The sequence below is a fragment of the Microtus pennsylvanicus genome, chromosome X (genome assembly GCF_037038515.1).
Source record: "Microtus pennsylvanicus isolate mMicPen1 chromosome X, mMicPen1.hap1, whole genome shotgun sequence".
NCBI lineage: Eukaryota > Metazoa > Chordata > Mammalia > Rodentia > Cricetidae > Microtus > Microtus pennsylvanicus.
This window is the reverse complement of record NC_134601.1, coordinates 28,424,839-28,569,017: the sequence shown is the minus strand read 5'-3', so window position 1 is coordinate 28,569,017 and position 144,179 is coordinate 28,424,839. Positions and strand designations below refer to the sequence as shown.

The 144,179-nt window shown below is 40.7% G+C and overlaps 4 protein-coding genes and 1 pseudogene across 20 annotated transcripts in view; 2 read left to right on the top strand and 3 right to left on the bottom strand.

Annotated features, from left to right (window-relative positions):
- Positions 1–29,523: 29,523 nt before the first annotated feature.
- Gprasp1 (G protein-coupled receptor associated sorting protein 1) lies at positions 29,524–102,037 on the bottom strand. 16 transcript variants are annotated; one of them, XM_075957755.1, is made up of 13 exons: positions 101,458–102,037; positions 99,954–100,028; positions 95,694–95,860; positions 37,436–37,591; positions 36,736–36,824; positions 36,114–36,219; positions 35,914–35,985; positions 35,686–35,753; positions 35,522–35,593; positions 35,286–35,357; positions 34,894–34,965; positions 34,502–34,579; positions 29,524–34,230 (listed from the first exon to the last, which is right to left on the bottom strand). In XM_075957755.1, the coding sequence occupies exon 13, from the start codon at positions 33,915–33,917 to the stop codon at positions 29,898–29,900; it is 4,020 nt and encodes a 1,339-aa protein (XP_075813870.1). In that variant the 5' UTR covers positions 33,918–34,230; positions 34,502–34,579; positions 34,894–34,965; positions 35,286–35,357; positions 35,522–35,593; positions 35,686–35,753; positions 35,914–35,985; positions 36,114–36,219; positions 36,736–36,824; positions 37,436–37,591; positions 95,694–95,860; positions 99,954–100,028; positions 101,458–102,037; the 3' UTR covers positions 29,524–29,897. The 16 variants fall into 16 exon arrangements, with proteins under 16 accessions (XP_075813870.1, XP_075813875.1, XP_075813874.1 ...); XM_075957760.1 differs by having other exon boundaries at positions 36,147–36,219; positions 101,458–101,740; XM_075957759.1 differs by lacking the exons at positions 36,736–36,824; positions 37,436–37,591 and having other exon boundaries at positions 101,458–101,757.
- Positions 50,167–51,803, bottom strand: LOC142841553 (ras-related protein Rab-18 pseudogene; annotated as a pseudogene).
- Armcx5 (armadillo repeat containing X-linked 5) lies at positions 97,185–101,520 on the bottom strand. The gene is made up of 3 exons (XM_075957770.1): positions 101,458–101,520; positions 99,954–100,028; positions 97,185–99,623 (listed from the first exon to the last, which is right to left on the bottom strand). Exon 3 carries the CDS (start codon positions 99,367–99,369, stop codon positions 97,681–97,683), a length of 1,689 nt encoding a protein of 562 aa, XP_075813885.1. The 5' UTR covers positions 99,370–99,623; positions 99,954–100,028; positions 101,458–101,520; the 3' UTR covers positions 97,185–97,680.
- Positions 102,038–113,813: 11,776 nt separating the features above from the next.
- Tmsb15a (thymosin beta 15A) lies at positions 113,814–114,918 on the top strand. Its single transcript, XM_075958497.1, has 2 exons — positions 113,814–113,913; positions 114,875–114,918. The coding sequence occupies exons 1-2, from the start codon at positions 113,814–113,816 to the stop codon at positions 114,916–114,918; spliced, it is 144 nt and encodes a 47-aa protein (XP_075814612.1).
- A 24,419-nt stretch (positions 114,919–139,337) lies between these two features.
- LOC142840858 (T-complex protein 11-like X-linked protein 2) overlaps positions 139,338–144,179 on the top strand; it is an 11,231-nt gene continuing 6,389 nt past the window's right edge. Inside the window, exons 1-3 of one of the 2 annotated variants that reach the window (XM_075957499.1) lie at positions 139,338–139,457; positions 140,169–140,359; positions 143,966–144,102. In XM_075957499.1, coding sequence (XP_075813614.1) covers positions 139,362–139,457; positions 140,169–140,359; positions 143,966–144,102 — 424 coding nt within the window. In that variant the 5' untranslated portion in view covers positions 139,338–139,361. Of the gene's footprint in view, positions 139,458–140,138; positions 140,360–143,965; positions 144,103–144,179 lie in introns of both variants that reach the window. The other variant, XM_075957498.1, reaches the window with a different exon arrangement.

Here is a 144,179-nt window from a genome sequence, read left to right as displayed (position 1 = left end):
AGAAGACCTAGGTCAGACTTATACGGGCTCCTTACTTGTCCATTCAGTCTTTATGTGTCCCTGTGGTGGTGGGGGGGATGTAGAAAACGCAACTTTCTGTCTTACACCCCCGACCCCGTGTTTACTGACAATGGAACCCTCAGAAGGTTGCGAGCCTTCTGCAACCCCTGCAGATGTAGTTACACCCAGGGGCCTGCAAAGGGCCACACAGTCTAGAGCCCATAACTTCTGCCTGGCTGTATTGGATGGCGACTACATACTTTTGTGGAACTCAAGCCCAACTACAGCATTACCTGTGGCTTTTGCTCCCCCAAATTGTGATGCTTTAATGAGGTGCACGAGTTTAATTGGGGTGATTCAGAAGTTCCTGGTGCCCTCAGAAGTCAGAAGAAGGTGAAGGATCCCATGAAACTAACATTACAGATTGCTGTGAAGCACCGTGTGGGTGTGCAGGACTGAACCCAGGTTCTTTACAAGAGCAACAAGTGCAACTGAGGAGGCACTTCTCCAGCCTCAGCTTGTTTGTTTGTTTGTCGGTTTTGGTTTTCTGCGACAGGGTTTCTCGGTATAGCCCTGGCTATCCTGGATCTCATCTATAGACCAGGCTGGCCTGGGACTCAGAGATCCGCAATCTGAGTGCTGGGATTGAAGGCATGCACCACCACCACAGCTTGCTCCTGTTGGCTTTACGTCACTCTCTAGCCTGTTTTTGGAGATGATAACTTACCACCTGGAACTTGCTGAGAATACACTTAGAATCTTTCTCTCTCCGTGTGTCTTTCATCCCACCCCTCACACGCACACTTGCACAGTAGTAAAGATGGGGTGGGGAGGAGCAGAAGAAAACTGCTGTTGTTAAGGTAATACCCATTCATGTTTTTCTTCATATTTTTATTTGCTCCTTAACAATTAAAAGTTTACCTTGTATTAATTTTGCAGCATAAATTATTTTTGAGAAATATTCCAATGTAATTTTACATGATTTACAAAGGTCTCTTAACTTACAGAAACACTTTGGAAATTTATTATAATAAATTTCTTTAAAAAATAACAAAACAAAATTCTTTACTGGGAGCTAAAGAGATTAAACGTTGGTTAAGTTTCCTTGCTGTTCAAACACAAAAGTTTGAGTTTAGATCCTCGAATCCTTGTAAAAAGTTGATTGTGGCCATGCAGGTTCCTGTAACCCCTGGACTATTGAATCTGAAGAGAGTGGAGACCCCAAAATCTCTGGGGCCTGCAGATGGCCAGCCTAGCTCCAGGTTCAGTGAAAGATGCTGTCTCAGCGGAATCAGGTGTAGAGTGATAGATCAGAGCACCCAGCCCCCTCTTCCGGTCTCTGTGCATGAAGGGTACACCACATGTATGCACACATGTATGCATAGAACACACATATGTGTATGCACAGAACCACACAGGTGTATGCACAGAACACGCACATATATGTGTATGCATAGAACACACATATGTGTATGCACAGAACACACACCCAAACACTCATATACAGACATAAAGAAGGAGAGGGAGATTGAGGATTTGCCTGGATGCTAATATTTTGCTTTGCTTTAAACTTTTTTTTCGGGGGTGGGGAGGTTCCTCTGTGTAGCTTTGGAGCCTGTCCTGAAACTTGGTCTGTGGACCAGGCTGGCCTCGAACTCACAGAGATCCGCCTACCTCTGCCTCCTAAATTCTGGGATTAAAGGCCTGTGCCGCCACCACCACTCAACTTAAAAAAAGTTTTGAGCCAGTATTTCACTATGTCACTTTGGCGGTACTGATACTCATCACGTAGAAGCTGGCCTCTAATTTCCCCAAATCCACTTACCTATTTCCTAAGTCCTGGAATCAATATAAACCACCATGCCTGGCTGGGTTTTGTTTGGTTGTTTTTGTTTTTAAGACAGTATCATGAAGTTCAGACTAGTCTCAAAATTACAATCCTCTGCCCTCACTCTGTGTGTCCTCATGCCATAACTCAAGAATGTTACCACAAACTTGTCTCATTTTATTTATACTGCTTTGGTCTGCTGAAACTAATTTCCATTATTAGTGAAAACTGTTTATTAAATTCTCTGAACAGTGATATTTGGGATTCACCTGTCTCTGTCCCCTGCAACACTGTGGTTATCAACATGTACCAAATCTGATTCTTAATTGGGTGCTGGGTATTAAAATTAAGGTCATCATTCTAAGGCAAAAAAAATCAATAAAAATATACCCAATAATGTTGCTTACATAGTAAGAAAAAAATATAACTGAGTATAGTAACCCATGGAGCCTCTGGTTTATTTTAACTTAGACCAGTGTCCAATTAAGCACAAGTCCTTCCCAGTTCTTTCTTTTTTTTTGGTTAAAACTTATATTTATTTATTTATTTATTTATTTATTTATTTATTTTGGTTTTTCAAGACAGGATTTCTTTGTCTTCAGTCAAGTGATTAGTCATGCTATGCACTAAAATAAAATTTCAAACATAATTTTCTGGAAGATAACCGAGCTAAGAAATAAGAAAGGGATTCCTTTGAGTTAATTTTTGTAAAACAAGATTTTAGTAGGGCCAAGTATGATGCATGTTTAATAAAATGGTATTATTAGAAAGTTTTGATCACCCCTGGGGCAGTCCTCCCTGAATTAAGCTAGTAAAAACTAAATTTGTTCATAGTAAATTTGATTGAATAAATGTTGTGAGAAAATATTACTAGCCCAGTGACTACTCTCTCATCTCAATTCCCATACAGTAGAAAATATTTGTCTTTTTTTTTTGAGATAGGATTGGAACTCACTATGTAGACCAGGCTGACCTCTCCCAGAGATTCACCTGCCTCTGCCACTGTGTGCTGGGAATAAAGGACTGTAGCACTCTGTCTGGCTAAAATATTTGTCTTTTCAGATGGTAATGATTTCCAACTGTTATACAAGGAGGTGGATACTGTCATAAAGACTTTGTCCCTACTATCAAATACAGTCTAAATACCTACATTTATAAGCACAGAGGTCCTAAAATTGAACAAACTCTGACACCCAAGTACTACTCTTTGTGGCTGAGGGAATGCCATTTAGAAGCCCACTTCACAGTGGCTTTGTTTCCTGTGTTGCTGTCTGGAGCGGGATCCTGGGGGTTCCACCTTAGAAGGCCCAAGGGGACAAGCAACTCCGAGGAAATGGCAAAGGCCAGGAGTAGAGTTGAGGCAGGCACAGGGGAATAGGGAGCAATCTTTTAGGTTTAATTCTCATCCTTTTGTCTCTTAAACTGGGCACTGGACAGTGACAAGTTATTTGTAAATGGCACAATTCAGACAAATGACCCTGTCCTGCCCTGAAGTTATAAATGTGTGAATCCCAATTTTCCCAGCTTTGAGATCGGCGATGTTAACCTGGTAAAGGAGGGCCTTAGGATACCCTTGATGGAAAGGGTTTGAGACATGGAAGCTGGGGGTGGGGAGGAGTGGAGGGCTCTCTAGTCTAGGCCTTAGGATACCCTTGACTGAAAGGGTTTGAGAGGTGGAAGCTTCAGAGCTGGGGGTGGGGTGGGGTGGAGGGCTCTCTAGTCTACCCTGGTCACTAGATTGTGTCCTAGTCCTGCTAAGATAGAACCAGGCCCTGGCTGGAGAGCTCTGCCTTCTTATCTTTGGAACTAGGACTCTGCTGTATTTGGCATTCCTCATTCTACTAAAGGTTTTGAGTCTTGATCATAAATAGCGACTTTTCTTTTTCTTTTACACATTCTCTAAGGTTACAAGAAGGTATTATGAGACTTGTAATTGGCAATGACTAGGTTAATCCCTTCCCTGTCTTATTGCAGTGTATATACTGACTTTGGACATTCAATAGAAATTAGTACAGTGTTGTGTGCCTCTCTTTTAGTGTGTGATGCTCACCATCATTCCCAAATCCCCTAAAAGTAGCTGACTGGAAAGTGAAGATGCTCATAGTCTCATTTTACCTTTGCTGGGATTTTAAAAGTCAGGCTTTTATTTTCCCCTGGGTTTCTAGAGTATCTCAGTTTCCGGAGCATCTTCATCTGCTGTCATTTGCTGCCACCAGCAATGGACTTTGCAATCAGAGTACCCTAAGAAAACATGACTTTCTAAGGCTGGCTGTTTCCTTGTTGAAAATCACAGTGCAAAGTATTCATTGATAATTTTATGGATTTTTAACTGATCATAGTTCTAGTAGGTAACCTTTTGTTGTTGTTGTTCTTTATTTCAGTAAACACGTGTGACAAACTAGACATATTGGAAGTGGAACGATCTGACAGATCAAAACTGAAGAAAATTATTACTGAAGAAAAAAATACATTTCCATTGAAGGAAAGTAAGTCATGGAGGGTTCTAGTTGAGAGGAACAGTGGTGAAAGTTGGCATAGTCACTTAACAAACCTATGCTCTATCAAAGTTGCAAAAACCTAAGTAGTAGTAAGAATTATGATAATTAATGCAGCAATTAAAATATCAAGTAATTATCTTTTTATTTAGATAATGTACATGCTTTGTATGCATGCTATGTTGCAGTAAATATGGAATCATAGATTCCTTTCTTCTTACAAAATTACTAAAATTATATTAAAGCTAATTTTGGAATATTGGATATGGCATTATATAAATCTCGATTTTGCCCAAGTTTTATTCTAGTGTAAATATTAGATATTTTTCAAGACGCAACAGTTTGAATCTATGCTTTCACCCACAAAAACTGTGCAACCTGTAGTTTTAATCTTCTAGAAATAGCTATAAAATAAGTTTAGAGTTTGTGTGTGTCCCAGCTTCACAGATTCAAAGAATCAGTTTGCTCTTCAGAATAACAACCACCTGGAAAACTCAAAGTGAACTTTTAAAATCTGAGTAGTGTAGTGTGAGCAGTGGGCTGTGTTCCCACCCAGCTCCTGCACAGCTAGCTTTATACCCGAAATAGCAACACGCAAATTGTATTCTTTTATACAATTTTATACTTTCATACAATGGACTGCCTGGTCCATTATCTGTAGCCTTTTACTGGCTAACTCTCACATCTTGACTAACCCATTTCTAATAATCTGCTTAACACCAGGAGGTGGTGGCTTACCGGGAAAGACTCAGCATGTCTGACCTGGCGGCTGGCTCCATGGCGGCTGCCTCACTGCCTTCTTCCTCCCAGCATTCTGTTCAGTCTACTCCACCTATCTAAATTCTGCCCTATCAGAAAGCCAAAGCAGTTTCTTTATTAACCAATGAGAGTAACACAAAGACAGATGACCCTCCTCCATCACCATTTAACTTCTGTGCCTATAGCCACAGTGAACATGGATGTGCAAATTCAGCGGAATGCCCCCAAAATGAATGGGTCACCCTGGGTACCTTACCAGCATAAGCACAAAGGAAAACTCACTGAGAGGAAGTCAATCCAGTCTGGCAGAGAGGGTGCACAGTTAGGGTGTTTTCCAGCAAGTGGCCCTGGACCCTGTGCAGGAAAAACAGACCCTTTTGGTGGGAAACTTCCATCTGTTAGGAAAAATCATAAAACAAGCCTTTTCACCCAGGCAAAAAAGCTCCAATTACACCAGATTACAGCAAATCAAAGATGCTCATGTTTAATGAATGCAATGCTTCGGGGGTTGTTGGGAACATGGTGGTGGAGGGGGCAAGTAGGTCCGGAAGGAGGGAGAGAACATCCAAAACCTGGGACCATATGTTAACTAGCCTGTGAGAGTGGTCCTGACCCTTCCTGGAGGGTCAGCACCTGGCAGGCTTCCCTGAGGTGGAGTCTGAACCAAGGCAACTCCCAGGGGAAGGGGCTTAGGATGGATGCCAGGGACTGGGGTGCTGCTTCCAATCTTCCCAGACTCATTGGATATAGGGGTGCTAGAGGGCTGGGGTCTCACTTTTGACCAAATATCCCACAACAGCCATCTGTAATTTGTTCATCAATGAGGAAGTTTAAAAACAAAGGGAATGCCTGTTCCTGATTACTGCTTAACTGGGTACTGATTAGCACTTAACTATCAGGTATAGGCAAGAGGCCATCAGCAATTGTCATGAATCTCTAGAAACACATACGTTTACAAAATAAAAGCCTAAAACCAAGATTGTTTAGCAATGTTCTTCAAAAGTATTCCTCATTTTATTTTTTTAGCAAACTCCTTCTCTTGTTGGATGGCTAGGGAAAGAAAAATAGAAAAAAAATCTTTAAAAGGGATTTTCCTCTTTTTTTTCTTTCTTTCTTTTTTTGGTTTTCATAAAATTAAGTTCGGTTTCTTCTACAAGATAACTTTACTAAGTCACTGAAGCCTGATAAACATGCCTTTGAATGCAAAAGCCCTAAACACTCATCCTCATAGTGGAGGTGTGTATGTGTTAGAACACCTGAAGACTTTACAATAATATATATATTCTCTCTATATAAAGTTTATATTTAAATGATAGATTTAAAATATTATTAAAATATTGTTATTGTCCACAGAGTGTTCTAGGAATGAGGAATAAGCTGGAATTTCCTTTGGTTTTATCCTTAGACAACTAGGAAGTTTCATCTTTTCAGATGATATTTTGAATTCTTCAGTTCTCAATTAAAGCTGACAAGAAAAAAAAAACACTACTCTGATGGAGGAGGGTCATCTGTCTATGTGTTACTTTCATTGGTTAATAAAGAAACTGCCTTAGCCCTTTGATAGGACAAAAAATTAGGTAGGTGGAGTAAACAGAACAGAATGCTGGGAAGAAGGGAAGTGAGGCAGTCGCCATGATTCTACGACCGGAGACAGATGTAGGCTAGAATCTTTCCCAGTAAGCCACCACCTTGTGGTGCTACAATCATTAATAGAATTGGGTTATTCAAGATGTGAGAGTTAGCCAATAAAAGGATAGAACTAATGGGCCAGGCAGTGTTTAAAAGAATACAGTTTCTGTGTAATTATTTTGGGTAAAGCTAGCCGGTGGCCAGGAGCCGAGAAGCTGGTCGTAGCCCACCGCTCCTCATCACTACAAAATGGAATCACACTAGATTAGATGTTCATCAATATTTAGATGAATAATCAAACTGGGATATATATGTGTGTGTATGTATGTATACATATATACATAAATATGTATATATACATATATACATAAATATATTTATGTATATATACATATATATACATAAATATATATATATGGGGGGATTGGTGCAGAGAAAGAGAGAGAGAGAGAGAAAGAGAGAGAGAGAAAGAGAGAGAGAGAGAATTTTAGAGAGATTTTATTCACTTGTAATGTAAGTATGTAATTTGCAGGACAGTGGATGTAACTGAAAAATATACTAAGATAACCCAGGCCTTGAAAGAGAAAAACTATATGCCCTCTCTCATAGGTAGATCTTAGTTTTGAATTAGTTCATTTAAATTAGAGCATCTCTAAAGGCCAGGATGCTGGAGAAAGGCCATTATTTGCGGAGAGAGAAGAGGCCTTAAATGAAGTGTGTGGGAGAACACTGAGGATCCATCATTTAAAGTGAGGTTTAAAGGGGTTAAAAGAGAGGGTAAGAGATGGCTAGACAATACTATAGTTGCATTATAAAGCCATGTAGAGCTGGGCAGTGGTGGCGCACAACTTTAATCCTAGTGATGGGGAGGCAGAGGCAGGCAGATCTCTGTGAGTTTGAGGTCAGCCTGGTCTAAAAAGCGAGTTTCAGAACAGTCAGGGCTGTTACAAAGAAACCCTCTCTCAAAAACCAAAACCAAAGAAACAAAAAAACCAAACCATGCAAATTGCTCTTGTTCCCATCCCCAACCACTCTCAGTCATGATTAGGTTTGGAGAGAGCAGAGGGAGAAAAGTACTGAGAGACTACTAGAAAAGAGGGGGCATTTCACAGTCTAGTAATAACAATAACCTGCCACAAGAGAATCTCCCTGGAATCTACAAGGAAGACCCCAGCTTAAACTCCTAGCAAAAGTAGATATGTAGCCTGAACTGGCCATCTCATGTGACTAGACTGGTGCCTGGACTAGGTGTCATCAGTGAGGCTGCATCCAGCAACTAAAGGAAACAGACACAGACTCACAGCCAAATATTAGGCAGATTCGAGGAATGCTACTAAAGAGGAGGAGAAATTGTAAGAGCCAGAGGGGTCAAGGACACCTTAAGAAAACTCACAGAATCAACAAACCTGGACTCAAGGGTCTCAGAGGGACTGAACTGAAAACCAAGGAGCCTGCATGCGGCTGACCTAGACACTCTGCATATATGTGACAGTTGTATAGTTTGGTCCTCTTGTGGGACTTCTAACAGTGGAAGCAGGGACTGTCTCTGACTCTTTTATAGGTTCCTGGAACCCTACTCTTCATACTGTGTAGCCTTGCCCCCCAGCCTTAATACAAGGGGAGGTGCTTAGTCTTACTGTAACACGATATGCCATGTTTTGTTGATACACCTGAGAGACCTGCCCTTTCCTAAACAGAAAGGAAGGAGGAGGGGATTATTGGGGGGTGGAAACAGAGGGCGGACAGGGGGGACTTGGAGGAGAGGAGGGAGGAAAAACTGTGTCCAGAATGTAAAATAAATAAATACATAAAATTGTTTTTTAAAAAGCCACATAGAGTATGTTGTTTCTTTATTTTCATTGAATTCCAGGAAGACTTTAATTTCTTTCTTTATTTCTTCCTTAATCCAGGTATGGGTCAGTAGTTGACTGTTCAGTTTCCATGAATGTGCAGGCTTTCTGGTGGTAGCATTGTTGTTGAATTCTAACTTTCATCCATGGTGATCTCATAAGACACAGGTGGTTACTAATTTATGGGACACTATGAAATCAGTCCTAAGAGGAAAGTTCATAGCACTAAGTGCCCACTTAAAGAAAACAGAGAAAGCACACATTGGAGACCTAACAGCCCACCTGAAAGCTCTAGAAAAAAAAGAAGCAGACTCACCTAGGAGGAGTAGAAGACTGGAAATAATCAAACTGAGGGCTGAAATCAACAAAATAGAAACACAGAAAACAATCCAAAGAATCAATGAAACAAAAAGCTGGTTCCTGGAGAAAATCAACAAGATTGATAAACCCCTATCCAAACTAATCAAACGGCAAAGAAAGAATATGCAAATTAATAAGATCAGAAATGAAAAGGGGGACATAACCACAGACACAGAGGAAATTCAAAGAATCATTAGATCTTACTACAAAATCCTGTATGCCACAAAACTGGAAAATGTAAAAGAAATGGACACTTTTTAAGATAAATACCATATACCAAAGTTAAACCAGGACCAGGTGAACAATCTAAATAGACCTGTTAGTCGCGAAGAATTAGAAGCTGTCATCAAAAACCTCCCTACCTAGCCGGGCGATGGTGGCACACGCCTTTAATCCCAGCACTCGGGAGGCAGAGGCAGGCGGATCTCTGTGAGTTCGAGTCCAGCCTGGTCTACAGAGCTAGTTCCAGGACAGGCTCCAAAGCCACAGAGAAACCCTGTCTCAAAAAAACAAACAAAAAAAAAAAAAAAAAAACAAAACAAAAAAAAAAACCTCCCTACCAAAAAAAGCCCAGGACCAGATGGTTTCAATGCGGAATTCTACCAGAACTTCCAAGAAGAGCTTATACCTATACTCCTTAATGTATTTCACAATATAGAAACAGAAGAGTCATTGCCAAATTCCTTTTATGAAGCTACAGTCACTCTGATACCAAAACCACACAAAGACTCAACCAAGAAGGAGAATTACAGACCAATCTCACTCATGAACATCGATGCAAAAAATCCTAAACAAAATACTGGCAAACCGTATCCAAGAACACATTAGCAAAATTATCCATTATGATCAAGTAGGCTTCATCCCAGAGATGCAGGGCTGGTTCAACATACGAAAATCTATCAATGTAATCCATCATATAAATAAACTGAAAGAAAAAAACCATATGATCATTTCATTAGATGCTGAAAAAGCATTTGACAAAATTCAACACCCCTTTAAGATAAAAGTATTGGAGAGATTAGGGATACAAGGGTCATACCTAAATATAATAAAAGCTATATACAGCAAGCCGAAAGCTAACATCAAATTAAATGGAGAGAAATTCAAAGCCATCCCACTAAACTCAGGAACACGACAAGGCTGTCCACTCTCGCCATAACTCTTCAATATAGTGCTTGAAGTTCTAGCAATAGCAATAAGACAGCATAATGGGATCAAGCGGATTCGAATTGGAAAGGAAGAAGTAAAACTTTCATTATTTGCAGATGATATGATAGTGTACATAAGCGACCCCCAAAACTCCACCAAAGAACTTTTACAGTTGATAAACACCTTTAGTAATGTGGCAGGATACAAGATCAACTCCAAAAAATCAGTCACCCTCTTATACACATAGGATATGAAAGCAGAGAGGGAAATCAGAGAAGCTTCACCTTTCATGATAGCCACAAACAGCATAAAATATCTTGGGGTAACTCTAACCAAGGAAGTGAAAGATTTATTTGACAAGAACTTTAAGGCATTGAAGAAAGAAATTGGGGAGGATACCAGAAAATGGAAGGACCTCCCCTGCTCTTGGATTGGGAGGATCAATAAAGTAAAAATGGCAATTCTACCAAAGGCAATTTATAGATTCAATGCAATCCCCATCAAGGTCCCATCAAAATTCTTCACAGATCTTGAGAGGACAATAATCTACTTTATATGGAAAAACAAAAATCCCAGGATAGCCAAAACAATCCTATACAATAAAGGATCTTCTGGAGGCATTACCATCCCTGACTTCAAACTTTATTACAGAGCTACAGTGATGAAAACAGTGTGGTACTGGCATAAAAACAGAGAAGTCGACCAATGGAATCGTATAGAAGACCGAATTTTAACCCACAAACCTATGATCACCTCATTTTCGATAAAGGAGCTAAAAGTATACAATGGAAGAAAGAAAGCATCTTCAACAAATGGTGCTGGCATAACTGGATGTCAACCTGTAGAAGAATGAAAATAGACCCATATCTATCACCATGCACAAAACTCAAGTACAAATGGATTAAAGACCTCAATATCAGTCAGAACACACTGAACCTGATAGAAGAGAAAGTGGGAAATACCCTACAACAGATCGGCACAGGAGATCGCTTCCTATGTATAACCCCAGCAGCACAGACATTAAGGGCAACAATGAATAAATGGGACCTACTAAAACTGAGAAGCTTCTGTAAAGCAAAGGACACTGTCACTAAGACAAAAACACAACCTACTGACTGGGAGAAGATCTTCACCAACCCCGCAACAGACAAAGGACTGATCTCCAAAATATATAGAAAACTCAGGAAACTAGACTTTAAAATGCTAATTAACCCAATTAAAAAATGGGGCACTGAACTGGGCAGAGAATTCTCAACAGAAGAAGTTTAAATGGCCAAAACACACTTAAGGTCATGTTCAACCTCCTTAGCGATCAGGGAAATGTAAATCAAAACAACTTTGAGATATCATCTTACACCTGTCAGAATGGCTAAAATAAATAACTCCAATGATAGCCTTTGCTGAAGAGGCTGTGGAGGAAGGGGTACCCTCATCCACTGCTGGTGGGAATGCAATCTTGTGCAACCACTTTGGAAATCAGTGTTTTGGTTTCTCAGGAAATTCGGGATCAACCTACCCCTAGACCCAGCAATACCACTCCTGGGAATATACCCAAGAGATGCCCTATCATATGACAAGAGCATTTGTTCAACTATGTTCATAGCAGTATTATTTGTAGTAGCTAGAACCTGGAAACAACCTAGATGCCCTTCAATGGAAGAATGGATGAAGAAAGTATGGAATATATACACATTAGAGTACTACGCTGAGGTAAAAAACAATGACTTCTTGAATTTTGCATGCAAATGGATGGAAATAGAAAACACTATACTGAGTGAGGTAACCCAGACCCAAAAGATGAACATGGGATGTACTCACTCATAATTGGTTTCTAGCCATAAATAAGGGTCACAGAGCCTACAATTGGTGAACCTAAAGAAGCTAAGAAGGTGAACCCAAAGAAAAACATATAGTTATCCTCTTGGCTATGGGAAGTAGACAAAATTGCCAGGGAGAAAATTGGGATCTTGGGGGTGGGGTGGGATGGGGGTAAGGGGAGATGGGGAGAGAAAAGGGAGAAGGGGAGGATGGGGGAACTTGGGGGAAAAGGAGGATTGGGATAAAGGAAGGCTGCATAGGGGAGCACGGAAGCACAATTCTTAGTTAAGGGAGCCATCTTAGGGTTGGCAAGAGATTTGAACCTAGAGTGGCTCCAAGGAGCCCAAGCCGAGGTCCCCAGTTAATTCCTTGGGCAGCTGGGGATAGGGAACCTGAAATGACCCTATCCCATAGCAATACTGACGAATATCTTGCATATCATCATAGAACCTTCATCTGGTGATGGATGGAGATAGAGACAGAGACCCACACTGGAGCACTGGACTGAGCTCCCAAGGTCCCAACGAGGAGCAGAAGGAGGGAGAACATGAGCAAAGAAGTCGGGACCACGAGGGGTGCACCCACGCACTGAGACAGTGGAGCTGATCTATTGGGAGCTCACCAAGGCCAGCTGGACTATGACTGAAAAAGCATTGGATAAAACCGGACTCTCTGAACATGGCGAACAATGAGGGCTGATGAGAAGCCAAGGACAACGGCACGGGGTTTTGATCCTACTTAATGTGCTGGCTTTGTGGGAGCCTAGCCAGTTTGGATGTTCACCTTCCTAGACATGGACGGAGGGGGGAGGACCTTGGACTTTCCACAGGGCAGGGAACCCTGACTGCTCTTTGGACTAGAGTGGGAGGGGGAGAGGAGGAGGGGGAGGGGGAGAAGGGTAGGAGGAGGGGGAGAAGGGTGGGAGGAGGGGGAGGGAAATGGGAGGCTGGGAGGAGGCAGAAACTTGTTTTTTTTTCCTTTTCTCAAAAAAAGCCACATAGAAAACTACTATTTTATAAGCTAATTAAAAATCAAGTTTTTGAAAGTATTTGAACAAAGATATTCTGCATATATACAAATTATGCTATTTCTAGAAGTCATGAGCTATTAAACGAAAGCTCCAGGAGCTGGAAAATGGATTAGAAATCTCTTGTAGAAGACCTCAGTTCACTTCCCAGCAGCTGCCTGAGGAAGCTCGCAAATGCCTGCACTTCCAGCTCCAGAGGAATCTGATGCCTCTGTCCTCAACAGGTATCTGCACTCACACACACACACACACACACACACACACACACACACACACACACACATCTTAGTGCCAGATATCAGGTACCTCACTATGAGTTGCTGATCTAAAAAGCCCCATTGGTTTCCCGAAAAATACACCCAATTGCTATTGTTCTCAATTATGCACCAGAATTAGAAATTAAGGTCCTACTGCTAAAGACATTCAATACTTTGATATTTTGGTTCCAGACCTCAAGGAATCAAGCTGGCAGAGAGCTGAAAGCTTCCGACATGCTAGCCACCTTTCCTAATGACAAAGGGAGTGATTCATTCTACTGGAGAAAGAAAAGTCATCGATGGTTTTATGCAGCTGTGAGCCCTGTAATCTACATTATTGGCATGTTAGGAAATATTCACCTGATGTTGCAATAGCAGAATGACAGTTACTTGGGGGGCATGAACTACCTTGGTTGTATTTGAAGCCTGTTTCACAGGAAGGAATCCATGCCTGGTAGTATAATACTGGCCAATACTCCGTGGTTAGGAAAGTCATGTGTGCAAGGTGGAAATTTCTGCTGCTGTCTTGCTGAATAAACATGATCAAGCTGATTTCTAAATATATATGGATTGTATTTGGTTTGGTTTGGATTGGCCTGGAACTTGATATGTAGACTAGGCCCGGCAGCCAACTCACAGACCTGTGCCCGCCTCTGCCTCCAGACTGCTGGAATTAAAGGCATAAACCAACCACATCTGCCCTACATATTTCTATTTCTATCCATACAATAGTGCTCCTCTGATCCTTCTGTTCAGTAGGGCAGTGGTGGTGCACACCTTTAGTCCAAATACTCAGGAGGCAGAGACAGGCAGATCTCTGAGAGTTCAAGGCTAGCCTGGTCTATAGAGCGAGTTCCAATACAGCCAGAGATACACAGAGAGAGACCCTGTCACTAACAAACAAACTAACATAAATAGATAGATAAATAAATAAAGGAAGGAAGGAATGAAGGAAGCTTTTTTTTGCAGTGGATGATAATGAAGAGATGTGTAGATGTGTAACTGGTCAAAGAACTGCTTGTTGATTGCTCATCTCCAAATGGAACATCTCCAGTTCCGTTCCAAGTTTCAGGGATCATTGCAAAACCTGGTGTAGAAAGAAAATAAAGGCTGGGTGTAGGATACATGCTGTGAAACGCTGTCTATCTTCTGGAAGTGATACGGCTGTTCTACCTATGGACCCACAGTAGAAAATAGAAGTTGGGTGTAGGATAAATATGGAAAACGCTCTCTATCTTCTGGAAGTGATAGGGCTGTTCTACCTATGAATCCACGGTAGCTGTATTTTCAAACTGAAGAAAAAATGGCAAAGATGAGACCAATAAACATTTCATGATGAGTAGTTAGAGGCATATGTAGTGCCAAGGCATCTGAGAAATTCATGGTGGTGACTAGTTTCTGGGGGATGAGGAGCCATTATTTTTTATATTATAGCCATTGCTAACTTGTCCGTAGTATGGTTCACAGCCTCCCAACTATGCTCATGCAAGCAATATTAATTATATTTACTAGGTCACAAACAAAGAAACAACAACCCCCCCAAATAACAATAATAAAATACTTGAAAGTAGAATTGAGAACTTGCTGAAAAGAAAATGTTAAGCACAAGTGAGGGGTGACTAAAGAAGGCAATAGGGGGTAAAAATTCAAATTATATATTTGTATGGATTTGTCAAAGAATAAAAAAAGTTCATTGAACTTACATGAAAACAGACATCAAGACCATTGAAATAGAATAGATAATACAGGCATAAACACTCTTAGACACACAAAAACCTATTTTTTGACTGTTAAAAAAACTGTTAAACAACCTTATCCATCAGAGAAATGCAACTCAAAAGAACTCTGAGATTCTGTCTTATACCTGTAAGAATGGCCAAGATCAAAAACACTGATGACAGCTTATGCTGGAGAGGATTTTGTGTAAAGGGAACACTCCTGCATTGCTGGTGGGAGTGCAAGCTGGTATAGCTCCTTTGGATATCAGTATGGCAATATCTCAGAAAATTAGGAAACAACCTTCCGCAATACCCAACAATTCCATTTTGGGGTATATACTACCCAAAGGATGTTCAATCATACCACAATGACATGTTGTCAACTATGTTCACAGCAGCATTGTTTGTAATAGCCAGAACCTGGAAACAACCTAAATGTCCCTCAACCAAAGAATGGATGAGGAAAATGTGGTACATTTACACAACGGATTACTACACAGCAGAAAAAAATAACGACATCTTGAAATTTACAGGCAAATGGATGGAGCTAGAAAACATCATTTTGAGTCAGGTAACCTAGACCCAGAAAGACAGTTATCACATGCCCTAACTCATACGTGGTTTTTAAACATAAAGCAAGAAAAACCAGCCTACAATTCACAATCCCAGAGAACCTAGAAAACAATGAGGACCATAAGAGGGATATACATGGATCTAATCTACATGGGAAGTAGTAAAAGACAAGATCTCCTGAGTAAATTGGGAGCATGGGGACATTGGGAGAGGATGAAGGGGTGAGGAGAGGCAGGGAGGGGAGGAGAGAAAAATGTAGAGCTCTATAAAATCAATAAAAAAAGAAAAAAGTAGTAATTTCAAATGATCTACCACTTGAAAGACAAAAAGTATAGGTATTCTGGATGAGGCCATCTATTACTTCAAGACAAATATGAAATTCAAAATGAAGCTTATAGGAAACATATTTATATTACTCTTTGCATTTATAAATGTTAAGAGCAGCTCCAAAAGTGAAATTCCAAAATTGAAGCTGGAAAAGACATGTACATACCAAGAACTACCAATTTTCCCATTCTGAGAGAGCCTGGTTTTGTACTTAATGCAATTTACACCAAACCTACAAACAAAAAAATGAAGTGATGCAAGGCCTACACACACCAGTTTGGCCAAAAGACTGTACTGAGAATTTGTAAAAAGGTTTTTGACACTTAAAATACTAAACCCAGCAAATGTTAGACTTGCTTAGTGAAGAGATAGTCTGGTCCTTTGTCTTTATTTTATAAAGTTTTATACGGAATGAAGATGGACACTTAAAAGAAGTCCCACACTAGCTCAGGACTGAGAATAATAGGTTATTTATTTAGGGGTAGACTCACAAATCACAATGCTCTGCTGGAATGGGGAACAGGAACCAAATCCTGGAGCAGGAAGAGGACAGACGCATGCTTTACGTTGGCATAAATAGTATAAGAGACCATTCCCAAATGGGCTGGTATCTTAAAGGCTATTGGCTGAAGGAGTGAAATGTGCTCCTACAACAATGGAATAGAGAAATAATGCTGAAAAGCTCTTGATCAAGAATTCTGGTAAGGGTGAGGGTTATGACTAATGCAACTCACAAGAATTATCAAAATCTATAACTTAAATGGGTGCAAACTTGTGCTTATATTATTTATAAATAAATTGATTGTCATAGATAGAATTCCTGTTTACAGTTGAACACCCATGGAAGGACAGTAATTCAATAATTCAATAATCAAAGATGGGGTTAAAGAAATGTGGGCTAAAGAGGAAAAAAAACAGAAAAAAAAAACACGGAAACCCTGAACTCCTGTTTGGTTTTATCTATTCTCTCAGAAAAATCCTACAATTTTTTTTAAAAAGCTCTGTCTCTTTAAGAAAAAAAAATGAATGTTGAAGTCAAGAGATCATTAAACAAACCATTTAAGAGCACAAAGTAATTTTACAATGTTGCAGATTATTTGGAGAAAAGAAAAATGTTGATAATGTGAACTTTAAAAGCACCCCTTCTCTCTCTCTCTCTCTCTCTCCCTCCCTCCCTCCCTCCCTCCCTCCCTCCCTCCCTCTCTCTCTCTCTCTCTCTCTCTCTCTCTCTCTCTCTCTCTCTCTCTCTGTATGTGTGTGTGTGTGTGTGTACACATGACATGATGTGTGAAGAACAGAGTATGACTTACATAAGTTTGTTATCCCTTTCTACCATGAGGGTTCCAGGAATCCAACACAGGTCCTCAGCTTAGGGCAAGTGCCTTTATCCTTTATCGTTGGAATCATCTCTCCAGTGCCGGTGTGAAATGTGTAAGCAAAAGGAAGACCTGAGATTCTAGAAACAGGAAAAGTGAACTAGTATGGAAGTGTGTCACCTTATTAAAGTGAATATTTGTGATCACTTTTAGAAAAGAGTATGCATGCTTCTGGGGGTCCATATGGATCCACCAATAATAAGCTGTGATTCATAGATTTCACATTTAGATAAGACAGGTGTATCGGATGTACAGCTCAATGATGATATAATTTAGAGTGCCTTTAAAGAAACACGATGAGATAGAACTGGCCAAGAAAATTAATTATGATATTGCTTCCATGGTTACATCTTTTGATTGGCCAATGGAGTGAAATCAACCTGAAGAAGGGTACCCCTGGTACATAGTACAGCAAGGTTAAATGCACGAGAGTCATGGTCCATGGTATTTGATCTACATAGTCTCTAATGTGTTGTATTTATGAAGATTTGCTTACAATAGTTTTCACTTAATTTTATATTTTCTTCCTAATTTACAATATAATGATATTGGAATTTGTAATAGGTAAATATACAAATATAATATGTATTGTTTCATAATAGGCTAATGAGAATCAAAAGATATTCAGTCCCTTTATTATCATAATAATATTTTAATACTACTTAGAATTGCCTTATTTCTTTCTTTGTAACATTAGAAAAATGCTTCAAGTTCAGAATATAATCTTTGGATGTCTCTAATGCAGCAAGAGGACATGAAGTTCACATAATGAACATTAGTATACAGTATTACGTAGAGTTTTTCATGAGAATGTTTTAATACAAACTACCACCATTATAACTTAAAAGTAAAATATTCTTGGAAATGTAAGTTAATTTATGAAGAACTAATTTTAATATGAATAGAAATACAAATTGTCTAACGCAATACAAAACATAAATACAAAACAACAGAAAGCCATATAACAATATAAAAACCTGCAGGAGGATAATCTTTCTTATGTAAGGAGCTCTTCAGCCAGTTCGTCATGTCTTGAACTTGAAAAGTGAAATCCTGACCTCACTCATCCTTTTGTGAACCCCCCCTACTTTTCTGATATTCTTAAATCAATCTTGTCTGTTCACTGGACTTAGAAATAGTGAAGTCAAGCTTTTCTATAACTGTTGGAAGACATTGGGAAGGAAAGAAAGAAAAATAACCAACTGAGACATGGAAACACTAGTTCCAAATATTGGATTTGGTTTTCTTGTTCTATTCTGCCTATAGCATGAGGTTACTATTGTAGCATGAGGTTGCTGCTGTAACATGAGGTTACTGTTGGTACCATGTCCTTGTGTCCTTGGTTCTAGTTGTACAGTAATTTTCATATATACACTTCTGTAATAAAGCAGTTCTCATATATACACTTCTGTAACGATAAGAGGGCATATATAAGGGGCAACTGATCTACGCCAGGGCTCTTATAAAATCCTCACCATATGCCCCAGTAATTCAAATCATAGGCATATATTTCTGTGAAGATAAAGAACATAAGGCACCTAAGACCTTTAGCTCCAACAAGTAATTTTTTATACATAAAATCAGAGTTGCATTAGTTTAATTTACTTCTATTACACATCCAATGTCCACCTTTGTTGATCTTTACAGAGCAAAATGATGCACTGGCGATTTGCAACCAATATATTGAACTGAGTAGAGCAAATGACTTCAATATCTGTGTTGAATTGTCTTCTACAAATTGTATGCTCGATACATTCTTGAAATTATAATGGACATATCATTATATTGTAAAATTTCTGCTTACTCCATCTCTGGTAATATTAACTACATAATTACTTAAAGCTATAAACAAAATACTTAGAAACATCTTTTTCTGACCAGATTTTCTAAGAAATTAAACTAATTTTTATTCCCTTTGGCAATGGTGTGGATAACATTTCCCAAATCATTTTGATATGTCTGGTATAACTTAAAAACAAAACAAAAAATATGAAAATGAAATATGGAAAGTAATGCTTTGCTTTATATCTTAGATGGGTATATTTTTATCAGCAACTCTTGTTTCTGTCTATTGTTTGATAACTAAGGTATAAATCAACAGAAATAAAATATTAATAAATAATTATTCTTATGAACTTTGTGTTTAGTGATATAACAGCCAGTGAAAATTAGCAAATAAGAACAGCAATGCATTTATACCATAATGATAAATTTTAATTATCCTGAATTTTCGGAGAAACCCTATCTCGAAAAATCAAAAAAAAAATTATCCTGAATTTTTTAAAACAAAAAGTTTATCTTGCAACTTTTTTGTTATTTTTGTATATTTAGTATCACTCATATTGAATTAAGAATATCACTTTAGGTAAATTGTGACATTTTCCCTTTTTATTGAAAATAGATTCTTCTCTCATTCAATATATCCTGATTACAGCTCCCCCTCCCTCTATTCCTCCCAGTTTACACCCACCTCCTCTCCTATCTGGTTCCTCTCTCTGTCTCTCATTAGAAAAAAAAACAGACTTCTAAGAAATAACAACAAAACACATCAAAATAAAATATAATAAGATAAAACAAAAACCATCATATCAAAGTTGGACATGGCAAACCAGAACTCAAGAGAAGGCCCAAGAAACATAGATTCACCTGGATTTGATGAGCTCCCATTAGATCAGGTACACTGTCTCAGTGGGTGGACCAACCCCTCGTGGTCCTGACTTCCTTGCTCATCTTCTCCCTCCTTCTGCTCTTCAACTGGACCTTGGGGGCTAAGGCCGTTGCTCTGATGAGGGTCTTTGTCTCTATCTCCATCCGTCGCTGGACGAAGATTCTATGGTGATATTCGAGATAATCATCAGTGTGATACTGGGGCAAGGCCAGTTCAGGCACCCTCTCCTCTGCTGCCCAAGGACCTAGCTGGGGACATCCCCATGGACACCTGGGATCCCCTCTAGAGCCAAGTCTCTTGCCAATCCTAAAATGGCTCCCTTAATGTAGATATCTTCTTCCCTGCTCCTATATCTGTCCTTCCTCCATCTCCATCCTCCCTAATGGGAGCTCACCAAATCCAGCTGGACCAGGACTGAATGAGCATGCAATCAAACCGGAGTCCCTGTAAATGGGGGCTGACTGAGAAACCATTGATAAAGGCACTGGGACTTGTTTCTACTGCATGTCCTGGCTTTTTGGGACCCTAGTCTATTTGTCTATTTGGATGCAAAGCTTCCTAGGACTGGATGTTGGGGGGGGGGTGGACTTCCCACAGGGCAGGGCTCCCTGCCCTCTCTTAAGGAGGGAGGGGGAGGGAGGAGGGGGAGTGGGGGAGGAAGTGTAAATTTTTTGAATGGAAAACTAAATAATAAAGGAAAAAAAGAAACATAGATTCACTTGTTTGCACTCACGAATCCCATAAAAACACTAAACTAGAAGCCATAACAAATCCACAAAGGACCCAATATAGACCCATGCAGGCCCTGTGCCTGCTGCTTTAGTCTCTGTGACAATTTCATACAGTATATTTTGATTGTATTCTTTGCCCTCCTCTAACTTCATCCAGATCCTCCTCTACCTCCCTACCCACCTAACTGTGTTTTCTCTCTCTTACACACAATACACACACCAATCAGACAAACGAGCAAAAGCATGGACTTGGATTTGTATTGGTCAACTACTGCAGAGCATGGCACCTGCCCTGGAGAGTGGTTGATATATGCAGAGACACACAACTGAAGAAAATGGATTTTCTCTCCCCCAGAAGCTATCAGTTGAGAAAAGCTTCTTGACTGGGGTGGAATTTTGTGTTCACTGGCCCTCCTCCATGCTGGGACTTGGCCTGAGTCCACCTTGTGCAAGTCTTGGCCATGGTGTCACGCCTCTGTGATTTCCAGTTGTGTCTGGAAAATGTTTTCTTTGAAGCCATGTACCACCTCTGTTGTTACAATCTTTCTGTGTTCTCTTCCACATTTAACTCTGAGCCTGGCTGGCATGAGTGTGATGCCATTAGGGCTGAGTACTCCAAAGTCTCTTACTCCCTGTACACTATCCAGTTGTGGGTCTCTGGATAATATTCATTATCATATACTGAAAAAAGAAGCTTCTCTGATGAGGGCTAAGCAATGTACTGATGATCTGTGGGTATAGGAATATGTCATTAGGAGTTGTTTTATTGCTACATTCATTTAGTAGAATAATAGTGGTAACTTTTCTGCTAGGGTCCATGACCTATCTAGGCTCAGGTTCTTGGCTGCTTCAGTGATGGCAGATATGGGTTCCATCTCATGAAGTAGGGCTTAAATCTAATCAAGAGTGGTTGGTTACTCCCTCAAAATTCATACCACTGTTGTACCAGTGGGCATACCTTGCAGAAAGACCATTTTTGTAGACTGCAGGGTTTATAGTTGGGTGAGACTGATAATGACTTTTCTCTTTTAATAGCACCTTCTGTAACCATAAACAGTAGCCAGTAGAGATAAAGCTTCCAGCTGAGTACCAGCTAGATTTCTCCATGCCTATGGCATAAGTATGTGTGTGGTACCTTCAAAATAAGGTCTTACCACCAAGTTGTAGAGGGTAACCAATAGCATTGGCAATTGCCTATAATGTTTTGTGGGGGTCTATGGGGCCTCTTTGGCCAATGAATCAAAAATGTATAACCCATTTCTGGTAATGGAACTTATACTTGGTAGCATACGATAGATATATAATAGGGATATTAATATATTCTATTTTCCCTTCCTCTCCCTCCTGGTCATTCGCTTGCTACCAAACGTGGTTATCCTAAATCAAGCACACCTACCTAAAGCTTAAATGCTAACACCCACACATAAAAGAAAACATACACTGTTTGTCTTTAGGGTCTAGGTTACCTTGACCTCACTCAGGATGATTATTTCTAGCTTCATCCATTGACTTGAAAATTTCACAACTTCATTTTTCTTAACAGTTGAGTAATATTTCATTCTGTAAATGGACCACTTTTTCATTATCCATTCATCAGTTGATGGACATCTAGGTTGTTGCCACTTTCTGTGAAATAGAGCAGCAATGAATATGAATGAGCAAATATCTAGGTAGTAAAATGCTGAATCCTTTAGGCATATATACACAAGAGTAACATAACTGGATCTTGTGGTAAATCTATTTTAAGCTTTTTGAGAAACTTCCACACTGTTTTCTGTAGTGACTGTACTCCCACCAGCAAAGAATGAGCATTCCCCTTACCCCACATCCTTGCCAACAGGGGTTGTCTTTTGTTTTACTGATCTTTGCTATTTTAATGGGTCTAAGGTGAAATCTCAAAGTGGTTTTAATATGCGTTTCCCTGATGGCTAAAAATAGCAAGTACTTTCTAAAGTGTTTATAAGGGCCAGTTGCTTGAGCCTATATGCAACATTTTCAATTCAAACTGCCACATTCCAGTACCTGGTCCCCACAGGCTCATGGCCATATTATAGTGCAAAAGCATTTAGTCAAATTTCTATTAAAGTCCCTATAGTCTCAACACTGTTTACATATCCAAAGTCCTACTGAGATTAAAAGTAACCTAACTCTGACTACCTCTAAAACCATTTACACATTTCCAGCATGTGTTGACACAGGGTATACATTTTAATTCTAAAGGGGAGAAATGAGACATAAAGAGGAAATACTGGACCAAATTAAGACAGAAACCCAACACGGAAAACACCAGATCCCCATAGCTCCATATCTGGTGTCAAAGGTCTTGCAGCCTGCAGCATACATCTCTCTTTTGGGTTGCTTCCATTCCTTATATGAGGCTCTCCTTAGCGGATGCCTCATAGCTCTGTCATCCCCCGTGGCTTAGAATCCCAATTTCAACTGAAGTCTTTTCACTTTTTTCAGTTTCATATAGCAGCATCTCACTGTCTCCTGACCCCTTAAAGCAGGCCTTCTTCTCCCAGTGACTCTAGCATTTCCACAGGTTTCCTGACATCAGGAAAGTTTTTAGATCCTGGGCAGAAGTCAGCCAGATTCTTTGCCAAAATTTCACATAAATGGTTTAAGTCCTGTTGCTAATGGAGACCTTGTTCCCCTATGAAGCCTCTTGAACCAGGCCTCATGCAGCCTACAGACTGATTTGCAGCATTTGGAGACATCAGTAACATTATTTGAGCTCCAATAGCCTTGGCTAATCCTACTGCTGTAGTTATTCTGCCTGTACCATGCATAGTCTATCTCTCTCCACTGTGCCTGTACCATGCATAGTCTATCTCTCTCCACTGGGCATGCAGCTTTCTTCAGTTGACTATTCCACTATTCTTAGGTCTCCACCATCCCAAGTTCACCACTTCCACATTCAAGTTTTTCTTAACAGCCCTTTACACTTTGTTTACAGTGTTCAACTGCTTTTCTAGTCTGAAGTTCCAAAGTCTCCCCCCCAAAAAAACAACACAATTAAATTATTTACATCAATACCCTACTTTATGGTACCAACAACTTCTAGATTAGTTTTTGTGACTATTACAAAATACCAGGACCAAAAGCAACTTATGGAAAAAAGAGCTTATTGGATTAGTGGTACCAGAGGGAGAGTTCATAATGTTGGGGAAGGCATGGCAGCAGCTAGCCAGAGCATAAAGCTAAGACATCACACCTTCAACTACAAGCAATAAATACAGTGAACTGATTGGTGTGAGAGTATAAATTCTCAAAGCCTGTCCCCAGTGCTGTCCTTTGTCCAGCAAAGCTCCAAGTTCCAAACAGTCCACGACCTCCCCAACCAGGGCCACCAACTGGGAATCAAGTGTTCAAATAAATATCTTAGCCTGTAGAGGATATGTTTCACTTAAACCACTAACCATCTGTCCAGCCCCTCTATTTCTTTTTCAGTTTTGATTGTATTTCTACTAATTTGTCAGTTCTTCAAAGCCTATCTACTCTTTTGGAGCATAACTCTTCATAGTAGGGTTGAAAAAACCCTTTCTCTATGTTGTTGGTTGCAATGTTTTGTGAGAACAAAAGTTATGTTAACTTTTAATTACCATGCCTGAGAAAACCATAAAATAAATATATCTGTATAAGCCTCTGGCCCAAGGACATATACTTTCTGAATTGTTGGAGGTTATTTATGTAAGGTAACAAGCCTCATGTTTTTGCTCCCCTAAGCAAATTTGTTTGACCCTACTGCACAGGAAGTGCTTGATCATGTGTGTGTGTAAGATACATAGGCAGGAAGTACATCAGGATATATGCTTGCCCCTGATTGGATGTAGACATGAAGTACATCAGACACATGCTTGCCTCTGATTGGACCTGGAAGGAAATACTTATCCTTGTGGGTTTGCCTTTATAAGCCTTGGCAAAATGTATCTCATTGCCATTTTCTGGGAACCCTGGAATGGACCTGGCCAGGGCCCATGATCCTGGACAGTACTTAATTAAAACTAACTTTAAATTAGGCTAAAAAAATATGATAATGGTTCTTAATTCTTACATGATGGAATTAACATTTTCTTAATTTCTTCTTTTAGTTACTTGAATCTTTGTTCTATTTGACAGTTTTGTTGATGTTTTCTAAAAGTCTTCTTTCCTTTGTCTTCTATTAGTTTTTTCGTTATCTGTGATATAATTTATTATTTTTCTATGGGGTTTAAGTTTTTCTAATTTCTTTAGATATAAAGTTAAGTTGTTGATTAGTGATTTTTCTTTTCTGGCATAAGAATTTACAGGTTAAAAATGGTTTTGCTCCATCCCATAACCTTTGGTGTATTTTTATTGTTTTGATTCTTGTAAGGCATTCTTTAATTAACTATGAGATTTCTTTGCTTTTTGTTGTTTTGAGAGTGTGTTAATTTTAGTATGTTAGTGAAATTTTCAGTTTCTGTCTGTTTGCAGTTTCATTATAGTATAATCAGAAAAGATACTTTGTATGATTTCAATTTTCTTGAATTGGTAGACTTTATTCCTAGTATATGCTGAAAACGTATTGTACTACTGTTGAGGTTCATGTGACATGCATGCCTGTCATGTTTAGTGTTTTATATCATGCTCCAATTCCTTTACTTTTCTGCATTTTATACCTTTATTCATGAGTTGAAAGTTTGCTGCCAAAGTGTACCAGTGCTATTATGCAATGAAAAAAATTGTACCACATAAGAGCTGTTAATAGAACATATTTAATGTTTGTTAATTTTGATTTAATTCTATTATTATACATAATGTCCTTCTTTATTTCATTGCTCATGAGTTAATGCTTGTCTGATGTTAGTACAAACATTATGTTCTATATCATCACTATCCTTTCACTTTTAATCTTTGTTTTCCTTGATTGAATTTTCTTGTATATGAACCATTATTAGACTCCATTTAAAAAATCTGTCTAGCCAATCTATGTGCTTTGATGAATAGTTTAGTCTACTTTATTAAGAATAGAAAAAGATAGTTTCCTTTTTCTTACTGTTCTCTGCATTTTCTTCACAGACTTTAGTGTTCCTTCTTGTTTCCTTTCAGATGTGTCCTTGCTAATTAATACTGAAATTAACAGTGTATCATTGCAACGAAAACTTAACTTCATTTTCATCTAAAAGTGCTACTTCTCCACAGCTCCCTTCCCTTTGTTTTTTTATATTACCTGTTGCACAGTCACTAAACAGATATATTCTCTGTTACTTAAATTGCAGTTCCAAAGTCACACTAACACAGATAACTGTATCTGTCTATGAACTTTACTGGAGACTTTTTACAAAGTTTGCACTACAGAAAATTTCATTTTTATGTATCTTGGAGTTGCTGCCTATGGTCCTTTCATTTCTTGTGAGAAGATTCAGTGGAAATAAACTGTTGTAGATTTGTCTGGGAAAATCCATTTTCTCCTTCATCTTTCCAAAGACTGGTGCTTGTTTGTTTGAGACAGGGTGTCTCTATGTAGCTCTGACTGTCCTGGAACTCACTCTGTAGATGAGGTTGACCTTGAATGCACAGAGATCTGCCTGCCCCTGCCTTCCAAGCAGTGCTGAGATTAAAGATCTGAGCCACAGACACCTGGCCCCAAAGACTGTTTTGATAGGCAAATTTCTTAATTGCTAAATTTTTCCTTCAGCCACTTGAATATTTCCTGACCAACATAGTTCCTGTTGAGAAGTCCACTCATAATCTTATGGAAGCGCTATGATATATGTATGACCAGTCATTTGTCTTTTGTGGTTTTCCATTCTTTGTCTTTGAGTTTAGACAAAAGTTTCCTGTTGCTTTCATTTGATTTATATAGTTGAAGTTTTGGATTATTGAATTTACATGCCAATTTCTTACCTAGGATTTAGAAACTTTTTATTCATTATTTTATTAAGCAAATGATTAGTCTCCCTTCTTTTTCTTTGTTAGACATTGATAGTGCATTTATCTATTTCCTTTCTTTGTCAGAAATTGATAGTGCATATATCTATTTCCTTTCTTTTCGCCTCTCTGACATTATGATTTCCAATGACCTGTCTTCAAGTTTGTAGATTTCTCTCTTCTGCCTGCTTAAGCTTCCTACTGAATTCCTCTTGAGAACTTTCAGTTCATGAATAGTATTTATTGGCTCCATAATTTCGTCTCAGTTCTTTACTACAGTTTTTATTTCTTTGCTGATATTCACATTTTTCATCCATTCATCACTTTCCTGATTAAATTCACATTGCATTCATGTTTATTTGCCAGATAATCAGATATTTGATGGTTGCTTTTGTAGTTTTTTAAATTTTGTTTTTTTTATATTTTTATATTTTACATAACAATCTCAGTTTCCCTTCTCTCTTCTCTTCCTGATCCACCATTCTCCCCACCCCATCCCCATCTGCTCCTTAGACAGGGTAAGGCCTCCCTTGGGAAGTCAACTAATTTTGTCCCATTACCTCCTTGAAGCAGGATCAAGGCCCTCCCTACCCCCATGCCTAGGCTGACAAGGTATCTCTTCATAGAGAATGGGCTCCACAAAGTCAGTTCATGCATTAGAGTTAGAACCTGCTCCCACTGCCAGTGGCCCTACACACTGCCCAAGCCACACCATTGTCACCTGTATTCAAGGGGCCTAGTTTGGTCCTATGCAGGTTCCCCATTTGTCAGTCTGGAGTCAGTGATCTCCCATTAGTATCTTATTTCTTTAAATAAAGCTTTCCTGAAGATCAGAGGGTGGAGTTAACCAATAGCTAACCATAGAGGTCTGGAGGTCTGTACTGACAGACAGGAAGTAATATGGCTAGGCAGAGAGAGGAGGTGATAAGGCAAGAGCAAACAGGAACTCAGTCTCTTTTTGGCTGGGAAGTGGAGAGGTAAGATGGCCCGTGGTTTGGTTCCTTCGTCTCTCTGATTTCTCAGCATTTCCCCCTATATCTGACTCTGAACTTTTATTATTAAGACCTATTAGAACTTGTGCTACACATTGGTGCCCAATGTGGGGGCTTATTGTTGCTGCACAGAACAGCAATAAAAGCTGGACTGGATTTCAAGGCAGCTACCTAGTTTGGCAGCAGCCCAAGAGGGGGGTTCAGGGAACGTCCAACAGGAGAGAAGAAAGGAAAATGTAGCCCTTAGGGTGGTGACTCTAGTCAGGTTAGCTCCAGCCTATGCCAGTGGCTGTAAAACCACAGAAAAATGGTTTTTCCATGAATATGTATCCCAAACGTTTTATGTCTTTTCCCTTTGATTTGGGCTATGTTACTTGGATTTGGACATTCATTTGAAATTTAAAAAAGCAATCAACGCTCTGTCTTTGTGTCCTAACTATGTGCAAATAAAGAGGCTTTACCTATCAACCTGAGTAGATGTTCCAGGACCATCTCTGTTCTTTGGCTCCCTCTAGTGTCTACCTGTAGTACTGTATCTCTCGGATGCAGTGGTAGTTTTCAGCAGCTCCGGGATTTTGTCTCCTGCCTGTCTACTCATAAAGTCAGAGAGCTTCAAGTCAGGTGAAGGAGAAAATAGTCCCTTAGGCAGCTTCCATTAAGCATACTATCTACTCCTTTGTTCCCACCCTGTTCTGAAAGCAGAGCCTTTTATTACGTTTCTTCTTAGTGAAACTATGGTATGCGGTGGAGTGTATATATGGCATGAAAAACACCATACATTGCCCAAAACCCTTTATTGGCATTCTTTTCTTGCCTTTATAAGCACCTGGGTGCTCTATTCTCACCTCTTCTTTTGCATTTAACAGAACTTAATGCAGTCTTTATGACAGAGAAAGGTCTCCCTTACAGAGACTGCTCCTTCCAAGACTGGCTAAACTTTGTTCGGTTAGATAGAATAATCCCGACTCTTGTTATGTAGTAACTTCACCTCCTTATTCACCTGTAGTCGGTAATCCTCCTTCCTATTCAACTGTAACAAACACACCAAGCTTCTGGGGTGCTGGAGCTACTCCATCAGAGCAAGCATGAGGCGCCTGATTCCAGGTTTTTCCTGTACTCACGTTTGTCCTTTCTTCACATCCTCGCCACTCCAGTCAAGTCCCCGGAGACTTGCAGACACAGCAAGCACATCAGCTTTGGTTTGAACAGCAGCAGTTCCTGCAGAGATTCATAACTGATTATAGTGCTGAGAATGTCACTCACTGTCTGTCCCTAAAAATGGGACATCTCTAACACCCCATCCAAAGCTTAGAAAATCCCATATAAAAGGGGACAAGAAGAATGTAAGAGCTGGAGGAGGGGGTGTTGTGAAATGCTATCTTCTGGGCAGGATAGAACTATAGCACTCTGGAACTCTCAGAAGCTGTGGTCACTTGCACAAGATTGGGCCTTCAACATTTTATTCTAAAGGGGTATTCCTGTTAAGGCCTTGCCCTTCCCTGAAGATTTAGGAAATTAATGGTTGCTTGTGGGGAAGAACAAGCCCCCAGCTCTGTATGGGGTTATATAGGCAGTTAATAGTCACTGGGGCCACGAGAAGCATTCTTATCCATGTTGTAACCACGGCAAAGTTGCCCAAGCTCCCATAAGTAACCTTAATTAAACTCACTGGCTCATCAGAAAATAAAAACTAGTCCGGCTAAGCTATCCTTTGAAATGAGAGATTAAATTCTGAACATAGTATTTTGAACAGCAAAGGCCTACTTGCTCTTCAAAATTTACCTCATTTTCAATATACTTTTTCAACTCATACTCCTCCCACCTAATCCAGGAAATTGGATATGTATAGAAACTTTTCCCTACCCCATGCTTTTCTCCTCATCATAAGCTGTATTAGAGCATAACTTAAAGTGAGTCCTCTCCAAAGTAAGCTCCGAGGTGCAGTCCATTCCAACCTTTGAGAGTTAATGCTAAGAAAAAGCTTCTGTAACAAACACATTACTCAAACATTGTCTGTGTGCATGCGCATGTTCGTCTGTGCATCTGTACCTTACAGTGAAGGCGAAAATTCTGCTAGCTTTAACATAGAACTTTATTGAAGCACAAGACTCAAATAGATATACACAAGAACAACAATTAGAAGGGCATCTTATTTACAATGGCTCAGTCCACTTTAAACTCACATATTGAACATCACAATCAAGAAACAAGTATCATCAACAAGTGTGTTTTCAGTTGTATATTCATTTGGCATCAGAAAAGTGATACAGTTACACAGAGTTGGGTAAATTTATCACCACCATTAAAGAGGTACACTGAAACACAGAATCAGCTGTGAAGCAAAAGCATTATTTTGGGAGCATTTGACTCAGGAACACAAGGAACACTCAGGAACATAAGCAAATGGTTAAGCATATTAATTTCTCTTGCTCTGCTTCAGGGTGATTTTTAATTGTCAGGTTTGCGCTTCAGGGTCCTAGCATAAATTTCAATCTCTTGGAATGCAGAAATAAGTGGGTCAAGATTCACCACCACATCATCATCATCATCATCATCGAATAGTTCTTCTTTTTCTATATTTTTGCTAATATTGTCAAATATTGCAAGAACCAGTTGAATGTTCTCACTTGAGTCCTCCTTACTAAAGAGGGTCATAAATTCTGACATGGACTCAGTAGACAGTAAGCGTTTTGTCATGAGAATGCTTTCAGACAAATTCAGGAGCAGTTTCAGAACCTGAAGCCTTGTTTTGGTATCACCTGCATTCAGTAAGTAGAAAAACCCAGACAAATAATTGGCAACCACTTTGTGATAGTCAGAAGTAGCAGTGAGGTGTGTAATCATTGTCAGCCCAGACAACTGGTCAGAGGAATTTAACTCATAATCAAAGGTATCCTCACAAACATGACACACGTATGTCTGAATCATGTTTAAATCTGGATATGGTGGAGCCATGCTAACCATATTTTCCAAAAACTTTGTCCTGACACGAGTAGAAGGATAGTTAAGTAAGGCTTCAATCAGTGAGATAACGCCCGAGTTTCTAATGAAATCACGAGTAAACTGAGAAGCGCTTCTCATACCCATTGCAATCTTAGAGATTTCATGGATAAAAGGGTCTCGGTTTCTGTCCATTAATAAAAGAAGTTCCTCAAACTCCTCAGAGCCAATTCTAAGATCACACTGTATGCAGCTACAAGACCAGCTCTCAGACTGCACACTCTCCTTGACCTTAAGGTGCTCACGAATCTCCTGGACTGATCGGTAATTGGGATCATACCGAAATGGGAACTCAGATACAGGCTCATCTGGAGATTCCTCCTCTCCTTCTGTCTTAGGTTTTCCCCCAAACATTTCAGCAAAGAGAGATGCTGCTTCTTTGGGGAATCTGAAGGGGCTTATGGATGGGAAGCCAGCCTTTCCCCATGGACCAGGCTTAAACTGAACAGTGACCTCGTCCCAGCTCTGGGGTCTGCGGGAAGGATCAGGTTCCTTCTCAGCTGAAGACTTAGGCTCGCAAATGACCTTGAACACAGGGGTAGGATTTGATTCAAAACTAGTTTCATCCCCTTCCCAGAACCAGGATCCCACCATGGTTTCAGCTTCTGTATTAAATCCACAGTTATCTCCACTGTCAACCTTGTTAATCACCTCATCATTTGGCCCTTGTTCATTTTCTGGATTGGACCCACTGATCGCAGTTTCAGATTCTCCAGTGCCCTTGTCCCTAGACCAGAAACGGGACCCAACAATCATTTTGTCCTCACCCTCTGGCTCGGACACACGGTTTACACCTGCTCTTGTATTGCCATTTCTTGCAGCCCACATCAGAGACTCAAAAATTGCCTCCTCTTCAGTTTCTGACCCAGTTTCGACTGTCTGCGACCCAGCCCCTATTTTGGCTTGAGCCCAGAACCATGACCCAGTAATTTTCTCCTCCTTAATTCCAGGAGTGGACTCAAAAGCACCCCTCCTCTTTGCATCTAGACTGGCCTCTTCCTTGCCCCAGAACCAGGATCCAATTGTTTCTTCTTCCTCTTCAGATGCTACCTTGCTCTCTTCATTAATCTCAGGAGCTGGCTGAAATTTGTCCTCATCCACAGCCCAAAACCAAGAGCCAATGATGTCTTGCTCTTCAGCTTCTGGCTTGGCTTCCTCTCTGGTAGTAGCCTCTACAATGGTTTCTTCATTTTCCTTCCAGAACCAAGAATTGAATGTGTTGTCCTCTACAGTTGGTAGCTTGATCTGTTCTCCAGTCTCATCATCTATATTTCCCTCTTCTGCAGCCCATAACCAGGACCCTGCAACGGCCTCCGTCTTTGGATAATTATTGGACCAGAGCCATGAATCAACAGTGTCCTCTTGCTCTCTCAGAGTAGACTTCAAGCTTTCTCTATTGGTAGGACACAAACTGGGCTCTTTTGCCCAGAAGCAAGACCTTTTATTACTGTCCTTAGCTTCTGCCACAGGCTTGTATCTGCTATCAGCTGCGTACTTCATATTGGCTTGTTCTCTGGCCCCAAACCAAGGTGATATAATGGGCTCTTCCTCATCCTCCAGGCTAGACTTACTATTAACTTCAGCCTCCACAGTATTGTCTACTTTAGCCCAGAACCAGGGCCCAATGATGGGCTCCTCCTCAGCTCCTGCCATGATGTCAGAACAAGGTTCAGTCCCTAAATCCACATGTCCCTGCTTTTCAGACCAAAACCAAGGCACAAAGATTGTCCCTTTTGTAGATGCTGGCCTGGCCTGTTCTTCAACCTTAGCCTCTGTATTGACTTCTCCAGCCCAGAACCAGGAATCGGTACCTTCTTTTTCCTCAGGCTTTGGCATCTTCTCACAACTGACTCCAACAGATCTCAAGCTGTTCTCACCAACGCCCCAGAACCAAGATCCAAAAATGGACTCATCGTCAGCCTGTAAGTTGACATCTTCATCATCAGCCCAGAACCAGGACCCAACAATGTTATCCTCCTCATTAGCTACTGGCATAGGCTTAGAGGTACCCTTAGGTCCATTTTCCATACTGCTCTTCTTCTCAGAACCTAGAGAGAAACTATTAACTTGTTCCTCCTTATCCCTTGGTCTGGATTTAAGACAGGTCTCAGAGTCCACACTGGCTTCTTCTTCACTCCAGAACCAATCTCCAACAAAGGGCTCCTCCTCTACATACAGGCTGGCCTTAGTGCTCACCCTCTCTACCTTCCTGGACTCCTGGGTATCCCAGAACCAAGCCCCAATGAGGACTTCCTCCTCTGGTCTGGCTTCTTGTTTGGGATTTGCTTTGGCCTTGGTTTTCACTTCTTCCTTTGGCACTGTTCTGGTTTTGGGCTCCTTCTTTGTCTTAGACTTTGAAAAGGCACTAGCCTTCTCTTCAGGCATGAACCAGGACTCTTTTTTATTTGTATCTAGAGATCCAGACAGGACATCACTGCAAGCTTCTCGCTTGGCCTGGTGCCTGGCCCTCATATTGACCCCTTTCCTGGCTCTGGGTTTGGATCGAGATTTGGCCTCTTCTCCAGACCATAGCAAAGATTTTGCATGATTTTCACATTCAGATCCAGAGGTGGATTCAACACGAATTTCTTTCTTAGGCCTAAACCAGGACCTATTGTTGGGCTCTTCTTTGGGCCTAGACCAGACTTTAGGCTTTTCTTTGCCCCAGAACCAGGGAGTCTTAGCAGACTCATCCTCAGAATCAGAGCTAGAAATATTATAGAGCTCTTGTTTGTTTTTGTGTCTAGGCATAGTATTTGCCTCTTGTTTGGCCATGTGCCTGAACCTGTTATTATTGGCCTTCATGTTTTTCCTAGGACGAAATCTTGCACTAGTTTCATCTCTGTTCCAGTAGGAGGAAATTCCTGAAGGTTTATCTGCCCATCTGAATTCAGAATTCTCATAAGCCTCTCCTTTGGGGATAGGCCTGGTACGGTACAAGGATCCCATACTGGTTCCCTCTTCTGAGCCATAGGAAGGCTGGAATCCTGCTTGAGGATGAGCCTTTTTGGGAAAACTCTCAGTGTCCATATTACCAAGTTCTCTATCTACAGACAGGCACTTAGCTTGAGCAACAGCCCCAGAATCAGTACTGACCAGTGGAGAATCTGCACTACTGATCTGACTTTGCTTGCCCATCCTTGACATGGGCTCTGCCCGAAACTTACTTGGGGCCCATACTTGAGCATCATTCTTCGACCGTGAAATAGGGATTGCCTTGGGTTTGCATTTAGCATATGCCCCGCCTGGTGAACTGACTTCACTCCTAGGTCTTGCTCCAGGAGTATTCTTAGGCTTCACTTTAGGCCGTGCTCCAGGCATTATCTGTGTTCTAACTTTGGGTCTGACCACCATAGGGACTTCATTCTCTACCCCTGCAACACTGTTATTGTTGGCATTGGCATTCTCATCCCCAGGCTTCCTTTCAGCCTTTGCCTGGGCACCAGACTCAATCTCTGCCCTAGTCATGGTATATGTTCGGTAAAGCTCTGATGTATACCGATCAACAACAGTAACCCTTCACTAGAGATCTGTTACAGGATTGATCTTCACAACACTCTTTGGTAACTTAGGCTACGAGATTGGAAAGTACCAGACTGGAACGACAATCCAGCACTCAAGGAGGCTCCTACCCAAGCAGTCTCAGTCAATAACACAGATACAGTGCAGAAGAGGCGAAACCAAGCCGGAGGAAGATGGACAGGTCCTAGGTGGGCGCAGACCTGTTGACTGCACTGGTCAGCAGCAAGCACAGAATCGCCAAGCAGCCACTGTAGGTGATCTAGGAAGAGAAAAAAGAGCAAGTCAGTCCTATACAGTTCGCTTGCCTCCTGGAGAAACTTACACAGAGACACTGGTGAATGATGGTGAGAGGAACAGCTCAGCTAGGAGAAAACCTCTATGTTCCTCTTGCCTGCTGGAACACAGGTGCAGGGTTGAGGAGACAGTGCACACGCTAGAAATGAAGACAGAGGGGAGCCCCAATCTCTCAGTAGCCAGTCTTGTCGATCTCTACTGCCCTCATCTAAACGTGAACCCTCTCCCATACCCACCTTCACCGATGTGGTGCAATTCCCTCCTCTCTTCTATGTCCAGGTGGTGTTAAGATCAACAGCTGACGGCAAGGAGTCCTACAAATGCAAAAAGAAAATGGAGGCTCGGTGCCTGCTACGTGGGCACACATCTCTGAGCCCAATCCAACAACAAAACCATGCATGCTTTCTGCCTAAAGTTCCTGTTCCCTGGTCCCAGCTCTTATGTCTTGTCCTGTGGATTATAGTCTAATTCACATCTACCTCAACATTCCTAGTAGCTCTGAAAGGAAATAAAGGATGCTGTGGCAGTGAGCAAATTTACGGTCCAGCAAAGATATCATGCATCCTCTTAGGCTACAGCAGTCTGTATCTGCCTCCTGGATCCTCCACTGCCCCCCCTTCTCACCAGCCTCCAGAGATCCGAGACAGTCTCCTCGATGACTGTTTTCTTTCTAACAGAGCTGACAAGACTTAAAGCAGGTCTGTGGACAAAGAGGAAAATGTAAGACAATCAGGAGATGATGGGAGAAGCTGTGGGCACCCTCTTGGGTTACAGCAGTCTGCATCTGCCTCCTGGGTCCTCCACTGCCCCCCCTTCTCACCAGCCTCCAGAGATCCGAGACAGTCTCCTCGATGACTGTTTTCTTTCTAACAGAGCTGACAAGACTTAAAGCAGGTCTGTGGACAAAGAGGAAAATGTAAGACAATCAGGAGATGATGGGAGAAGCTGTGGGCACCCTCTTGGGTTACAGCAGTCTGCATCTGCCTCCTGGGTCCTCCACTGCCCCCCCTTCTCACCAACCTCCAGAGATCCGAGACAGTCTCCTCGATGACTGTTTTCTTTCTAACAGAGCTGACAAGACTTAAAGCAGGTCTGTGGACAAAGAGGAAAATGTAAGACAATCAGGAGATGATGGGAGAAGCTGTGGGCAGATTTAGGGGACAGGAAAGACATCATGCACCCTCTTGGGTTACAGCAGTCTGCATCTGCCTCCTTTTTAGTTCCTGGGTCCTCCACTGCCCCCCCTTCTCACCAACCTCCAGAGATCTGAGACAGTCTCCTCGATGACTGTTTTCTTTCTAACAGAGCTGACCAGACTTTAAGCAGGTCTGTGGACAAAGAGAAAAAGGTAAGGCAATCAGGAGATGATGGTAGCAGCTGTGGGCAAATTTAGGGGACAGGAAAGACATCAAGATCTTACAGAGATCTTGAGACGCTCTCTTCAATGCTTTTCTCTTTCTTGCAGAGCTGACCAGACTTTAAGCAGGCCTGTGGACAAAGAGGAAAATGTAAGACAATCGGGAGATGATGGTAGCAGCTGTGGGCAAATTTGGGGGACAGGAAAGGCATCATGCTCCCTCTTAGGTTACAGCATTCTGCATCTGCCTCCTCAGTACCTAGGTCTCTCACTGCCCAGATTTTTACCAACCTCCAGAGATCTTGAGACGCTCTCTTCAATGCTTTTCTCTTCCTTGCAGAGCTGACCAGACTTTAAGCAGGCCTGTGGACAAAGAGGAAAATGTAAGACAATCAGGAGATGATGGTAGCAACTGTGGGCAGATTTAGGGGACAGGAAAGACATCATGCACCCTCTTGGGTTACAGCATTCTGCATCTGCCTCCTCAGTACCTGGGTCCTCTACTGCCTACGATTCTCACCAACCTCCAGAGATCTTGAGACAGTCTTCTCGATCCTTATTTTCTTTCTCGCAGAACTGATCAGACTTAAAGCAGGCCTGTGGACAAAGAGATGAAAACGCTAGGCAATCGGGAAATGATGGCAGCAGTTGATCTTCTTGAGAAGAACACTACAAAGGAGAAGACTGTGTGTCTTTCATCATTTAGGGTCCTACTGCTGGAACATTCTAGTTTGATTTTGCCTGGCTGCAGGGTTCCTGAGGGTAACACCCACTTCCTGATGTCATAATCATTAGTCCTGCCATTCTCAAGATTCACCACTAGGTGGCCACATTTCCTTTTCTTGCGCAGCAAAAAATGGGGGAAGGGCGCAGCACATTCTAGAAAGCAGGTTCTGAAGTGGTCCTTGGATTTATGACTCCGTCATCATCCCCAAACCATCTTTTCAGACCCCAAATTTGAAAGGGAGGGGAAGGGCATTGGGGAAAGTACCTGAAAGGCTGTGAGAAATGAGATTAGGAGACACTAATGGATATCCCACCTGTCTGATCTGTCACCCCCACCATTTTCGCATCTCCACTCACAGTCTGGTGCCCACTCCCATTGCCACACACCTCCAGAAATCCACGCCATTTTCTTGTTCCTCTTTCCTCAAGCCTTTGGTCTACAGATGCTCACTGTGGCCTGTCAGAACACGCCAGACCTACCGCGCAGACAGGAGACTTTGCCATCAAGCAGGAGCCTGTGAGAAGGGATGGCACCCAGGGCGCAGGGTACAAGGGTCCCTCTCCGGAAACAGATGAGCGCCCTGGTAGCCTAGGCAACTCACCACCCCCACCAGCTGAGCTGGCCCCAGAGATGGACACCCGCCCCGCACCCACACCCGCGGGCTCCCGCCCCCACATCCGCGGCCTCCCGACCCCCCCCCCCAACTCCCGCAGCAATTTCCCCAGAACCGGTGGGCTATGGGGCGATCCCCTACCCCAATATCGCACCGTTATTTTTCCCGCACCTGCCTATTCCTTAATCTTTGCAGGGTCCAGACACCGTGGAGGGCGGGGCACGAGCGCTGGGAAGCCAACTGCTAGGCTGTCTACCCCGCCAGCCTCCAGACCCTCACAGCCAGCCTTCCAGCCGCCCCCTAGGCCCGCAGCCCGAGCGGGATTCCCGCTTCCTCCTCCCGCCTAGGATCTCCGGGAGCCGCGCACCACTCCGAGGAGCCCCCGCGACCCGCTCGCCCCCACTGCACTGTCAGGGCCGGGCGGTGGTCCGCAGAGCGCGGCCGCCCCGAGCCCTCGACACACCCCCACTTGCCTGGCCAGGCGCACGGCCCAGGTCTGCGGGCTTCCCCGCGTCCCCCGTCTGCTTGTCTGCTCTCGGCTGTGCTCCGTCCTCCGCAGCTCTTCTCTCTCTGGGCTCTCGGCGCTTTGCGCGAGTGGAATGGCAGAGACGCGTCCCGCCCCCACGCCTCTGCAGCAAACGGGCAGGGGCTGTTGCGCAGGATGCGGCAGGCACAGCTCGCCTCGAGGGTGTCGGGAAGGGGGCGGAGGGATATGGCGCACGGGCTCAACGCCCCCGCCTGGGCCCACCGTAGTTCCGACTCCGAGAGGGCGGGGCTGCACGCAGCCCAGCTCCCCTGGGGAGGGGGTGGGTCGCACAGTGAGCTCCTGCAGCCCCCTGCTCACCCTAACCAGAGACCACCACCACTTTTCTGGTGCCACTCCAGGGTGGGGGATGCCTGAGAGCTAGGGTCTATGAGGGCTTTGGGGAGGGGGGGACTACATGAAGGAGGGTGTCTGGAGTTGGGGAGCAGGAGGCAGCGGAGGGATACTGAGTGGGCCCCTAGGTACATCAGCACTTCAAAACGAGGCTGGACATTGCCTGCCCCCCCCGCTTCCCCCCTCCACCCACTCATATGACGCCAGTGGAAGTGGGGGGGGGGACTCAGTACTGCAGCCTGAGAGGGGACAGGTGACCTAGCAACAGACAGCCAGTAGGTTGTTCCTGTTGGTTCTCCCATGTTTTTTCTCACTGGTTCATGCAGCCATGAAGAGGAGGGGGGCTCTTCTGTCTCTAAGGGATCTGAAGTGGTGGCTTCTGTTACATCTCCCCCTCCTCAACTACCCCATTCTAAAGGGAAGACCACACTATGCCTGGCCTCCTAAATCGACCACCGGTTTGCACCAACAGATAATTCTTTCTGTCGCAGTGTGTGTGTGTGGTGTATTTGTGTGTGTGGTGGTGTGGGGGTGTGTGGTGTGTGTGTGGGGGGTGTGCTGGGGAGGGGGTGGCGCATGCGCCTGTTAAAGTGTGCTTTTCATTCTACCTTTGTGGGGAAAACGCAGTTGCATCAAGCACACACTGAAGCTGTTGGACTTGTCCATTTAGAAATTCATTTAAGCAGCTACCCAGTGTTTCACAGAGCAACAACCCGAAGTCCATACCCAGGATATGTAAACATGTTATTTGGCCAAGGAGAATTGAGGTTCAGGTAGAACTAAGGTTGTTAACAGTGGAATTTAGCAAAAAATTATGCAAGATCATTCTAGCTAATGTAACTGCAAGGGTACTTAGGAATGAACGGCAAAGGCCTAAGAGTTTATGTCTCAGGAAAGCAGCGCTGGTAAAGCAAAACAAAACCATTGTTGCCTTTGAAGAGGAAAAGAAGCCAGAACCTATGGAATGCAGGTTGTCCGCAGAAGCTATAAAAGATATTCTTCTATAGACATCCCTGAAAGAAAGGAGCTGTTTGATTTAGTATAGTAAGGCCCTTTCTGCATCCAAGGTTATATAATATTGTCTGTCTCATATTAAGCCACTAAATTTATAGTGATTGTGATAGCAGGAACAAAATATATACGCCATCCTTATTCATAATGTCCAACACCCCCCTCCCCTTAACTGTCTTTACTGCACATCAATGTCCTGGAAGAATTCACATTGTGTCTGACTTTTCACGGGCATTAACACCAATCCTGTTTCACAAATATAACTAAAATAACCCCAGTACAAAATTGGCTCACATAGGTGGAGGTTTATTGTTCTTTCTTGTTGCTGTGGTGCTCCTGAGGATTGAACTCAAGTTCTTGAGCATGCTAGACAAGCAATCTGCCAGTGAGTTCTATCCATAGCACTGCTTAAACATTGTACTGGGAAATGGGTCTCAGCAAGTTGCCCAGGCTGACCTTAGGTTTACCATGCAGCCCAAGCTGTCCTCAGACTTACAATTCTGTTTCAGATGTCAGAGGGGATTATATGTGTGAGCAACCATGCCCCTAACCCCAAGTACCAGTATCTTTTTACCCATTTACTTACTGATAGGATTGGTTCTAGCAATAGTTGAAAAATCTGTTTGATAATCTCCTGTCAATTCATTTACAAACTAAAGCCATTGAATGGCTAACAATTATTGATCTTAAAAGGGCCCTATGGAAAGCCTTTTATGTATTGATCTATTGATTCAATATCATCTTGAACTAAGATGCTGACCTATATTATGAGTGCTAGACATGATTTACTTCCTTCAAAAATGCATTCAAGTCCAACGTCCAACAATGACTATTGTTCTACCATCCAGCATCTTTATTTTCTGTGCAACCTGGACTTGTCTCTGATATATAAAATTCAGAAACAAGTTACAAGCATTAACCCTGGGACAAAGAGGCAGCTGTGCTCCCTTCCAGCACCTCACTCACTTTTCTCTTCCTCGTCTCCTTTGCCTCTCGTATTTGCTCATGAACTTGCACAGTGGCATATTTACTGCCATTATGGCTCACAGTATCTCCTCTTGTGCCTCTCAAGGAACTGCTTCTAAAGACTGAGGTCAACTTGCTGCTCTACTGACCTCCATGTCCCTCAGTTAAGCCTTCTTTAACAAACTCTCTTTTAGATTAGATTGGGCCAAGTTCTGTGTGTTCTTAAAATGGATTTTTCTTTACCTGGACTCCAGAAGCTTCATGCTACAGTTAGAATTATGGATATTCCCCAAAAGTCTGTGTATCCCTTTTCATTTATCTTGATAGGTGGGCACTGAGAAGTTTTGTTCTGCTGTGTGTGTGTGTGCCATGATCTTGCTTCAGTCACTGGATCATGGACTAAACCCCCCCCCCCTCAAAAAATGTGAGCCAAAATCCCTTTTCTCTTTATAAGTTGATTACCATAGGTACTTTCTTATACTGATGAACAGCTAATCTATTGTACGCAGGAAATTGAATCTCTCCAGTCAAGACAAAGTAAATAAAATTGGGTGAAATACCCCCCAAATATGTACTTCTAATGTGGGAAAGAGATGCTCTGGGCAGTATCTTGGACTGTTTCTACTACTTGAGATGGTACATTTACAGAATTGGGAGAGGCCACATCTAAGAATATTTCCAGGTTATATCAAATCAGGTTATATACATACCTATAACCCCAGAACTTGGGGAAGAGGGCAGAGTCAGTAGAATCACCACAAGTTCAATGTTCAAGACCAGTTTGACCAGCCAAGGTTACATAGTACGATTTTCTATCTCAAAATAACAGAAAGACAGAGAAGGAGAATAAGAAAAATGGTGTGAATTGGGAAAACAGAGCTAGGAACAATGTCCTTAGGCCATGGTTTATCTTCAGGAAGTACAGCTGCTCTAACGGCAACACTGTAATTAGGAATTTTCTTTGTCCTGTGTTCAGCACATGTCCTCCACTATACATTTGTCATAACAAAGGCATGTTTCTAAGTGATCTCAGAAGCAATTATTTCCAAATAAACTCTAAAGCACATCACTGTGTTACTGACATAAGGACAAAGTGAGTCCTACACAAAGGAAAACATCCTATTATCCAACATGGCTTAAAGTTTTGGCTATTACTTAGTTTTGACACCATCTAGATTCTGTATAGGGTGTTGTTTGGGGAAATGCAAGGGAACAGATGGAGACACTTAAGCGCCTGGCAATATAAAGCTAAGAATGGCAGCAGCAGCTGCAAGAACCATGGCAAAAATCACTGAAATTCTGAACATGGGAAATACTCCTTGAAACGTTTACAATTATAGGAGCTGAGGAGGGGAGTTAACCAGCTTTGTGTGGACAAGAAATTGTAAATGCACACATTTAAAGAAAGTAATATAAATGAATGGAATGCCAAACTTTGCGTCTCAAAATATAAAGTGTGAGAAATCAGTCCATATTCCTGTTTTGTTTTTGTGTTTTTTTTCGGGGGGGGGGAGGGGTGGGTGTTTCTTATTACCTAACCTCATCATGACCTCATCATGACCTCCATTAGTCCAGAAAAATGGGGAAAGGCAGAAAAATAGAAGTAATTCTCTTTCTTAAATCCTTGGTTAGGAAATGCTCACACCATTTCCACCCACATTCCTAGTACTACCCTTCCCAACTTCATGTCACATATATCATATTTCCCTCTTTTCAGTTCTCCCTAAGCCTTTCATTTTTCTCATGTTCACCCTTCTAGTTTCTTGTCCTCCACACATACTCTCTCCAAACGTATATACGTACAAAGAAAGAAACTGAAATCTGGAATCCACACAGTAGCAAAAATATTCAGTATTTGTCTTGAAATAATCCAATTTTAAAAGACAACGTGTAGGCCAGCAAAGTATCAGGAAGTAGGACACCTGCTCGCCCTTAGGCTGCAGGACTTAGGTTCAATACTTGCAAGCCACCTGGTGGAGGGAGATCACCAATTATGACAAGCTGGGCTCTAATCTTCACTGAAAAAGAATGGCCCCTACAGGCGCAGGTGTTTGAATGCTTAGGGAGTGGCACTGTTTGAAAGGATTAGGAAGTGTATCCGTGTTGAAGGAAGTACGTCACTGGGTGAGCTTTGAGGTTTCGGAAAGCCAAACCAGGCCCAGTGGCTCTCTTCCTGCTGCTGGTGGATCTGGATCTAGAACTCTCTCCTACTTTCCAGCATCTTGTCTGCCCATGTGTCACCATGCTCTCTGCCATGATGATAATGGAGTAAACCTAATAAACTGTAAGTTAACTGCAATCAAAGATTTTCCTTTACAAAAGTTGCCATGCTCATGGTGTCTCTTCACAGCAAGAACACCAAGACATTCACATATCTGTCATAGAAGGGTTCTTTCTCTCTCTCTCTCTCTCTCTCTTTCTCTCTCTCTCTCTCTCTCTCTCTCTCTCTCTCTCTCTCTCACACACACACACACACACACACACACACACGCACATATGCACGCATACACACACAAAGACAATATGCTATTTGAATCCAATTATATGACATATTGAAATGGTAAAACTATGGAGACAGAAACAAGTTAGTGCTTCAGGTTGGAGGTGTTGGAAGTCAGTAGAGTGCTTGCTAGCCTGCAAGCATGCAAGACATCCTCAGTTCAAGTCCTAACACTTCAAGAGACTAGTTTTCCAGGCATGGTAATGCATGTCTGTAATACCAGCAGGAGCAGAAGGATCACTCCAAATTCTAGACCAGCTTGGCCTACAAAGCAATTTCCATGCTAGCCATGTCTAGGTAGTTAGGACTTGTCTCAAAACAATGTACAAATTAAGTGGTTTCCAGGGTTGAGTTAGAGAAAGATGACAGAAGTATTTTAGATAGAGCAGTGAAATATTTTGCATGATATTATGATGGCAGACACATGTCACTATATTATATATCTGAGTCCCAATATAAATTCATGAGTAAGTCCCGAGATAAAGAGTAGAGTTTGTGTGATGATGCTGTGTCAACATAGATTCATCAGTTGTAACAAATGCACCACCTGCAGAACTGTTGTTGGCAGTTGTGGAAGAATATGCACAGAGATACAAGGTATATGGATATTTCCATTCTCTCCATTAACTTCCAATATGAATATAAAACTTGTCTTAAAAATAATTTTGAAATAGCCTCCTCTCTATCAAAATAGTCCCATCAGTATTGAAACATGTTATGCTGTCTCCCATTTTGAAAATAAAACTCCCCTATGCCCATACCATTCCATAGCTAGTGTCCCATTCCTCCTCTTTTGCTACAAATAAGCTAGCATAGGTGTCTGTACTGAACGTCCTGATGAGATCTTTTTTCTTTTGAAACCACTCCACTCCTTAATCTCCAACATCCAATGACATTTCACTACTTCACTATAGTTTCTTTCATCTCGACTGCCAATGGTCTTTATGTTGGGAAAGTGAAAAGGTTTCTGGACCTATCATCATAGAGGTCATATAATTTATCATCTGAATCATGACTCTAATGAGAGTAAAAAGTGTATTGTCAATCAAGTCTTGCGAAACCAACATAAACTAGGATTGTCCTGAGAAACTAAAGTTATTTGGCCTCTTTACTAATCACTTGTGTTGAGTGTCATTGACATTGCATCTTTGAAACACATTCATTTAATTTCCAAGAGAGCTAAGGTTTCTCATACATTTCTATCTTATTGGCTACTGCTCACCACACCAGCTTCTTAGCTTTCTTTGGCTTTGCTAGTTCATTCACATCTTATGTATTGCAACACTGAAATGTCCCAAAGTTCGTTATTTCAATGTCTTCCCTTAGTGCTCAACATCATTTATATTCCTTAGTCATCACATCCATTCTTATAACTTTAAACATTCTGTCTTTACTTTGGTGCTTCCTAAATTTATATACCTAGTTTGGATCTCCCTCAAAAATCTGAGAAGCATATGTCCAATTGCTCACTTTCAATCTACATGTAGATAGCTAAAAGGCACCTCAAACTCAGTAAGTTCTGAACTGAGCCCCTGGTCTCCTCTGAAGATCTGTTCCTGCCAATCTTCACCCATATCACTAAGGGTTCTTTATTCAGAGCCACTCAGCATCTGAATTACTGATTTCCCTTTCTACTTTATGTTCAATCCACTTACGAAAGCCATTTGCTTTACCTCCAAAACACATATAAAAAGTGCCTACTACCACCATTATCCACAACCAACTCCTCATCCAAAACCACTATCATCAATGTGTGGGGCACTGTTGTTTTATAATTTACAAGTAAGTCTCTGAATTTCCATTCATGTTTCCCTAAAGTACATTTTTTTTTCACACAGTAGCAAGGATCATTCATTAAAAAATGTATGTCAGATTACAGTGATCCATTTGTCAAAACCTTCTAATGGTTTTCAACAAGCCTCAGAACAAAATCCCAACTCCTTTTCACAGTGAGTCTCTACCTCACATGGGTTGTCTCTCATCTCACACACTAAAATAAGCTCTGTTCACTGTTTCTTTGCTGTATTCATTTTTTTCTATAGTGCTGGGGACTGAATCCAAAGTTTTATACATGGTAAGTAGTCAGCTCTACCATTCGCCAGCCACACCAGTAAATACAATTCTCTATTTTAGCCACACCAATTATGTTCCTGTTTTTAAAAGCAACCCAAGAAATCCATTTGTTCCTTCTCAGGCTTAGATTACTCTACCACACAGAGTCCTGTCTCACTCCTTCATTTCATCTCATGCATTCTACTTATAGAGAACTTCTCTGACTATCTCATCTAAAATAATATTCCTACATTCTAACACTCACTAGCCTCATACACTATGATTTATTCCTATCAGTTATCACCATCTATTCAGTTTTCTCTCATATATTACATCCCGGCTGCAGCCTCCTCTCCGCCCACTCCTCTCAGTTCTCCCTTCAGATCTACTGCTCTTCGATTTCCCTTCAGACAAGAGCAGGCTCTCCAGGGATACATCGAAGGTGTCCCTGCATGGAGGTCCAGAGATGCCATCACATGAAGCTGTAAAGGTGAGGACTGGATTTCACTGGCGGCCACAGGATGTTGGGGATGAGATGCCAGAGTCATGGATACTAGTCAAGGAGAGCTGCTAACAGGGCGTGGAACCAGGTCTAGAGAGAGAAGTGTGTTGCACTAACAAAGATGATGGAGTTGAAGATCTGAAGACTGTTTTGACATCGGACATGGAGACACAGAGTGGAGTTTGTCCTGCTGAGTTTTGGTCTTACATTGGTGTGGTATTTTCTCACTATTCCCCCCTTTCTTCCCTTTTGGAATGGTAATGTATATTGTGTGTCATTGTACGTTGAAAGCATGTGATCCGCTTGTTCATTTTGATTTTATAGGAAGTTACAGCTAAGAGATTGCCATGAGTATCAGAGAGTTTGAACTTTGGACTTTTAAATAGTATTGAGACTGTTACAGACTATGGGGACTTTTGAAGTTGGACTGAATAGATATTTGCATTATGATATGGTGATGTAGGTGGGTCTTCTATCTATCTGTTGCTTTCACTGGTTAATTAATAAATAAAACTGCTTAGCTTGATATGTCAGAACATAGGTAAGCGGGGAAGACAGAACAGAATGCTGGGAATAAGGCAATGAGGCAGACGCCATAACTCTCCTCTCTAAGATGGACACAGGTTAGAATCTTCCTAGTAAGCCACCACCTTGTGGTGTTACACACCTTAATAGAAATGGGTTAATCAAGATGTGAGAGTTAGCCAGTAAGAGGCTACAGATAACGGGCCAGGCAGTGTTTAAATGAATACAATTTGTGTGTTGTTATTTGTAAAGCTAGCCGTGCAGGAGCCAGGCAGGAATGCAGCCCTCAGTTCCTTCTACAACTGGCGCTCCAACATGATGGACTAAATCCACTTAAAAACCCGAGAGGACTTTAAAAAAAGGGAGTGAGAGTTTAACACAGCTGTTTGCTAGGATGTGCCGTAGAGAGATTTCCTGTTTCAGCAATAGTGGCAGAAAAAAAGCCGAGTCGTTTTAAAACGTGGCTTCCTGGGACTGTGCCGCCAGTGCAAACTCTGGCTTTAAAGCATTTCAATGGCTTTTATGAGACTGGATGTGTGTATGACTGCTCGGGATCAGGAAGAAAGTACTCTGAGACCATGCCTGCGCTCCCCGCCTGGGCAGGCTGTGGGATCAGGCTTAGGCAGGCGGGAGAGCATGGCAGATTCCTGCCACCACAGAGAGAGATGTTTCCAGGCTGTGCAGTGCTCTGCCTGTCAGATTTGGCTGTAACTTGGATGAAAAGAGTTTCTGTGCCGCACGCTCAGTCTCAGAGTTAAACTGCTGAGTGAAGCTCCTACCTGGCAGCCCCAGAGCTAGTAGAAAATGGTATGTCCTCCATTTTGAAATTGGAGAGAGGTGGAGCCAACATCCAGAGCAGCCCTTGGCTCTGCAGCTCAGAGGTACAACTGATTCAGTCACAAGTGGCTCTGCCCACAGTACCTGTTTTTGACCTAGGAATGTCACAGCTTAGATTCTTAAGTGCTTAGTGATTTAAAACTGCAAAACAAAAATGCTCCTGGATAGTAAAAAAAAATTACAGATTCAAAATAGGACAGATTCAGACATAAAAGACCTCTAAGTGGATCACAGTGTTGGATAAGTGTACATAGGCTTGGGAGAGAGAAGAAAAAGAATATAGAGAATAAAGTTAATGTCTTTAAAAAAAGGGTAAAGTCTTTAAAGAGACAGAATAAAGACAGTTATAGACTAAAAGAAAAATAAGCTACCTAAAAATGGAAAATTCACAGAGAGTTTGGATTCTGTATATTGTATTTTTTTTTGAACTTTTTGACTGTGAAGGAGCTAAATACAGAGAGACATTTCATTAAATGGGCTGCTAAACTGAACCTGCATGTATGTTCTAAAGGTATCATGACTTCCAAATTTGGGTCTAAGGATATGATGCTTTGGAGAGGGTCTTCTTTTGTTTTCACAGAGGATAAGACCCTGTGGATTGCTTCTATCCCAATATGGTATGATAGACCACGCCCTCCTGAATGGTTGCTGTGAACACCTTCAAAAAACTACTTCACTCAACTGCCTACTGAGATAAACTTGGCACACAGGTTACACACTGAAAGATCTGATTAACAGAGCCCCCATTCAGCACGAAGCAGTTCGGAGAAAAATAACTACGTCCATATTCCCAAATATGGTTTATAAATGTTCTTTTACATTTAAAGGGGGAAATGATATAGATATGAATAATTTACATTGGTATAAATTTTACTCTATTGATATAAGTTTAAGGTCAATTTTGTTATATGTATATATGTTTCTGCTCTTGATTGAGGTATTGTGATTGTGTAGTTCATTTAAAAATGTAATGCATAATTAGGAAATATAAGTTGTTAATGGATAATCATCAATAATAAGCTTGTAGTCATGTTAGCTAGATTTTCTAGATATATAGAGATATATTTTAGTTAGATAGGCATTCTTCATATCATTCAAAGACTACAGAATATGGCATTTAATGTTTTAATAATTTAGGGCTTTTCATGACAATGAGACATGTCTGTTCCTGACAGCACCAATCTACTTCAAGAGGAAGATGGAGCCAGGCGGTGGTGGCGCACGCCTTTAATCCCAGCACTCAGGAGGCAGAGGCAGGCGGATCTCTGTGAGTTCGAGGCCAGCCTGATCTACAAGAGCTAGTTCCAGGACAGGAACCAAAAGCTACGCAGAAACCCTGTCTCGAAAAATCCAAAAAAAAAAAAAAAAAAGAGGAAGATGGAAATCGAAGAGGCTCCTTATGGAGTTGTTTAGCCATTTGGGCAAGAAACTGCCCTTGCCTGGACTGTTGGATAAACTGGACACAAAGAACCCACAGAAAGAGGACTGCTGAACTTGCCTAAAGGTGAGATGATCTTTCAGGGTTCCTGACTCATGAAAGAGTCTGTGAGACATTCTGCAGGACACAGAAAAAGATGACTGAACTGTCTTTGAATTTTCCTGCTTCATGGAAATGTATGCTGGAAACTATGGACCTGTAGGCTGAAGATGGATGCCCCAACTGTACAAAAGAACTTTGGGTGACTGTTAGGCACTGAGTTGTCTCTATCATTTCTAGAGTTTTGGAAGTTGCTTACTTCTTGTTTGCTTAGGGAATATTATATCCTTCTGGAGTCTTTGATGAAGTTGAAGAATGGTTAGTTATAGTTTTCCTTAGTTACAATAAAAGATAAAATATAAATATTGTAACTGTAATTCTTGCTTGATAACTGTTTTGTTATATGTAATTTTACTATGTTAAAGTAAAAGCCTTTCGTTTTTGTTTAAACAGAAAAAGGGGAAATGATGTAGGTGGGTCTTCTGTCTATGTGTTGCTTTCATTGGTTAATTAATAAAGAAACTGCTTGGCCTGATAGGTCAGAACATAGGTGGGTGGAGTAGACAGAACAGAATGCTGGGAAGAAGGAAAGTGAGTCAGATGCCATAGCTCTCCTCTCTGAGATGGATACAGGTTAGAATCTTCCTGGTAAGCCACCATCTCGTGGTGCTACACACATTAATAGAAATGGGTTAATCAGGATGTGAGAGTTAGCCAGTAAGAGGCTAGAGCTAATGGGCCAAGCAGTGTTTAAATGAATACAATTTGTGTGTTGTTATTTTGGGGCATAAGCTAGCCAGGTGGCTGGGAGTCGGGTGGCAGGAACACAGTCTGCAGCTCCTTCTACAATATGGCTACAAGCTTATGGGAGCCAGGAATGGAATGTCGTAGTTTGAATAGGAATGGCCTCTGTAGGCTTATATGATTGAATGCTTGGTCATTAGGGAGTGCAGCTACATAAGAGGGAATAGGAGTTGGAGGGAGTGTGGAGTGGGCGTGGCCTTGTTATTAAAGTTTGTCATTGGTAAGGGTGGGCTTTGGAGTTTGATTGCCAGGTCCAGTGGCAATCACTCCTCCTGAAGTCTGTGGATCCGGATGGAGAAGTCTCATCTCTCCAGCATGTCAGCATATATGCTGCCATGCTCCCTGCCATGAAGAAAATGGACTAAACCTGTGAAGCTGCAAGCAAGCCCTAATCAAATACTTTCTTTTATAAGAACTGCTGTGGTCATGCTGTCTCTTCACAGCAATAGAACACTGCCTAGACATATTAGGTACTTGTTGCAATAAAAGATCATCAGAACAGCATTTCCCACATCAGAATCTAGAGCAATATGCCTTTCTCTAACTATTGTCATTTAGTGTTTTTCTTTCCCATCTTCAATACACAGATATAGTCTTTTTAATATCAAGTAGCTGTTTCCAGAAGCCATAAGATATGTATAGTCGTAAATATTACACAAGCTACAGTTGAGGCACCTAGACAAACAAAAGATGTTGATTTTAAAAGTATTACAACACACTATTCATGCTCCTCTGAAACCCCAATGAGGAAGAAAGCCTTATTGGGATTCTGTTAGGTGACAACTAAACTTTCCCACCATGGATCATGAATCCAATGTGTGCATCTCAGGATTAAATTTCTGGTTAATTGAGCTAATCACTGAAGGAAAACAACACCAACCTGCCTTAGCCTACGTGCCTCAGATTGGCAAAAGACTCCTATGGGGCAGTCTGGGTCCTCACGATCCAGCCCACCTGAAGCACCCACAGGCCTGCCCAGGAGGGGCCATTATGATGAGCAAGCATGTGGCGGAGAAACGGGAGAGAAAGAGAGGCAGAATGGTTCATATGCTGTGGTAAGAGGCAGGTCTGAAGAAGCCAGGATTGTGAGAAATCGGCTGATGCTGATGCCCTGCTTGCCACTTGGGACCAGAGTGATGCCCGGGCCTGAGCTGCTGCCTACAGTCATATCTGGGTCTCTGACAGCCAAGGTCTATGCTGACATCCATGACCCATGTTGCCACACCAAGGCCACGGGGATGCCCCAGGGTCTGGGCCACCAACTGGATCATTTTGGGGTCATGATACTACTAGGGCCATCTTGATCTGAGTGGTCTGTGTTCCCACAGGATGACATGGGTTGATATACATGCCTCTGACTCCTGATCCCACTGAAGGCCATGCAAATACTTGGGGTCTGGGCCATTATCTGGTGCCATGCTGGTGTCCAAGGGTCACGCCAATCTGAGTGACCTACACTGCCACCTGAGGCCATGGTATCATCTGGGCCCAGACTGCCGCCATGGGCCATGTCTGAGCCCATGGTCCAGCAGCAGCCAGGGTCTGGGTTGACGTCTATAGTTACTGTTGCCATGTGCGGCTGTGTGATGCCTGGGGTCTGGACAGCCACCTGAGATCATGCTGGTGTCTGAGGGCCTTGCTGCCGCTGGGGCCTTACTGATATGGGTGGCCTGTGCTGCCACTGGAGCCATGGTGACATCCGGGCCAAAGGTCCCGGATATATGGGTCCATGTTCTTGCTGAAGGTGGGGTCTGTGATGATGTCCATGGCCCATGTTACCACAGGGGTTAATAAGAACCATTCCTGTTGAAATCTGAGAGGCCTGCTGAGCTGGTTCAGTCTCTCACAGGCCCTGCCCCTCCCTAGACCCTGCAGCAGGAGAGCTGCCTTCCCCCAACCCCAGAGCTGGCCCCTGGCACTACACTTGGGAGAGTTAGATGACCCCACCCTTCACCAAAGGCATGGATCTTGAAGAGGTGGCTCTGCCCCTCACCTGAGGGAGGCACTCTCAGTGGTGTGACTGACCAGATCAGCTACCAGCCAGACCCACATCCTGGGCCTTGGGTTGTTGGGTTGCCCCCCCCCCCCCCCCGCATCTACCCCATCTGTGACCTGCTGGAGCGCACAAAGGAACTGGTCCTGCAGGGCAATAACAACAGGATCTCCATGACTCGGGGCAAGAACAGGATATCCAAGAGGAGTTTGGTGAGGGTCCAGTGATGATGGTTTTCCAGGGACCTGGAACCAGACCAATGACTCATTGCAATGCACATTTTGTGGGTGGGGCTGACTGAAGAAAAGGGTGTACTGCGTGGCACGTCACAGCTCCCAATGCCACTAGGATGAAGGAAGAGGGGTTGGAAAGACAGAGGAGCAAGGTGAAGATTTTGTTGTTTTGTTTTTAATTTGGAGGGGTCCTGCTGCAGGGGTATAGGGGATGCATATGGAGGAACTGGGAGGTGAGTGGGATTGGGATGCATAATGTAAAATTCTCAAAGGATCAATAAAGAAGTATATTTTCAAAAATAAACAGATGGAAGACTTTGTATGCTTACCATAACACTTCATCTGAGAAAGCTATTGAATGGGTTTTCTCCAAAATACTCATTGCCATGACAAAAACAATTATGTGCCAACTTCAAGGCCTCTAATTAGCAGTTAAGAGTCTATACAAAGAGATGTCACTACCTGACTAAATGTTCGAGAGATGGAATTCCCAGAGTTTATTACACAAAAGAGTAATACCACAGGCCCCTCTTCCTTGTGCGTCAGCTTCATTTCTTTGTTCTGGGCCTCACCTTCCCACAGCCCAGGTGTCTAAGGGATCTATTCAACAAGTTCCTCAAAGACACATTGAAGAGTCACAAGTTTTTAGCCTCACCTCTATAAATAACATGGAATGCTTTTATGCAGATTTCAGGCCTTCATTTCTATCCAAGATTTTTTTTATTAATTTTATTCCCAACCTGCATGTTAACAATATCATTTTGTGTATCCAACTACCCACTTTAACGAAGGTGTCTTTTCTTGTGATGTCATATACTAATATAACACCTTGTGTACCACAATAATAGCCAGGAGTCAATGTTCTAAACCTCTAGTGGCTAGCAGTTTCCCATGTTGTAAATTTAGCCTTATTTCTATCTACTGAAATGGTCTTTCACTTCAAGGTCAACACCTATTGTTGCTACAGGTTCTGGATCAGAAGTATCATCTGTGAGGTTCAGTACCAGGCTGGATTTGCCCACCCAACTCTTGCCAATGGTGAGGGTCTTCAGAGTGATCAGTGTTCAATGTGCACTCATTCCTGTCTGACCCCAGCTAGGCTCCTGTGCTCAGCCCTTCATGAGGAGGAAGGTCCATGCCCGCACTGATGCTTTCTTTTTTAGATTTAAATTGGTTCAGAGCAATCTACTCACTTTTCTCTATTTGTATTTGTATGTATTTCAATTAAAATGGAAGGGACAAAAAGAGAGCATGATACTTTCACTAATTATACATCCAGTTTATTTTCAATTCACACTTGATGAAAATGTTGGGATTTAGTTTGGGGCTCCTTTTTTGTTTTTGTTTTTTTACTTTTTAGACAGTGTCTCCCTGTGGAATTAGTCTGGTTCAAAGTGATGGTCCTCATGCCTCAGTTTCACAAGTGCTGGGAATGCACTGTATATGAACAGGTCTGGCTTGTTTATTTCATAGACAAAAATCCTAATGTATTATCATATACAACATTTTACTTTGAGGTATGTATACGTTGTGGAATGGTTAAATTCAGTTATTCTTCAAAAACTTGTCTTTTTCTGATTAGAACCAGACATAGATCTCATTCTTTTTTAGCATTTTTCCAAGTATACAATATTATTATTAGCTATAGTTACCATGAGGAACAACTGATCCCTTGAACTTATTTTTCCTATCTAACCAAATATTTATAACTTTTGACCAAGTACTTGTAGCCATCCTTCAACTCCTTCTGTGAATTTAGCTCTTTTACATTCTACATAAGAGTGGGAGCATACATTATCCATCTTCCTTTGCCTGCCTGTTTCCTCCAGGTTCACACAAAACATCCTCCAGCCTCAGCCACATTGTCTCAAATGGAAGGATTCTTTCCTCACAAAATAGTGAAGAGAATTTCTCTGTTCATGAGTTGTTAGACTACATTTGTTTCTAAATCTGAACTTCACTGCACAGCGCTGCACTGAGTATTGAAGTGCAGATATCTTTGTAGCATCCTGCTTTCATTTCCTTTGGATATTGTTGTCTAGCAATTCCTCTGGGATTAAACTGCCCAACTTGAAGGAAAGCTCCTTAAGACATGGGAATTTTAAAGGAGGTGAAACAACTGGATGTTCTAAGGCGGGAATGGGAATCATCCTGTCCTTCAGCGAAGCTCCCAGAGCACAGGAAGAACACAATTTAGACGACCTGGGAAGTCCCTGATACTAAGCAGAGTCGCTAGTTCTCAGCCCCATTCCCAAGCATATACAAGCTGGAAGGACTACTGAGAGACACTCTCAGACCAGACAAGTCACTTAAAAGACACAGAGAAGTCGAGGTGCCTGGAAGAGGCAGACCAGCCATGGTGCTTGGAAGACTCAAAGAAGAGCCAGATTGCTTTGAAGAGGGTCAGAGTACCTGAGCTGCCTGGAAAGGACTCTCCCCAATTTGTGCTGCCAGCAGCTGTGTACTGGGCTCCAGATTTCTTAATTTTGTAAGCCGCTATGTTGGATGGGTTTTGGTGATACAGCTGTTTTCTGTAACCCCTCACCCACATTCTTGAAAGTAACCCCAATAAAATTAATTGGCTCACCAAGGTGGACTTTATATCCTTACTTTGATCTGTCGTCCGTTCCCATTTGTTCACATCTCCCCAGAAATCTGTCACACAACAGATACACCCACATGTGAGTTGTTGGATCGTATTTCATCTTTCAAGTGATCTGTTTCATTTTCTGTGTTATATTCACTTACTTCCTCAACAACCATGTAAACAAAAGCTTCCCTTTTCTTTATATCCTCAACAAGTCTAGTTATCTCTTCTCCCTCCTCCTTCCCCAACCCGTCTGCCATCTGTCTCTGTCTGCTCTCCGTCTCTCTCTCTCTCTCTCTCTCTCTCTCTCTCTCTCTCTCTCTCTCTCTGTGTGTGTGTGTGTGTGTGTGTCTGTGTGTGTGTGGACAGGCAGGCACTGGGCATGTATGTGGAACTGTGTGTGCGTGTGTCTGTGTGTGTGTGGACAGGCACGCACTGGGCATGTATGTGGAACTGTGTGTGCGTGTGTCTGTGTGTGTGTGGACAGGCACGCACTGGGCATGTATGTGGAACTGTGTGTGCGTGTGTCTGTGTGTGTGTGGACAGGCGCGCACTGGGCATGTATGTGGAACTGTGTGTGCGTGTGTCTGTGTGTGTGTGGACAGGCACGCACTGGGCATGTATGTGGAACTGTGTGTGCGTGTGTCTGTGTGTGTGTGTGGACAGGCGCGCACTGGGCATGTATGTGCAACTGTGTGTGCGTGTGTCTGTGTGTGTGTGGACAGGCACGCACTGGGCATGTATGTGGAACTGTGTGTGCGTGTGTCTGTGTGTGTGTGGACAGGCACGCACTGGGCATGTATGTGGAACTGTGTGTGCGTGTGTCTGTGTGTGTGTGGACAGGCACGCACTGGGCATGTATGTGGAAGTGTGTGCGTGTGTCTGTGTGTGTGTGGACAGGCACGCACTGGGCATGTATGTGGAACTGTGTGTGCGTGTGTCTGTGTGTGTGTGGACAGGCGCGCACTGGGCATGTATGTGGAAGTGTGTGCGTGTGTCTGTGTGTGTGTGGACAGGCGCGCACTGGGCATGTATGTGGAACTGTGTGTGCGTGTGTCTGTGTGTGTGTGTTCAGGCACGCACTGGGCATGTATGTGGAACTGTGTGTGTGTGTGTCTGTGTGTGTGTGGACAGGCGCGCACTGGGCATGTATGTGGAAGTGTGTGCGTGTGTCTGTGTGTGTGTGGACAGGCACGCACTGGGCATGTATGTGGAAGTGTGTGCGTGTGTCTGTGTGTGTGTGGACAGGCACGCACTGGGCATGTATGTGGAACTGTGTGTGCGTGTGTCTGTGTGTGTGTGGACAGGCACTCACTGGGCATGTATGTGGAACTGTGTGTGCGTGTGTCTGTGTGTGTGTGGACAGGCATGCACTGGGCATGTATGTGGAACTGTGTGTGCGTGTGTCTGTGTGTGTGTGGACAGGCACGCACTGGGCATGTATGTGGAACTGTGTGTGCGTGTGTCTGTGTGTGTGTGGACAGGCACGCACTGGGCATGTATGTGGAACTGTGTGTGCGTGTGTCTGTGTGTGTGTGGACAGGCGCGCACTGGGCATGTATGTGGAACTGTGTGTGCGTGTGTCTGTGTGTGTGTGTGGACAGGCACGCACTGGGCATGTATGTGGAACTGTGTGTGCGTGTGTCTGTGTGTGTGTGGACAGGCACGCACTGGGCATGTATGTGGAACTGTGTGTGCGTGTGTCTGTGTGTGTGTGGACAGGCACGCACTGGGCATGTATATGGAAGTCTGAGAACGACCGCCAACATGAGTTCTTCCCTTTATCTTTTTTAATTAATTTCTATTGAGCTCTACCCTTTTCTCTGCTCCCTTCTATCTTCTTTAAGACAGAAGCTCTTCTTCTTTACTACTGCATACACCAGGTTAGCTAGTTAGCCCGCTTCCTGATGCTGTTTTTCTTGCTGTAAAAGTTTTGGGACTACAGATACGCGCTACCATGTTTGCAATTACAAGGATTCTGGAGCTCTGGACCGTGGTCCTCACGCTAGCACAGCCAGCACTTTCCCCAGCCCCTCACAATGGAGAAAACGGTGAATATGCATAGTTCAGGGGATTCTTATGGTAGTAAATAATTCCTAAATGAACAAGTATGCATAGGAATAAAAATAGGAATTACGTGGATTTTGGTTTGGAAAGTACAATTATTAAGCGAGTACAGTAAATTATATAAAATGTTAAAAAATAGAACCCACCATTTGCAACTTGTAATCTTCTATTCAGCCAAATGATATTTCTTGGGTAAATGTGAAATACTTTTTTCAGACAAAAATTGAAAGAATTTGATGCTGGTAAGACTTTCTTTTTAAAAAAAGTGTTAAAACAAATTCTTCAGAAAAAATGAAAGTTGTGTAAGTTAGAAATATAGATCTATATTATTAGAACATGAAGATGTTTAAGAATAGGCAACTTTAACATATCTTATTTTTAATAGTTGACTGGTAAATAACATTTGTCCAAACTAAAAATAAAAAACTACTGCATTCCATAATTATTGCTCATGAATATTTGATACGAATGAAGGCAGTGTATCAATGGATAGGCGGGACAGCTTAATCTTTTGTCATAAAGCATGTGAAATACCTATGAAGCAGCACAGTATCACTTGAAATGCAATGTAAAATACTTGATGGCATATATAACTAGTTCTAGAATAACCAAAAATCAAGGAAAGTATAAATTAATGAGCTAAAATGGTAAATGTAATAATTTTGTAAATGCTAAATTAAAAATAGACAAGGCAAAAAGAAAAAAAAACATGAAGGTAAGAACATGGAAACATCTAAAACCTAGTGACAAAGGAGCTAAGTATTAATCCAAACATCTCAACACTTATTGTAAATATTCTAAAGTTTTAATCATGCGTACTTGTGTGCATGTCTGTGTGCAGTGTGTGTACGAGTGCAAGTCCCTAGGAGGCTAGAAGGTTTTGGATCCCCTAGAGCTGGAGTGAGTGCAACAAACCAAACTCCAAGTCCTCTGAGCAGTACCTGGTCTTAACTACTAAGCTATTTCTTCAGACTCCAAAATTCACTGTAAATGTAAATTTTTTGAACACTCTAATTAAAAGATAGATACATTCAGCATGCATAAAAACAAATGAAGGTGGAACTATCTTTTTTATAGGACTCTACATTAGGGACTGGTGAGTAAAGAGGGCTTGTTCTGCAATCACGAGGACCAGAGTTGCGATCCCAGCAACCACATAATAAGCCTGATATCCCCACAAACACAAGGAATCCTAGCTCTGAGGGCTGTAAGGACATGAGTATTATTGGGGCTTGTCAGCCCAAGTCTAAGGGTGAGATTCCTACCTCAAAGGAAAAATCAGAGCATGATAAGAGTGCTCTCTTCTGATTATTGCATTTGCATGTGCATGCACACACATGTACACAGACAGCCCCTACAAAGAAACACATACATAAATAAAATAAAAATATCTTCAAAGTTTTCCTTCATACAGAAAGGCAATAATCTTTTCAATGTATGTCTGTGTTCTGTTAACAAGTATTTTATTGGGCATTTAAAAAATCTATGTTCTTCAGAGATATTGGCCTGTCTGGAGCTTTCTTTTTTGCTGTGTCTTTACTTGCTTTTGGTACTAGAGTGATAGTGGCTTCACAGAAGCTGGGGAGTGCTCCTCTGCTTCTATCATTTTGAATGGTTTAGGGAGGACTGGCTGTAGAGCTTTTTTGAATATCTGGTAGATAGAATTCTGATATGCATCCATCTGGCTCTGGAGTTCTTTTTGATGGAAGGCTTTTTATTATTGTTTCAATTTCCTTCTTTGTTATGGGTTTGTTTAGGTTGTTTATTTCTTCTTGGTTTAATTTTGGTAGCTTTCTGAATCTAGAAATTCATCCATTTTTTTTGGTGGGGGTTTCACAACTCAATGGAGTACAGGTTTTTAAAGCATTCCATTATCTGAGTTTATCTGTTGTCTGCTGTAAGGCTTCCCTGTTCATTTCTGATTCTGTTGATTCAGTCCCTCTTTTTTGGTTAGGTTAGCCAAGCATTTATCAGTCTTGTTTATCTTCTCAAAGAACCATCCCTCTTAGATTCATTGATTCTTTGTATTGTTTTCTTTTTTATATTTTATTAATGCATCATTTTCCTGTTTCCCTTTACTCCCCCCAAACCCTGCAATATGTCCTCTCTTGCCCTCTTTAAAATTCATGGCCTCTTTTTTTCATACACCTTTAATCCCAGCACTCAGGAGGCAGAGACAGGAGGATCTCTGTGAGTTTGAGGCCAGCTTGGGCTACAGAGTTCCAGGACAGGCTCCAAAGCCACAGAGAAACCCTGTCTCAAGAAACCAAAAAAAAGAAAATCCCTGTTGTTACATAAAACCATGATATGCATAAATACAGCCTGCTTAGTCTACATAATGATAACCAATTAGTGTGTTCTTCCTTGTGAAAAACTATTTCTCCCACTCTCAGTATCCTTTGCTATCTATAGTTCTTTGTGTAGGGTTGAGGCCTCTTGGGCTTTCCCCTGGTCATGTTAGCATGTGTATTGGTGTCCTTGTTCAGCTCATGTTTAGGCAATCATGCTGATGAGACTTTATGGCTGTAGCTTCTGACATTACTAGGAGACACAGTCTCACAGCAAACTCCCTGAGTCAGTCAGGACTACATAGTCATACCCTGTCTCAAAGAATAAAAACAGTATAGTTATATAGAATAGCACTTACAGTCAAGTTGATCTAACCGATATCTATAGAATATTTCTTCTATAAATACCAAGATATACATTATGCTCAAACCCCTAAAAAACACTATCAAAATGCACTATATTATGAGCCATAAACTATAAGTTAGCACACTTAAGAGAACAAACAACATTCATTTCAGAATACAATGTAATAAAATAAGAAATCAATAAAATGAATATAGCTTCTAAATAAATTAATAAAAGACAAATTAGGAAAAAATTGTTTAAAAATGTACTTTGAAACGAATGATAAAAATAAAACACCAAAATCCTTAAAATAAGGCACTGCTCAACAGTAAAATTATAGATTTGTGTGCATATATTAGGAAAGAAATGACTTATCATCACTAACCTAATACTCCATCTTAGAAAACTAGAAAAGAGCATAGTAAGAACAAATGAGAGAACTACAAATTAATAAAACACTGAGAAAAATAAGACATTAAAGCAGGAAGGTGATTTGATAGAAGGGAGAAAAATTTCAGTTAAAAAATTTTAATGAGCTACTAAATATTTGAAGGATAAACTATATATTTATATTAAATATTAATAATAGTCCTCCACAAAATTGTAAAAAGAGAAGTAGGTGGAGAATACTGCCTAACTTATTTCATAAGGCTAAAATTATTAGCCAGGTAAAAAACCCAGACAAGTTACCACAAGAAGAAAACAACTATCTCCTATGAACGCTAATGCAAAACTCATCAATAAAACACTAGCAGATAAAATTCATCAGTGGTGTAGGAAGTCCTTCTGTCTATGTGTTACTTTTATTGATTCATGAATAAAGAAATTGTCTTGGGCCTGCAGAGGGCAGAATGGAGGTAAATGGGGAAAACTAAACTGAATGCTGGGAGAAAGAAAGCGGAGTCAGGAGACACCATGTAGCCCAGCCAGGGTCAGACTCTGAACAGAACCTTGCAGGTAAGCCATAGCCACGTGGCAATTCACAGATTAATAGAAATGGGTTAAATTAAGATGTAAGAGCTAACCAATAAGAAGGTAGAACTAATAGGCCAAGCAGTGATTTAATTAATACAGTTTCTGTGTGGTTATTTTGGGGCTGAGCAGCTGGGAACAAACAAGCGGCCTCCTACAAGATATCAGCCTATTTAAAAAATGATGTTCCATGACCAAATGAATTTTATCCCACAAGTATAAGGTGATTAAAAACACAAAATCAATGTATCATGTCCTATTAAAAATGAATAAATACAAATACTTATCATTTTATGTAAAAATAGCAATCTATGAAAATAAAATATACAGCTAGGCAGTGGTGGTGCACACCTTTAATCCCAGCACTTGGGAGGAAGAAACAGGCAGATCTCTGACTCTGAGGCCAGCCTGGTCTACAGAGAGAGTTCCTCAACAGCCAGGGCTATACAGAGAAACCTTGTTTCAGGAAAAATATGTATAATATTTTTTATTTTGAGATTATAATATACTTACATTTCTCCCTTCCCTTTCCTTTTCTCTCTCCAAACACTCCCAAATACCACTCACTCCCTGCTCTCCTTCAAATTCATAGCCTCTTTTTTTACTAATTGTTACTACATGCATATATATGTATGCACATATATATTCCTAAATATAACTTGCTCAATCTTTATACTGTGGCCTAGTATGTATGTTTCAGGCCTGACAATTTGACACTGATGTGCTCTTCCCTGGGGTGGACTTCCTCCTCTCCTGCTTCCAGTTTTCCTCAGTTGCCTGTAGTTCATTTTCAACACACTTTCTAAAAGAGAAAGACAAACTAGGAACAAAAGGAAACCTCTTCAAAATTATAAAGGCCACAGATGAAATGTTTACAGCAAACTCATATAACATGATCAAAATCTGAAAGTTTTTCCCATAAACCAAGAATAAGACAAGAATGTTCACTTTCTCTACTTCTATTCAACATGTTTTTTCAAGTCATAACTACAGCAATTGAACAAGAAAAATAAGAGCCATATAAGGCAGAATGGAATAAATAAAACAATCTTTTTGTAAATGACCTAATTAAATGGAAAAAATAACCCCAAGATTAACAACAACAACAAAAAACAGTTAAAGTTAACAAACAGTATCAACACATTTTCAACATACAAAATCAATAAACAAAATGTGTTGTGGTGTTGGAAAGATGGCTCAGTGGATATAAGTACTAGCTACTCAAGCCGGGCAACTGGAGTCAAGCCCCAGTACCCACCTACAAAGTGTAAGAGTCCAGAAGTGGTAGCACGCATCTATGATCCTAACACCAGATGGGAAGTGAGAGAGAAGGGCCTGGAAGCTCACAGGCTAACTAACTTGGAGTATACAGGTCAGCAGCAAAAACAAAAGAGCCTGCTTCAACAAGGTGCATGGTGAGAACCAATTGTTGAAAAGTGTCCTCTGGCCTCCACATGCCTCGTGGCACATGCACACCTGTATTCACACATATCAAAGGAACACATATACACACACTAAATAAATAATAAGTAAACAAATAAACCTTTTAAAGTGTTTATAAAGGTTATAAACCACCTGCTAAAAATTTAAATTGCAACAGCATTGAAATATTAGATTCTTCACAAATATACTTAAAGAGGCCAAAGACTTAAACACTGAAAATACGCTGGAGAAAATTAGAGACATAAATTAATGGAGAGCCATTCCATGCTAAGTGATTAGAAGCTCATATTAAGATGTATTAAGATGTCAACAAACATTCTGTTACAAAAATATATGCAATTTCAAAACTCATATGCATAAAATAAAAAAGCAATATTGGAAAAGAACAAAAGGAAGACTAGCATTGTTAATTCAAAGCTAACTTTACAAGTACAGTAAGAGAAACAATATAGAAGTAGCATAAAAGAGATGTATCAACCAAAATCTAAAAAAAAAAAACAAACAAAACTCTTGAATACAGGTTCAAATGTTTGACAAAAGTATTGTGATAGCTAATAATCATTTTCTATTTGACCAGATTTGGACTCACAGGGGAAGTAGGTGAAGGACATTTCTGAATGACTCTATGAAACATTCCAGAGACAGTTAATTGAAGGGAAATTATTTTCTTTGGAAAAAATGCACAAACACTTTATCCTTTTTACAAAAGAGGTTTCATTGGAAACTTTGCATTATATATTCTTGATATGAATTAGTTGCCAGATTTATGATTTTCAATTAGTTTTCCTATTTTTGAGTTGCCTCTTTTGAATTCTGATGCAGTCTAATTTGTATATTTTCTTTGTTATTTCTATGTTTTTGGCATCGTATTCTAGGAAGCATCGACAAGCCCAATGCTGACTACTTTTCCTCTACATTTTATTTACTGGATTTTAGTTCTATGTCTTTGATTAATTTGTGTCATTAGCAGTATTTTTCATGTTAAGCATAAGTTAGACACCAAAACGTCCACTCATGGAGGAATAGATGAAATGTGCTACACACATACAATGTAATATTAGTCAGCCTTGAAAAGGAAAAGAAATTGTGATACATGTAACAAGGATGAATGCTGAAAATATAGTATGTGGACACAATACACAAAGGGACAGATATTGCAATACTTACATGAAGTACCTAGGAAATTCACAGAGACAGAAAATAGAATCGTGTTTTTCAGGAGCTAACAGCAAAGACTAATAGGGCTATTTTTATAATGGGTATAGAGATTCAGTTTAGAATGATTATTCTTAAAACAATTGTGATATTTGCATAGCAATGTTTACTTCATGTTACTGAAAGGCTGTAGTTAAAAGTGACTAAAGTGGCAGATTTTAAGTAGTGTGAATAATACATTTTTTAAAAAATGGAGGTATACAACAGAAAGGGAATGAATACTCCAAAGTCCCAAAGAGTCAAGCTAATAATAATACACCACATTCATCAAGCAGTAGTAAAGACGTACTACAGAACTACAAAGTTCAAGTAATATGAGAACCTGCGTGCAAAGACTAGGGAAGGAGGGGAGAAGTGCAGCCAATATATTGCTTAACAAAAGGCAAATGCTTAACAAGCAGTAAAATTCGGAGGAATTCTACATTAAGCAATTTCATCACTATACTGATCATAAAGTATACTTACTAAGATGGTAATTGTGCTGGCTGATTTTTTATAACAACTCAACACAAGCTAGAGTCATTTGGGGAAAGGGGATGACAATTGAAAAAATGCCCCCCCTCCCCGATTGGTCTGTGTTGATGCCGAAGGGCCCAGGTCACTGTGGGTGGTGCCATCCCTGGGCAGGTGGTCCTGGGTTCTGTAAGTTGGCAGGCTGAGCCAGCCATAAGGGGCAGGCCAGTAAGCAGCACTCCTTCATCGCTTCTGCATCAGCTTCTACCTCATGTTCCTATTCCTGTCCTGACTTCCCTCAGTGATGACCTACAAGCTGTAAGGTAAAATAAACCCTCTTCTTCCCGATTGCTTATGGTTATGGTGTTTTACCAGAGCAATAGAAACCCATACTAAGCTAGTAATGTAATCTTTCTTGACCATTATTGCATATGTAATCAGTCTTAAAATGAGACATGGTTATATTCATAATTAGACTGCATATGTATCTTTTAATATGTACCTCTGGTCTTTTTTCTATAAATATAAAAGGGCTCTGATACAGTAATTTTTTGTTTTGTTTTTAAATCCAGCATTTACAATATCTTTGCTTTGTTATTCCTGCATTCTTTCCCTAGATATTTTAAAAACCCATTCATAAATGTCTGTAAATGAATCTCCAGTACATATAAACTGAACTCATGACAAGTACAGCATACACAGGGAAGACTATTCTGTAAGTACTGAAACTAAGCTAGTGTTAATTCCAACTTAGTGTTATAAAGTTAAGATATTAACATTAATCTCTAGGCTAACTACCTAAAAAGCCCTAAAAACCTGGGGAAAACCCAAAGTGAAGCTGTGTGTGGTGGCATGTGCTTATAATTTCAGCACGTGGGAGGTAGATGTAGGAAGATCAGGAGTGCAGAGATAGTATCGTGAGTTCAAAGTCAGACAAGACTATATGAGACCCTGTCTCAAAAGACAAAAAATAAAAAAGAATGAGAGAGACACAAAGAGAGAATTGAAAGCAGCGTGCTAGACAAAGGAACAGTTTTGCATATTTGCTGTACTATTTTATATTCCTACTAGTAATGTCTAACTGTTCTGATTTCTCCACATCCTTTTCCCATTTTTTTAAAAAATAGAAATATGAATTGCTATGAAGTGGTTTGTGGTGTGGCTAACGGATGAAGTCTTGAGTCAGTGTGTATTGTTGACATGTCATGGACCCCAATGCCTCAGACCCACAGGAATGGCAAGGCCTTCCTGGAGTCAGGTTCAGGAGAATAGCAAGTGCTAACAAGCACTGATGTTTACAGTGTGTGCAGAAAGTATTAACCAAGCTTCCTCCTCCCAGGTAGGTGACTGTAACCTGAGACTGCTCCCCTACAGAGGGGCCCGTTGGAGATTAGTTAATATACCTTGTTCAGCTGGATATAATCAATGCATCTCCTTAGTCAGCTACATATACACACACTGAGTTTGCCAGCTGCTGGTGTGTCTCTATCACAATGCACAGCTCACCCTATCCCAGGTTTTCTGTATGTGTGTTTGTCTTCACTCCCAGTTGCTCAGTCAGGTCAATCCCAAAGCCATGAATGTTGTAGCTCTGCGGTGTAGATTTCATTTGCCTAAAGAATAATAATATTAAGCATCTTTTTGTGTATTGCTTTGGTTGTAAGCATATCTTCTTTAGAGAAATATCTATCAAAATCATTTACCCAGTTTTCAATTGTGTTAGTCACTGATAAGTCAACTGATAAGAGTTACTTAAGAAATCTTAGCTGAGAATACTGGTTATGCCTATAATACCAGCACTTGGGAGCTCAAGACAGGAAAATTACTACAAGTTTGAGGTTGGCAATATTTATATAGCAAGATCAGCTAGGCTGCACAGTGAAACCCTATCTAAAACAAACAAACAAACAAAAACCCAGTAGGAACAGCCAGATGATTCTGCTTGTGTAAAGGTAGCTGTCAACAGGACTAATGACCTGAGTTCAATCCCTGGGACCCACATGATGAAAGGAGAGAATAAATCCCACATACTACTCTCTAACCTCTAAATATACAGTGTCAAGAGCATTCCCATATGCACACAAACATGTACACAAAATAAATAGGTAAAAAGTAATAAAAAAGTAAAAATAAAAGTAAAAATTCTGGCTACTAACCAATATCCCATATATATGATGTATTGAATATTTTCTCTTTTTATATCAAGCAATACTTTTTATTCTTGAAAGTACTAAAGAAAAATGATAATTATACTAATTAATGATTATACTAATCACCAAGCCAAGTTACTCTTGTAACGGAACAAAGACTGCAGTTGCTCAGTGTATCCATCCTACTGGTTTATTGGACCCCTGGAAATCTAGGCTATTCTTCTAGATTTATCTTTTTAGATCAAGATGCTAGAATATAGTGATCCACCACACTTAATATGTTGCTTCAGTTACAATGAACTCTATCTGAACATACTATACTTATGACTGCCAAATGGGGCAGATATTTTGCAATATTATGATAAAGGGCATGACTCCATCTTTTGATATTTACCTACTGACAGCTGTTAAGATTGACTTCCTCTTTTAAAATAATATTTATATTTATTCTTTGAGCATGTCTTAAATGCAAATAATGTATTTTGATCTCAACTACTTTTATGCACTCTGTCTTACTTATGGCAAGCTGATAACTCTTTCCCATATGGGCACACTGAGAAGAAAATCAGGGTGCTCTCTCCATAGGCATCTAAGAAAAGTTCAAACCAAATGCAAAAACAAACAAAAAACAAAATTCAAACAAACAGACAAACAAAAAAACTAATCCTGGCCCAATCCCCCCACTTCTAAAAATTCCCAAAAAAATCACTGTTTTACTCTTTCAAGCCACTGTTAAGCTGCCTTGCATCTGAAGAAAAATTTCAGCCAAGGTCTATTCTATCTGATGGGATGACCAAAATAATTCCTAAAAGAAATATATTTTGTTTACATAATGGAGCTAGTTTGTGTAGAATAAAACTGTAATTCTAAATCTATGTCAGTAGATATGCAGGGAAGAAGAAAGGGAAAGTTGTAAAAGTTTTTGAAAAACAGTTTATCCTTAACATTTTGAATGTTTTAAGATAAATATGTGTGGGTGTGGGCGTATAAAACATTTAGTTTTATGCAGATATGTGAAAATTATTTTTGACATATCAGAGAATTACCCAGTGAAAAAGGCACAATCTTGGAGCCTTTCTGTCTTGCTTCTTTATCTCCTTGGGATTTATACACTAATGGATGATACATATACTCATTTTGATTTTTATGATAGATTAGTTTTAATTCAGATGAAATAACTGTTTAGGAAAACAGAGAATAAAGAGCTCTTAACTAGGAACATGATTTATTTTTTAAATTTGGTCCTAGTCTCATTAGTTTCTAGGAGGTTTTCATCTAAGATGCTTTGGAGAACAGGAAGTTTCTTCAACTGTGTTATCTCAAGTGAAATAAAACCTTGCTAACAACAAAGACTACTGGTACTGAATTCATGATTTACCATACTGTCCGAAGATTGCAGAATTTACTGTGGCACTGAATAAAGTTGTAACAAGAATTTCAAATAGAACAGAAACTCAATTAAAACTGTAGGAAGACTAAAAGATAAGAAATAACAAAGACAACTTGACTGCTGTGAAATTACAGAGTTAGGGAGTAACTCAAAAAGTCTATCAGGGTGAAGTTGGAAAAAACATAGGGATATTTTACAAAGAGCAAAGGAAGAAAGTATGGAAAATGGGGTTATAATAGAGGAGAGGTAGGGCCAGTAAAATGGCTCAGCAGGTTAGGCTGACAACACAGAGTTTAAACCTCATGTGTATTTGCGTGTGTTCGCACGCACACACAAACACACACACACACACACAAATAAAATTAAATGTTTACTCTATTAAAAATGGAGTAAAGTGATGGCAATCAGGAAAGCAAAGTTCCTAAGAAACAAAATTTGATAGAATTTAAAGGAGAAATAAATATTTTCAAAATAATAATAGGAAGCTGCAAATGCCACAACCAATAATGAATAAAATACCTAGAAGGGAGATCAGTAAAGAAATACAGTACCAAATATGAATATATATATGATTCTATATCCTTACATAAAATATATGCCTATATATAGAAATAGGTATATATACATATATATATAGCACATTATCAAATAACACGATATATATATAGCACTTATTAAATAACAGCAAAAAAATTCAACCCTAATATTCTTTTGAAATAAGTCACAATGAACTTAATTTCAAGACTGAAATCTAACTAATTGTAATGCCTACCATTACAATGGATGAAGCTAGGATGACCCTTCCCAATCCTGGCCTCCTTGAGTGCCTCACGTGCACACACCCACACCCACATCCACACACGCTAACATCCACACACATATACATAATTAAAAATCCAATGAATTTACTAAAGTAGGCCTTTAAGTCAGGCATTTTAGCACACATAGGCTTGTGATCCTAGTAGTCCGGGGGCTTGGAGAGGAGTTGGAAGCTAGCCTAGGTACATGCTAAAGCCCTGTCAGAAAATACATCAAGTAGGACCTTTAAAAGGTCATGAGAGCTGTTCCTTGCTAAATCGATTAATATCATCATATTAGATTGGGATACTTAACTTAAGACTAAGTCTGTTATAGCATGAAAGCCCTCATATTCTCTTTCTGACTAGCTCGGGGCCACTTGTTACTGTGCAACAAGAAAGTCCTGACCAAATCCATTTTTTTTCTCCATTTGGATTTTCTAACCTTCAGAATCATGAAGCATATAAACTTCCACTATTTAAAATTTACTCAATCTGTTCCATTCTGTTCTAACAGCAGAAAAGAAACTAAGGCAGACTTTGAACTACAACAAGAGTAATAAACCTCCATATGATCATCTCCAACGAAGCAAACAAAGAGGCATTTGCTATGTGATACCCTTTCATAATAAAACATACTCGTGCATCTGGGCACAGAAAGAAACGTCCTTAACATAGCAGAGCATTCATGAAAAATGCCATCTAACACCATGTTAAGCAGTTAAAAAAAATAAGAGCTGGGCAGTGGTGGCTCACACCTTTAATCCCAACACAAGGTTAAGGGCTTTTACCTGTTACCAATTTGACAGGAAGCAGAGGCAGGCTGATCTCTGTGAGTTCAAGGCCACTCTGGACTACAAAGCAAGTTCAAGGACAGCCATAACTGTTTCACAGACAAACCCTGTCTCAAAAAACAAAACAAAACAAAAAAAACAAACCTAAAACCCATTCACAGTAAAATAAGAAACAAGACAATTATGATCTTTTCACAATTGTTCTTTGTACTGGACATCCTAGCTGGACAAACTAAATACGAAAAAGAAACAAAATGTAGCCCATAAGGGAAGGAGGGGGACTAGAGAGATGGCTCAGCATCGAGTTGGGTGCCCAGAACTCACATCAATTGGCTCACAACTACCTTTAAGTCTAGCTCCTCTTCTGACCTCTGAGAGTACTCAAATGCATGACCACAAAGATAAGAACAGGAATGCTTGTGTACACACACACACACACACACACACACACACACACACACACACGGTATAGTGCTTGCTCAGCATTCTGGAAGGCTTGGGTTTAACCCATAGCACCACGCAGTGGCACATACCTATAGTTCCAACCCTCAGAAGGTGGATGCAGGAGGATCAGAAGTTCAAGGCTAGTCAGGCTACATCATGAGTTCTTGTTTCTAAAATAAGGGGCTGGGAAAAGAAGGAAGAAAGGATAAAAGGTACTTCCATTTATAGATGATATTACATGGTCCTACATAATACAAATTCTTAAAGAATCCACAAGAAAACTATGAAAGTCAGTAAACAAATGGAACAAAATTACAGGCTTCAAGCTCAACTTATAAGTCAGTTATATTTCTGTATACTAGCAACAAATAATCTGAAATGGAATTTTTAACTGCAAAAAAAAAACGTGACTGGAGGTGCATGCCTATAGTTCTACCCTTTGGAACACTGGGGAGAACTACAAGTTAAGAACAGCCTGGGCTACGTAGAGCTCCTGGCCAGGCTAGGCTACTTAGTGAGACCTTGACTCTTAAAAGTGACTCTATTTATAATAGTATGAAAAGAACAAAATATCCAGGAATAAATTTCAGCAAAGAGATGAATTATGTATAAGCCTAAATTTCTAAAATACTACAATAGAAATTAAAGACCTATATAAGTGTTCTATATGCATACACTGGAAATTTAATATTATATAGATAATAATATCTCCAAAGCAATCTGTAGTTTCCATGTAATTCGTGTCAAAACCCTAATGACTCCCTTCTTTAAGTTTAATTTTATCATCATCATAATGATTGGTGTATGTGTATATGATATGTGTATGGGAGTGCAGGAATGCATGCATGGAGGCCAGAGGACAACTTTTCAGTAGTTGGTTGATTCTCTCCTTTCACTATGGGTTCCAAGGATCAAACTCAGGTCTTCAGGGTTTCAAGGTTAAGTGCTTTTACCTGTTGAACAATCTCACAAGCTCCCAGTGACTTCCTTATGTAACCAAGAAGCTGATTCTACCCTGTCTCGAACCCTGAATATTACAATACCAATTTGACAGGAAAGCTGTGCCCATAATGTAATGCGGCACGAAGGCTATGGGAATAACCAATTGCTTCCTGATTGGATTTGAAGCCTGTTCCACAGGAAGTGGTTTCATGCCTGTTTTTATTGTGATCCGGGTTTAAAGCCCATGGTTGGATGGGGAAGTCACAGGATGGAACCTGCAATTGTTGTTTTGCTAAATGATAATGTTGTCAAATCGCCTTCTAAATATTCCAGTTGATAACCAAAGATTAGTGCTATTGTTAACCATTTGCCAGAGAAGCTTCTATCCACAGTGGGCAGCAGGACATGCAGAGGGAGTCATAACCAATCAAAATGCTGAGAATATCTGACTACTGAGTCCTCAGCTCTAAAGGTGACAGCTACATCAACCTCTTCCTGAGGCTCAGGGAACATCTTGGAAGAGGGGGGCAAGAAGAGTGTAAGGTTCAGTCGACAGGGAGAAGCAGTGTGAAATGCTGTCTTCCACACAGAACATGGCTGCTACCCCCATAAACTGACTGTAGTTTTGGTTACCTGGACAAGATCAAGCCAATACCAGTCAACATTCCAGCAAGCAGCGCTAACTGGACTCAGTGGAATACATTAAAAAGAGAAAAGGACGTGAAGGTGGGATAGGAATGTGTTGAGGAGCTTGTGGTGGTGGGAAGGCAAGTTCTGAGCCCATAAGATCAAGATACTTTATATACCTGTATCCACTGAGGCCCTTCCTTTGGAGGTCAGGAACCCGTGGAAGAAGAATTGTAGGAGCCAGAGGGGTCAAGGACACCAGACGAAGGGCCACAGAATCAACTAAGAAGGGCTCATAGGAGCTCAAAGTGACGGAAGCAGCAACCACTGAGCTTGTATGGGTCTAAACTAAGTCCTCTGCAAATAGGTTATGATTGTTGGCTTGGTGTGTTTGTGGGACTCCTAGCAGTGGGAGTGTCTCTGACTCTTGCCTGCTCTTAGGGACACTTGTCCTCCTACTGGGTTGCCCCGACCAGTTCTGCTATGAGGGTTTGTGTCTAGTCTTACTGTAACTTTTTATGCTATCTTTGGTTGCTATCCCTGGGAAGCCTGCCCTTTTCTGAAGGGACATGGAGGAGGAATGGATCTGGGGCAGAGAAGAGGTGGAAGGAGAACTGGGAGGAGGGTGGGAGGGGACTGTGGTTGGAACATATTGTATGAGAGAACAATAAAAAAGTTTTAATTGCAAAAAAAATATAAACAGACAATTGTCACTAGAGGAAATTCAAATGACTGAGTTCAGCATCCTTAGCTATCAGGGAAATGCAAATCAAATAGCACAGGTGACAACTCTTGCTGCCAAGCTGTGGAGTAACGGGAACACTTCTCCATTGCTGGTGAGAATGCAACCCCTTACAGATATTTATGAAAATCAGTGTAGCAGTTCCTCACGAAGTTGGAAATTGATCTACTGCAAGACCCCGCTATACCATTCTTGAGCACATACCCAAAGGACACTTCATCCTACCACAGAGATACCTGTTCAACCATATTAATTGCTGCTCTATTCATAATAGCCAGAAACTGGAAACAACCTAGATGGTCCTCAACAGAATAATGGATGAAGGGAATGTGGCACATTTACACAATGGAGTATTATTCAGCAGTTAAAAATAATGACATCACAAAATTTGGAGGCAAATGGATGGGACAAGAAGAAACTCATTCTGAGTAAGGTAACCCAGACCCAGAAAGGTAAGTATGGTATATATTCACTTATAAATGGATATTAGCTGTGAAGTAAAGGATATCAAGCTACAATCCAGACCCAAGGAGGTTATATAAAGAGGGCTGTGGGGAACGGGGCTTGCATGGATCTCCCTGGGAAGGGAAAACAATAGATTTTTTGGGTGGACTAGGGGTGGGGGGATGGGAGTGGGGTGGGTGTGTGCCTGGCACCTGGGAGGGAAGAGATGGATGGTGAGAATGCTGGGAGAGACAGGTGGGTTTTGGGGGATGGGCATTTGGAAAGCAGGGTGGAAACCTAGTGCAGAGGAAACTTCCTGGAATCTGAGGCTGATCCTAGGATTGGGGGATACAGAGTCTGAACTGGCCTCTCTTGTAGCCTGGCAAGGCCTCCAGTGGCAGGATTGTTTGCATTCTGTTGAGTTATTGGCCAAAGGAGTCCTGTGGAGATCCCCGAACAACCCAGGCTAGAGCGAGGGCAGAGGGTTGCTCTCCAAAATCTGACAGTGGGGCCCCACTGCTGAGGACAGCATCCACACAGCTCACTGAACACACAGCCCCACAGGTGCCCCCATGGGGCCTTCACCCCTACGTTCCAGTCTCCTTGGAGCTTAGGGAATATCATGGAAGATGGTGAAGAAAGATTGTGAGAGTCAGAGGGGATGAAGGACACCAGGAGAACATGACCCACTGAATCAACTAAGCAGGGTGCATATGGGCTCACAGAGACTGATGTGGCAAGAATAGGGTCTACACCAGGTCCTGTGTCTATATATTAAGGCCGTTAGCTTGGTGGTTTTTTGGAACTTCTAACAGTGGGAGCGGGTGTGTCTCTGAGTCTTTTGCCTGCTCTTGGCACTCTTTTTCTCCTATTGGGTTGCCTTATCCAGCCTTGAGAGGACTATTGCTTTGTCTTAATATTCCTGTCTTGTCATATTTGGTTGTTGTCTCTTGGAGGCCTGCTTTTTTCTGAAGGGAAATGGAGGGGGAGTGGATCTGGAAGAAAAGGAATATGGAAAGGAGCTTGGAGGAGTGGGGAGAGAGAAACTGCAATCGGGAATGTACTGTATGAGAGAAGAATCAATTTTTAATAAACAATTATATTCTTAAAAAAGAAATTGACAAATAAATGCTATTTTTCTTTAATGTTATCTTTTTGAGAATTTTATATATTACATTTTAATCATATTCATCCCTCCTAACTCGTCCCAGATCTACCCCCTCCCAATTCCATACCCACCGAATTTCATGTCCCCATTTTTTAAAAACATGTGAAGTCCAGTTTCTGCTGCCTATATATTCTTGGGTGTGTAGCCATCCAACAGAGGTTGGTCATGTACCACCCTCTAAAGGAAACTCTTCCTCTCCCAGAAGTTATCAATTACCAACAACTCTTCAGCTAGTGATGGGACTTCAGACCCACTTCCCCTTTCCATGCTTGGATTTTGTCTGGCTTGATCTTGCACATATGAACTCACAGCAATTGTGCAGCTTGTATAAGACCTGTGCAAGATAAATGTTTTTAAAAAGCAGACCATTAAACTTTATACAAAACTTACTCAAAATAATAAAAACATTCTTGAAGCAACAGAGCAAAAGTAGAACATATTCCTTTACTTACTATAAAAAGTGCATGTTTGTAGACACAGGTGATCAATAGTTCAAAGGGGACCTAAGCTACATAGCAAGTTTGAGAATGATCTGAGCTACATGAAACTCTTAAAAAAAAATTACAACAAAAACCAAACAAAAAATGTTACTATAACTTTATGGTAATTAAACATTTAATATTGGCATTAAGGATAGAGACAAATGGGGAAAATTTCATAATCCAGAAACAAACATCTATGTTTATGGTTAGTTAGTTTGGTCAGGGTTTCAAGTCCATTCAAGGAAGAAAGAATAGTCTGTTTAATATACTATTGAAGGGTAAGTAGATTTCCAAATATAAAAAAAAAGAAGTCATATATCTCTTTCAATACAACTTATAAAACTTAATTCAATATGGATCAATAAGTAAAATATATATTATCAAACCATAAAATTTTAAAATAAAATATAGATGTAAAACCTTGTGACTTAGATTTGGCAATAAATTCTTAGATATGATACCCAATCATCCAGTGATTGATTGAAAATATAAGTCAATTTAACTCATTAACACTGAAACCTTTAGGGGGCTGAGAAATGGCCCAGTGGGTAAAGGTGATGGCCTGACTTTGATCCCTAGGACATACACAGTAGGAGAGAACTGTCCTTTGACCTTCATCTTTGATTGTACTGTGGTATGCAGGGCTTATATCTAGGGTATAGAAAAAACTCCTACAATGTAACAACAAAGGCAAAAATCCACTTCTAAAAATGAACAGAGAATCTAAATCAGGGGATAGTAGTTGTTCATGTCTGTGATCTTGGCAGCTGGGAAGTGATGGCAGGAGAAACAGAAATTCAAAGTCACCCTAGCTTCACACTGAATTCAAAGCCATCCCTGAGTATAAGGCATCCCTATCTCAAAAAAAAAAAAAAAACAACCAAAATAATTTCTTACGAAAAGCTTTATATGAATATAGTCATTATACATGCAAAGGCGTTCAACATCATTACTAGTTAGAGAAATTCAAATCAGAACCACAGTAAGATTCCTACAACATAACTAAGGAGATGGTTATAAAAAATAAATGGATGGATGGAGAGCAAGGTGGCTGCTAAGACCCTCAAGTGATCTAATATGATTTCCGCCCCCCAGCCAAACAAATAGGACTGCTATTCACAAACTTCTTACAAAAGCAAAGGAAGCCAATTGAGAGACCATAGTGCAATTTTAGTATAATAATAAGAGAACTAATGAAGAATATAGAATAAACACAGAGAGTGTGTGTGTGTGTGTGAGGGAGGGAAGGAGGGAGGGATGGAGAAAGAGGGAGAACATGAGGGGGAAAGGGAGAAAGGGGAGAGAGAGAGAGAGAGAGAGAGAGAGAGAGAGAGAGAGAGAGAGAGGGAGAGAGGAAGAGGGAGAGAGGGAGAGGGAGAGGCAGAGGCAGAGGGAGAGGGAGAGAGGGAGGGAGAGAAGGAGGGAGAAGGAGAGAGAGGGATAGGAGAGAGAGGGAGAGGAAGAGAGGGAGAAGAGAGAGAGAGAGAGAGAGAGAGAGAGAGAGAGAGAGAGAGAGAGAGAGAGAGAGAGATCATAATTTGTGATAAGAGAGGGAATTACATCCAGGCCTTAAACTTGAATCCCAAAACCAGACTCAAGAGCATGATTTCAAGAGGACAGACAGAGATCCACAGCCTTGTGATCAAGCCAGTACTTGTAGACTGAGTTTCTGGACTCTCTTTAGCCAGGTGTATAAGAGACAGCCTGGCTCCCAATATTTGTCTGCCAACACTGGACAGCTAAGAAGCAATACTCTATTCTCTATAGAATATGTTAGAAAAATGAGGACACATCTTTGCCTTGGAGTCCAATACTGAGCCCACAACAGAGAGACCATGCACAAGGTACATCCCAAAGGCCACCCCCCATAGGCATGCATTCACATATGGAGCCTCTAGGAATACTTGGCCATCAGATAGAGTTCTTTGCGCTCAGGTAGAACAGACTTGGACTTCATCCAACACTAAAGACAACCACAGCACGGGCCTGGGGTACATACCTGAGACTGTGCAGGTCTTACAGCTGTGAGACTGAGGTATATCGCAGCTCAGCATCAGCCTAGGCAACCAAGAAAACATTTCCACCACCCCTCCTCTAACCTTGGGTGACAGCAATGGGGACTTTCTCCCAGGAAAGGAAAAATCCTTACAATCAGCATTCATAAGCCAGAGGTCCTATATCCCACCTGGTGTTAGACAGAGACTTGTATGTGGTGATATTTTGTTTGTGAAGATCAGAGAATAGAACTAAACCAGTAGGGGCCAGGCAGTGGTGGCACATACATTTAATTCCATGACTTGGGAGACAGAGTCAGACGGATCTCTGTTAGTTCAAGGCTACTCTGTGCTACACGAAAATGATCCAATCTAAAAGAAAAACAGAGCCAGGCAGTGATGGCTCAAACAAAGGTGATCCCAGTATTTGGGATCCCACGCCTTTAATCCCAGCACTAAGGAGGTGGAGACAGGAGTGATATGGCTGAGTGGAGAGTGGAATATAAGAAGGAAGGAGACAGCAACTAAGGATTCATTCTGAGGTTTAGTGAAGACAGCTACAGTCTAAGGATGCAGTCTGAAACAGTCTGAAGAGGCAGTCTGAAGACAGGATCACCCTTTTGGTCTGAGCATTGGTAGAGGTAAAAGGTCTCCCTAGTGGCTAGCTGCTCTGCTTCTCTGGTCCTTCAGCTTTCACCCCCAGATAGCTGACCCTGAGTTTTTATTATTAATAACAAGGGCCAGGCAGTGGTAGCACACACCTCTAATCCCAGCACTTAGGAGGCAGAGGCAGGTGGATCTCTGAGTTCGAGGCCAGTCTGGTCTACAAGAGCTAGTTCCAGGAAAGGCTCCAAAGCTACAGAAAAACCCTGTCTCAAAAAACAAAACAAAAAGAAGAATTAGAATATGTGCTACACTTGTGACCCACCAATTGTATTTCTACTCTGAGAAACATAACCTCTGGCTGATTATAGTATTTAAGGACCAGTCTGCCTCAGCAGTAAGCAAACCCGTTCAACAGCATGGATATGAGTCCTATTCCTATGCTGTGTAGGTCTGATTGCCCTGTGAACTGTGGGTGAAACCAAACAATAAGACACTGGTGGCCATGGGACTGCAAATTGCATTCCTTCCATTGCCCCAGACAGCACAACAGGGAGAAAGTAATTTTCCCATGAGGAGACTAAAAGGGAGCTGGGTGCCAAGTCACTGTAGTTTGATAGGGACGCTCCGTGCAGGGTAATTATGCGCTAATCAGGGCAGAATCCCACCGTGTTTGAACACAGGGAAATGATGGCGAACAAGCCAACTGGGTCTACCCTGGCTCTTGATAGAGCTTTGTGGGGACAGAGTGCTAATTTAAGGCACTTACTAGTTCATTCAAAACAACCCCACAACTGCAGATTTAGGACAAATTTGAGCGTGGAACACCGTTTTGTGTGAAAACAGAAAACACACTGGGGCTCAGCAGAATAACATGCTGGATCAGTGGAAGTAACTACATGCTCAGAGAAAATAAAACAGTCTACTTAGACATAAATAAAGCCAGATTATGAAGATGAAAATAAACACCCGATCTTTTAATGTGCAAATATCATCATATGCTAACAAGGATATGTTTGGCTGAACTGATTGTGACTGCAGATGATTTTCTTCTGTCTTTTGTATACTTTTCCTATAACACACATGCTTACTTATAATTTGTGTGGTGTGGTGTGTATATGTGTACATGTGCACAAGCACGTGCAGGTTTTTTAAAACTTGGAAAAAAAGAACTTTCAGAAAACTGTGACCTCACTTAATGGTTAAACATACAATGCCAAAACCAACCACAGAGCAAACAAACAATATGTACAAAGTCTCGGATGGAGCATTCAAAAGAGCTGTTTTAAGGAAACTCAATGACAGGAAGAAAAAAAAGAACACAGAGCCGGGCGGTGGTGGCGCACGCCTTTAATCCCAGCACTCAGGAGGCAGAGGCAGGCGGATCTCTGTGAGTTCGAGACCAGCCTGGTCTACAGAGCTAGTTCCAGGACAGGCTCCAAAGCCACAGAGAAACCCTGTCTCGAAAAACCAAAAAAAAAAAAAAAGAAAAAAAGAACACAGAAACATGCCAATATTCCAGAAAAACTTAAGAGATGGAAGCAATTGAGAATTGGCAAAGAGAAATTCTTGAGGTACAAAATACAGTTAAAGAAATTAAAAAACAGAAATAAGGCATCAATAGCAGCATATCTTAAACAGAAGGAAGAATTAGCGGAGCTTGAAGACATACTATTTAAATAAAAAGCAGTTGGAATAAAAAGCCAGAGAAGATAAATGAAGAGATGTGATGATATTTCATTTGCATTTTAATAAATAAAACTTGCCTGAAGATCAGATAGTAAAACAACCACACTAGTCAGCCATAGGGGCCAGGCAGTGGTGGTACACACCTTTAATCCCAGAAGCCACACTAGTTAGCCATAGGGGCCAGGCAGTGGTGGTACATACCTTTAATCCCAGAAGCCACACTAGTTAGCCATAGGGGCCATGCAGTGGTGGTACATACCTTTAATCCCAGAAGCCACACTAGTTAGCCATAGGGGCCATGCAGTGGTGGTACATACCTTTAATCCCAGAAGCCACACTAGTTAGCCATAGGGGCCAGGCAGTGGTGGTGTAAAGCTTTAATCCCAGCATTAAAGAGGAATATAAGGCGGGATGAGAAAAGAACTCGCTGTCTTTCAGTCTGAAGATTTCATAGAGGTAAGAGCTCTCTAGTGGCTTGGTTGCTTTGCTTTTGTGATCTTCAGGCTGACCCTAATATGTGTCTCTGTGTTTTTATTATACATTTGTGCTACAAAGAGAAATAAAAACGATGCTGGAATGATGGAATGATAAGGTATTTTTTAAAAGCCATTTATTTGGAATAATGAGATTCAAGGAGGTCTTCAGATGATAAATGGGTATAGACTTATTCAAAGAAACTTCCCAAACCTATATAGAAGGATATAACACCCAATTATAGAAAGGTCAAAGGCTACTATTCAAATTTAACTCTATTAATCACTCAAACACATCTTAAAATTAAGCCTCTACAAGTGAAACTTAAAGATTCTTAGCTGAAGACAAAATAAGCATAGGTGTGCCAATTTGTCCAGCACTACACTTTAGGAAACCACACCTGTAAGCAGATGATGAAGACAGATTTTTATTTTTATTTTTTTATGGATGAGTACTCTGCCTGCATGCACACCTGCATGACAGAAGAAGGCATCAAATCTCATCTTAAATAATTGTAAGCCACCACGTGGTTGCTAGGAATTGAACTCAGGACCTCTGGAAGATCAGCCAGTACTCTTAACCACTGAGCCATCTCATTAGCTCCCACCAACAGATTTTTTAAAGCACAAAAATACTGTCAACAACTGTCAACTAGGAATATTAGTCTGGCTAAGCTACCCTTTGAAATGAGAGATTAAAGGTATGTCCAGACAAACAAAAATTGAGAAAATATATTTCCATCAGACCACTATACATGAAATGCTACAGAAATTTCTTCAAACTGGACAGAAAAAAATATAATGACCATAAAGAAAACATGGGCATGCATAAAACACTATGATTTCTTATGATTGGATTTGAGGCTTACTCTGTAGGAGGGAATCTATGACTGTTAAGCTAAGTTCAATTAACAACCCCTACCTGAGGCAGTCATATGTCAAAGGTATGAACTTATTACTCTTATTTAACTAAATTGATATAGAATCAAATTGCCTTTTAAATATGTAATATTTATACCTATAGTAAAAAAAAATACTCTCAAAAGCTTCTCTTTGCAGAATAAGTGACAGTTGAGGGCTCAGAACTACATAAAACATTTGCACTATACCTTCTAAAGCTTAGCGAACAATTTGGAAGATGCATCTATTAGTAGTTAAGAAACTGAAGATAAGGTGAAGGACTATGAAATGTCATCCTCTAGGATCAACACAACCATTGCAGTCATGAATGTAAAATAAGCATTCAAAAACAAACAAAAAAAAACACACACATACGGCTTAGTGGTAGACTACTGGCCTAATGATAGTAATACCCTGAGTTCACTCCCAAGTGTAGTGATATTTCATTTGTATTTTAATAAGTAAAGATCAAAGAGTAAAACAGTCACACTGGTCAGCCTTACAGACAAGGCAGTGGTGACACACACCTTTAATCCCAGTAGATACACTAGTTACCATAGAAACCTGGCAGTAGAGGCACATGCCTTTAATCCCTATAATCCTAGAGAGGATTATAAAATGGGAAGAGACAACTCTCATTCTCAGTCACATTCTGAGATTCCTAGAAGCAGGATCATCATTTTGGACTGAGATAGAGGCTATTTTGCCTTTCTGACTTTCAGATTGAACTCCAATTTCTGTCTCTGGGTTTTTATTAATTGTGCTACACCTGAGATTAGAAATCATTGACAAGAAAAAATTTTAGAAACTATATACATATATGGAAATTTCAAAATACAACCTGAACAACAGGAGGTCAAAGAAGATTTCAAGAAAGAAATTAAAATACTTCTTAAAGCTGGGTGGTAGTGGACCATGCCTTTAATTCCAGCACTTGGGAGGCAGAGGCAGGTAGATCTCTGTGAGTTCGAGGCCAGCCTGGTCTACAGAGCAAGTACTAGAACAGCCAGGGCTACACGGAGAAACCCTATCTCAAACAACAAAACAAAATGAAACAAATAAAAATGAAGACAAGGATGTCTCTGAGATATAGAAAAAGCAGTATTAAGAGGGAGGGCTTGCTGTGAACCACAAACATTATAGAGTAAATGTACAGCTGCGAGATCACTATAAAAACTCACAGGAGTAGTGGAGAACCTGATTTGCAAAGCTTTGGACAATCACTATCAATTCTGTAGAAATCTTGGGAAGCCATGACTCTTCTTCCTTCCATACTGGGATTCAGCCTGAAGTATCCCAGCAGTGTACAAATCATTCGTTGAGATAACTTTTTTCTGTACGGGCAACTGTGGGGCCCTGGTGTAAAGCACTCACTCAGCCAAACCTTTGTTCCCATAGTCAAATCTAAATAAAGCTAGTTCCCCACAATCATCCTTATTGACAGGACTTTCAAAAAGAAAGGAGCCCTGAGCAGGGGGCACTGAGCAGGAGCAATAATATGTCTGCTCTTACTAATAAACAGGTCTAGGAGACCCTGAATTCTCAGACAGCGAACTCAAGAGAGTATAACCTACTAGCCTAACAAGTATTAATATTCTGTACTTACTTTTACCTTTCATTTGACACAAGGTCTTAGTGTAGGAAATTAACTGTTTGTACCTTTACCCTTAAAATATACAGGAAAAAAAGCTTGGATAACTAAGCCAACCCTAGAGAAAGAAAGTCTATCTCATCTGGGTGCCAGCGGACACAGTAGCCTGATGCTTAGCCCGGGAGAAGGGGGTGCCAAGCTCCATTCTAATCCTCCTGGTATCTGCCAGGGAGCTTCACAGTTATGCCCCTTCTGAGACATAAGGCATCTACCTTGTCAGTCTTTTATCCATCCTGTTAGCCCTAAGAAATGCATGCTTGGGCTGGGCCATGGTAGGGCACGCCTTTAATCCCAGCACTCCAGAGGAAGAGGCAGGTAAATCCCTGTGAGTTCAAGGCTGGTCTGGTCTACAAGAGCTAGTCAGGACAGCTAGAACTGTTACACAGGGAAAACCTTTCTTAAAAAAAGAAAGAAAAAGAAAGAAAGAAAGAAAGAAAGAAAGAAAGAAAGAAAGAAAGAAAGAAAGAAATGCTTGGTACCATTGTACCATTGTTATCATCTGTAGAATTGCTAACTATGTCTGTAAAAAAGAACACTGAGGAAGAACATTGAAAGGGAAACATCAAGAGAGCATAGAAAGAATAAATGGGACATGATAAAAAGACTCATGTGAGCTAATTTATTTTGTTTACCCTCAGACCTTATTAGTCAGGTTTTCAACTGCTATAGCAATCCTTCTGAATCCTGAAAGGTTTAGTGGGGCTTATCACCAACAGAAACCTCAATAAAGGCTGTAGTAACCAAAGCCAATAAAATATAGAAAAATCTATTAAAAAATCAGAAAGAATGCAAGTAAACAACTCACCATTCACCTTAATTATATGAAAAATAATAAATCAAACCCCAAATTAGCACAAGAAAGCACAATTAGTATTAGCAGTTGGAAGCACTGGCAACTTTTCCAGACATCCTGAATTCAATTCCCAGAAACTATAACGTGGCTTATAACCATCTATAATGAGATCTAGTGCCCTCTTCTGGCATGCAGGCATACATGCAGAAGGAACACTGTATACAAAAAAGAAAAGTAAAACAAAATGAACCAAACCTTAGGTAGACTAAGGAAGAGATCATTCAAATACAATAAGAAGGAAAGGCAATACAACTCATACCACAAAAGTACAATGGATCATTAAAATTAGGAATAAATACATGTCAGCAAATTTGATAATCTAGAGTAAATGAACCAATTTGTAGACATGTACACCCTTGCAAGATGGAATCATGAAAACCAGAAAAGAACAGTATCTCCTAGCTGAAAGTTCTCTCTCCAATCAAAAGATACAGTTTAACTATCTCTCAGAGCTGGGCAGTGGTGGTGTATGCCTTTAATCCAAGCACTCAGGAAGCAGTCTACAGAGTGAATTCTAGGACAGGCTCAAAAGTTACACAGAGAAACCCTGTCTCGAAAAACAAACAAAAACAAAACAATCTCTCAGAATACAACAAAGATTTCTGGAAGTATGGGCAGAAACCAACCTTCCAAGACTGGTCAATACTAAGTTCCTGTAATTGCTCTACTAACCAGTTCAGCTACCTCCATCCAGATTAAAGAATACCCAATGATTCTGGAAACAAAAAGGAAATTGCAGTCCATATTGCCTAGTTTAGAGAGACAGGCATCCTGATGCCCTGATAGTTGCACTGGAATGCACTTCTCCTGCCTGGGACCTCTGATTTTCATGAGTGTGAGTCCTCGAGAGAAACAGGTATACAATGCCTTGGACCTGAAAGATGCATTCTTCAGCTTCCCATTGTTGGAGATCAGTTAACTCATATATACTTTTAAATGAACAGACCCAGATGGAGGTTACAGTGGGCATTGTACCTGAACTTCATTGCCCCTTGTCCCAAGGACTTAAAGACACTAAATGTTCACTTCCTTCCCTTCCATCAGGGGTTTCTAGGGACCTGATGCATGATTAATAAAAACTCAGAGGCAGATATTGGGGTTCAACCTGAAGACCAGAAATGCAAAGCAACCAGTCACTGGCTCTTACCTCTACCTCAGTCCAAAATGGCAATCCTGCCTCCAGGAATCTCAGAATGAGACTGAGATTGAGAGCTGTTTTCTCCTGTTTATAATTCTCTCTCGGGATGAGATTAAAGGTGAGCACCATTGGGATTAAAGGCATGCACTGCCCTGTTTCTATGGCAACTAGTGTGGCTACTGGGATTAAAGGTGTGTGTTATCACTGCCTGGTCTGTAAGGCTGAGCTGTGGGGCTGTTTACTCTCTGATCTTCAGGCAAGCTTTATTTATTAAAATAAAAATAAAATGCCACTACAAGGACCATACTCTTAAGATATGTAAATGACCTCCTCCTACCTTCTAAAAGTAAAATAAATTATCAAAGGGCCACTGAGGGACTGTTGCAAGAGTTATAGACCTTGGGCTACAGAATACTGCTTAAAATAGCTCAACTTTGTACATCAGAGGCTACCTATCTAGACATTCAGCTGAGGAGAGGCAAAAAGAGTCTGTCTCAAGACTAAGATTGCTGTCTTCCTTCAGATCCCAACTACAAAGATTAAGAGACAAGTTTGAGAGGTCCTAGATACAGCTGGGTCTTGCTGCATCTGGATAATGGAGTTTGTAGAAATAGTAAGCCTTCTATACACCAGCATAAAGGGAGAGCCCCTAATCTGGACTGAGACTAAACACAAGAAATTTCAGGATTTCAAAACAGCTCTGACTTCAGCTCCATCCCTAGCACTTCCTGTTATTTCAAAAACCTTTTCATCTGTTTGCCTGTAAAAAGAGAGATAGAGAGATAGAGATAGAGAAAGAGAGAGAGAGAGAGAGAGAGAGAGAGAGAGAGAGAGAGAGAGAGAGAGAGAGAGAGAGATATTGAGAGATTACAAAAAGCTTTTGGGGAGGAGGTGTTCAAGACAGGGCTTCTCTATGTAGCCCTGGCTGTCCTGGAACTCACTCTGTAGACCAGACAGACTAGTCTTGAATTCAGAGGTCCACCTGCCTCTGCCTCCCAAGTGCTGGTATTAAGGTGTGTACTACCACTGCCCAGCACCAAAAAGGTTTTTTTAACTCAAACTTTGGGGTCGTGGAAATACCCTGTGACATACCTGTTCAAACGATTGAACCCTGCAGCCACAGGATAGCCCACCTGTCTAAGAGGTGTGGTGCAGCTGTGGAAAGGTTTACAGCTAGTGGCCTCAGAGACTTTTTACCCGGATGCGGAAGCGCGTCCAGCTCCTCTCGTACCCCTGCTTCCCGTTTGGCTCCTTTGGATTATTTTGGATCTCATCTTTATCCGCTGTTCAAACACAGAATCCTGGTTTGTAAGTTTTCCTCCTAAATAAAAAACTGTCTATCTCTCAGTTCTGAGTGAGTGTGAGATTTTTTTTAAGTGTCCACATGGAATTATACCCCACACATCTTGGGCAGATTGCCAAGCCGATTCACTGCCCTAATCCCCTCAAAATTACTGCCACAATGGAGCGCTGCCACATCGGTGTTTGCAGCACTTAAGCAGCAGCTGAAGCACAGGCAGCTACAGTGTTTACCAACCCCTTCTTTGTTGCTGGACAGCGGGCTGGTTTGCAGTTTCTGGGCTTCTGTTCTCTGTGCCTGGACTCTGGGTTTACTTGCTCCAAGTATGGAACTGATTTGATCACATCTAATGTCTTGAGCGACTCATTTTTCCCCAGTTTTTTAACAAGCACCAAGGTGGATTTTAACACAGGACCTGTCGTGTCATCATTGCATTGATTCTAGTCACGACTAAGAAACAGCACCATCTGCTGGTTAACAGGAAAAATGGCAGATTTCGTTTCTGATGGGACTTCTGCTGCATTTTTCACTACCACAATGGAAAGCATTACACGAGGCCTATGTGACTATGGAGATAACTCCATTTACTGGTTATTAGGTTTCAGTTTTCTTCTCCATATTATATCATTAAGGAAGAATATGGCACTAGTTGACAGGATTAATATAATCGAAAATCAGAGATTATCTGAACAAGTGGATACCATGATAGGCAAAATTGACTCCATTTCTAAGGCTACTAGGAAGTTACCTGAAAGGGTTCATACTGTTGAATTTGATGTTCAGAAGTTATCGCAACGCTTTGATAAGGTAACAGACAGAATGTACCTCCAGGATGGCAATCTATACACTATCCAAGTCAAGGAAGAGATGTTATCTTTGAAGGGAAACCTTGGAATTCACAGGTACAGAATGGGGACCAGAAAATTGATACTTTAGGGAAATAATTAGAAATATAAACAGGTGAGGAGATTCAGGCTTTAGGAGAGACAATGATAAAAAGATTTGAAATGATCGAGGAAATTATTGGAGCTAGTGAACAGGGTAAGTCACAAGGATAGGGTACAACCTCACCACCGGCTGTCAGAACTGGTTTACTCAGGGTTTTAGCATCATAACCTGTAATTTACTCTGATGAAGCATCAACTTCTAAAGCCTCAAAAGGAGCCAAAGAAAGTAGATGGATGCCAATAGGAATGAATGATCTAAAAGAAATTAAGCAAGTCATCGTTACTTATGGCTTGCACTCTGCATTTGTTAAGGAAATGATTGGGCTGCTAATGTCAGAGCTACCCCCCATGATTTCTCTTGGTTACTGTCAGCGGTATTGGATGATGGCCCTTCCTTGATGTTTGGAATTTATTTCAGAGAAGAATCCAAACATATGGAACATCAAGGAAGAGCAAAAGGTGTGGAGGTTTCCCAGGATCAAATTCTTGGCATAGGAGCATATGCTGGTCCACAGGTCCAAGCTCTTTATGACGAAGAAGTATTGTCCCTATGCCACAAAGCAATACACAAACAGAAGGGACTCCTAGAGCATGGTGCTACTGCTAGTCTAATGAAAGCAAGCAAGTCTAGATCAGTATTTTATACCCACAGTACCCCAAGACAAGGTTGAAGCCCTCCTCTGAGGAACACCAATGTTGGCCATCTAATGCCTATTTGACCCAGAATCAGAATCTATTCCTGGCTCACACTCCAGTTCACTTTGACAAACTTGCCACCATCAATCCTGCTACCCTCTTTCCTGGTGATGACCTGCAGGTGCTCATCCATGACTCATAAGATGAAAGATGAAATTAGGTATCTGGGAGCTGCAGTAGTTACTTTAACGGAAACGATCTGGTCCCCGGCCAGGTTCCTCAGCTCAGAGAGCAGAACTGATTGATCTGACCCAGGCTCTTAGATGGGGAAAAGGAAAGTTCACCAACATAAAAATGGAGAGTCGCCATGCTTCTACTACTGAGCATGTCCACGGTGTGACTGACAGAGAAAGAGGGCTTCTCATTACCGAGAGAAGGGACATAAAAAACAGAACAAAAATGGCCCTTCTAAAGTCTATTTGGCTTCCCCTAAAATTACTTCCCTCCCCTGTCCACTCTGAGGACATAAAAAATGACTACCCTGAGGCAAGAACTTGACCACTGTCCTGGCTTCCTCACAAATGGCCCTAAGACCAGTGGGACCTATTGATATTTTGAGGACATACCCTGACCTGATGTTGCTGGAGATTCCATAGTATAACCTGTGGGAGCCCACATGTGACTCAGTTTCCATCTGGAGTCAATTCTGACTTAAAAGTCATTTGAGTTCAAGCATGCCTGCTCTGCCTGCATCCTTGAGGGCTGTGAGAAAGTTCTGATTAACCCCATGAGAAAGAGCATTTTGCCCATGGGAAAAGAACACATTATCTATTAAGAAGTAGAAAGCAGAAACTGCTTGCCGCTAGCAGAATTCAAAGGAGTGATATGAACTTGCTTATACTTTCTCCCAAGGACAGTGCAGGGAGGAGGTTTGCTGACTGGACTGCTCTTTGTTCTGTCTTCTGCCCTTAATTTGTAAAAATGCAAGTTCTGAAATAAACTCTGGGTTCTTTGGCTGTTTTGACATCACCAAACAGAGCTCCTGATTCTATCCTGTGTTTTCTGTCTCAGTTTCTTTCATCTGACATTTCATCATCCATGATCCAGGAAACCTAGCTCACTTTCTTAGAGCAGGCTCCTACAATAACCAATAGGAAATAGAGAATGTAAACAAAGAAAAATGGACAGCTCAAACCTACAGGTTCATGGAGGACATCAGAAGGAAAGATCATTACCTCAGAAAGAGCTGGCAGGACTCTGGAACTGAATTTCACCAGGATACTCATCTGGGGTCCACAAAACTTTCTGTGTTGCTCAGACCAAGGTATGTTATACCTTGACTGCACAGCATAGTTCAAAATGCCAGGTTTTTGTCCAAGTAAATCCAAAAACACAGAGTGTGTACCCAGGAAGGGTCTGAATGAGAGACCAGCACCAAAGAGAACTGTAGTGAGGAACTGCAGGCCACTTCCCACCGCTCAGCTCCCACATGGCTAGCATTACACCCGAAATAATAACACACAAATTGTATTCTTTTAAACACAGATTGGCCCATTAGCTCTAGCCTCTTACTGGCTAACTCTCACATCTTGATTAACCCATTTCTATTAATGAGTGTAGCACCTTTACCAGGAAGAATCTTAACCTGCATCCATCTTGGAGAGGAGAGCTATAGCGTGTGTCTTACTGTTTTCTTCCTCCCAGCATTCTGTTCTGTCTACTCCGCCTACCTAATTTTCTTTCCTATCAGGCCAAGCAGTTTTATTAATTAACCAATGAAACAACACATAGATAAAGACCCTCCTCCTACACAGAGTGGCGCCCAATGTGGTAAACTGGATCCATGTAAAACCTGAAAGAGCTTAATTTTAAACACAGAAAAAACAGAGTTTAACACAGCTTTTTGCTGTTTGCTAGGACATGCTGTAGAGAGCTTTTTGCTGTTTGCTAGGATGTGGCATAGAGAGATTTCCCATTTCAGCAATAGCGGCAGAAAAAAAGCCACGGTCATTTTAAAACATGGCTTCCTGGGACTGTGCTGCCAGTGCAAACTCTGGCCTTAAAGCATTTCAATGGCTTTTATGGGACTGGATGTGTGTGTGCCTGCTCGGGATTGGGAAGAAAGTACTGAGACCATGCCTGCGCTCCCCGCCTGGGCAGGCTGTGGGATCAGGCTTAGGCAGACAGGAGAGCATGGCAGATTCCTGCCACCACAGAGAGAGATGTTTCCAGGCTGTGCAGTGTTCTGCCTGTCAGATTTGGCTGTAACTTGGATGAAAAGAGTTTCTGTGCCACACGCTCAGTCTCAGAGTTAAAGTGCTGAGTGCAGCTCCTACCTGGTGGCCCCAGAGCTAGCAGAAAATGGTATGTCCTCCATTTTGAAATTGGAGAGAGGTGGAGCCAACATCCAGAGCAGCCCTCGGCTCTTGTAGCTCAGAGGCACAACTGATTCAGAGTCACAAGCAGCCCTGCCTTGTTGGACTGGGTGGGGCAAGCAGGCAGTACCTGTTTTTGACCTAGAAATTGTCACAGCTTAGATTCTTAAGCACTTAGCGATTTAAACGCACAAATCAAAAGTGCTCCTGGACAGGAAAAAGTTACAGATTCACAATAGGACAGATTCAGACATAAAAGTCACAATGTTGGATGAGTGTACGTAGGCTTGGGAGAGAGAAGAAAAAGAATATAGAGAATAAAGTTAATGTCTTAAAAAAGGGTAAATTCTTTAAAGAGAAAGAGTACCGATAGTTATAGATTAAAAGAAATAAAGAAAAATAAACCACATAAAAATGAAAAATTCAAAGAGAGTTTGGATTCTGTATATTGTATTTTCTTTAAAATTTTTGACTGTGAAGGAGGTAAGTACAGAGAGACATTTCATTAAATGGGCTGCTAAACTGAACCTGCATATATGTTCTAAAGGCATCATGACTTCCAAATTTGGGTCTAAGGATATGATGCTTTGGAGAGGGTCTTCTTTTGTTTTCACAGAGGATGAGGCCCTGTGGATTGCTTCTAACCCAATATGGTATGATAGACCACGCCCTCCTGAAAGATCATCATGAACACCTTCAGAAAATTACTTCGCTCAGCTGCCAACTGAGATGAACTTAGCAGACAGGTTACACCATGAAAGACCTAAATAACAGTGCCCCCATTCAGCACAAAGCAGTATGGAGAGAAATAATTGATGTGGGAAGGTCATATGTCTATCTGTTGCTTTCATTGGTTAATTAATAAAGAAACTGCTTGGTCTGATAGGTTGGAACATAGGTGGGTGGAGTAGACAGAACAGAATGCTGTGAAGAAGGGAAGTGAGGGCAGACGCGATGGAGCCAGCTGCCAGACATGCTGAATCTTTCCTGGTAAGCCACCACCTCGTGGTACTACCCAGATTATTAGAAATGGGTTGGTCAAGATATGAGAATTAGCCGATAAGAGGCTAGAACTAACGGGCCAGGCAGTTTCTTTATTTATTAACAAATGAAATCAACGGATAGACATATGACCTTCCCATATCAAATAACTGCGCCCATGTTCCCAAATATTGTTTATAAATGTTCTTTTACATTTAAAGGGGGATATGATATAGATATGAATAATTTGCATTGATATGGATTTTAAGGTCAATTTTGTTATATGTATATGTATTTCTGATATTAAGGTATTGTGATTGTGTAGTTCATTTAAAAATGTAATATATATATATATATATATATATATGTTGTTAATAGATAATCATCCATAATAGTCAAGCTTGTAGTCATGTTAGTTAGATTTTCTAGATATATAGAGATATATTTCAGTAAGACAGGCATTCTTCATATCTTTCAAAGACTACAGAATATGGCATTTAATGTTTTAATAACCTAGGGCTTTTCATGACAATGAGACATGTCTGCTCTTGGCAGCATCAATCTACTTCAACAGGAAGATGGGCATCGAAGAGGCTCCTTATGGAGTTGGTTAGCCATTTGCCTGGACTGATGCATGAACTGGACACTGAGAACCCGCAGAAAGAGGACTGCTGAACTTGCCTAAAGGTGAGATGGTCTTTCGGGGTTCCTGATTCATGAATGAGTCTGCGAGACATTCTGCAGAAATGATGTAGGTGGGTCTTCTATCTATCTGTTGCTTTCATTGGTTAATTAATAAAGAAACTGCCTTGGCCCTTTGATAGGACAGAATTTAGATAGGCAGAGTAGACCAAACAGAATGCTGGGAAGAAGGGAAGTGAGTCAGATGCCTCAGGCAGACGCTATAGCTCTCCTTTCCAACATGGATTTAGGTTAAGATCCTTCCTGGTAAGCCACCACCTCATGGTGCTACACTCATTAATAGAAACGGGTTAATAGAGATGTGAGAGTTAGCCAGTAAGAGGCTAAAGCTAATGGGCCAAGCAGTGTTTAAAAGAATACAATTTGTGTGTTGTTATTTCGGGGCATAAATTAGCCTTGTGGGAGCAGGGCAGAACGAAAAGCAGGCGCCTCCTCACTACAAAAGAGAACTCTGGGAAAACTGACTTCCAAGATCTGGCCTTCCAGGGGAGGATACAAGTATTTGTTAGGGTTTTTATAGATAAGTTTTCCAAGTGGTTGGAAGTATTCACCACCTGGACTAAAACTGTAACAGTAGCTAAAAAGCTCCCCAAGAAACTGGTCCCCCACTGGGCTTCCTCCTAGAAATGGGATCTGACAATATTTCAGCTTTCATAGCTAAAACCTCTCAACTAATAGCTAAAACTTAAGCATAAATTGGAAACTTCATTGTGTACATAGATCACAGAGTTCTGGGCAGGTAAAAACTCTAACAAAACTCCCATTAGAATCCAACAATAGATGGACAGGACTCCTTCCTTTGCTGTGGAACTGCTGCACCCTGTATAGGGAGTGATTTATCCAGGGATTAAGTTTGGAAGACCTCTCCCACTGCTACCCAGACTCAGAGACCAGTAGTTCTCCATACAGGTTATAAATCAAACTATCTGAGAAATCTAGCAAACCTCTGAGTATACAAGCAACTTCCCCTTCTTTGAATCCAGTAATAATATCCGAGTCAAGCAAATAGCCAAATGGGCACTGGACCCAACCTGGAAAGGCCCCTACAAAGTGATTATCTTCATTCCTATGACTGTGGAGATAGCTGACATTACATCACAGATCCACACACCCAGGGATGCCTCCGTCAAACTGATTGTCTCTCAGACTATGAAACCCTTAAAGTTAAGGTTTCATTCGGTCCCAGGTCCTTCTACTTCCTGTCCCTCCCCTCCTCCTGAGTCTTATACTAGGCATGAATACAAGGTCATGGTTCAATGATGTGAGATTCCTTTAGTATATTTGTTGCTTTTATTGGTTAATGAATAAAGCTACTATAGTGATGGAGGAAGGTCATTGGTTAAAAAATAAAGAAACTGCTTGGCCCTCATAAGTTAAAACATAAGTGGGTGGAGTGAACAGAACAGAATGCTGGGAGGAAGAGGAAGTGAGCTCAGAGGCCATGCTCCCCTCTCCCGGGCAGATGCGAAGCTCCGACCCAGGATGGACGTAGGCTAGAATCTTCCCGGTAAGCACACCTTGGGGTGCTACACACATTATTAGAAATGGGCTAGTCCAGGTGCGAGAGTTAGCCGAGAAGAGGCTAGATATAATGGGCCAAGCAGTGTTTAAAAGAATACAGTTGGTGTGTTGTTATTTGGGGGCATAAGCTAGCCAGGCGACCAGGAGCTGGGGCGGCAGAAACACAGCCCGCAGCTCCTTCAACACTATAGCAGGGCAGAATATAGCCAGGCTGGAGAGACATATAGAGAGAGTAGGCAGAGTCAGAGAGACACCATGTAGCTGCTGAAGAAGATGGTCACTCGAACTACCCAGAAAACTACAGCCTCATGGTGATACATGGAATAATAGAAATGGGCTATTTTAAGTTAGCCAATAAGAAACCTAAGCTATTTGCCAATGTAATTAATAAAGTTTCTGTGTGATTATTTGGGTCTGAGTGGTCGGGAAACAAAAGAGCTGTCTCCCCTTACAGTGCAATGCCCACTACCCTCAGGCCTGGATCTGGGAACTAAGGAAGACAAATATACGAAAGGCATTAGCTAGTGTGACTGCAGAGCAGTAACCCATATTCATCTTGACCTTTGCAAACTGATGGCCACTTCAAGTGTTCTTTGTTTCTATAAGAGAAAAGAAAGATGTGGGAGCTTATCCTTTGATGAGAATACAGAACTTAAAATTCTGTGTATGCCCTGCCACTGGGTCCCCTAGTTGCCAGGAACAGGGGAGTTTCCACTGAAAATATTGAGGTTGTAAACCACACAGATGAGTATAAAAAAAGCTCCTCCCAAGAAATGCTCAATAGGAAAATATAATCTAGTGGCCATAAAATTACAAATCTGGAAAATTTGCAAGAAAGATTCTGGCCTTTGGTAAACCTGGGGTATCAGAATTTATGCCACAAAAAGGGACCCTAGAGATAGATTTAAACTGTCCCTGCCCTGTCGCCAGACCTTGGGTCCTAAACACATCCTGAGTCAGAGTCCCACCTCCTGATATCCAGGAAGTGATCCTCACTCTCTTCTCCATTCCTGACAAGGTTCACTGCATAGTTAATCATTCCAGACAGAAATCAACCAGGATTGCTGGCTATGCTTAGACAGCACCCCCAGATTCCCATACTATAGAGGGAACTAACCAGACTGTCATCCCATTGTCTGACAAAACTCACAGTGACTTGGGGACAGCCCAAATGAACATTAGGGGACTCACAAGAGGCTGGAACTTATCTCCTAAACAAAACTTTTTAAAAAAAGATTTATCTATTTATTATATATATAGCATTCCTTCTATGTATGCTTGCATGCCAGAAGAGGGCACCAGATCTCATTATAGATGGTGGTTGCTGGGAATTGAACTCAGGACCTCTGGAAGAGCAGTCAGTGCTCTTAACCTCCAGCCCCTAAACAAAACTTTTAACCTAAGCATTTTCCTTTAACCTGATACCTGATATTCTGTCTTGTGGGGTTAACTCATCTGAACAACAGCAATATTACTGGACCCCTGAGACTACCTGGTGGGCACGGATCAATAGTTTGACAAAACGTACCTGTTCTGATGTTTTCCAAACTGAAAAATTCCTTTTATTCATCTTAGTAGATGTTGATCTAGATATGTTGATCAGGACCTAGAGGTATTAAAAGTTTCCATTTCTGAATTAAAACAACAGTTAGATTACCTTGCAGAAATGGTTCTACAAAATTGGAGAGGTTTAGACCTCTCATGAGAAAAAGGAAACTATGTATGGCTTTGGGAGAAACCTGTTGTTTCTATGCTAATTGATCAGGAGTAATAAGAAAAATATTGCCATAGCTGGAGAAAACCTCAAAAAAAAAACCCTCAAAAAAGAGAGAGAAAAAAACAAAGACAGAAAAAAAACAAAGACAGAAATCAAATAATTAGTACCAATTTCTGTTATCTTGAGCCCCCTAGCTAAATACTAATAGCACTGGAATAATCTTTAGTTCTCATTCTGATTGGATTAACAGCAGGATTCTTCATCTTAAACTATGTGGCCAATTATGTATCAATTTAATAAAAATTAATGACCCCTGGGACCAACTACACCTCTTTAAAGCAAGATGAGGCCACAATCTGACTCATTTGATAACATTAGTGGGGAAACTAACAGAGCCCCAGACCTTAATAGGCCCATCAGACTATAGCACAACTGACAGACATCATGATGGAAGTACCATTCAGGTCATAAACAGCATGTAGACAGCACCACCTGCTAAATAAAACAAAGACCTACTCCATCAAGGTCCATAGTTCTAGGAAAGTCTGTAAATGTACTAACCTTGCGTTTTGGCTTCTGTACTTCTACTTCTAGCTAACTGTTCTTGTTAAATGAAGTATGTCAACCCAGAAGATGGCTTTTGTGCTTAAAAATTTACCCTGAGAAAGGCTCAGATCTACACTGGGATCCTGAACACCCACTGTAGTTATCGGATGGCTAACAAAGGCTTTCTACAAGTTTAAACCCATGTCTATGAGATCAGAATTATCCAGACAGCAACATACAGACAAAACTATAGGCCAATGTATGATTGATTAATACATATGAAAAGAGCAGCAAATTAAACTTACTATGACCAAGTGGGATTCATTCAACAAATGCAAGATGGTTCAATGCACTGAGTAACCACATTAATGAAATGAAGGACTGTAAACCACATGTGTGCAAAATATGTTTGATAAAATTCAACACCCTTTCATAATAGAACTGAAAAATTGGGAATAGAAGGAATATATTACAACATAATAAGACCTTTATAATAAGATGATAGTTAAAAAGTCAAAGGAAACAAGCTGAAAAGACTTCTTTCTAAGATCTAGAACAAGAGAGGGATGTTCTCTTTCACCACTTTTATTCAGTACAACGCCAGAAATCCTAGCAAGAACAATAAGGACAGAAAAACAAACAATCATTCCGACTGAAAAAGAAGTCAAACCGTTGCTGTTTTGATGTTACATGTATATCCACCAAAACCAAAACAAAATTAGAATGAGCAAGTACATTCTGCAAAGTTGAAAAATACAAAATTAGCATGCAGAAATTGCCTGAAATAAAAACCAAGAAAGCAATTCGATTTACATTATCTATAAAAGTAGAATTTTAAAAATAAATTTAAAAAACCGGGCAGTGGTGGTGCATGCCTTTAATCCCAGCACTTGGGAGGCAGAGGCAGGAGGATCTCTGTGAGTTCGAGGCCAGCCTGGTCTAGAAGAGCTAGTTCCTGGACAGGAACCAAAAAAGCTACAGAGAAACCCTGTCTCAAAAATCCATAAATAAATAAATAAATTTAAACAAATATGCAAAAGATCTCTATAGTAAGATGTATAAAACACTGATGAAAGAAATTAAAAGGGATATAAAAATATGAGAAGCCACCCCGTGTTCATGGATTGGAAAAATCAACACTGTTAAAATGTACTAGCAAAAGTGATTTACAAATCTGATCTAATTCCTATAAAAATACTACAAATGCTCTATACAGAACTAGAAAAAATGCAGTAATAAAATCACATGGGCTGGGAGGTGGTGGCACACACCTTTAATCCCAGCAGAGGCAAGCTGATCTCTTTGAGTTCAAGGCCAGCCTGGTCTACAAAGCAAGTTCCAGGACTGTTTCACAAAGAAACACTGTCTCAAAAAACAAAAACAAACAAGCAAAAAATAAAAAATTCAAATGGAACCACAAAAGCCCCCAAGAAACCAAATATATGCCAAATAGATAGAACAAAGTAGGAGGAACTATATTTCCTGTCTTCAAAACAAACTGCAAAGCTAGATTGATTTTTTTCAAAAAAAATTAGTATGATATGATATAAAAAAGGACACACAAACCAACTACAAATAATAGAATCTAGAAACAGCCTACACATCTATAATCAACTCTTTTCTAACAAAGTTGCTAAGAACACACAATGGAGAAAGAGCCGTCTTTGTAGTAAACAATGCTGGGAAAAATTGATGGTCACAGGTAGAAGAATCTCTGGAAAATTACAAAAATCAACTATCTCTCACTAATTACAAAAGACCAACTTCGAATATATTAAAGGACTATATGTATCACCTAAAATGATGAAACTACTAGAAGAAAAGTAGAAAAAATGCTTCAAGACATTGAAACTGACAGGAAATTTTAGAAAGAACAATAAAAGCAAAAGAAGCAAAAGCAAAAATTAAAATGGGGTAACATTTCACTAAATTTTCTGCATAATATAGGAAAGCAGAATGCAGAGACAGCCTACTAAATGGTGAAAATACTGGTGGTTCATACATCATACATCTGGCAAGGGTCTCATACGCAGACTTTATTAGGAACTGCAAAACACTCAGAAAATCCTCCAAAAAAACACATTTAAAAATGAACAATATGCCTGGATAGGCATTTGCCAAAATAAAACAAACATAAAAGTGGACAACAGGTGCTTGAAAAAATGCTTCACACCACTAACCTTTAGCAATAAGAGATGCCACCTGACACCAATAAGCATTGCTATTATCAAAAAGATTAAAAATAAGACATGCCAGCGAGACTGTGAAGAAAAAGATATTTTACTCTGCTCATGAGAATGCAAGTTGATACACATACTATAGAAAACAGTATGGAGGATCCTAAAAATACAAACGGAACTACCATATGATCTAGGAATTCCACTATTAGGTATACTTCCAAAGGAAATTAAATTAGCATGCTAAAGAGCCATCTGCACTCACACACTCAATGCAGTACTGAAATTCACAATAGTCAAGAAATAGAAGAAAAAACGAAAGTATTCAAAAACTGATGAATGGCCAGGCGATGGTGGCGCACGCCTTTAATCCCAGGCAGAGGCAGGTGGATCTCTGTGAGTTCGAGACCAGCCTGGTCTACAGAGGTAGTTCCAGGACAGGTTCCAAAGCCACAGAGAAACCCTGTCTCGAAAAAAACAAACAAACAAAAAACCCCTGATGAATGGATAAAGTTATGGTTCATGTACAGGATAAAATATTATTCAGTCACGAAAGCCATTCTGCCATTCCTGACAACAGGGCTGAAACTAGGGATCAGTATGTTAAATAAAATAAAGCAGGCACAGAAAGACAAATGCCTTATCATTTACACATATGTGCAATCTGAAAAGGTTGACCTCGAAGTTGAGAGTAGAATTGTTGTTACAAAAGGCTAGGGAGAGTATGGGGTGAAGCTAATTAACAGTTACTAAGTTTCATTAGGAACTAGAAGTTCTGGTATGTTCCTATATGGTAGGGTAAGTACAGATAACAATAACGCACTATATTTAAAAAATCTGGAAGAAAAGACTTTTAAAGTTTTTAGCAGCAAAAAAAGATAAATGCTTGAAATGAATATGTTTAACTACATTTGTAAAGCACAGAAGTTATATATATACTACACATTACAGCAGGTTAGGCCATTAAAATATCAATTCATGTTTTTATGTATCTCTTAAAAAGAATACTTAAATGGTAGAGGAAAATAACAACATTTTAAAAGATGTAGACACATTCAAATGATCATATATTGATGACAGGAATCCAAAATGTTATTTCCATTGTGGAAATCAGTTTGGCAGTTCCTTAAAAGCTAAACAGAATTATCATCACATTCCCAAGCAATTCCACTTCTAAGTGCATTTGCAAAGGAAACTGGGGACTCCCACAAGTACCTGTACTGTGATGTTCACTGCAGCACTGGTCATAATAGCCCAACTGTGGGAACAGCTAAAGTGCATATCAATAGATGAAATGCCAGAAACTTAAAGAGATGGTTTTCGACTCTCAAAATTACCACTCGGGCAGGAAGACTGATTTCTTTCTTTGGCACCAAAATATACACATATCCCAAACTCACCCTTCTCCTTAGCTGATACTGGAAAATTCCAGGCCATCAACTGATTAAGTGTGTGCTCCACAGGGCATTTGAGAAATAGAATGTTTCCAAAGGATTTGGTCCGACTGCACTGTGAAGAGCTCCAGTGAGACAAGTACTCACAGCTGGTATTAAAGGCTAGGGGAGATCTGTGGATTAAAAACAGTTACATAGAACTTCAAAAATCTTCTAAATCAAAGTGGCACATTGCAAGAAAAAAAAGCTCACTGCTTTCCCCCCTAATTCACAAAAATGAAAATCATTCTTCATTTTTATTCCTAGGAATATGAAAAATAGGTTCACATCTGACCTTCATAAAAATTAAACCAGGACTAGCTGTTAAAATTTAGGATATATTCCAGCATATTGGTGTTTTTTATTTATATCTTACCTAGATACATGACGTTTGGAAAAGGAGGGTCAAAAGAAAGATCATAGGCACATTCGTGTGTGTGTGTGTGTTACTTACACACACACACACACACACACACACACATCCTCCAGAGATTATAATCTCTATTATTTCCAATGTTGGGCAGCAAATTGTGACTAATCAAAGCAAAAGACCTGCAAAAGGCCTGGGGAGTAGGAAAGGCAAAGGTAGTATCAAATCCCAACCTATACCTGTTGTTCTATACCACAACCCTCTGCTCTCAACCTAGCTTTTGTTTTTTGTGTTTTTTTTTTTTGGTTTTTTTTTTTTTTTTTTTTGGTTTTTCGAGACAGGGTTTCTCTGTGGTTTTGGAGCCTGTCCTGGAACTAGCTCTGTAGACCAGGCTGGTCTCGAACTCACAGAGATCCGCCTGCCTCTGCCTCCCGAGTGCTGGGAGTAAAGGCGTGCACCACCACCGCCCGGCTTCAGCTTTTGTTATATAACCGGTAGGCTGAGGTAGAATAAGCAGCATGGCTTCAAACGGTAAACTGAAAATAAGCAGGATAGTGAGGATGGGGAGATGAACTGCTTACTAACTGCGCACTACTAAAGGACTTTGATATCTGGTGGTTGTGTCACACACACAGCCATGCCCTGACCTTAAGAATCAGCAAGAATAGGGAAAAATGGCCAAATCAAAAGTATTGGGCAGAAAACAAAAGCAAGGGTGAGAACCAACAGACAAGCAAGTGGAAGAGCTGATGTTAATATTCAGTTTCTGTAGGTGATCCCAAGCCCTCCTCTGAGGCCCAGACTGTAGGGATAGGAAAACCTCATTGGAAGTAGTAAATCTGGTATTCCTGGATAGGGAGGGTGCTAATAAGGATACGAAGCAGAAACTCTCTTGGGGATTAAAAACTTCAAGGCATCCTAGTGAGACAACAGATGTGAAAGGCTACTCAAGAGCGACATGAAGGCAACTGTATTCTCCTCCAAAGTCTGCCATCACCCACTTCCCCAGAGTTGTCAGGATAGAGAACCCTCACTTGAAACTCTACAACCTCCAGAGAGTCAGAAGCACAGTCCTGTCTTCTTGGTCACAGAATGATTTATTTTATTCCCTTAACATGTTGAAACGAAAAGATCTTCCAATCTGTGAACCCGTTTGTTTGTGCCACCCCCATCATTAAATGGACAGACGGCGATCATGGCTATCTTTACATTGTTCATCTCTGACTACAATTCAACTGAAGAACTGGGACAATGTTTTCATCATGTTTAGCATGCAACTTTATTAAAAACACGCAAATGGAATACGAAAATACACTCATATCAGTGCAACGCACAGAAATATAGCTTATTTAGGGTGAAAAGGTTCAGTACTGGGTTACATTACAGATACCAAAAATACCAATTTATATTATAGATAAGCACAATAAAAACCAACAAGTGTTTACTCTCTCAAGATGACTAGCATCCATAAAATTGCCTCCCTCAACACAGAGAGTATAAATATCAAATTTATACTTATAATATGCATTAGGTTTATATTGGAAAGACAAAAATGCTCAAGGTTTTGTGAGAATATACAGCTATTCAGAGTTTGAGTATTAATCGGATAACTTTATCTCTCACATCAGGGTCACTGTGCTCTGCTAAGTCACTGAGTTTCTGGTCAAACTCTTTTGCCTTATGGAATATGGAAATAAGTTCAGATTTAGTGAACATTTCCTTGGTAAACAGCTTTGCCCTTTTTTTGAACTGGAAATTTATATTCTCAAATATATCAATGATATGTAGAATATTAGCCTTTGACTCGTTCTTATGAAAGAGAGCAACCAGTGACGACAATACTTCAGCACTGATCAGTTCTCTTGTATTGGCTTGATTCTTTGACAAATATAAAATAACCCTTAAAATCTGAAATTTGATTTTGACACTTCCTTTACTTAACAATGTGATAAAATAGCGAACATAATTGACAATCACGTGGTGGTAATCAAATTTTATACTCAGACTCGCTAACAGTTTTAGTTCCTCAACTTGTACAGAGCAGTTCAAAGGACAACAGAGTATGTCCCTACAAACTTTATTTACATGTGCTTCATTCTCTTTTGCTTCATCAGAAGCATCGGTGCTGGCACTCACATTTAAATTTCGAGGGTAGTTTTTAGCATTTGGATTATTGACAAAATTTTCAATCATAACAGTAATACCAACATCATGAACGATATCTTGAGTAAATGGGTAAGCAGGACTGATGCCCATTATCATTGTAGCTATCTCATGAATAAAAGGATCCCTAGTTAACCTAAGTAGGTCAACAAGCTTATCAAACTCTACAGGCTCTAAACTAAAGGTACGCGATTTACAACGACAGGTCTTTGGGTTGGGTCCATACTTTTCTCTTTCCCGGATTTGTTCTTTTATTTCAGCTAAGGTCTGGAAGTAAGGTCCTTCAAAAGGTGGAATCTTGGTCAATGGTCGAACACCCAGAGGAGTTTCAATTAAGGTATCAACCAGAGTCCAGTTCCCTTCTGGAGGTAAAGATCGTTCACCTTCATCAACTGGAACTAGGACAATAAACCTGCCCCTTGCCCATGCTGCTGCTTTTTTTTTTAAAGTAAAGTCGAATGTATCTGCGGGTTCAGGTTCTTCCTCAACTTTAGGTGGGGGCTGATAAACTTGAAGAGGGTATTCATCTTTAGGCCAGAACCAGGACCCTACACTAGGCTCTTCTCCAGTCCAAAACCAGGAGCACACATATTCTTCATCATCATCAGCGGTGTTGATGACAATACTAGTTTTGCTACCAGCCCCAGATTTGACACAGATCTCTTTCTTTATCTCAGGTTTGTGCTTCATATTGCCCTTATCACTAGCCTTGGCTGAGCACTTGCCAGATGCCTCAATAGCAGCGTCAACCTTGACTTCAGACTTGGTTACCGTAATGACCACAGACATAGGCGAGGCGTCTGACTTGGAGTGAGGCACTAACCCAGGCTCTTTCAGGAGCTCTGTCTTAGTCTGAGCCTTGACTATAATACTAGTCTTATCTTTCTTTTTTTTCACTTTCCATGTCACAGTCTCAGGCTCAGTGTGAGTCACTGTTTGTGTCCTGGCCATTGCTTTACCCCTAGCCTCAGTCTGGTTCCCCAATTCTTCTTTTGGTTCTGTCTCAACCACTTTCTTGGTCTGACTCTTGGCTTTTCCTTTTTTGCTTCCAGGTTTCGCGGAAGCTCCAGTTTCTTCTCTACCTTTCGCTTTAGCTGTAGAGCCAATCATGTTTCAAGATAAAAGCAAAGCCCTTATATGCCCTTATCTCAGCTTTGCCTGAAAGTCAGCCCCAAGTTGGTGTTTCCACATAGAGTCCAGTAGTCAGTCAGCCCCCTTTCCAACTAGAGTTTCTGCCAATGATATAGACAGCACGCTGAGGAAGCTCACTCAAGATAAAGGATAGCTGTGCTTGGGCGCAGGCCTGTGGAGGGTGGTGGTCTTCAGCCACTCCAAGGCCACCAGATCTGGCACTGAAGTTGGACCTAGGGGTGGAGGAAGGAAATGGGGCTTTAAGTCTCTTCCAATTTTTTTTCTCCTCATGCTGATTAGCACAGAGTGATATTTAAGTATGGAAATTCAGTGCTCTATAGGGGAGAAATAGACAACTAACAAACTCCTCCTTTCATTTCGCCCATTGTCTACACCTCCACGTGCTGCCAACTGTCTTTCCAGACACAAATAAGGTCAGGGAGAATAGGAAAGAGGGATGGACATGAGAGGCTACAGAATCCCTAGGCTGTTTCCTGACCTGGGATGGAGCCAACCAAATCTTGCCTATTCCATCCTCAAGGAATCCCCACATTCATACTAACCTGAACTGATGTGAAGTAATTTTCTCTCTGCTTTGCTTCCACGAGCGACGGGCCCTGCAGTCGATCCGGTGGACCCTATATACAGACAAAGCGGACAGAGAATCTAAGCTCTTCAGACAGTTTGTCTAGCTTTTCCCTTCCTGGTCCTCATCTCTACACATTATTCATCATCAAATCTGTTCCTCCTCCTCCTCCCTTAAGGCCCACCATTTTCCTCTTCAGTGATTATTCTGGTAATTCCCTGGTTGAAAATTAGATAACAACAAGGTGTTGGAGCAAAACAAGGCAGAGGGCATGGAAAGACAAATCTGCATCCTGGGTCTAGCTCCAAGGTAACGAAGACTCCTAAGGAAATTCACAGACCAAATAGGGGTCACTGATAAACTGACAAAACCAAAGGATGTAAGTTTCTAGTGTCAGTGGCCCCTGTGTCTCTATCGTCACACCAACCTGAGAAACTCTTCATTATTTCCTAGGTTCCAGTAGGGTTATTTTTACAAATATTCAGTCAACAGTTATATAAGCCTATGAATATGTCCTACCAATGGAAATTGGCAAATAGGAGAACATCACTAATGAATTTATTTTAGAAGACAGCATCGAAGGTATAAACCCTTTTTGGATGTAGATACTTGCTCTGCAAAGGGTTCTCTGATTCCCTTTCTTTTGCGCCCCCCCTCCCCCGGAATCTCCACAATCGTCTGCTGTCTGCTATGCTCTTAAAGGTTGAAAATTTCCATGAAGACAACTAAATCATCCCTGCAAGGTCACAGTGTTGTCAGCAGGGAGGGTAACGCCTGACAGTAACAGGAAGCTGGGAAGTAACGAAAAGGACTGTTTTCAATTTTCTTACAGGTTATGATTCTTTCTCCTCCCCCACACACCTATCATATTCTGCAATATAGGTGGGGGAATGGAGAGCATATCTGGAAGGCTGGCACAGAGATCTAGAAATTGTTTTAGAGTCCTACCTATTCTTGGAGTTTTTTCCTACTATAAAGAAACCAGCTCAGTTTTGTTTATCTTCTCCCCTCCCGATGCCCTCAAACATGGAGAGCTGCAAACTTGGCAGCACACCTATCCACACAAATGAATGTTTGCTAGCCCCAAATCAAATGAAAACAATGAGCAAGATGTGGTTAAAGGTCAGATAAACAACCAGAACATGAAAACAGTCTTCCATTCCAAGACTTCAATGCCCCCATATTTGAAACCTCCTGTACACTCCCTCCCTGATTCTCAAGGCGCCTCAACTGCCCTCCCCAGCTATGGCAGCCCTGCATCTCCCCCCAATGGATAAAGCTATTACAGCCATTACAGCCATCTCCCTTCCCGAACGTAGTCGGAAGTGAGGCGAGTTGGAAACGTAAATAGCTTTTTACCATCCCCCCCCCCCCCGCGCCCGCTTCTGGCTCTCCCCCCCCCTTCCACACCCAGTTCACAAAATCCCGCCGCAATCTCAAAACCCGCATTCACAGCCCCAAGCAATGTCCTCCTTACTAACCTGTTCAGCCTCGGAGGCTGTTTTGCGTGTCTCCAGAGGTGTCTCGCCTCAAGAAATGGAGGCAGGCAAACGCAAGCGGCAGTCAGGTGCGGGGAGCAGAGACAATGGCGGCCACTGTACTTAGGGGCTGGCCGAGCACTTGGGACAAATATGCTTACTTTACTGATGAAGGGCCATGACTAGCAAACTACTATCACCTTTCCGCAGGGTCTCTCCATTGCCGCAGGCTCGTCAGGAACCCTCTCGAAGAGACGAAACACCTTCAGCCTACATCCGCCGGGACGCACTAGGCGTGGCTGCGTCGCGTTACGGAAGCCCGCAGAGGGCGGGGCTAGGGTTGCTGAAAGGAGATCCGGCTTAGGGAAGTGGAGTGATACTTCTGCTCTTGATAAATGGCCCCGTTTCTCCCACCCTGCGGCACTACGGTTCTGGTGCCAAGTAGGAAAAAAAGCGCAAAACATCAGGAAGGAGACTGTTACCAAATGTCTGTATTAGCTTCCCGCTTGGGAGTGCCTCTCATCAAGCTCACCATGCCTTGCCGTTGTCACGTATACTATGCATACGATTTTCATGCTGCGACGTCAGGAAAAAAAGCTGTGGTTTAGCGCGGAAGGATAGCAAAGAAAAGGATAGCGAGAATTCTAGTGTTTATACATTCGTCACTAAACTCCAAAGCCCCACCAAAGTGGGCTGATTAAGTAGGGGAGGGACCCAAGATAGAAAAGCAGGGGTGGGGGATGCCAAATTCTCAATGCTGAGTTAGAAGTAGAAATGCTATATTATCCCCCCAAAATTATAATCCGTTCCTTCTACAAGGAAAATCCTCTCGCGATGCACTTGTAAATGCTTGGTTACATAATATGTGTGGGCGTAGTGGCAGAGCCTAATAATAAATCGCTCCCCTTTTATTTTTCCTCTTGCTGTCTCTTGAATGTTTTGCTCTTATTGCCTGGTATACTTCTTGCTTTGAAGTTGTCTTACATAACATGAGATAAAGATATAGGAAAAACAGTGGTGGAGAAAAACAGCGGTCCCTCACCACCAAAAGATGCAGTGACCTAGATTTGATCTGGGCACAGGGAAAACAACTACATTCTTAATGAAGAGAAATAACACCAAAATATCTTCGTATCTATGAACTGACACCAGTCCCTGCTCTATGGATTCCTTGATCCACCATATTTCTTGGCCCCCAAATCTGTGATTATATAAACTCTTTAATTTTGAATGTTGGGCCTCATGTTTGTATTATATATTTGAAAATAAATTTAATGAAAATAAGCCTTAGAATTAGAAAGCATTTTAGACATGCATACCGTATGTTCTCAGAAATGTTCCAGCACATCAGTCCGACACAATTCAACACTAAACTGAGTTGTCGACCATAGTCTATTATATGGTAAGAAGGATTTTTCCTACTTTAGGGATGATTATAATTTTGAAATTGCATTAGTAAAAGTAGATTGTTTTCCCTCAATATATGAAAGAGAGATTTCTGAAGTTCCTTTAGCCACTCACTGCACAATCTACATTACCAGAAAACCTGATAATGTTATTAGACTGGAGGTTAACTTTTGGAAGGAATGACTGGGCCATAAGGAACCATAATGAGTGATGATGGTCAGTCTCACCAGACCATTTTCAGAGCCCAAAAAACAGAGATGCAAATCTATTTGGTGGGAGGTTCAATAAAACTTGATTGTAAAAATAGGTGGCAATAGTCCCTCTAGATGGGCCAGCTCAGGACCCTAAAAACAGTCCAAAAAGAAAAAAAGAGAAAGAAAGAAAGAAAGAAAGAAAGAAAGAAAGAAAGAAAGAAAGAAAAGAAAAGAAAAGAGAAGAGAAGAGAAGAGGTGGTAGTTGCCAATTCTGGACAAGTCTACTCAAACCAACTTCAGAGATTTCTTGGCCATGGAAACATATACAAAGTGCTGTCACTCTTTCCCGCAGTGACCTTTAAGATTGTCTGCAAACAGCTAAACATACACTTGCATCTTCAACAACATTTGTTGCCAGTTGCTTTTTTTTCGTTGTTGTTGTTGTTTTTGAGACAGGGTTTATCTGTGTAGTTTTGGAGCCTGTCCTGGAACTCACTCTATAGACCAGGCTGGCCTCGAACTCACAGAGATATGCCTCCCAAGTGGTGGGATTAAAGGCATATAACCACCACACATACAATTAAAGAAAAAACAGTCCCCTTAGCAAACGATGGAGGAAAAACTGCATTTCCATATGTAAAAGAATAAAACTAGATTTACCCCCCCACACACACACACAAATTGAAAATGCCTGAAAGGTCTTCACATTAGCCCTCAAACTTTGACAATGCTAGAGGCATACATATGGGATAGAAGTGATAGAAGCCTAGGCAGGGTGTTCCTTAAACGGACTCTATTATCAAATTAATTATAAAAAATTAACAAATAGGATTCTATGAAATTAAGTATGCCCTTTGCAGCAGAAGAAGTTATAAGCAAAATGAGGAGATAGCTTTCAGAAAAACAAGAAGATTCTGCCAGCTATATTTCAGACAGAGGTTAATATTCAGAATACATAATTAATTGCAGAAATTAAATATAAGAGATCCTTACTCCTCTCATCAGTAGGGCTAACACATTGAACAGATAGTTCTTAAAGGAAGGAACACAAATGACTCATAAATACTTGAAAATGTATTCAACCTTAACTATCAGGGAAATAGAAAGTAAAGCTGCTTTCAGATTCCTTTTCACCCTTGTCAGAATGGCTCATGTTTAGAAAATAAATGTTTCCCTGATACTTCCTAGAACACCAGGAACCAAAGACTGGATAGTCCAGAGACTCAGGATAGAAGAAGCAAAAAAAGAAAAAGAAAGAAATGATTCCTAATGATATAGTGCTAACCTCATGGAAAGGAGCCTAGCATAATCATCATCAGAGAGGCTTCATCCAACAACTAATAGAGACAAATGCAAAGACACACAGTCAAACTCAGGGAATCCTGTGGAAGAAGGGGAGAAAGGATTGTAGGAGCCTGAGGGGTCAAGAACACTACGAAAAATCCCATGGAATCAACAGACCTGGGATCATAGGGGGCCCACGGTGTCTGAACCAACAACCAGCATGGGACTTACCTAACCCTCTGCATATCTTCTTGTGGAGGTCCTAACAGTGGGGAACAGGGGTTGTCTATCACTCTTCCTCAGCTCTTGGTACCATTTTCCTTCCACTCGATCCCCTTGCCCAGCTTTAATATGAAGGTTTGTGCCTAGTCTTATAGTAACTTGTTATGTCAGGTTTGATTGGTATCACTGGGAGGCCAGTCCTTTTCTGAAGGGAAATGGGGGAGGAGTGGGTTAAGAGGGGAGGTGGGGGAGGAGAGGGGAGGAAGAGGAGGGAGGAGATATACGAGAGAAGAATAAATTGAAAAAAATTAAAAATAAGAAAAAAAAAGAAGAGAAGGGAGTACACCTAGCTGTTGTATAAAATGTGTCCTTTGTACACAAAGAACTTTGTCATTCAGAACATCCTAGGGACTATAGACATCATGACCATTTCCAAAGTGATGTCTCCAGTGCTTATGTGCTTCCACACTGTATGTAAAGTTACCGTGTGAGTTATGTCATCCCCTGCAAAAATACTCAGGAATTGATTTTGTGAGGCCCCATGACCCTACAGTCTATGCAAAAATATGATTTCTGGGGCAGGGGGAGACCCCAACAGAATGAAAACTATAAAAAAATCAAGCTAAAGGAAAATTTTACTCTTCATACTTTGGTATGTGTGCATATATAATCATTTATGTGATAAATGATTAACCCTAGTTTCCCACAAGACATGCATTTTCATAAGAAATATCTGATATGTATAACTAATTTTAAACCTTTTTAGCTTTTATATGTATGAGTTTTTGCCTGCATACATACTTAAATATATATGTTTACATATATATTTATATATACATGTGCGTGCCTGGTATACACAGAAGGTAGAAGGCAATGGATCCCCTGGAACAGAAGTTACCGGTGGCTGGGTGGTGCAAACTGAATTGGGGTCCTCTACAAGAGCAGCCAAGGTGCTTAACTACTGACCTAGCCCTCTAACCCCTCTATAACTGATTGACAACAAGATGGACTGTCTCATTTGTTGTATTTTTGTGTTGCGGTGTTCTTCTTTTTGAGTCAAGATCCCACCATGTAGCAAAGGCTGGCCTGAAAGAGTCAATTCCCATTCCAGTCCCTTGAGTGCCACCAGACCTGGCTGATTATAGGGCATTTCCTGTTTGATTTTTAATCTATCTCTCACAGTTTTAGACTGGTCTCAAACTTGCTATGTAGCCAAGGTTAGCCTTGATCTCCTAATCCTCCTTGCCTCTAATTTCCTACTGCTGAGATTACAGGCATATACCACAGCACACAATACATGGGGCATGTCACTGAACCAAAATGAGCCTAATGAGTTTCTATAGCACTTCTTTCAAAGGACTGAGCCAGTAATTAATGTAACCATTCAGACAATAGTTGTTCCTTAGGAAATGTAAGTTCAAGTCTGTTAACACCAAGGTAATATTTATACATAGTTTAACTTTACCCTCTTTTGTGGTACGGAATAATGACCAGGGCCTTACATAAGCTAGAATCTCAATATGCAGCCAAGGCTAGTCTGGAAGTTATGATTCTTCTGTATCCACATTGCAAGTACTAGGATTATAGCCGTGATTGATTTGTCTGTTCTGAGATGTAAGTATATGCTGCAGAGGCTGGCTTTGAACTCCTCATCCTGCCTCAGCCCTCTGCCAATAGCTGTAAGCCACAGCTGACAGTCTCACTTCTCCACGATCCTCCCTCCTCTGTTTCCTTTAGGGTATAACAGTTATCACCATTTAAGATGCAATACATTTGACCTGTTGGTTTATTGTCTTCTGCTATAAAAAATTCTGTTCCATACTAGTCTCTGGCTTAGAATAGTGTGGCACTTACTATTCTAAAAATGAATAAAAAAGAACTGTGAATGAATGAGTGAATGCCAGAGGCCCTGAAAGTAATGTAGAGAGGAAAGGAGTCATATACACTGCTGGTGGTAATGTAAACTAATAAAGCCATTTTGAAAGACAGTTGATTCTCACACTAAAACCTGAACCACCATATGACCCAGCTCTATATTTCCTGGGTATAAACGCTAAAGGACTATTCATTACTACCCCGAGTAGCATGCAGGACCATATTCATTGCTGCACTGTTCACAACAGCTAAAAACTGAGTCAGCCTAGATTTCCATTAGCAGATTAATGGGTAAAGAAGGTGTAGTACGTAGACACAGTAGAATCTTATTCTACTCTAAAGATGTGGTAGCCCACATGTGACTCAGTTTTCATCCGGAGTCAATTCTGACTTAAAGGTCATTTGAGTTCAAGCTTGCCTGCTCTGCCTGCATCCTTGAGGGCTGTGAGAAAGTGCTGATTAAGCCCATGGGAAAGAGCATTTTGCCCATGGGAAAAGAACACATTATCTATTAAGAAGTAGAAAGCAGAAACTGCTTGCCGCTAGCAGAATTCAAAGGAGTGATATGAACCTGCTTATACTTTCTCCCAAGGACAGTGCAGGGAGGTAACTGTACAGCTCTTTGTTCTGCCTTCTGCCCTTAATCTGTAAAAATGCAAGTTCTGAAATAAACTCTGGGCTCCTTGGCTGTTTTGACATCACCAAACAGAGCTCCTGATTCTATCCTGTGTTTTCTGTCTCAGTTTCTTTCATCTGACATTTCATCACACCCAATCGAGAAACCGAGCTGACTCTGTTAAAGCAGGCTCTGACATAAAAGCTAAAATAAAATAAAAATCATGTTATTTTTAGGAAAATGGGTGGAATAGAAATTTTTGGTGATTTTGTTCTTTGACAGTTTTATATTTATTTATTTACTATGTATATAATATTCTGTCAGTGTGTATGCCTGCAGGCCAAAAGAGGGTACCAGACCCCATTACAGATGGTTGTGAGCCACCATGTGGTTGCTAAGAATTGAACTCAGGACCTTTGGAAGAGCAGGCAATGCTCTTAACCTCTGAGCCATCTCTCCAGTCCCCTCTGACAGTTTTATATATTTATTTAGTGAATTATAGGCATTTCACCCCTTTCTTCTTCCCCTTCCTCTCCCATTGAAACCATTCTTTCCAACAAATCATCCTTTCATGTCTTCTTTTTGTGCATAACCCACTGAATTTAGACAGTGAATGAACGGTCCACCTCTCTTTCAACAACCATTAAATGTCAACAGTCTCTAAGGGCCAGTTGGACCTTGAATGGGTCCTGTGCCTTTAACTACAGCCACAACAAGTTCATTAATGTAATGGCTATGCCATGCCAAAAGATATCTTTCTGTTGTACATCTCCCCATCTTATGACTCTTCTGAGCTTACTTATTCTGAGCCACTTTGGTTGGTTATGGGCTTCTGCATTATCTTCCTCCATGACCATAAGAAGTTTCTTTGATGATGGCAGCTTAATTAAAATTGAATATTTAGATTAAACAATTAAAAATGAATATTTAGAAGGCATTTGACAACATGAGTGTTCAGCAAAAATCATAATAGTGGTGAACTTAAGTTTATTATATTAAGCAAGGCAATTTAGATTCAGAGAGCCAAATGCCACATTTTCTCTTATAGATGGATTCCTGATCTTAATTTTATATATGTGCATGCACAGGTGTGAGCATATGTCTGCAATGAATGGGGAACAATCGAGAATAAAAACAGATCATAGGAGAAGGGGGAAGGAAAGGAGACAGATAAGGGAACAGAATACACATGACATGAAAACAGAGAGAGCTACTTTGGAGAAGAGGGGAGAACTAGTAAAAGGGGTTCAGGGGATAGAGAGGGAAAGGATAAACAGCATCCGCACGAGAATTCCATACGGAAACTTATTTCTTCATTTTAAATTAACCACATATTTTTAAATTCCTGAAAGTGAAAAAAACGTACAAATGACAATTGGTAGGAAATCATGTCAAACACAACAAATTTCAGACATAACTTGTCAGCTGGTGGTTCAATACTTGTGTCTTCATTTATATGCCTAGCATTTAAAAACTTTGTGCCACGATTAGTTGAATTACAGAAAGGACGCCAGTTTGTTGTCTAAAGTACATGCATTTCAGAAATGGAGGAAATCCGTGTTTTGGTAAACAAATTTCACACATTTCCCATTTACTACCTTCCTGGAATTGAGAGCTACTTGCTAGTTGACACTCTGTGAAAGGTCCACAGAGCTGGCCAAAGCAAGGGTGTGCATCTCTGTGGTGAAAATAGGTGTCTGAAGGCCTGCCTTCAAGAACTTGGGCATGGAGCAACCTAAGCCTCTCTGTGAGCAATGCTTCCCCAGGCAGCCTGACTCTGCTGATCCCAAGCAGGGACTGAAGGTTATGACACTCCTTGCAAGGCAACTTCCAGAAGAGGAAGGGACAGGAGTACAGATGAAAGCACACATGGGGAGCTGTGAAATGATCCCCTCGGCACCCCCTCTTGTGCAAGTCATAAAACACGCAAAGGCACAGAGAGAAGTAAACTGTGTGCCCTCTCACCACTTTTCCCTTCTCTGCAGATTCACTGGCCTGGTAGCAGCCCCTTTGAGGCCCTGATTGTCACATGCATGCTTCTTGCAAGCCTCGGTCTGGAGGAAAAGAGTTGGGATATTAGAAGAGCCTGGTACTCTGAGGTGCAGCCCCAGGCACTGGGACTCCAATTTGCTGAAAGCTCAGGGATGTTTATCTTTCCCCTCCTTGATTCCCAGGCCTCACCTGAAATGTATCAAGGACCTCATGCTCTCCAATGCAGCCCAGCTCATCCTCAAGGTATGTGGAGTGCGAGAAGGACAGGTAACCTCCCTTACTGCCACTAGACAGAGGCAGTGACCACAAAGTGCCACCACTTAGCCTGTGCTACTCATACTGGGATATGTGTGCCAGACTTAGCACTATTGTCATGGTGAAGAAAAAAAAAAAACCCTGATAGAACCCACAGTGTTTTTCATCACTTATGCCCAGAAGTCAAAGCAGAAATTGGGACATTCCTAATAGGGAACCTTTAAAAAAGCTCAAGAAAATAACAAGTGGAAATTAAAAATTACAAAATTTCCTATTGTTTGTAACTTGAGATATTAGTCATATCCTATAATTTACCTCTTTATGGTGCACAATTCAGTGGTTTTGTATATATTCAAAATATTATACAACTGTCATAATTATCAAAGTCCAGAACATTTCCCACATCTTAAAGAGAAAATGAAGAACAAACATAACTCCTTATCTTTCAGCAGTCACTCCTGTATTTCGATTTCTAGATGTTATAGTAACCACTAATCTGCTTCAGTGGGTCTGTCTTCTTATTCGAGACAGTCTCATGTATCCCAGCTGTTCTTGAACTCACTATGTAGACTACAATGATCGTGTTAAGCTCCTGTCCCTCCTGTCTCTGCCTACCAAGCACTGCAATTCTATACATACATTTCAAAGGTGAGGTCTATCTGACTATTTATTCATTTTTTTTGAGACACAGTCTCACTTTGTAGTCCTGTCGGGCCTGGAACTCCCTATATAGACACGACTGACTTTGAACTCAGATCCACTTGTTTTTGCCTCCCAAGTGTTAGGATTAAAAGCATGCAGCACTACACCCGACCCACATTTTCTTGTATGATGATCGATGTGAAGGTCTGTCCTCACTGTGGATGGGGCCACCCTGAGCTGGTGATCCTGGGTGCTCTGAGAAAGCAGGTTGAGCAAGCCATGGTGTGTAATCCAGCGGGCAGCCAGGAGGCAGATCCTGCCTCCAAGTTCCTGCCTTGTGGTCCTCTCCTAACCTCCCTCACTGATGGGAGTTTGACCTCAGAGTTGGAAGCTGAAATAAACTCTTTCCTCTCCAAGTTGCTTTTGGTCGTGATATTTTAGCACATCAATGGAAAATTACTAAAGATAGCAGGTAAAGTGTGCTTCTACCAAAACTGACCTCCTGAAGTTGAATCCCCAGCCCCAGTGGTAAGAGAAATCTGACTTCTGATAGTTGTCTTCCAACCTCCACCCACGCCTCATAGCATGCATATATAAAATATAAATGAATGTACTGAATTATTTTAAGGTGGTTCAGGTCTAAAAAATTTTACAGGATTTCTCATTCTCAAATTTTAATAATTTATAATATATTTTAGGTGAAAATTCTTTATCAAACATAAACAAATATTTCTGATTTATTGAATTCACCTTTCATTTCTTTTGGAATTTTTTATTTTCTTGTCATTGAAAATTTATACAGTATATTCTGATCATATTTGTTTCTAACCTCCATCTCTTCACAAATCTTCTCTGCCTGCCCACCCATCTGACTCCAAGCCTTCTTTTTCTCTCTACTTTGAAAACAAACAGATAATTTTAAAAAACCAACAATTCAAAATTTAAAATTCAGGTCCTCATTCTTGGCAACAAGTCCTTTAGCCAAGGAACCATCTCCTCAACTCAATATTAAAACATGTTATTTCTTTTTTTAGGGCTTATTCTATTTATAATTCTCTCTCTCTCCCTCTTACCTTCCCTCCCCCTCTCTTCCCTGCCCCCGTCTCTCTGTGTGTTTGTGTGTGTGTGTATGAGTGCAACTTTTACCAAAGTCCAGAAATTGGTATCAGATCCTTGCAGCTAGAGTTACAAGTGGTTGTAAGCTATGAGTTTTGGTTGTTAAGAATCAAATTTGGGTCCTCTACAAGTGTTTCTTAAGTCACTATTATAAGAAGGTTTGGTAACCCTGAAATAATGGGGTTAGAGGAAAACTGTAACACTAATCTGTGCCCATAAAATTCAATAAAAATATACCAAATAAAATTATTTCTATGTTAAGAAATATTATAACTGAATATAGTAACCCATGTAGCCTCCGGTTTATTTTAACTGAGACCAGTGTTTTTTTGTTAAAACTTTTATTTATTTATTTATTTTGGTTTTTGACACAGGATTTCTTTGTCTGCAGTCAAGTGACTAGTCATGGAATAAAATTTCAAACATAATTTTCTGGAAGATAGCCTAGTTAAAAAATAAGAAAGGGATTTCTTTGAGTTGATTTTGTAAAAGAAGATTTAGCAGAGTCAAGTATGATGCATATTTAATAAGATGTATTATTAGAAAGTTTTGATCACCCTGGGGCAGTCCTCCCTGAATTAAGCTACTAAAAAAATAAATTTGTGGTGTAGGAATTCCTTCTCTTTGTGTGTGGCTTTCATTGGATAATGAATAAAAAAACTGCCTGGGCCTAGTTGATAGGACAGGACTTAGGTAGGCAGAATAGACAGAACTGAATGCTGGGAAGAAGGGCAGAGTGGCAGACGCCATGGATCTCCTGCCTGAGATGGACGCTGGTTAGAATCTTGCCAGTAAGCCACAGTCACGCGATACACAGATGAACAAAAATGGGTTAAATAAAGATGTAAGAATTAGCCAATAAAAAGTTAGAGCTAATGGGCCACGCAGAGTTTAAATGAATACAGTTTCTGTGTGATTATTTCGGGTGTAAGATAGCTGTGAGGACGCTCTTCCTGTTACAAACTTGTTAATAGTAAATTTCATTGATTAAATGTTGTGAGAAAATATTACTAGCCCAGTGGCTCCTCTCTCATCTCAATCCCATACAGTAGAAAATATTTGTCTTTTTTTTTAAAAAAAACAGGATCTCACTATGTAGATCTGGCTGTCCTGGAACTCACTATGTAGACCAGGCTGACCTCTTGCAGAGATTCACCTGCCTCTGCCTCTGTGTGCTGGGAATAAAGGACTGTAGCACTCTGTCTGGCTAAAATATTTGTCTTTTCAGATGGTAATGATTTCCAACTGTTATACAAGGAGGTGGATACTGTCATAAAGACTTTGTCCCTACTATCAAATACAGTCTAAATACCTACATTTTTAAGCACAGAGGTCTTAAAATTGAACAAACTCTGACACCCACAAAATTAAAAGCTGAGGAGGGGACATAGCAAGCCAGGACTGCTGACCAATCAGAGAGGCCTTGTATAACACAGGGTTGAAGTCACAGAGGGATGGGTGGAGCAAGGGGCGGGGCGTCCTGTGGAGCTTATAAACTCAGGGCTCTGCTAGGCCACACCAGTGAGATCCACTCTCTAGTAGGGCACTCAGCTATTGATCTACCAGACATCTTGTACCACAGGTGAGAACCTGGTGCCCAGGAGGACCAGGCAAGATGGGGCCTGCCAACATTCAGGCAGTAGTACTTTGTGGCTGAGGGAATCCCATTTCGAAGCACACTTCACAGTGGCTTTGTTTCCCGTATTGCTGTCCAGAGTGGGATCCTGGGGGTCCCACCTTAGAAGGCCCAAGGGGACAAGCAACTCCGAGGAAAGGCCAGGAGTAGAGTTGAGGCAGGCACAGGGGAATAGGGTGCAATCTTTTAGGTTTAATTTTATCCTTTGTCCCTTAGGGCACTGGATAGTGACAAGGTATTTGTAAATGGCACAATTCAGACAAATGATCCTGTCCTGCCCTGCAGTTATAAATGTGTGAATCCAATTTCCCCAGCTTTGAGATCGGCGATGTTCACCTGGTAAAGGAGGGCCTTAGGATACCCTTGACTAAAAGGGTTTGAGAGGTGGAAGCTTCAGAGCTGGGGGTGGGGTAGGGTGGAGGGCTCTCTAGTCTACCCTGGTCACTAGATTGTATCCTAGCCCTGCTAAGATAGAACCAGGCCCTGGCTGGAGAGCTCTGCCTTCTTATCTTTGGAAATAGAACTCACCTGTATTTGGCATTCCTCATTCTACTAAAGGTTTTGAGTCTTGATCATAAATAGCGACTTTTCTTTTTCTTTTATACACTCTCTAAGGTTACAAGAAGGTATTATGAGACTTGTAATTGATAATGACAAGGTTAAACCCTTCCCTGTCTTATTGCAGTGTTCTAATACACTGACTTTGGACATTCAATAGAAATTAGTAAAGTGTTGTGCGCCTCTCTTTTAGTGTGTGATGCTCACCATCATTCCCAAATCCCCTAAAAGTAGCTGACTGGAAGGTGAAGATGCTCATAGTCTCATTTTACCTTTGCTGGGATTTTAAAAGTTAGGCTTTTATTTTCCCCTGGGTTTCTAGAGTATCTTAGTTTCTGGAGCATCTTCATCTGCTGTCATTTGCTGCCACCAGAAATGGACTAAAGCTTTGCAATCAGAGTACCCGAAGAAAACATGACTTTCTAAGACTGGCTGTTTCCTTGTTGAAAATCACAGTGCAAAGTATTCGTTGATATTTTGAATTTTTATGAATTTTAATTGTTATTCATAATCTGGTCATAGTTCTAGCAGGTAACGTTTTGTTGTTGTTCTTTTAGTCAAAATGGCTGACAAACTTGACATGTCGGAAGTTGAAAAATTTGACAGATCAAAACTGAAAAAAACAACTACCACAGAAAAAAATACGCTTCCATCGAAGGAAAGTAAGTCATGGAAGTTTCTAGTTGAGAGGAACAGTGGTGAAAGTTGGCATAGTCACTTAACAAACCTATGTTGTATTAAAATTGCAAAAACCTAAGTAGTAGTAAGAATTATGATAATGCAGCAATTAAAATATCTAGTAATTATCTTTTTATTTAGATAATGTACATGGTTTGTATGCTAGGTTAAAGTAATAATGGTATCATAGACTCATTTCTTCTTACAAAATTACTAAAATTACATTAAAGCTAATTCTTGAACATTGGATGTGGTACTATATAAATCTCAATTTTGCCCAGGTTTTATGTTAATGTGAATGTTACACATTTTTCAGGATGCAACAGTTTGAATCTATGCTTTCACACACAAAAACTGTGCAAACTGTAGTTTAGGTCTTCTAGAAATACCTATAAAATAAGGTGGAAGACTAAGTTTAGAGTTTATGTGTGTCCCAGCTTCCTAGATTCAAAGAATCAGTTTGCTCTTCAGAATAACAACGTCCTGGAGAAACTCAAAGTGAACTTTTAAAAGCTGAGTGGCATTTTTGTCTTGTCAGCTCTAATTGAGAACTCAAGAATTCAAAAAATCATCTGAAAAGACGAAACTTCCTAATTGTATACGGATAAAACCAAATGAAATTCTTACTTACTCCTCATTCCTAGAACACTCTGTGGACAATAACTATTTTCACAATATTTTAAATCTATTACTTAAATATAAACTTTATATATAAGAATATATAGATTATTGTAAAGTCTTCAGGTGTTCTAACACATACACACCACTATGAGGATAAGTGGTTAGGGCTTTTGCATTCAAAGGCATGTTTATCAGCCTTCAGTGACCTAGTAAAGCTATCTTGTAGAAGAAACCTAATTTAATTTTAAGAAAACAAAAAAAAAAGAAAGAAAAGAAAGAGGAAAATCCCTTTTAATATTTCTTTTTCTATTTTTCTTTCCCTAGCCATCCAACAAGAGAAGGCGTTTGACAGAAAGACCACAAAATGAAGATCACATTTGAAGAATAAACATGAACATTGCCAAACAATCTTTGTTTCAGGAGTGGTTTTTTTTGTTTTTTTGTTTGTTTGTTTTTTGTAAGCCTATTTGTTTCTAGAGATGCCTGACAATTGCTAATGGCCTCTCACCTATACCTGATAGTTAAGTGTTAATCAGTACCCAGTTAAGCAGTGATCAGGAACAGACATTCCCTTTGTTTTTAAACTTCCTCATTGATGAACAAATTACAGATGGCTGTTGTGGGATATTTGGTCAAAAGTGAGACCCCAGCCCTCTAGCACCCCTATATCCAATGAGTCTGGGAAGATTGGAAGCAGCACCCCAGTCCCTGGCATCCATCCTAAGCCCCTTCCCCCTGGAAGTTGCCTTGGTTCAGACTCCACCTCAGGGAAGCCTGCCAAGTGCTGACCCTCTCCAGGAAGGGTCAGGACCACTCTCACAGGCTAGTTAACATATGGTCTCAGGTTTTGCATGGTCTCTCTGTCTCCCCAGTCCCTCCCTCCTCCCCCACCATGTTCCCAACCACCCAGGAGCATTGCATTCATTAAACGTGAGCATCTTTGATTTGCTGTAATCTGGTGTAATTGGAGCTTTTTTGCCTGGCTGAAAAGGCTCATCTTATGATTTTTCCTAACAGATGAAAGTTTCCCACCAAAAGGATCTGTTTTTCCCACACAGGGTCCAGGGCCACGTGCTGTAAAACACCCTTCCTGTACACCCTCTCCGCCAGACTGGATCGACTTCATCTTGGGGAAGTCTTTTTTGCTTATGCTGAACTTGCACATACATATTCACTGTGGCTATAGTCACAAAAGTTAAATGAAATCAGCCTAGATGTTCATCAATAGTTAGATTAATAATGAAATTTGTCTCTCTCTCTCTCTCTCTCTCTCTCTCTATATATATATATATATATATATATATATATATATATATATATATATATATATAATCGGTGGGGGGAGGGAGAAAGAGAGAGAAAGAGAGAGATTTTAGAGAGATTTTATTCAAGTAAGTATGTAAATTGCAGGACAGTGGATGTAATTGAAAAATATACTGAGTAAGATAACCCAGGCCTAGAAAGAAAGAAAACTATATGCCCTCTCTCATATGTAGACCTTACCTTTTTTGTTTATTTAAATTTGAGTGTCTCTAAAGGCCAAGATGTTGGAGAAAGGCCATTATGGGCGGGGAGAGAAGAGGGCTTAAATGAAGTATGTGGGAGAACACTGAGGATCCAACAATTAAAGTGGGGCTTAGAAGGGGTTAGGGAAGAGAGGGTAAGGGATGGCTAGCCAATACTAAAGTTGCATTAAAAAGCCATGTAGAGCCGGGCAGTGGTGGCACACTGCTCTTCATACTGAGTGGCCTTGCCCCCCAGCCTTAATACAAGGGGAGGTGGTTAGTCTTACTGTAACACGATATGCCATGTTTTGTTGATACACATGGGAGACCTGCCCTTTCCTAAACAGAAAGGAAGGAGAAGCGAATTGGGGGGTAGAAACAGAGGGTGGACTGAGGGGACTTGGAGGAGAGGAGGGAGGAAAAGCTGTGTCCAGAATGTATAATAAGTACATACATAAAATTGTTTTTTAAAAAGCCACATAGAAAACTACTATTTTATAAGCTAATTAAAAATCAAGTTTTTGAAAGTATTTGAACAGAGATACTCTGCATATATACAAATAATGCTATTTCTAGAAGTCATGAGCTATTAAACAAAAGCTCCAGGAGCTGGAAAATGGATAAGAAATCTCTTGTAGAAGACCTAAGTTCACTTCCCAGCAGCTGCCTGAGGAAGCTCGCAAATGCCTGCAACTCCAGCTCCAGAGGAATCTGATGCCTCTGTCCTCAACAGGTATCTGCACTCGTTTGTACACACACACACACACACACACACACACACACACACACACACACCTTAGTAGCAGATATCAGGTACCTCACTATGAGTTGCTGATCTATGAAGCCCCATTGGTTTCCCGAAAAATACAACCAATTGCTATTGCTTTCGGTTATGCACCAGAATTAGAAATTAAGGTCCTACTGCTAAAGACATTCAATACTTTGATATTTTGGTTCCAGACCTCAAGGAATCAAGCTGGCAGAGAGCTGAAAGCTTCCTACATGCTAGCCACCTTTCCTAATGCCAAAGGGAGTGATTCATTCTACTGGAGAAAGAAAAGTCATCGATGGTTTTATGCAGCTGGGAACCCTGTAATCTGCATTATTGGCATGTTAGGAAATATTCCCTGATGTTGCAATAGCAGAATGACAGTTACTTGGGGGGCATGAACTACCTTGTTTGTATTTGAAGCCTGTTTCACAGGAAGGAATCCATGCCTGGTAGTATAATACTGGCCAATACTCCGTGGTTAGGAAAGTCATGTGTGCAAGGTGGAAATTTCTGCTGCTGTCTTGCTGAATAAACATGATCAAGCTGATTTCTAAATATATATGGATTGTATTTGGTTTGGTTTGGCCTGGAACTTGATATGTAGACTAGGCCCGGCAGCAAACTCACAGACCTGTGCCCGCCTCTGCCTCCAGACTGCTGGAATTAAAGGCATAAACCAACCACATCTGCCCTACATATTTCCATTTCTATCCATACAATAGTGCTCCTCTCATCCTTCTGTTCAGCAGGGCAGGGGTGGTGCACACCTTTAGTCAAAGTACTCAGGAGGCAGAGGCAGGCAGATCTCTGAGAGTTCAAGGCTAGCCTGGTCTATAGAGCGAGTTCCAAGAGAGCCAGAGATACACAGAGAGAGACCCTGCCTCTAATAGACAAACAGACAAATAGATAGATAAATAAATAAAGGAAGGAAGGAAGTTTATTTTGCAGTGGATGACAATGAAGAGATGTGTAGATATGTAACTGGTCAAAGAACTAAAAATAACTGCTTGTTGATTGCTCATCTCCAAATGGAACATCTCCAGTTCCGTTCCAAGGTTCAGGGATCATTGCAGAACTGGGGGTAGAAAGCAAATAAAGGCTGGGTGTAGGATACATGCTGTGAAACGCTGTCTATCTTCTGGAAGTGATACGGCTGTTCTACCTATGGGCCCACAGTAGAAAATAGAAGCTGGGTGTAGGATACATGCTGGGAAACACTGTCTATCTTCTGGAAGTGATACGGCTGTTCCACCTATGAACCCACGGTAGTTGTGTTTTCAAACTGAGGAAAAATGGCACAAGATGAGCCCAATAAACATTTCATGATGCGTAGGTAGAGGGGTATAAAGTACCAAGTCATCTGAGAAATTATTGGTGGTGACTAGTTTCTGGGGGATGAGGAGCCATTATTTTTTATATTATAGCCATTGCTAACTTGTCCATAGTATGGTTCATAGCCTCCAAACTATGCTCATGCAAGCAACATTAATTATGTTGACTAGGTCACAAACAAAGAAACCCCCAAATAACAATAATAAAATACTTGAAAGTAGGATTGAGAACTTGCTGGAAAGAAAATGTATAGCACCAGTGATGGGTGATGAGAGAAGACAATAGGGGTAAAAATTCAAATATGTTATACATTTGTATAGATTTGTCAAAGAAAAAAAACACTTCATTGAACTTACACGAAAACAGACATAAAGACCATTGAAATAGGATTGATAATACAGGCATAAACCCTCACAGACACAGAAAAACCTAATTTTTGACTGTTAAAAAAACTTAAACATTCTTATCCATCATAGAAATCCAAATCAAAAATAATTCTGAGATTCTATATTATACCTGTAAGAATGGCCAAGATCAAAAACACTAATAACAGCTTATGCTGGAGAGGATTTTGTGTAAAGGGAACACGCCTGCATTGCCGGTAGGAGTGCAAGCTGGTATAGCTCCTTTGGATATCAATATGGAAATTTCTCAGAAAACTAGGAAACAACCTTTCTCAAACCCAGCAATACCATTCTTGGGTATATATCCAAAGGATGCTCAATTGTGCCACAAGGACATGTGCTCAACTATGTTCATAGCAGCTTTGTTTGTCATAGCCAGAACCTGGGAACAACCTAAATGCCCCTCGACCGAAGAATGGATAAGGAAATTTGGTACATTTACACCATGGAGTACTACACAGCATAAAAAAATGACATCTTGAAATTTACAGGAAAATGGGTGGATCTAGAAAGCATCCTACTGACTGAGGTAACCCAGACCCAGAAAGACAATTATCATATTTACTCACTTATAAGTGGCTTAGGCATAAAGCAAAGAAAAACCAATCTACAGTTCACAATCCCAGAGAACCTAGCCAACAATGAGACCATAAGAGAGACATACATAGATCTAATCTAAATGGGAAGCAGAAAAAGACAAGATCTCCTGAGTAAATTGGGACCATGGGGCCCATGGGAGATGGTAGAAGGGGAGGGGGAGGAAGGGAAAGGAGTGGAGAAAAATATGTAGACACTTAATAAAAACAATATAAAAACGCTGTTAAAGCTGTTAAAAACATGCAATTAAAGAAAAGACAGACTCCTTAACAAATATGGGAGCCCACATATGACTCAGTTTCGATCTGGAGTCAATTCTGACTTAAAAGTCATTTGAGTTCAAGCATGCCTGCTCTGCCTGCATCCTTGAGGGCTGTGAGAAAGTTCTGATTAAGCCCATGGGAAAGAGCATTTTGCCCATGGGAAAAGAACACATTATCTTCTTATACACAAATTTAGTATATGCCAGCTGAGGGCACATCCAGATAGAAAAAAGAAACTGTTTGCTGCTAGCAGAATTTCACAGGAGCAACATGAACCTGCTTATGCTTTCTCCCAAGGACAGTACAGGGAGGTGGTTAGCTGACTGGGATGCTCTTTGTTCTGCCTTCTGCCCTTAATCTGTAAAAATGCAAGTTCTGAAATAAACTCTGGGCTCTTTGGCTGCTTTGACATCACCAAACAGACCTCCTGATTCTATCCTGTGTTTTCTGTCTCAGTTTCTTTCATCTGACATTTCATCATCCATGATCCAGGAAACCTAGCTCACTTTGTTTGAGCAGGCTCCGACATAAAAACTAAAATAAAATAAAAATCATGTTATTTTTAGGAAATTGGGTGGAATAAAAATTTTTGGTCTGTTGCGGGGTTGGTAAAGACCTTCTCCCAGTCAGTAGGTTGCCTTTTTGTCTTAGTGACAGTGTCCTTTGCTTTACAGAAGCTTCTCAGTTTTAGTAGGTCCCATTTATTCAATGTTGCCCTTAATGTCTGTGCTGCTGGGGTTATACCTAGGAAGCGATCTCCTGTGCCCATCTGTTGTAGGGTACTTCCCACTTTCTCTTCTATCAGGTTCAATGTGTTCGGACTGATATTGAGGTCTTTAATCCATTTGGACTTGAGTTTTGTGCATGGTGCTAGATATGGGTCTATTTTCATTCTTCAACAGGTTGACATCCAGTTGTGCCAGCACCATTTGTTAAAGATGCTTTCTTTCTTCCATTGTATACTTTTAGCTCCTTTATCGAAAATGAGGTGATCATAGGTTTGTGGGTTAAAATTCGGGTCTTCTATACGATTCCATTGGTCGACTTCTCTGTTTTTATGCCAGTACCACACTGTTTTCATTACTGTAGCTCTGTAATAGAGTTTGAAGTCAGGGATGGTAATGCCTCCAGAAGATCCTTTATTGTATAGGATTGTTTTGGCTATCCTGGGTTTTTTGTTTTTCCATATAAAGTTGATTATTGTCCTCTCAAGATCTGTGAAGAATTTTGATGGGACCTTGATGGGGATTGCATTGAATCTATAAATTGCCTTTGGTAGAATTGCCATTTTTACTATGTTGATCCTCCCAATCCAAGAGCAGGGGAGGTCCTTCCATTTTCTGGTATCCTCTTCAATTTCTTTCTTCAAAAACTTAAAATTCTTGTCAAATAGATCTTTCACTTCCTTGGTTAGAGTTACCCCAAGATATTTTATGCTGTTTGTGGCTATCGTGAAAGGTGAAGCTTCTCTGATTTCCCTCTCTGCTTCCATATCCTTTGTGTATAAGAGGGCGACTGATTTTTTGGAGTTGATCTTGTATCCTGCCACATTACTAAAGCTGTTTACCAGCTGTAAAAGTTCTTTGGTGGAGTTTTGGGGGTCGCTTATATAGACTATACTCACTCATAATTGGTTTCTAGCCATAAATAAGGGTCACGGAGTCTACAATTGGTGAACCTAAAGAAGCTAAATAAGAAGATGAACCCAAGGAAAAACATATAGTTATCCTCTTGCCTATGGGAAGTAGATAAAATTGCCGAGGAGGAAAGTGGGATCTTGGGGGTGGGATGGGTTGGGGGTAAGAGGAGATGGGGAGAGAAAAGTGAGAAGGGGAGGATGGGGGGAACTTGGGGAAACAGGATGATTGGGATAAAGGAAGGCTGGATAGAGGAGCACGGAAGCACAATTCTTAGTTAAGGGAGCCACCTTAGGGATGGCAAGAGACTTGAACCTAGAGTGGCTCCCAGGAGCCCAGGGCGATGTCCCTAGTTAGTTCCTTGGGCATATGAAGATAGGGAACCTGAAACGACCCTATCCTATAGCAATACTGACGAATATCTTGCATATCACCATAGAACCTTCATCTGGTGATGGATGGAGATAGAGACAGAGACCCACACTGGAGCACTGGACTGAGCTCCCAAGGTCCCAATGAGGAGCAGAAGGAGGGAGAACATGAGCAAGGAAGTCGGGACCACGAGGGGTGCACCCACCCACTGAGACAGTGGGGCTGATCTATTGGGAGCTCACCAAGGCCAGCTGGACTGTGACTGAAAAAGCATGGGATAAAACCGGACTCTCTGAACATGGCGAACAATGAGGGATGATGAGAAGCCAAGGACAATGGCACGGGGTTTTGATCCTAATTCACGTTCTGGCTTTGTGGGAGCCTAGCCAGTTTGGATGTTCACCTTCCTAGACATGGACAGAGGGGGGAGGACCTTGGACTTTCCACAGGGCAGGGATCCCTGACTGCTCTTTGGACTGGAGAGGGAGGGGGAGAAGAATGGGGGGAGGGGGAGAAGTGTGGGAGGAGGGGGAGGGAAATGGGAGGCTGGGAGGAGGGGGAAACTTTTTTTTCCTTTTCTCAATTAAAAAAAAAATCCCTTACTCTGAATCCTCAGGGCCATTCTCCCCCACTCACTGTGTTGGTGTGTTGGATTACAGTCTGAGTTAGCTAACTTGTAATCAACCCCAGTGTGTTTTCATCGGATACTGGCTCTGTGGTGGGCTTGATTGGGGGTCCTGTGAGACGGGCTTAACAATATCAGTCCAGGAACAACAATCCATTTTACGAGATAAATATTCAATATGAGTGCTTGGCATTGAAATGTGCTGAAACTATGCAAGTATTTCAGAGATTAGAAACTGATTAGAGGTCATTGTCCTTTTCGGTTCATGTTAACTTAGAGAACGTCTGTAATAATTTTGTGTCTTTCTGTATGTGCAGGGAGTCACACATTTATGCATCAACACATATGTTTACCCATGCTTATGGAAATTTCTCTTATAAGTTCAATAAATACATTAAAGAATCAGAAGTAGAATTTAAAGTATTAAGACTATCTAAATCCACTCTCATTTTATGGATAAGGAACTAGTGACAAATTAGGTTTGTTAAAATTTTCATAGTTACTCATTGGGCTCAACATTAAGGTATTGATATTTTAAAATTAATTTTGGGAGCAAGGGGGCGTTCATGACAGTTTCTGTGTGTAACAGCACGGGCTATCCTGGAACTTGCTCTATAGACCAGGCTGGCTTTGAACTCAGAGATCCACCTGCCTCTGTCTCTTGAGTGTAGTAATAGGAGCAGCGGGGCTGCGTCCCCGGCACCCCGGCCCCCCGGCTAGCTTATGCCCCGAAATAACAACACACAAATTGTATTCTTTTAAACACTGCTTGGCCAATTTCTATCTAGCCTCTTCTAGGCTAATTCTCACATATTAATTTAGCCCATTTCTAATCATCTGTGTAGCACTGGTCTTGCGGGGAAGATTCTAGCCTACGTCCATCCTGGGTCGGAGCATCATCGTGTGCGTCTGCCCGGGAGAGTGGAGCACGGCGTCTCTAGGCTCACTTCCTCTTCCTCCCAGCATTCTGTTCTGTTTACTCCTCCCACCTATGTTTTAACCTATGAGGGCCAAGCAGTTTCTTTATTGCTTAACCAATGAAATCAACAGATTGATATATGACACTCCCACATTATTTCCCCTTTTTCTGTTTAAACAAAAAAAGAAAGGCTTTAACATAGCAAAATTACATATAACAAAGCAGTTATCAAGTAAAAGTTACAATATTTACATCTATTTTATCTTTTTTCATAACTAAGGAAAACTATAACTATCTATATATTCTTTAACTCCATCAAAGACTCCAGAAGGATATAATATTACCCAAGCAAACAAGAAATCCAAAACTCTAGCAATGACAGAGACATCTCGCTGCCTGGACAGTAATCCTAAGTTTCTCTGTACCGTTGGGACATCCATCTTCGGCCTACAGGCCCATAGTTTCCAGCAGACATTTCCATGAAGCAGGAAATTTCAAAGGTAGTTACTATCTGCTTGTCCTGAAGAATGTCTTGCAGACTCTTTCATGAATCAGGAACCCCGAAAGATCATCTCACCTTTAGGCAAGTTCAGTAGTCCTCTCTCTGTGGATTCTCTCTGTCCAGTTTATTCAATAGTCCAGGCAAGAGCAGTTTCTTGCCCAAATGGCTATCAAACTCCAAAAGGATCCTCTTCGATGCCCATCTTCTTCCTGAAGTAGATTGGTGCTGCCAGGAGCAGAGTGTCTCATTGTCATGAAAAAACCTAAGTTATTAAAACATTTAAAATGCCATATTCTATAATCTTTGAAAAATATGAAGAATACCTATCTAAAATATATCTATGTACATCTAGAAAATCTTAACTAACATGACTACAAGCTTGACTATTATTGATTATCCATTAACAACCTATATACATTACATTTTTAAGTGAACTACACAATCACAATACCTTAATGAAGATCAGAAATACATATACATATAACAAAATTGACCTTAAATCTCTATCAATAAAGCAAAATCTATACTAATGCAAATTATTCATACCTATATCATATTCCCCTTTAAATGTAAAAGAACATTTATAAACCATATTTGGGATCATGGGTGCAGGTTTTTCTCTCCAAACTGCTTCCTGCTTAATGGGGGCGTCGTTAATTAGGTCTTTCATGGTATAACCTGTGTGCCAGGGTCATCTTAGTTGGCAGTTGAGTGAAGTAATTTTTTGAGGGTGTTCACAGCAACCTTTCAGGAGGGCGTGGTCTATCATACCAAATTGGGATAGAAGAAATCCACAGGGTCTCATCTTCTGCAAAAACAAAAGAAGGACTTTTCCAAAGCATCATAACCTTAGATCCAAATTCTGAAGTCAAGATACCTTTAGAACATATGTGCAGGTTCAGCTTAGCAGCCCATATAATGAAATGTCTCTCTGTACTTAGCTCCTTCGCAGTCAAAAATTTTAAAGAAAACACAATAATACAAAGGATCCAGACTCTTTGTGAATTTTCCATTTTTACGTGGCTTATTTTTACTCTATCACTTTACTTTATTCTGTCTCTTTAAAGACTTTACCTTTTTTTAAAACCATTAACTTTATTCTCTATATTTTTATTTTCTCTCTCTCAAGTCTATGTATACTCACCCAACACTATTATCCATTTAGTGGTCTGTCTGAATCTGTTTTATTGTGAATCTGTAATTTTTTTACTATCCAGGAGCATTTCTTAAAATGTTAAGCAGTTCTTCACCATGTACAGGTAATATGGTACCACCTGTGTCCTGCCCAGTCAAAACCTTAGCTGAGCTGTTATTATGGTAACTATGGCAGTTCCTGCCTGAGGTCAGCACAGTTCAGCATGAAGCAGCCGCTCCTGCCTCAGATCCATTTGGTGCCCCTGAGCTGAGCACAGTTCCAGGTACACAGCAAGTCCACATTGGCGCCGCAGTCAGCAGTTTAACTCTGAGACTTAGCGTGCAGCACAGAAACTCTTTTCATCCAAGTCACAGCAAAATCTGACACACAGAGCACTGCACAGTCTGAAAACACGTCTCTGTATGTTGGCAGGAATCAGCCATGCTCTTCCGCCTGCCTAAGCCTGATTCTGCCATATGCCCAGGTGCAGGCAGGGAGCGTTGAGCCATTGGCATGGTCTCAGAGCACTCTCCTTTTGATCCCAAATGGGAACACAAGCATCCAGTCCCATAAAAGCCATTGAAATGCTTTAAAGCCAGAGTTTGCACTGGCGGCACAGCTCCAGGAAGCCGTGCTTTAAAATGACACAGCTTTTTTTCTGCTGTTGTTGCCGAATCAGAAAATCTCTCTACAGCACGCCACCAACAAACAGCAAAAATCTGTGTTAAACACTCTCTCCCTTATTTTTAAGCCTTCTCATGGTTTTATGTGGATTTAGTCCATCATGTCGGACGCCACTCTGTAGTAATAGGAGCGGCAGGGCTGCGTCCCCAATACCCCGGCCGCCTGGCTAGCTTATGCCCCGAAATAACAACACACAAATTGTATTCTTTTAAACACTGCTTGGCCAATTTCTATCTAGCCTCTTCTAGGCTAATTCTCACATATTAATTTAGCCCATTTCTAATTATCTGTGTAGCACTGGTCTTACTGGGAAGATTCTAGCCTACGTCCATCCTGGGTCGGAGCATCATCGCATGCGTCTTCCCGGGAGAGTGGAGCATGGCGTCTCTGAGCTCACTTCCTCTTCCTCCCAGCATTCTGTTCTGTATACTCCTCCCACCTATGTTTTAACCTATGAGGGCCAAGCAGTTTCTTTATTGCTTAACCAATGAAATCAACAGATTGATATATGACACTCCCACATCACTTGAGTACTGGTATTTAAGGCATGCACCACCATTGCCAAGCTTAAAATTACTTTTATTTTATGTGTATGTTTGTTTCCTCTGTGTGTCTGTGTACCATGTGCATGCTTGGTTCACTCAGGAGTCAGAATAGGACATCAGATCCTGGAATGCCCTGTGGGTACTAGGAATTAAACCTGGGTCCTATGGAAGAGCAGCCAGTGCTCTTAAACACAGAGTCATCTCTCCAAACCCTGAAGACATTGATTTTGGTGACAACGAGAGAGGCAGAGAGAATGACAAGTATTAGTAATAGTTATTCTTACACATTTCCATCCAGAATTGTTTCTAAAACCCTTGGTGGCTCAGGACCTGGCCCACACTTTCTTGTTGAGTGTGTCATTAAACTCCTTTAAAAATCAATCAACCACCCAATCAACTAATCAATCAAACAAAAAACAAAAACAGTCTTTTCATTCTCCCTTCCCTCTCTCCCTCTCCGCTTCTCACACCTCACCCCACCCCTACCCCCACCCCCATGGAGGGAGAAGGGAAAGACTGGTGAGCATTTGGGAGAGTGGGAGGGTGGAGATGGAGGAAGGGCGAATATGGGAGCAGGGAAGAAGATATCTTAATTAAGGGAGCCATTTTAGGGTTGGCAAGAGACTTGGCTCTAGAGGGGTTCCCAGGTGTCCACGGGGATGTCCCCAGCTAGGTCCTTGGGCAGCAGAGTAGAGTGTGCCTGAACTGGCCTTGCCCCACTATCACACTGATGATTATCTCAAATATCACCATAGAATCTTCGTCTGGCAACGGATGGAGATAGAGACAGAGACCCTCATCAGAGGAACGGGCTGAGCTCCCAAGGTCCAGTTGAAGAGCAAAAGGAGGGAGAAGACGAGCAAGGAAGTCAGGACCACGAGGGGCGTGCCCACCCACTGAGACAGTGTGACTGATCTAATGGGAGCTCACCAAAACCAGCTGGACCAGGACTGAAGGAGCATGGGATCAAACCGGACTCTCTGAATGTGGCTGACAATGGGGAATGACTGAGAAGCCATTGATAAAGGCACTAGGACTTGTTTCTACTGCATGTACTGGCTTTTTGGGACCCTAGTCTATTTGGATACACAGCTTCCTAGGCCTGGATGTAGGGGGGAGGGCCTAGGATTCCCTGCCCTCTCTCAAGCAGGGAGGGGGAGGGAGGAGGATGAGTAGGGGAGCAGGAGGGGAATGGGAGGAGGGGAGGAAGTGTAAATTTTTGAGTGGAAAAATAAACCAATAAAAAATAAACCAAAAGCAAATCAAGTAAAACAAACAAAACAATGCCTTTTTACTGAAGAAGCAGATACAGAGAAATATGCAGGAAAGTATTTTCCCATGCTCTCCAGGAGAGGGCACATGTTTTCTATATTTGCTGGTTAGATCAATTTTAAGTTTTTTTCACAATAGTTTTTTTTTTCTACAAAGGGACTTTTTTTTTTCAGTTAAGATTTGAACCGTAACATGAATCAAATTATTTGACTTTATGAAGTTTAGTGTATTTGATAATCAGCATAAAATCTCATATAAGACCCTCAAACTCTATGTGGGATGCACCACTACTCCCCAGATAATCCATTTTAAAAGGTGGCCAAGAGGCATAAGTAGGCATATCAAAATAAACAAATAAACAAATAAAACACACAAATGATCCATAGGCATGTGCAAAAATGTTCATCATTGCTAATCAAGAAATGTAAATGACAACTACACTGAGATATCATTTCACTCTTATTAGAATATTTATTATCAAAGACTGAAACTAACCACAGGGGACAAAGACGAAGAGAAATAAGACCTTCCACATACTTCTGGGGAAATGTAAATTATTGTAGGCATTGTAGAAAGCAGTATGGTGATACCTCAGAGAAGTAAAAATAAAACTACCATACTACCTAACAATATTACTACTACCTGAACGAAATGAAAATATCAGACATCTGCACTTCTGTACTTACTGTAACACTATAACAACACTAAACTGAAATCAATCTAAGTATTCATTAACTGATTAATGGATAATGAAAATGTTATGTGTGTGTATGTATGATATATATGCATAACCTAGAACATTACTCTGCCACAAAATGCTGCAATCCTGAAATCTGAAACAAAATGGATGGAAATAAAAGACATTATACAAAGTTGAAATAAACCAGGCACAAGGAAGAAAACTACCACATGATTTCAGTCACATAAGAGGTCTAAAGATGTTGATCTTTATTTATTTATTTATTTATTTATTTATTTATTTATTTATTTATTTATTTATTTTCCAAGACAGGGTTTCTCTGTGAAACAGAGAACTCTCTCTGTAGACCAGGCTGGCTTCAAACTCACAGAGATCCGACTGCGTCTGCCTTCTGAATGTTGAGATTAAAGTTGTGTGCCACCACTACCCAATAACGATGCTGGTCTTAATATAAGATAAGATGTTACATAAGAGCTTTAAAGATGTCTTACAGAAGGTAAGAAGTCACATGTTAAATCTAACTTAGATGGTGGTTACCAGAATCTAAGAGTAGTGGGGGCATAGAGAAAACTTGGTGTAGGGAGACTAATTCTCCAAATCCTACCAGAGAGTAATTGCATTGGACAGCAAACCATTTAACTTTCCTAACCAGCAGGCCACAACAAAACAAGTCATTTTTTCTACAGTTGGACATACAACAGAATACAACTTTCTAGAGTCTGGCTTAGTCTGTGCTTTCTGTTAACTGACCCTGTTAGTCAACTCTGCTGTTTTAAACTCAGGTTTCTATTAATTCAGGGGAGGCATTGATGGCATTACAATAATTGTCCATAGCCTTCCACATAAAAAAAACCTCCTAACCAATGAATTTTACTCATCAAAGGGAACTTGTATGGGTCATTCTTTGGGCTATAGGTATAATTCCCATTTGGGAGTATGTTTTAATTTTATGTATCCCCAGAAAAGTCATGTAACATTGGTACCCAAGTAGAGACCCAAGAGATTAATGGTATGCCAGGTCAGACCATCAACAAGGATGATGCTAAGGTAGTCTTCTTTCTCCAGTGGTGAGTCGGAGCATGCCTTCTAGATGTGTGTGGCTTGGTATGAATATGGAGGATGCCATACAGCTAAATAGGAAGCATGGTGGACAGGACAAGTTCTTTCTCCTTTTTCCTCTCTCCTCTCCCAATATCTAAGTCCATTGGGCAAAAGGAAAACTAATCATTTGCTACCCCTCCTTAGTTTTTCAGAGGTACAAAAGCCTTTTGTATCCTAACGCGTGGTACAAGATGAACATGCAAAGATTTTTTGTCCTCTGCAAATTTTGTCTCCCTTTTCCCTTTTTCTTGTTTGAATGCAAACAAGAGATTGTTTTTTAACCTAAATGCCCCTCAACCAAAGAATGGATAAGGAAAATGTGGTACATTTACACAATGCAGTACTACACAGTGGAAAAAAAAACATCTTGAAATTTTCAGGCAAATGGATGGATTTAGAAAACATCATATTGAGAGAGAATCTAGTCTTCTTAATTTGTTTTTATTTTTCAGGTTATAATGTATATATATATATATATATATATATATATATATATATATATATATCCTTCCTTTATTCCTCTAAACCCTCTCATATATCTCTTCTTGCTCTCTTTCAAATTCATGATTTCTAGTTTTCATTAATTATTGTCATATATATACACATATATTATAAATTCATAAATACATAAATATACCATGCTGTCAGTATAATACTGCTTCTATGACTATGTAGTCAAGGACATTTGATAGTGGATAAACTACTGAGATGTCCTTTCCTGGTGAAGACTATTTGTCCCTCTCTCAGCCTTCCTTAGTTGTCACGAGTTCTTCCTGTGGGATTGGAGCTTCCTGAGCTTTCCTTCCTAGTTCACCTCACTATGACTATTGTTGCCCTTGTTCAGCTTATGTTTAGGTTGATAAGCTAATATTCAAATTGAATCGTAATAAAGAACAGACTCTTAATTCAGCTGGAAGAACACAAAAGCTTAGGCGCCTTCTCTGTCCCGTGTTCTGGTTCTTTTACTACATAACTTCTATGACTTAAAAAAAAAACTAAGAATTTTTAATTTCTATGTTTGTAAACTGTGAGTTTAACAGTTTATGCCTCTGTTGTAGGGTATCCACAAGAGAAGGCTGCACAGACGGGGTCAAAGTCAATAGAAATTATTAGCTGGCCAGTGATAACACTGGGTGTTTGAGATCCCAGTGTAGTCTTGAGTCTGCCAATGTTGTCTTTTAAGTATATGTCTATATCCTGGCTTGGTGTACTCCGGTTAATAAGAACAATTAGCTAAAAGGAGAACCGCAGTGACCAAAAGCCAAGGTTAGTTCATGTAGAGACTTTTCCACAGCTGTGGGCTTGGATGGAGTAGGTCTTTGCTTTCATTTTGGCAGGTGGTGCTGTCTATGTGCTGAATTTTATAGCCTGAATGGTACTTTCCTCATGGGAGTCAGCCATGCTAAGGCCTGCTGGCCTTGTAAGGTCTGGGGCACCTCTCTCTCTGTTTTCTTTGTAGACACATTTACTCAAAAGGAAGAAAAAAAACACTTTTGCAGGAATTTGTGGTATTTCACTGTTAAGATAAATGTAAGAGAAAGTGACTTTTGAACAGCATGAAATTAAACAAGAATGTGTTCGTTTCCTTCATAAATAATTTGCAAGCTATAAGTTTTATCTGGGGGTGTGGGACTAAAAGCTTTGGATGGTTTCTTGATTTTAGACAAAACTGAAATTTAGAGGTTAATTCTAATCTGGAAAGGATAGCTGCTTGAAGGCCCTAAACAGGAAAATTTAGCCTCTTGCCTCTATTGTAATCTGACCATATTTGCCTGACTGTCTGCTTTGCATTTTGGGGTACCCTTGGTGTAAAATAACCCCCAACTTATTTTTATTTTGTTTTGTCTTTTTTTTTTTGAGACAGGGTTTCTCTGTGTAACAGCCCTAACTGTCGCAGCACTTGTTCTATAAACATGCTGGCCTCAAACTCGGAGAGATCTGCCTGTCTCTGTTTTCTAAGTGCTGGGATTAAAGGCGTGCACCATCACAGTTTAGTGACCCCCAGTTTACTGCCCAGGAAGTCCACCATCCTTTGTGACTCAGTTTGGACTCTCTACATCAGCATCATGTGTAGGGGGTGTGTGTGTCACGTTTCAATGATTCTGTCAGAGCCTTTCCTGCTGGTATCCCCTCTTCCTGGTTGCTCTATGGTATGGTCCAGGCACGCCCTGGATTGTTGAGCCTGAAGGAGTTTCAGTAATAAAAACAGCCATCTTGGGGAAGGCAGTCAAACACCAAGGACCAGAAAGCATCAAGGAACCAGGTAAGATTTGTGTGCGAATGTTCCCTGTTGTCCAAGCTTAGGATACCAAATTTCTAGGTGTACTTGAAATGATAGTTCAAGAGGAATAATCTTTTCCCAGTTTGGTTGGTAAGGTGTTTCGTCCTTCCTTCTAGTGAGTCCATTTCACTTTTGCTTGTTTAACGCTAATCTTTAATTTTCTTAAAGGAGCTTCTACTAGTCGCAAGTTGTTCGTTCTGAAGGTATGTTTCAGAACCCTGGTTCTTTCTCTTGAAGGTCCTAGAAGCACTTTTCCCCATGACAGTTTAGTCACGAAGCCTAGGACAGCAGTTGAAGAGCTCCTCTCACCTTGTCACTGAGGCAGACCCATGTTACATAAATTTCCCTCTTTTCCTTTCCATTCCAGATACCATCAGTATGCCCAAGACCAAGAAAACTCCATCCAAGAATGACTCCAGTGAATCAGAAAATGAGATCGAAAAGCCTAAAGCCCCAAGCAAGAACCATAAAGATGATATCGATTCAGCGGACTCCTCTTCAGGTGGGTCGGTAATGAAAGCTATTATGGCAGGTTAAAAAGATCATGAAACCACCAGCTGTAGTGGTGCACGCCTTTAAGCTCAACACCAGGGAGGCAGAGGCCGGTGGAGCTCTGTGAGTTCGAGGCCAGCCTGGTCTACAAAGCCAGCTCCAGTCTTGAAAAATCTAACAAAAAATCCATGGCAGAAGTGCCTTTAAGAGATTTAGAGAAAAAGCCTTTTGCAATGAGGCTTTGCTACGTTGCTCTGCCTGTCCTCTTTTGTATTCATTTCTTGTCTGAACTCTAGTTTTAGCTTTACATACAGGGATAAGGGCCTTGATTGTTAAGTGAAATTAAAATTAAATTTTAGATACAAAGTATAGTTTTCTGTGTTTGAAGCCTCATTAGTGTTGGAATCACTTAAAGACAGGGGAAATATATAGCAGACACAACAGGGCAGTTGCCCTTATGAGGTCACAGTGACTGTGACACCATGCTCAAGATCTGTACAAGCTCAAGCTAGACAAACTCTCAGCACTGATGGGGGGGGGTAAAAACAAGGTGATAGCTTCTGGGAGATGGAGAGCCAGGTTTTTTTTTTTTTGTCTCTGGTAGGTCAGCCTCTCTTCAGTTATCAGTAGCTACATACTCAGTTATCAATAGCTCCTCAGCTGTGTTTTCATCATCCATTGATTCATGAACAGAAGATTTTCCAGCTTTTAGCATATTTGATTTGTATTTTCAGCATCTTAGAATGCTCATTTGAGAGATCTTACACTTAATTAGACAAGGCATTTTTCCGACTACTTTGATGGGATTACATTCATGAGTTCTTTCTCTCCAAATTCATTAGTGATACCTAGAAAAACTGCTGGCTTTTACAAAAAAAAATTTAGGACAATTTCATGCATGTATAAAATATGGGGTTTTATGCATAATTTCATACATGGATACAGTGTATCTTATCAGATTAACTTATTATTCTTTTCTTGTCTCCCTCCTTGTGTTCATCCATCTCTTCCGTCCAACTAATTCCCCTCCTGCTTTCATGCTCACTTTTGTGACTACATAAATTTAAATAGAGCTGCTTGAATGAGGATGGGTGGGACTATTTAACTATATTTGGGTAGATATTAACAGCTTGAAGCACTGTGGAAAAGAAGTACCCCACCCCTGGCAGCCAGATTGGAGTGGAACCTTATGAGCTCCTCCCCCATCTACTAAGGGAACTTGATGGGCTTGATTTTGTGTGGATATTGTGCAGGTAAGTACTGTGGGTTCATGGTTGCAATGGCCATACCATATCCAGAAGACAGTATTTCACAGTACCCCTCCCAGTCTCTGACTCTTCATTCTTTCCACATCCACTTCTCTGGTCCTTGGAGGGGGTGATAAAGATGCCCCATTTAATGCTGAGCATGCAATTCTCACTTATCTCTGCCTTTGGTACAGTCGAGTCTCTGCCTTACCTGCCATTCCCTGTAGAAATACGCTTCTCTGACAGATGCTTAGAGCAGCACTTATGTTGGGTATAAGCACAAATATTTAGAAGACATCTTGACAGTATCCATTTAGCAAAATAACTGTAGCAGATATTCCACTGGGCATGTGTCTTCCCTAACTGTGGGCTTTTGACCAGGTTTATGGCATGAGTTCTGTCCTATGGAACAGGCCCCAATTCCAATCACAAAGCAATTGATTTGCTCCATAACAGCCATGTTATTGTTGTACCATAGGAAGTATCTTGACTGTCGGGTAGATATTTGTTCCTGTTTGAGTACAAAATATCTGGTATAGGTTCTCATATTTGGACACTTGACCCTCCCCTCCCCCCTGCTGTTGCTGCTGTTTGAGAAGTTTGTGTAACCTTTAGTGGGAGTTTTAATCAAGGAAGTGAATTGATGATTGAAGGCCTTGAAGTATAGCATGGCCCCTGTCTTACTCAGGGTTTTCATTGCTATGAAGAGACATCATGACCACAGCAACTCTTACAAAGGACACATTTAGTTGGGATGACTCGCTTATGCTTTCAGAGGTCCAGTCTGCTGCCACCACAATAGGGAGCATGACAGTGGAATGGGGCTGGAGCTGAGAGTCTTACATCTTGACTCAGAGGCAGCAAGAAGTCACACTAAGTGAAGCTTGAGAAAAAGACTTCAAAGCCCGCCCCCATAGTGACACACTTTCTCCTACAAAGCCACACCTACTTAAACAAAGCCACACCTCCTTCCTAATAGTGCCTCTACAGCCCTGTTTTCTGTTCACTTCCTTTCCGCTTGCTGCCATATTTTCCACCACAATGAATTATATCGCCCTGGAAGTCTAAGCCAAAACAGCCCTTTCTCCCTTAAGTTGCCATTGTCAGGGTACTTTATTACAGCAACTAAGATGGTATTATATCATAGAGGGTTCTCACCAGGGATGGCCACTGAGAATTTCCTTTTCTCTGCCTGTATAGCACATCCTGGCACTATTAACATTAACCAGAAAGGAAGAAGCTTCTAGTTGACCAGTCTCTGGAAGAGAAATAAGTGGGACCTGCCTGGTAGAACACAGAGGCACAAGATCTCAGAAGGCGGGGTGTTGAATAGCCTCTGTAGAAGGAACAAATTGGGAGGCTAACATGGTGGCATTTTGTGATATGCTGGGATACCTGTTGGGAAAAAAGGGGGGATCAGCAGGAACTGGAGAGGGAAAAGGTAATTGGGGATGAATATGATCACAATGAATTATGAGATTATTTAGAAAAAAAAGAAAAATATTAAATCCTGATTCCTTCAGTGACCTACTATTCAGTCAAGAGTGTATTTTTCAGTCTCCAGGTGTTTGTGTAATTTCTGTTGGTGCTGATTTCTGTTTTATTTCAATATACTCTGACAATATATAAGAAATTACTTTTATTCTCTTTTTCAATTTTTTATATTAGAACTTTTAATTAATGATCTATTAGTATTATTAAATTTGTTGTTTGGAAACTTTACACATGTGCTGTGACCCTCATACCCTTATCTTTCCATCTCCTTACTACCTGTCTACTCCCCTACTTCTCTAAAAAGATTTTTCAATATTATGCTTATTTAATTTATTTTGTGATCCATGGAGCTTAACCAGGGCCATCTGTATAACCATAGGTTTGGAACACTATCGCTTGGAATTGATGGGCTCAGCAGTGGGTACAAAAGTGAAGACAACAACTCTCCCTTTAACAGAATCTATTAGTAGCTAAATTGGTCATCAGTAGAAGATAGGGCCACATTAATCACCATCTGCTTTTCATGACAGGCTCTTTACAGAACTAATCTTGTTCCAGCCCAGTTTTGCTAGTCTTCTTGTGGTATTCTGAATGAGAATGCACATCATAGAGCCATTGAATGTTTAGTCACCAGGGACTGTAACTGTTTGGGAATGATAAGGGGATTAGGAGGTGTGGCCTTGTTGGAGTAGGTGTGATCTTTTTGGAGGAAATGTGTTCCTGGGAGCAGGCTTTGGGGTTTCAAAAGCTCATTACAGTCTCTCTCTCTCTCTCTCTCTCTCTCTCTCTCTCTCTCTCTCTCTCTCTCTCTCTTTCTCTCTCTCTCTCTGTGTGTGTATCTATATGTCTCTCTCTCTATCTATCAGGATGTAAATCTCTCAGCTACTGCTCCAGCATCATGGCTGTCTACTTCCAGCCATGAACATCATGGACTAATAACCCTCTAAAACTATAAACAAGCCCCAAACTAAATGCTTTATTGTAAGAGTTGCTTTGATTGTATTGTCTCTTCACAGGAATAGATCAGGAAGTAAGGCACCTAGTTACTGTGAGTTCTTGTTTGCAATGGCTATATCAAATTTGAGGATGATATTTCAAAGCTCTCACCCTATCTTTAGTTCTTACACATTTCCTTGGCCCTCTTCCTCAATGGTCTCTTAACCTTAGAGGATGTGATATATATGTCTTGTTTAAGACTGAGTCCTCAACTGTCATTTATTCTCGGTATCTTGTGTAGCCGTGGATCTCTACATTAATCACCATTAACTGTCGTAGTTTTAAGGTTTGCTTTATCCCTATTGTGATCAATTTTAGAGACTTTGTTTATTCTCTGTCTGTTGCCTGGAGTATTACGTAGATGTATGTCAAATCCAATCAATGTGCTTTATTATGTTCAATTTTCTACTACACACCTTCTTAGTATGACTTTATCTATGTGTATAGTTTGTTCTCTAATAGCAAATTTGTGTGGGCTCTTCTTTTGATGACTACTGTGCTTTTCTTCCAGAGAGCCAGCTTGTAGACCTTTCTACTGAAGATAGAAAGTCAGTTAATGAAGTTTCCAAATTGAATATTTCACATGAAAGCATGGTAAACCAAGATGTCGTGAAAAAGGAGAATGATTTTTCTGAAAAAAGGTAAATATTCTTATTTATTTACTCATCTTGGCATGCTTACATAGGTTAGATTATTTTTTATCATGTTCGATTTTTTTCTATTAAAACATGCAGTGCTTGATTAAGTCTGTCTCAAATAGCATCAAATGGAACAGCAGAATAATCCATATCATTATCTAATTTAAAAGCATTCTGCCAGGTGGCGACGCACACCTTTAATCTTAGCTTGAAAGGCAGAGACATGTGAATCTCTGAGTTTGAGGCCAGCCTGGTCTACAAAAAGAGATCCAGGACAGCCATGATTACACAGAGAAACACTATCTTGACAAAAAAGGAAGAAAAGAAAAAAAGTTTAGTAGTGAGGATGAAGAGATGGCCCAGTAGCTAGGACCAGTTACTGCCCAAACATGAGGACCTAACTTCAAATCCCCAGAACCCATGTAAAACATATGGTGTGGTATTGTGCATTCCTGCCCTGTAACCCAAGCAATATGTAGGGCAGAAACAAATGGATCTTTAGGCCTTGCTAGCTGCCACCCTGGCTTCAGGTTCAGTAAGAGGCTGTCTCAGGGAAATAAGGGGCAGAATGACAGAATAAGGCATCATATCCTTCTCCAGCCTCTATATGTGAATCCTCAAAGGAGCCCGTAGACTGTACACACACATCACAGTCGCACATAAACAGACACACAAAGTGTCAGAATATCAAATTATATCTAAATACCAAATAAATCAATGTAATTGTCAGAATGTTAATTCTTGGTTTTTAGTAAAGAATTTCAGATTCTTACATATAGACTTGGAGGTTATAGCTGCTAGAAGCTCCTCTTAATTTTCTGCACATTCAGTGGATGCATGTAGTGGCATTTCATTTGCATTTTAATAAATGAAGCTTGCCTGAAGATCAGAGAGCAAAACAATTCCACTGGTCAGCCTTTCGGACTAGGTAGTGGTAACACACACCTTTAATCCCAGTAGTCACACTAGTTGCCATAGAAACCAGACGGTGCATGCCTTTAATCCCAGCACTAGAGAGGATTATAAAATGAGAGGAGACAGCTCTCACTCTCAGTCTCATTCTGAGATTCCTGGAGGCAGGATCGCCATTTTGGACTGAGAGGTAGAAGTGACTGGCTGCTTTGCTTTTCTGACTCTTATGTTGAACCCCAATTTCTCTCTCTGAGTTTTTATTAATTGTACATCAGATGCAGATAAACAATGTTTCAATTTTGATTTCATTTTCTTTGTATGGTTGTTTTGCCTCCATATATCTCTGTGCACCATATATGTGCAGTGCCCACGAAGACTAGAGAGAAGGGCAATGGATACCTTAGGGGTGCAGTTACAGACAGTTGCGAGCCACCATGTGATTCCTGGGACTCAAACCCTGGCACTGGAGATGAGCAATGAGTGCACTTAACCCGTGAGCCATCTCTCTGACCTGACAAATAACTTTTCTAGTAATGATATTGTCATGAGTAAGAAATTTCAGAGCATTTATATTTTCTGATTAAATAAAGGAAGAATCTTCATAATTACATTGATATTAAAATGCATAAATGAGCCATTCAATAAGTATAGATTGAATGCCTTTAATGGATCATTAGCCATTAAATGTGGGCTGGAAAATGACTTGAAAGCAAAGGTGCTCACCATTGACCCTGATAATCTGTTTGATCCCTGGAACTCACATGGGGGAAGGAGAGAACCAACTCGTACAACTCTTACCTCCACACAGATTCTGTGACACTTTGTATGGGGTACATGTGCATGCTCATTTGTGTGTGTACGGACAATATACATACATACACACACAGTGTAAGTAGAAAGAGTTAAAAGAATTTATTTTTGCCATAAATGTTACTTTATAGCTTTTTAAATTTCTCATTTTAATGCCTCTGTTATTTTGCCACTTTAGGGATTCTGTTACTAAAGCACCATGCTCTATCTTGGTTCTTGGGATTCTCATGTATCTTGGATTTATTCTGTTTGTTGCTAATAGTGAAACATGCTAAGTATACCTTCCATGAATGGAGTTTTTACCAAAACACATGTAGCCTAGAATTTTCTTCATTCAGTTCATAGTCCCTAGAATTTGAGTTCTCTTTATTTTCTGGATTTACATTCCAGTAATTAATGGAAACACCATCGCCATTCATTCATTTACCAAGCATTTATTGAGTAGTTACTAGGTGGAAAGTAGAGTGCTGAATGCTGAGGACACACAGGTAAGTAAGATTCCTTTGCCGTTGAGAAACTCTTACAGAACAGATAACCCAAGAGCTAGTATGTAGAGGATGGATCTGTCTTAGCTAATGAATGGAGTTCTTTGTTAATATGCAGCTGCCTGGGTGACTATTGGGGAAGACTGTCTTGAAATCATAAAATTTGAGTTGACTCCCAAGAGGATGAATAGGTACATTTTAGCTGATCTTTTGTGAAAAGTACTCTAAAGATATTTCTTTAGACATCTTAACGCATAGAGAGGTAGAAAATAATTACTGCTCACTCTAAACAGATTACTGTTGCTTCAATGTAAGGTGTTGGGAGAAGGAAGGACTCAGTGTTAGGGAGAGCTGAAAGAGTAGCAGCATGCTGAGTTACTGAGATTATATATCTGGAGTCTGTTATGGAGCTCTTGAAAGACATTAGATAAAGAAGACATGATGAGTGGAGTTGAATCTTGGGAAAAACCCAGGATGTGTCACATTCTGGGGGAAGATGTTCACTTTATAGGCCATTGTAAATGGAGAGATGTGAGATGATGTTTGGCTAGGATGGATTCCAGAGACACTTAAGATTAAGCCTGAATCAAATTTTATTTTATGGTTCTTCTGAAGGAAGAGGTAGACAGGGAGAAAGGAGAGAAGAAGAGCAGGGGTTTTTTTGGTGTGTGTGTGTGTGTGTGTGTGTGTGTGTGTGAGAGAGAGAGAGAGAGAGAGAGAGAGAGAGAGAGAGAGAGAGAGAGAGAGGGAGAGAAAGAAGACAGAGAGAAAGGGAGAGAGTATTGTTGAGAGGGGCAGATAGAGACAGAGGTACACAAGGAGATTCTAGAAGGAGGGGAAAGGAGAGAGAGAGGGAAAGAAGGAAGGAGTGGGGTATGTGTGGGGAGACAGAGACTGACTTGCACTCTGGTATCTTTCTGTGATAACCTGTGATTTCTAAACGTAGCTCCTCTCTGGCCTATCCGTTTGAATGATTTTTCATGATTTCAAATGTTCTTTGAGGGATTGTGATCCTGTATCAAGTTTTGAGGTAAAGATTATTTTGCACATTTAACTTTCTCAGTAACCTGGAAAGCAACTTTGTGGAGACTATGTACAATGCGTTTTGGGACCACTTGAAAGATCAGCTGTCAAAGACTCCCCCTGACTTTTCTTGTGCTCTTGAACTTATAAGCAACATCAGACAGGTAAGTAGCCATCCCTCCCTCTGTTGATGCAAAGTTTCCAGACCTTAGACCTTGGATTATTAATATTATTAATGTCCTAAGTAGCTTACTTTATGAACGAATATGAGATGAGTTAACTCCAATTTTATTTGTATAAGACATAGCTTGAGAGTTAGGGTATTTATTACTTTAATAACATAATGTATCAGTCAATAAAACATATTTTCACTCAACTTCCACTAAGTTTTGAGTGTTCCAGAAGCACAGAAAATAATGCAAGCTCTTGTCCACAAGGAATTTACATTTTGAGTCAAAAAGTTATTTCAAGTGAATTTTTAAGATTACCTTGCTTATTTCACTCTTGCCCTTTGGAGCAAAACAATCTAGAAATGCTCTTAACTTCTGCTCAGAATGGGTTACCATTTTCTGGAGGTGCGTATGTTGTTGTAACCTGTGCTTACTTGTTGCCCTACTCTTATTTTTATTTATGTTTTTATGTCATTCTGCTTTAAGAATAATCACTACTGCTATAAATGGTATATGTGAAGCCTAGAATTATAATCGCCCCCCCCCCACAGACACAAATAACTGTCTGCGAAATTTGGCCCTGAGAAGACAAAGTCTGACATGCTTTTAGCCTGGGTGTAAGTTTAGGAGTCTAAGAAGAATATGGATGGCTCTTTTGATTTTCTTTTGTGGCAGATTTTGGTGTCACTGCTATTACCACGGCAGAACCGTCTACGGAATGAGATTGAAAAGGCATTGGATATCAATCTCCTAAAGCAAGAAACAGAGCAAGGGGCTCTGAATGTCCCTCATCTCTCGAACTATATTCTCAACTTGATGGCCCTCCTCTGTGCACCGGTTCGGGATGAAGCTGTACAGAACCTAGAGAGCATAAAAGATCCAGTAGAGTTGCTGAGGCAAGAATCTACTCATGTTGTTTTATCTGTTGTCTGTTGTTAATAACATGCTATCACAGCATGGGTTAACAATAAAGAGAAAAAATATTTTGGCTCCCCTCTTAGAAGTTTAAGTTTGAGGGGCTGTGTCCAGTGAAAGCATTCTTGCTGAAGGAGTCTCGAGGTGGTGCAGAGCACCCCATGATGAAAGAAAGAGCCTGTGTGGGTGTGTCCAGTTTTCAATCCTATGAGTTCTAGCCTGGTGACGGTCTAAAGGCTTCATCCATAAACTCTGTAGTTGGATTAAGTTTTCCACCCTCTCAGTAGCTCACAGTTGGGTTTAAAGTTTACTAGTTTTGGATCAGCAAGCTATTTTCAAACCATAGGACATGCTGCTCCTGAAATCTGTCTTACGTACCACAAAAGAAAGCTTTGAACCAGATATTATTTATGATAGACCTCTGTTCTTAATTGTTATCCTCCTGTGTGGAAGACCTGATTAATATTTTTTTCACTTTTTTATTTTCTACTTTTACTTTTTCATTTTTATCAAATTATTTATTTTATTTTATGTGCATAAGCATTTTGCCTGTCAAAATGTATGTATGTGCACCATGTAGTACTTGCCATGGCCAGAAGAGGGTGTTGGATTCTCTGGAACTAGTGTATGGGTGTTTGTGACTACTAGGAATTAATCCAGCCTTCTGCAAGAGCAACAAGTGCCCTTAACAACTGAGGAATCTCTCCAGCTTCTCTTTCTCATTATCTGCTGACAGCTTCATACATATTTTTCTTTATCATCTCTCTTCCAATCCTGCTGAGCCCCTTCTTCCTAGTTATTCCTTTTCTGACATGTGTGTCTGATTTCATGCAGGGTATGTGAAGGTAGCTGCTACTGCCATGTGTTCACGATTGCAATGGATTTGTGAAATCCAGAAGTCAGCAGCACTCTTCCTCATCCTTCGGCTCTTAGAATCTTTCTGCTCTCTCTTCTGTGATGTCTGCTGGACCATGGAGGGCATGATATACATGTACTATTCATGTCTGGGCACTAACCAGTCACTTATTCTTAGCACTTTGATCAGTCTTAACTGTTATGCGGTATACAAAGCATCTTCTATGTCCCAAGCTGAGGCGCACTATGGACTTAAATTATTTTATTCCTTATCTTTTTACAGTATCTCTGGTTTATTTTGATGCCATTTAAAATGGTTATTTGAATCCCGTCCATTACATGAAAATTTAATGTGATGCTCTTAAGACATTTAAGTATAGTACTAGTTCTATAGATTTCCACCCATCCCATCTCAAATGTTGTTCTGTTTCTCCCAGCCTAAACTCTGTGCAGAAATGGAAGTGAAGACTCTCAATGTTTCACAGCTAGAAGGACTAGGAGGAAAAGATGACTTATTTTTGAGTTGAAAATCAATCACCCACATTTTGACCACTCATAGATAATTGTTAGTGCCTTGGTGGTTTCCCTTTTTTCTCTGCCCTGTTCTGAACATAGCCAATAGCTACAGTGCAAAGACTTCTAGACTGGTTGTTGAAAGGTGCCTGTTTTTAGCTCTGCTATCAGTTTACCCCCTGGCCTTTGGTCCCTGAATGGTGCATTTTTCTTTATCTATTTTATAAAAAATGTTTTTAAAATAATATTGGAATAGTCTTGGTCAGCCCAACCTCCATAGTTTTACTGGGCCCATCTTATATAAGAAATTGTTATAAATTCAAGTCTCTTATCTGAAGCTTTCTGTACTGGAAGTTATACAGTGCTGTGGAGTCTTGGACGCTTCACTTCAGCTCCACTAGACATTGCCATATGTGTGGTATTCTTTGTCAATTCAACCTCTATGGCAGATTTCTGCCCAGGCTCCCAGAATGTCATATATATATACAGAAGATGCTATTGTTTCAAAGCTCATATGTTCTTATGCTTGTAAAATTAGTCCCACAAGGGTGCTGCTAAGGCTTACCATTGTCTTCTCCAGACTTTTGATTGGTGTTACAGTCGAATCCAAGTTACACTTCAGCTTTTTTTGCACTGGTGTGTTGTTTGCTGAAGGACAAAATACAGATATTCAGGAAGCAGAGTCTCTAAGTATTCTTGAAGCAATTGTGACATTCTTTGGGTATGTCTATAATCTTACACTAAAGGTCCTTACTTTCCTTGAAGATCTTTGAAGTTCACTGGGGATATTTCCCTTTGCCTTCATAAACAGCACACTACTTCCTTTGATCCATACTAATCACTTTACCGAAAGAATCACTTGGTTGTAGTAGGAGGCCGCTTGTTTGTTCCTGGCTCCTCAGCCCTGAAATAACCACACAGAAACTGTATTAATTAAATCACTGCTTGGCCTATTAGTTCTAGCTTCTTATTGGCAAGCTCTTACATCTTAATTTAACCAATTTCCATTATTTTATATTTTATCACGAGGCTTGTGGCCTACTGGCAAAGTTCCACTTGGTAGTTCATATTTTCCCCTCTAGTAGCTACATGGTGTCTCTTTGACTCCACCTACACTCTGTATATATCTTTTCCAACTTGGCTATATTCTGTTAAGCCATTGGCCAAAAGCAACCTCTTTAATCATTAACCAATAGAAGCAACCCACTTGGTTTCATTTGGTTTGTTCTTGATGGCTTTTTACTATTTACATTGCCAGGCTTTAATTTTCTAAGTTATTCTGTTCTCCTCGCATGTCAGTTAGGCCCCTCAACTTTGAATCATTGTTTCTTTCTTGTATTTCTGTACATGATTTAAAGTAGCCATGTAACTCCTTCAGTATTGTGCTGAGAAATTTAATTTCCCTAATATCTCAGGCCATTGTTCTTATAACTTGCCTTCTCTAAAACACTTTGACTATGGACACACTTAATTCAAGGTATTTGCTAGTTCATATCAAGGATGACTTTTACTCTACTTTCCCATGAAATAAACCTTTCTGGTTTCCAGTAAGACTCTTCATTTTCATTTGAAGCTTCATTATATTCACCTTTACTATCTATTTCTACCAACATTTTGGTAGTGTTCAAGAGTATCTGATATACTACAGATATTCTCCATCACCTGAGTCATTCTTGATACCCTGTTCACATGAACAAACCTTTTTTCTAGCCTGTTTCTCCAAGCTCTTTCATATTCTTCCCATTTCCTACATTTTCAGGTATTGTATAGATTAACAGTCCTAATTTTCAGTATTACTTTTATTCCTTATCTGTTGTTCTGTAGCAATTTCTAAAATGCATAGATTTATTTCTTAGGAGGATTGAACATCTAATACGAAGTAACTGTATCTGGTGAGGACATTCTTCATGCATTATAATATGATGGAAACCATTACCTGGTCAAATAGAGCAACACTAGATTCTTAGCCTCTCCTTCTTTTATAATTCAATCCACTTAGCCCTCATGACATAAATACCTCTCATTAGGTCCCTACTCAAAGCAATTAAATAGTTTTTTGGAGTGCATGTTCCAACACTTGCAGTCTGTGATTGAAGTAAGTACTTTACAGGCCCATTCTTTTTCTAAATGCTGGGACTTTATTATTTCTTCCTTGAACTCCACTCCCAAACACTAGTTTTCTGTTCAAAATTTAAATATTCTGTTTTTGACTGTGACAGGGGCATCTTCCATGTTCTTAGCCTGATGAAAATGGACATGATGAACTATACGATCAAGAACATTCGGCCATACTTGCAAGAACATTCTGTCCAATATGAACGAGCTAAATTCCAGGAACTCCTTGACAAGCAGCCCAGTATGTTTATAATTTAACTAGAGGGGGAAATTAGTCTTTTATTTTCTTTATCTTTTTTTACAATGATTTTTTATTTT

Coding starts and splice junctions, on each gene's coding strand:
- Gprasp1 (XM_075957755.1), bottom strand. CDS start 33,917: ATGACTAGGGCAGAGATTGAGTCTGGTGCCCAGGCAAAGGCTGAAAGG.
- Tmsb15a (XM_075958497.1), top strand. CDS start 113,814: ATGGCTGACAAACTTGACATGTCGGAAGTTGAAAAATTTGACAGATCA. Junction 113,914..114,874: donor TACGCTTCCATCGAAGGAAA/GTAAGTCATGGA, acceptor TTCTTTCCCTAG/CCATCCAACAAGAGAAGGCG.
- Armcx5 (XM_075957770.1), bottom strand. CDS start 99,369: ATGATTGGCTCTACAGCTAAAGCGAAAGGTAGAGAAGAAACTGGAGCT.